This window comes from Cyrtonyx montezumae, unplaced genomic scaffold (assembly GCF_038088225.1).
Source record: "Cyrtonyx montezumae isolate F1298 unplaced genomic scaffold, pur_monq_1.0 scaffold_8, whole genome shotgun sequence".
Classification (NCBI taxonomy): Eukaryota; Metazoa; Chordata; class Aves; order Galliformes; family Odontophoridae; genus Cyrtonyx; species Cyrtonyx montezumae.
The window spans coordinates 17,919,793-18,041,688 of record NW_027072089.1 but is presented as its reverse complement, the minus strand read 5'-3'; the positions used below and the strand labels follow the sequence as shown (position 1 = coordinate 18,041,688).

The 121,896-nt window shown below is 39.7% G+C and overlaps 3 protein-coding genes across 3 annotated transcripts; 1 reads left to right on the top strand and 2 right to left on the bottom strand.

Moving 5' to 3' along the window:
- The first annotated feature begins 11,475 nt into the window (after positions 1 to 11,475).
- DCSTAMP (dendrocyte expressed seven transmembrane protein) lies at positions 11,476 to 15,174 on the top strand. The gene is made up of 3 exons (XM_065751852.1): positions 11,476 to 12,495; positions 13,089 to 13,403; positions 14,139 to 15,174. The coding sequence occupies exons 1-3, from the start codon at positions 11,476 to 11,478 to the stop codon at positions 14,220 to 14,222; spliced, it is 1,419 nt and encodes a 472-aa protein (XP_065607924.1). The 3' UTR covers positions 14,223 to 15,174.
- A 3,503-nt stretch (positions 15,175 to 18,677) lies between these two features.
- Positions 18,678 to 45,572, bottom strand: DPYS (dihydropyrimidinase). Its single transcript, XM_065751956.1, has 10 exons — positions 45,250 to 45,572; positions 41,968 to 42,126; positions 40,068 to 40,247; positions 39,374 to 39,563; positions 34,634 to 34,790; positions 33,186 to 33,327; positions 32,535 to 32,677; positions 23,272 to 23,479; positions 20,980 to 21,091; positions 18,678 to 19,529 (listed from the first exon to the last, which is right to left on the bottom strand). Exons 1-9 carry the CDS (start codon positions 45,502 to 45,504, stop codon positions 21,017 to 21,019), a joined length of 1,509 nt encoding a protein of 502 aa, XP_065608028.1. The 5' UTR covers positions 45,505 to 45,572; the 3' UTR covers positions 18,678 to 19,529; positions 20,980 to 21,016.
- Positions 45,573 to 51,307: 5,735 nt separating this feature from the next.
- Positions 51,308 to 102,383, bottom strand: LRP12 (LDL receptor related protein 12). Its single transcript, XM_065752223.1, has 7 exons — positions 102,059 to 102,383; positions 72,794 to 72,850; positions 66,828 to 66,963; positions 64,794 to 64,996; positions 58,610 to 59,711; positions 57,856 to 57,988; positions 51,308 to 54,547 (listed from the first exon to the last, which is right to left on the bottom strand). The coding sequence occupies exons 1-7, from the start codon at positions 102,135 to 102,137 to the stop codon at positions 53,684 to 53,686; spliced, it is 2,574 nt and encodes an 857-aa protein (XP_065608295.1). The 5' UTR covers positions 102,138 to 102,383; the 3' UTR covers positions 51,308 to 53,683.
- Positions 102,384 to 121,896: the final 19,513 nt, after the last annotated feature.

Sequence of the window (121,896 nt, the reverse complement as noted above, 5' to 3'; positions counted from 1 at the left end):
ATTGTTACAGGAAGGCTACGTTTAGGATGCAATCAATCCCTTCCTTATTGTCTCCCACTTACTTCTTACTAAAAATAAAAGGACCACTACCCTTTTCCACATCTATTTGGTAGCACTACACTATAGTTTTTTCCCCCTAATTTGCTGGGAGAACTGCTGGGAAATGCTCATTCTCAGTTCCTAGATGCTTTCATCTCAAATCTTCACTGGTTTTGAGAAGAAGAACTGTTGTATTTTAATGGATAGGATGTTAATATTTTTGGAGCTGAGAGAGGCTTTGAATGTCAGGGACGATGTCATGTTCTGTGAAGTTACAGGACAGATAAGAACCTGAAACACTAGATACTAATATCTAGTGGAATCCTACCTATTTCTGTAGTACTGCAAACTTGTGTCTGTTGAGGTTTGCTCTGTGCCTTGCCCTTTCATAACAAAGCAGTTCTTTTACCTCAAAACACTCTATTTCCATGCTGCTTGTAGTGTCATATAATCATCATACACAACAACTAACTTCATAGTATCATTCACTTCAACCCAATTCCTTTTTTTTTTTTTAATTTAATTTTTTAGCTAAGCTATGACAGAAAGCATAGAGAGTCAGAAAACAACAGACAGAGAGTTCAATCTTTAGCCAGAAATAGAAAACACAAGGAAAGACTTTGGGTAGGACAGTGATGAGTATTGTCTTGTAAGCCTTAGGCTGACTTGCTTTTTATGTTTAAGAAGGAACTTTCTTATTAGTCACTAACAAAACCCAAACATCCAAGACTGAAAAACAGTACTTTATTGCAACTTTGAAGCAAGTTAGCAAAGTTATGAAACCCTTCAAAGTAATTGAGGGGTAAAGATGGAAATGTCAGACCTATTTTATAACACTGCCAAATGGTTTGATAAATCCATTGTAAATTCTACTTACATTATTCTAAGCAAAGATTACTATTTGCTGTTCTTTGGATACCTTATTCCTTTCCTTATCTCACAGGTTCTTTTCGTAGAATGCAGTAAGGACTTTATTAGTAACATATCAGATTTCCTGGTAAGATATGGTCCAACAAATGCTTTTATTACATTTTATTTTTTTTACATACAAGCTTTATTTTTTATCACTTTGGCAGCCTTTGCTGTGAGGATGTTTTCACTGGAGCAATGCTAGTTTCATCTATCTGAAATATAGCATATTTTAGGAGAAAAATAATGTGGAAGAGTTTTGAATATCATTACATGACTGTATGAGGCAAAACTTTTTTGTGGTGCATCCTATTTGTTCTTCATTTCCTTAGAGTCATTTAAAAGAGTAAGTTATTTTGTTTGGAATATCTTTTGCTTCGACAAAGAAGATAATGGGGTATTAAGTGAACAAGAAAGGGAAAACAGAAAACTGAATGAAAAATCAGAACGATAATGAAGTTATCAATGCACAAATAGGTTGGGGTTGAATTTAAGCTGATGAAAATGATTTGGAACACACACCTGGAGAATGTGTATAGAGTATCCCCACCCAGCTAAAGCAGGAGTTCGCACTGCACGTTCAGCCTGCCACTGAGCTGGGTACTTGACTAGCTATCCTCACACCATCCCCAACACTTTGCCTCTATGTAGATTACTTCCCTCTCAGATTTTCTGAGTAATCTCTTGTGCAATTTTTAGCTAGTAGAAGTGAGACAGCTTATTTTAAGGGCTTTTAAATAACAGACTTTCTTTTTAAGCAATGTTATTTTGAAATGGGTTAAAGTGAAAATACATGAGTGGTTGGGCTGAGAATAAGGTAGCTGGGAATGCTCAGGCCAGGGGCTCTGTCCAAAATAAAGTGCATGAGTGTACCAGGGGGATTACCCCAAAAGACCACCAGTCAGGCTTTAGAGTGAAGGGCAGGAATCCCTCACGAAGCCATGATCCCTGTAAGAATATATCTCCCAGTAACATTCCTATCATAGATCCCTTAACCCAAGATCTCTCACAGTGGTATTATCCTCTTTTTAAGCAGAGCTAGTTAAATAGGTGTAGCTTTTCATTATATCTATGAAATTCTGTTGTTTTTTTAATATTATATGACTCATTAAAAATGTTTCTTCTATCTGCAGTTGGAGATACTAGCTATCACTGTCTGCATAATTTGTTGAGTGGAATCTCCATCATAGAACATTATGAAATAGAAATGATATAAAGTAACTTACAGTAGTGAAAAGAGATATTTACAGCTTTCATCAAAAGAAGGATGTGAGAAATCTGTGCCGAGGATGGTCACTTCATGATACCTGCTGAACACTCAATTAGTAATCCATGGGGAAGTATCTGGATTTTTCTATGACCAAGCCAGCAGTGTTTTGTGGAAATCAGTAACATATATCCATGTAAAAACTTCCTGCTTTCCTGAAGACTATTAGGAACTTTGCCTTTAGCTCTTCCCCAGCTCAACCTACAGGGATTCTTCTTCATATCAAGCACCAGGTTGCTTTTCATAGTAACTCAAAGACTATATCACGCAAAGACAACTTCAGCTATCAGCATCAAATGCAACTACTCAAACAGTTTCTGTAATCCTGATTCACTCTGGGAACCATTTGCTCCTGGCCATTGCATGGTTGGGTCCAGACATACTGCTCATCCAGAGGGGATCTGCTCATTGAGAAGAATGATCCACTGTCATTGTTCCATTTCCTCTGATATTTAGAAAAGAAAATGTAATTTTCTTATTTTAATCTAAATTTCTGCTGCAGTAGTAAAACAGAAACAGTAATTAAAGCCATGAGTCAAAAACAAGACCACAAATATTTACAAATGCTGATCCTTGTTTTTTTTCCTGGCTCTCTGGAAGCCAGTCATAAGGAAGGACTAGTATTGCTAGCTGGTGTTCCTTAAGCAGAAGCAGTCAGAACAAAATAGCAAATGTGACATGGTGTTCTCAGTTCTGACCTTGCTGTGTTCTTGCAGCACATGGATATGTCAAGGAAGAAAGTAATGTTCAGAGTCCTAAAGAAAAGCTTAAAGAAGCACAAATTGTGGTTGCATAGTGAGAAAACCCAGAGTATCAAAACTGTTAATAGCAGCATCAGGAACTGCTAGAACAGTATGATCTTTAGCAATGCCATTTTTAATATTTGTAATGCACAAGCAAATTTTGCTAGTCATTTTGCAGGGATTAAGAAAAAAAGAGAAAATTCTGAAACCAACCTCTTTTTTTTTTTTTTTTTTCAGGCAGTGGGATCCATACTGCACCAGCAGATAGAGTGGAAGAAAGAAACCACAGCCTTTACAGTTCGGTTATTCAAATTAGCAGACTGTCAGTTCTTCCCATTTCATGGTTCTTAGTACTGGAGACAATATTAGCAGGGGAACTCAGGAATCAGCAGCTGCAGCAGCTGCTAGCAAGAAAAAATGATGCTGCAGTGGAGTCTGCTGCTGTAGTTTGTGACCTGCTGGATGTGGGCACTCTAGGTTTGCAGGTGTCCACCTTGGTCCAAGAGCATGTGGTTCACAGCTGTACTGGTACCACAGTTTTTGAGTGTCACTGAAATATCCTACTGTAAAGGAATTGCCCCAAGATCAGAGACACCAGCACACCTGAGAGGTGTGCAGAGCGCTGCAGCATACTGATTGTGGAAGACCAAGGAAGGCTACAAGCACTGACACTTCACTTCCAGGACTCAATTGAACATTTATGTGCCTACAATTCCATGTTCTTGAAACAATACAGAATGAGAAAGAGCAGAGATGGGTCTGTGTGAACATCATACAATTCAGCAAGTCCATGGTCAAGGTGCTGAAGCTGGGTCAAGGCAATCCCAAACATGGATACAGGTTTGGAGATGAGTAGACTGAGAACAACCCTGTGGAGAACGACTTGGGTTATTACTGAACAAAAACCTGACTGTGAGCCAGCAATCTACACTTACAGCCCAGAAAACCAACCTTATCTGGGCTGCATCTAATGAAGCGTGACCAGCAGGTTCAGGGAGGTGTTCAGCAGGTTCAGAGAGGTGTTCCTATCCATCTACTTCACTTACGTGAGACCCCACCAGAAGTACTGCTTTCAGCTTTCAGGGCTCTAACATAAGAAGGACATGGACCTGTCGCAGTGCCATGAGGATGGTCAGAGGGCTGGAGCAACTCTCCTCGGAAGACTGCCTGGAAGAGTTGGGGGTTGTTTAGTTTGGAGCCTCTGGAACCTTATCACAGTCTTCCAATTCTTAAAGGGGACCCATAGGAAAGACTTTTTAACAGAAAAGGTAGTGATAGGACAAGCGAAAATGGTTTTAAATGATCAGAAAGAAGATTTAGATTAGAATTTTAAATTAGAATCATACAGTGGTTTAAGTTGGGAAGGACCTTGAAGATTATCTACTTCCATCCCCTTGCCTTGAGCAGGGCTGCCACCTGGCACAGGCTGTCCAGAGATGCCCCATCCCTGGGAGTGCTAAAGGCCAAGCTGGAAGAAGCCCTGGGCAGCCTGATCTGGTAGGTGGCTAATCTACCCATAGCAGGAGATTGGAACTAGACAGTCTTTAAGGTCCATTCCAACTCAAACCACTGTTTCATTCTATTCTCTGTTGGAAGGATTCTCTGGAGTATATCTGATCCAGTGCTCCCCTGCTCAAGCAGTGTCACCATTCTATGGATCTCTAAACATCTGCTACATGCTGAATCAAAGCTAGTAAGCTGGGTTAGATAGAGACTTTGTCTGCCTTAAAATGCCCTTACCAGGATCACTTTACAGAATTTTCCCTTATATGATACTATGAACAATATGCTCTGCTAAAAGGGTAATTTAATTCATTCCTCCTATAATGAAACTTTAGGAACTTTCTCAAGTTATGGATGGCCCATTACATCTAATTATATCCTTACATTATGCATAATTTAGATGCTATAAGTATTCTATTTTCATCTTGCTGCCTGAGGACTTTGTGAACTTGTGCAGTGGTTGCTCTTGAAGTAGCAGGAGTATGGCTGCTCTGTGGAGGAGAAACTTGGTCACGCAGTGAACCAATGCTCTCGGTACCTGCTGGAAAACCAGTTGTTTGTAGAACTACATGCATGGCCATTTCAGCTAAGGGCAAATAGATAATGTTTATGCCAGCACTTCTGTAGCTGCCAGTTGGAATCTCTGGTTCACAAATGGGCCGTGGACAGAACTGAACCTGATGTACAACCCTGGATCTTTGGATTCAGAGTATTAATGAAAATTAATCTCCAATTTAGAATTCCTTAGGTCTAGCACGTAACATTTCTGCAATGGACCTAACCATTCCAAAAATGCTTCTGGAGGTTTAAACATAAACAATAAAGCTGTAAATGCAAGTCAGTTCTGAAAGTGGCTGTAAAAGACAGTCTAAAGAAGATAATATTGGAAAGGTATCATAGGCATTTACTAAGTAGATTGTGGATACGAATCCTCTTACTACTGTTGCTGTCATTATCCATTTAAAGAGGTATAATCAGCCTTTGATTTGCTTTCAAGTAAGTCCTCTTCCTTTATCAGATAGCCCTGATGAAAAAGGAAGTAAAGGACTAACCAGCTCAGTAGATCAGTCCAAGAACTGACAGGATCTGTATGACTCCCTTCAAGAGGAAAGGATGGTTGTCAAAGAACTCTTCCTCCCATAAACACAAAAGCATAGTCTTGGCAAAATAGCTCATTTAGAATTGCCGAAGGCTTGATTAAAGCAAAAAAAAAGTTATTATAAATTTTCAGGAAAGTTTTAACAAATATAATCTTATTTAACTACTGAATAAATCCAGAGTTAATAGAAGTCTCTGCTGTGTGTTGTATTCCCATATCATATCATACCAGTGACATCATATAATCAGAATGGTTTGGGTTCCTACCTACTGGATCAAGCTGCCCATTCAATTATGCCTTGAAAGCTCCCAGGGATGGGGCATTCTCAGCTTCTCTGGTCAGCCTGTGCCAGTGCCTCGACTCCGAGTGCAAAACTCCCCCCAAACTTTAAACCTTAATCTCTCCTCTTTTAGTTTAAAACTATTCACTCTTGTCCTTTCAGTTTCAGACCCTGTAGAAAATCACTTCTGTTTATACGTTCAAAGTACTGGAAAGCCCCAATGAGGTCTCCCTGGAACCTTCTCTTCTCCGGGGTGAACAACCCCAGCCCCCTCAAACTTGTCTTCAAAGGAGAGGTGCTCCAGCTCATGGCCTCCTCTGGACCTGCTTTAACAGCTCCACATCCTTCTTGTGCTGGGGGCACAATATTTACTCAGGTCTCTATATGAACATTTCTAGAGTAAAAATGCTCAGAGCTTCAAAGTTATTTGGGCACTGAAATGCTGCTAAGTTTCAATGGGAAGCACCAAAATAGCTTAGATGTTCCAGACCTAAGGCATTATTCTACATAATTTTAAGGCATTGAAATCTGGAACCAGAACTCATTTGCTGCTATCTATTACTCTGCCAGAAAAAAAAAAAAAGAAAAAAAAAAGGTGGAAACTGGCACTTGCAAATTATATACTATATTTGTTCTTGTGCATAAGTTACTTCCTTATGAATCTTTGTCAAAATGAGAATAATTTCAAAATTGCGGTATGCTTGACTCATCGAGGGAGGGTATGGAAATTACTCATTTTTTGTTAGCACCCATCTTTGTTCCTCACCAAAATCAAGAAGCACGGCACTGAGAAGATCCTTCGTGAGCTTCACAGGAAAGTCTGTAAGTAATACTTTAGGATTAGTATCAAGTAATGTTAGATAGTAAAGATGGAGTGAGTTAGCTTTTCTATGGTATAGGAACTTGCTTTGAGTTTGTTGTTTTCACCTTACTGACTGGACGGTCTATTCCTAAAGTTCATAAACAGTATAGACCTAGGCTGTGCCTGTGATACAGTGATGTAAAGAACAGGAGAAGGGACTGTGTAACCCTCCTTGACAGTGCCATTTTCTATGTTCTAGAGTTGTTTTTGTTCTTGTCAATAGGCAAACTACCACTTTCTGAAACTGTGCCCCCATTCCTGCCTGTGCTTTAAGTGAAACACATCTGTGGGTCTGCTGCATCAACACCTCCAAACTGCCCACAGCAGCATCAGTGAGAAAACAAGACTTCAAGCTCTATGTTCTTTCTGTAGCTGCCCAGATTCTACAGCTGCCCACAATGTGTGCTGTGTCCCATTCCGAGCATTCAGCTCAGCCAAAAAGTATCCGTGAATATTTGACTTTGAATAGCTGTCTCTGAGCAACTTGGAGTCTTTCTGTAGTAAACATAGGGAAGAAGCTCTCACAGAATGCAATTCATGTCACACAAGCATGGGCTTCTAAATCAGGTCTGAGAAGCTGCACTTCTTATTGACATAAAGACAAGCAGCTCAGATGTGGACATTACACTACTGACATTTGGTAATAGATCACATTTAACACATTTGTAGCATCTTAAAGACCTGATAATGTCTCACAAAGTTCTTAATTTTTCTGATCTGATATTTAAATGAAGAAGAAGAGGTCTTAATCAGTTATGATTTTTTACTTGTGCAGTTACAGTTTTTGATGGTGGTGTTTTTTGTACGTTGTCTTTCCATGGCTGTGTTTTTTACTGTTTCAGGTTCCCAATTGTACACATTTGGTAATGTATACTGTGTTTAATACCATTTACTCTCCTTCCTCCTGCAGCTAGAAGCTAAGACTGTGAACACAAGAAATGACAGACTACTAAGGAAGCCCTGAGGTAGTTCCATCCCTCTTGATGTATTTTTGATTGGACTTCTATTTCTTTGCTGAATGCCCTGCAGTAACCAAGGGAAGTGATGTGAGACTCCTTCTTATTAAGCTGTAGTTTATCGTTGTATTTTTCTGATGGTATCCAAAAAAGGGAAGTAATTCTCTTACATTTCAACATAAGAGAATTTGCCAGCCCATCCAGGCTGGGAAGGCAGGCTGCTGAAACAGCCAAAAAAGGAAATATTTGTTTTTATGTTCTTATTGTGTGCATTGTCCTAATTCCTGTATAAAATCCAAATCACACTTATGAGGCAAAGAGTACTGTGTAGCTGATGCTTTACCATTGAGAAGGTATAAGACTCCCACTCCACGTGATCTCTCACTTTTGTGGTTACTTGTGCTCTGTGATGGGGCTCAGTGTGGGCACGGCTGTGTGCACGGCCATGCTCCCACTGAGCTCTTTCAAATAAGGCTGTCCCCTGGAGAGCTGTGTCTTCACTGCCAATCATAGAATTGTGGAATTGTTTGAGTTGGAAGGGACCCTTAAAGGACATCTAGTCCAACTGCCCTGCAATGAGCAGGGACACCTACAGCTTGATCAGGTTGCCCAGAGCCCTGTGCAACCTGACCTTGAATGTCTCCAGGGATTTGGTGTGCCGTGGCCACTTGCTCTGATGACTGTTTTAGTGTTCCTAATATTTGTAGGGAGTATTTCTGAAACAGTCTCTACCCAGGCTACTGCTTGTTTAGGAATTACAACTAGACCTAAATTTCCAATGTACGAATGAGTCTCCCATGCAAACTCTTTGCTTAATATAATGGAAGAAGCTACTTTTACCTTAAAATGTATAGTGAGAAAAAGAATGGGACTTGATAATTTAATAGCTTTCATGAAATATTTTGGGTGGTTGATATAAATTACAAATGAAGACAGACAGCAGGGACAAGGCTGATTTAGCAAAATGTGACAAACATTGTCACACGTTTAAGCCTTCTTCCTGCTCCAACTCAGACAAACCTGGTGGTAATTCATATACTGGAAATAGAGCCCTGGTTGCTCATCAGAGCAAGGGGCTGGGACAGGTCCAAATTGGCAGTGAAGATGACCATACTGTTTGGACAGTAACCACACAGTACCCATGGCAGGCAGGGAAACAAATCATACGTGGTGCAAACAAGCACTATATAATAATGACACAGATTTAGCTGAAAGCTTGTGGCCAAGCTGGAAAAACATTTTCTATGTATGCTTGATGCTACATTTCATTTTCTACTTACTTAAAAACTGTAGGCAATATCTGAAATATCATAAGCAGGAACTTAAATACCTCTTAACAATACTGCATTAATCTCAGTACATTACAAGCCTTAAAAAGGATGGACCAGACTCCTTGCTGGAAGGAATTTGTTCTCATAATTACTCCTGCCAGCATGCCATATGGTGGATGAATATTGTACTTCCAGGTCTGAGTAAGCACTTCCCAATGAGGGAAACTAAGAGATAGGGGGTTCCCTTTGGGTTCTGCAGAAAACTCAGGATCAAAGGCAGTTTCCAGCTCCCCTCTGTAGTGTATGCCGCAAGAAAACTGTGCTAAAAAGACTTTGGCACTTAACAGCAAGAAACTGCTTTTCAAGACACATTCTTTCCTTATGCTACATTAATAAAAGTAGCAGCTGCCACGTTGATATGTGCTATGGGACAGAAGAAAAAACTGTTTTGATTCAGACTGCAATTGAAATGAAGGTTTTGTTCTTGTCACCCTCCTGCTAGAATTCCTATCTGCACCCAGCAGCTTTCGGAGAGTTTCTGTGATTAATGTTTTCAAAGGAAATCTGTCCAGGAAGCTCTCAAGGTTTCTCTTTCTTCAAGCACTGAATTAGCTTCTTATACTGAGACACTGAGCTCACTGATTTATTTCTAACACTGAGCCAGGAGGATATTTCCCCTTCTGAAGCACTCACGGCTGTTTAAGTGCTTACTGACACAAGAATTTTTGGCCTCCATACTTTTTCAGGCCTCCAGTTTTCATCCTTTGTGTGGTTCTCCTGTGCTAAATATTTATTTCTACTGCTCATGTCTTATGGGGAAAATAGAGAGCCCAGCTGAGGTGCTGAGCCAGGGCTCTGCCCTGGCATTGCTGAGATCAGGGACAGGCTCTGTAGGAACATTTCCATATTTTCCAACCTCCAGCCATCAGGCAGACATCTGAGTGCCTGCCACAGGCTCCAAAAAACAATGGCTCCTATGCCACTTATCTAAAGCCTACCATATGCTTATGAACACTGAAAGGAATAAACAAAGACCATACATAGAAACATGCAAGTCCATGCTTGAGAACAGCTGTGAAATCAGTGCTGCAAAACAAAACTCAAAGTGTGTGATATTTTCATTGTCTTTGCATAATGTCACACAATGCAAAAAGTCTTTGCAGTTGATTCTTTTTCAACTTGTAAAATCAAGAACAGAACTCCACGTCTGTTCACTGCACAAGGTTACTATTCTGTGAGGTACAAGTAGGTGCAGCAGTGCTCAAGGATCCTGAAAAGCAGGAGCCCAGTGTCCTGGGTGCTGCCTCCCCTCCCCACATTGCTTGCACCCCTTTCCCAAACACATGGGGACTTCGATCTACATCTGCTGAACACTTCCCAGACATCCATTAACTAATTTCTCTCATGTGAAGGAGATGGAGAGAAGCAGCCTTCCCAAGCCTGTTGCCAGGAACTGAGCCCACTCTGTTGCTGCCCATCTCCCATCCTTGCTGGGGTTGGGAAGCACCCAAAGCCTTCAGTTATCTCTCAGAGTATCCGTCAGCACTGAGGAGGATCTGCCTGCTCTGCTCACCCTCTGCTTCCTGCTGCATGCACAGCCAACGGCAACAACAAAACCAGTAAATAGTAATAAGGAGAGGAAGGGGAAAATGGCACAGTAAATGCTGGCAGAATTCATAAAGTCAAATGCCAGAAAAATACAGCATGTCTATAAAATAATTGTTTGGTTCCTGGCTACCTGCTGTGTTCAGGCTAAACAAAAGACAAAATAATATCTTCAGGATGTATTTGTGAAGGCAACTGTTCCTTATTACAGAGTAAAATTGCAACAGTTTATTTTATTTAATTAGTACCTTATTTGTTCTAATATGTTAAAAGGCTAATAAGCATATAAATTACTAAAAAATTGCACTAAAAATGTATTACAAAAGAAGGAAAGATGTGAACATGGAGCAAATACAGTCTCTCATCAGATTGAATTAATTTACAGCGTGAGCATGCTGTAGGCAGGGAAGAAGGTGAAAAGAATGAGAAATTAAGAGTTAACCATGTATGTTGTCCAATGTACTGTCCCAGGAGAGACTCAGTATCCACAGACCTATCGATTCTCCTTCCTTATCTCACTGTTCGCCATCTCACTGATCCCCATAATCATAGCTTACAGGTTTGTATATGTGGAACAGGTTGCCTAGAAAGGTGGTGGATGTCCATCCCTGGATACACTCAAGACCAGGCCGGACAAGGCTCTGGTCAACCTGATCAAGCTGTAGGTGTCCTTGCTCATTGCAGGGGAGTTGGACTAGATGGCCTTTAAGGGTCCCTTCCAACTCAAACAATTTTATGATTCAGTGATTCTACACTGAGAGTCAGATTTGGGCCTCACTGGGGCAGTTCAGCTGCCATGTGAGTCAGACCTGTGTTTTTCGTGACATGAAGCTGTCAGTCAAATAGCATTGTTGTCAGTACTGTGACCCTGTATCTAACAGTGTTTCTGTTTTCCTTTCTCTTTAGTTTGAGCCTTTTCAGTGTCAGCAACTATCAAGAAAATGGGAGTATTTATCTTGGTAGCCCAGAATGCCTGGGGAGTGTTTGCATCAGAAAGGAGGCCTGGCTGGAAGTACCTGATGCAGCTTTTTGCCATTTGTTCTGCAGTTGGATTCCTCTTAAGCATTCTCCTCTTCCTGGGCATCCATGTCTCCCTGAAGCAGCAGCCCACGGGTCTCTTGCTGCTTTGTGGCCTTGTCTGGATCTCACTCTCCATCGCACTCTGCTTCTCCAAGCACCTGCGCTGCTTCAGTGCCCTGTTTCTTCTCTCCTGTGGGATGCGGGAGGGAAGGAATGCTCTCCTTACTGCTGGTACAGGTGTTGTGGTAGCTGGCAACATCCAAAGTATTTTCCACAACCTAAAGGTTCTGACGGACAGCATAACCTGCCATTTAGAGTATGAGACATTTGACTTGATAAAATATTACATTGAGGCTGTAAAATGGATTTACGAGATGGCCAATCTTCCCACCAACCTATTTGCTGTGTCAGTAAAGCATGAGTTTACACCATCTTACTCAATTTTGGATGATACACTGAAACAAGAGCTGAATGACACAAAACAAGAAATCCAGAGAGTTGCTAAACCGATATCTTTTACGCTGAGTATATTGCCCTGTATAGGCCAGAAAGTACTGCCCATAGTGGGGATTCTTCTAGTTTTTTTTGGAACTGTGCTTTTTATCAAACGTTTTGTGGGCTCTCATAACGCCAAGTTTAAGAATACTTATATCACAAAACGGTTCATCACATTTGATGAGCATCAAAAGCAACAGCAGAGGCCATGCCTTCTGCCACTTACCAAAAAAGAAAGAAAAAATTATGTGACAATCCCATCTTTCAGCTTCACGAGGAAGGAAAGAAAACAGATGCAGCATTTTTTTCTCCCTGTATTTATTCATCTTTGTGTCTGGCTTCTGTTTGCTGCAGTAGATTACTTGTTTTATTGGCTAATTTTTTATGTGAATAAACATCTCCAAGAATTGCCAGATCTGGAGATTCAACTCAGACTCTCTCAGCAAGTAAGTACTTATCTGCACTTTATATTTCTTAGTTTAACTTAGTGTTGAAATCTTTCTCTTCATTTTCATTCATGCAGGAGCAGAAGCACAGCCAATAAGCTGACAGTTCCTTCATAGCGTTGTAATTCATATGTTTGTTTCAAAGAGGGACATTGTTGTTAAAGCTACATATATAGGTGGACACAAAAGCGCTGTTCGTCAAATAACTGAGTCACAGCCAAAGGGATGGGCATGCTGTGCTCCATGGCATTACTCAGAAAGAATGTCTCCCCAGTGGAGGATCTGAGAAGGTTCTTGGGTGTGGGAATAAATTAAACCACTGCAGCCAGAGCAGCTAAACATTATTCTGGCAGAGCTACTAAGAATGTAAGCTCTTAGCAGCCCAAATTGTAGGACAATGCCCCAGGAGAAATGGAGAAAAGGCAGTTTGAAATATCTTTAAACTAGCTTATAAATATATTGCTATCCATAGGCACTGGATGGATTAGACACTAAATGGACCTTAGGAAATGTGAATATCCAATAGGAGAAATATTAAGAAAGGAGGAAACCAGTACTATCATCAACTTTTTTTTTCCCTTTTTCTTGTGCAGAAGAATAGTCTTATCATTGTCATGAATGAGCATATTGCAAAGAACGATCTTTTGAAGATCTCTTTGTTTAGGAACAACTGCATCCCTCAGCCAGAACTCCACCTCTCCACGACATGGCTCCAGCTTGGAATAATCACCTTCTTCTTAATCATTTTTGGGTTATTCTCTGGACTCCTGACCCAACTCAAAATACTTGTGTCAAATTCATTTTATCCTGATATGGAGATGAAGCGGATACAATATTTACATGCAAAATTACTCAAGAAAAGAGCAAAACTACAACAGAAAGCTGTCAATAATGTGTTTGCTAGAACGGTAAGCCATCAGTGCAATGGAAAAAAATCTCTCCCTCAGCACTGTAGGCAGAGCCCTGTTCAGGAAATACTTAAACACTTCTCAATTTCGAGTATGTGGTAATTGACTTCTCCCAGTGCTTGCCTACACAGGAGATGGAGACAACTTTCCTGTTGGTAAGACTGGATTACAAAACTGTGTTGTTCAATTCACATGCATCAGACACAAAATGGATACACCCCAATGAGTACGTGCTGAAAGACGTAGAGCTCTAACAGAATCACAGAACTGAAGGGGTTGGAAGAGACCTCAAGGAATCCTCGAGTCCAACTTGAGAAACTTGTTTTCACAAATATCTGATAAGCACCTCCAGTACAAAAAGTATTTCTGCAAAGCAGATGGCAATTATCAGGCATTTGTGAGCAGACCCTTCATGTTGTAAAGTGTGTTGTTATTTAGGAAAACAGAAGGCAATATATTTCCATTTCAAAAGCACAGTGGTGTCAGAACTGTGAATACCATTAGGAAGCAGAAATTTTTAACTGTAAAAATATAAATTCCATATCCATACATATGTTTGTACAAATGGGAAAATACACATGCATTTATTTAAGGCAAATACTTATGTATTGCTGCAGACATGTCCATGTTTCTTCTTCCGTTTGTTTTTAATAGCTTTCAATTCTGACTATAGTGTCTGAATGAACTGTAACTCAGAAATACCATGACCTAAGCATCATATTTCTGTATTTTCAGGTCAATTTTTGGTTTCCAATACTCAGGGCAAGAGAGGTCGTGAGGAAGAAGGAAAAGGCCACATTAAATGACAACACGGTGTGAAAGAGACCAAACGAATCCTTGGATAAGGCTATAACAGTATATGCTTCTGTTGTCTGAATGAATAAACACTTAAAACTTTGCAGTAGCAAGTGTCAGAAGTTGTTTTCCACCTGAAAAACATCAAGTCTGGGTGAAGATGACTCTGTCCCTGTGGAAGATGACGAGGTGAGAGAGTACTTCAATGAACTGGACATATTTAAGTCCCGTGGATGCTGAGGAAGCTAGTTGTATCATCACAAGGCCATTCCCATTGTCTTTGAAGGATCGTGGTGGCTGGGAGAGATTCCTGAGCACTGGAAGAAAGCAAATGTCACTCCATTCTTTAAGAAAGGCAGGAAGGAGGATCTGTGAAATGACTGGTTGTTCAGCCTCACCTCAGACCCTTGGAAGGTGAGGGACCTCGGAATCCATTTCAGGTCAGGAAGCTGACTGGGACTTTTTTACTTTGAGAGTGGACAAATGGCAAGGTTACAGAGCCTCCAGCCTTGGAGCAGCACAGCAGAAACCTGTGCAGATTTGTGAACGCTCTGTGCCAACACTAGTGTACCATTGCACAGTGCCATGTCAGCAATCCTGGTGTCATGCACTCAGCACACTGAGCTGAATTCTAAAACAAAATCCTCTTCACGGCCTCAAAGACATTAGGGTTCATCCCAATGGCAGAACAGCTCCTGCCCTGAGGTACTGTACAAGGTCTATTTCTTCAGGCCCAGTGGTGGAGAGGGAAACACCCACTGAGGTCCTTACATGGTGCAGCTGTAAGGGTGGGTCTGCCCCTCCTGGCATTGCAGACATATTCCTCATTCTCTGCAGCTCTCACAAGGTTTGTTTTCTCCCATTTGCTTCTGACCTATGAGATGGAAAAGTCTGGGGTTTTGTTCATCTTCAGCTACCTCTTCTGTGTGCTGTTCAGTTCCTTGCATTGCCAGTTTACCATAGACCTCAGCCACATGATTATATCTTCTTTTCTTCTACTCCTTAAAAAATAGTTAAGAAGTCTACAAGTTACAATAAAAATTCCATTCCATTCACAATTATTTCTGTTGCTCTTCTTTTCTACCCTCTTATTTCCTACAGTTCATTTGGCTCTATTCCCTTGTCTTCATCACTCAGAGTCCCCTTTCCTATCTATTTTGCCATGTTCTTTTCTGCTCCAATAGATCATACTTCCCCACGGATAAAAACATATATTTTTTTTCTTTCTACTGAGTAAAAGTGAACTATATTTGAAATTAAGGGTTTTAATTATTCATTTATTGGCTCATGGAAGTTTTTACCCTCTTTCCTCATAGTGGGCATTGTCTCCAGCTGCCTCTCTAGGGGCTGTCAGAAATGCATCGCACACCCCCAGCACTCAGAAAAGTCTGAGGAGAGGTCTGGCTTTGACTTTTGAGCTCTTCACCCCTTTCCTTCCCTGGCTCATGGCTGAGCTCAACTATTTTTAAGCACCCTTCACTAGTGTAAGAGTTGTTTGATTTACTGTGAAAAATCCCCCAATTGGATCCAATCTGGATGAAATGAAACCATCCAATCTGGTTTGCAAAATTAATGAAAGGCTGACCTGATTGTCTTGTGAAGGTAATTCAGAGAGACACATTGGCTCTCCTGACCCTACTGACACACAGCACAAACAAGGCCGTTTCCTATCAACCACTGTGTTTATGAAACAATCCTCATTACCACCCCAGGCCCCAGAGTTGGTTTCCTTCATAGCTAAGAGGAAGGGTGTTTTTTGGGATGCTTTTTCAGGGCTCATTTCATGCAGGCAAATGGGTGTGCTGAGGCAGAGGGTTTGGAGCTGTTTATACCTTCCCTGATGCCTGCTCTGTCAGCACTGCAACAGCAACTCATTTTTATCACAGCATAAATGGTCCAGATGCTTTAAAGTAAATAACAAAGGAGCAGGCAGAGTCATTCTTCTAGTCCTGTTTTACATTGCAAATGAAGAAAGGAAGGGTCGAAGGATCACTATTTGCTGCTAATGAAATAATACCTATGAATGAGGATGTTACTGTAGAACTTAAAGAGCACAGGCCACAAACTACAGGACTGTGCTGCTGCTGAGCACGAGAACAGCTTCCTGCCTGCGTCACTGTGGTACACCATGGCAAAGCAGATCCTCGACTGTCCTATCATGAGACCTACTGCTTCAGGAAAAAATAAATAAAAAGAGGGGAGGTTAAGGCAGCAATGCCAGCTCTCAAAGCAATCAGAGAGAGTCCATTTTGTCTGAGTGGCCAAAGGACAGAAAGAAGAGTGAATGAAATCCAATGTTTTTCTCAGTAGAGGCTGAGAATGTGCCTGAATGAGGCAGGATTCAAACATCTGTAGGAAAGAAGTTGTTTCATGTCCCTGGGAAAGGCCCACGGAGAGGGTGTGGGCTGCAGAACTCAGCTCTAATCCAGCTTTCCAAGGCACTGTGGTACAGCTGCTGACTTAGGAGAGCAGTTATAGCACAGGTCCAGTAACGACTCTGTCAAATGACTCTGACAAATATAAATTGCAAGTGGTAGCCAGGATGAGGCTGTAGGACAAATTCAGAAGTCTTGCAAGGTCTGGAGACCAAGGCAGGGCTGAGAGACCATTTAGCGCTCCTTCCAGTGCTCCAACTAAGGAACCGTGCTGAAATAAATGTGTTTTAAAATCACTTTTCTTCCTAAATTAACTATACGCAGTTCTACTGTATTTGTCTCTGCTGCTAGTCATTACTGGTGTCTTGGAACAAGGAGCTGGGCAGTTCCAAAATTATATCCCAGTGAAGATCTCACCATTAAAGTGCACCCATCATAAGTAGAATAAGAAAAAAAAAGCAGCTGACATACACCAGGAATGTAGGGATGAAAAACTGTTTGCCAGTGGTATAGGGAGAAGCATTCTCATTTCTTATCTAGCAAAAATGTGTAGGAAACAGAAGAAAATATATTTTTCCATGGTTAATATACTTTCATGGTTTAGAATGCTCAGTTTACGTAATGGGTGTTTATACTACTTATAAAACTCCTTGCTGTTATCTTACTGTGAGAGCATCTGGTGTTAGAAAAATGACTAACTTTGCTCCTTTGGGCTGTGTTTTATGTCACTTTGATCTCAGTAAGGGTCCCAAGAGCCAAAAAGACATTTGAAAGACCCGGACACCTAACTCCACAGTACCCAAAGGGCTGGCAGCCATTTCTCCTGGGTTTCATTTCTGTGATAATTTGAGTTACTGTGGCCTTGAGCAACACACTTAAGCCAACACTGGGTGTTAAACATCAGTCAACTACACATATTCAAACACTTAAGTAATTTCAGAGCTTTGAGAATTCATAGTTCTCATGAGTATGAGTCATTAGTCTCCCAGGTATATCACACGATTTCAAGGCTCTAGGAATTGTTAAACACTCAGATTAAAGCCTCCACGTGAATTCAAATTATCATTAAAGGTAGAAATACATATTTTCTCATCATGATTTTTTCCCCCACTCCTCTCAAATTTCTGCTCTTCTTCCAAGGTAGCAAAAGATTAATTAAAAAAGATGGACACACACTCTTGGTGAGACAAAACATAAGACAGGCATCCGTATTACCAGAAAGTTCTGGTTCTGGAAGGGAAAGATGGGCTGGGTGGAAGGTGGCTGCAAGGTGCACCCAAATCAGGCATACTGCATTCTCCCTGTCAGAAGTGGAATGGCAGCGCAAGAAAACCATTCATCTCATCCCAAGGGGGAACAGATCTGGACTAGTTTGTCTAGCCTGTTTTAGATCCTGCTGTGGAAATGAACAGCAAAGGACCTCTTTCTCTTTGCTGTTTACAAAGAGATTAGATAATAAACTCAGATACAGATCACTGAACTGCAGAAGTCTACATAGAACAGTGAATTTCACTACATTGTAATAGTCACTGTGATAGTACTAGATGCCTGGTTCTGCCATTCTGTCAAAGAGAGCTTGAGAGCTGGGAGCCTGTACTAGCTCTTCCTAAACATCCCCATAATTAACCTCCATCACCTTACAAAGTCTCCTTTGCTGTTTAGAGACAGAACTACCAATGCATTACAGTTTGTTTCTTCTACAAGCATGCGTCATCATATGCCTATGGATGTAGCAGAAAATACAAGACTGTCTTCCACTGTCAAATTTAAAAGAACAGTAATTATCATAAGCTTTCTGAGCCTGTCTTACAAAGATGGATGTCCCCATGTGCTTGTTTGGCTTATGGCTCACATGGAAGTACAGGTTATAGTGCTCCTACATACAGGACAATAAAATCTCTATGCAGGTTGGCCTCATTTCTCTCTTAAATATTTCTGCTGCTTAAAAATAGAAGGGCTATTGCACGTCAAAATGTAATTTTAAAGAGAATTCTAGATTTCTGAAGCAAAACCTGCCAAGATGTAGGAACATGTTCACGCTTCTTGGAATACAGTTATTTCTCAGAGGGGAAGTCAAATACATTTAACAAGTGAGAATGTATTTTTTAGTGCAAGAACCCTATCCTAGAAAACAAATGAACAGAATACCACACAATTTGTATTATTTACATTGAGGGAAACTTCACATGTTCTGTAAAATAATTTTCAAAATTTCTGGCCCCAATAGCCTTGGTTCATAAGCCTTTGACTTAGAGGGTCTGTGTCCCCCTATAAAGCCAGAATCAGTACTGTAAATGAGTTCAGCAACATAGTTAGCATAGGTTTCCATAGGTTATAATAGAAAATACTTAATCATGCCAATAAACACTCAGCTGTGTAACTGGCAGGATCCAAATCCACATTAAAGACCAGGGGAGGGAGACGTAGCAGCAGCTCTAAAATAGTGACAGTTCCCTGAATCAGTATTTTTCTGTACCTGATCCCTTTCAGGAAGGGAAAGAGAAGAATCAGCTCCAGTATCTGGTATGAGAATTCCTTGCATCCTTAAATACAGACATCTTTCTAATACGTGGATAAGAGAATTAGGATTCATACGCTGTGACATGACAATGTAAGCAATGTGTTTGAAGGCTACTGTTCATTGCTTTTACTTTATAGGTTAACAGACATCCTCTAAAGATAAATGTTAAGAAATACACTGCCCCCAAATTTACCACATTTAAGAACCTACAGACCTGCTGCCATATTAAAACTGTAATTAATATTTTAGTATTATGTCATTTTCTAAAAAGAATTTTCAAGCTCTACTAATAAGGTTTCTTTTAAACAGAGATTGCAAGACAACTTTCATGCAGGAAGTGCAGTGTAATGTTTATTGGTTACTGTTGCTTCGCAGTGGCTCTTGAGAAGCTGATGTGCACTGCTTTGGTGGAGGCATCAGGGTCATTTTCATCTGCTTTTATCTACAGAGAAGAAAAAGACAATATGATGTAATCTTTCAAAAGAAAATCTCTTTGTAATTTGTTACTCAGAAAGGCAATAATGGAGAATGAGTGCTAGGAGCTAGGAAAAAAATGATTATTTCTCCCTCACTCTATTGCAGCTTTAGCCTTTACTCATCTCTATTACAAAAGCTTTCTCTCTTATGACAGAAGAAAACAAATAGCATACTGCACTCTCTTTCTGCTACTGATCCTCTAGACAAGCTTTCCTCTGAGGGAACTTTAAAATAATAATACAATAAAATGTGGAAAAGCTAATTTAGCCCTCCCACCACTGTGGGTTTGTTTCTGCCCTCACATTAATTAGCACCAAGAAGAAACCCATTTTATGCAATGTGAGAACTGGGGCTTTACATCCATCTATTGGGAAATCATTTCTCATGGTAGCTACCTCACTGTTGGTATTCATACATACCCAAAAGCTCAGCTTGTACTTTGTCATGCTTGCTGCCTCTCACTATACCCCTGACCCATATTAAGCAACCCCTTACTGTAGCAGACAAACATTTCAACTGTACTTGGTGTATGGCCACATCATGTCCCAGATGTGCTGTCTAGAAGACTTACCTAGTTGTTTCGTTATATCCTGAAGCATTTCTGCAGCTTGTAAATAGTTAAAGTGCAAGATGTTCTTACTGAGCCTTCCTCACTACTGGCCTTATCCCACCCACATGTAGCATAGCCCTCATCCTTGTTAGGTTCAGTTCACTAAGCCAACAGAGAACTAACCCAGAAAAACAAAGCTGTTTTCTATTGGCTTAGCAAGTAAATCAACTCACAAAAAGATCAGAGCTTACCCAGTTCAGGGAATGTCAATAACCAGGCTGTGTACTGTGGACACTGGTGGAGAGATGCTGGGTGTTACTACGTACACTGTTAGCAGCACTGAGCTTAATAGGAGCTCAGCCATCCATCAGACCACAGCTGGCCTTGACTGCACAAAAACAGATACTGTCCTTTCAATACAGCTTAATCCAAACAGTTCAGCTGATGGAAATTTATTGTGCATAAGAAAGGAACGCTAGAAATTTTGATTTTTTACAACAAGCTGCTTCTGGATTTCCTGTAAATTTGCAAGCCTAACATTTATACTTTATACGTCTGGTGGGTGAAAAGGGATGTCCTAACTGAGCTCAGCTTTTCAATGGGACTTGACAATCGACTCTCAGTTTCATGATCAAACTCCATTCACTTTTCTCATCACAAGTTTTAAAATTAAACTCCAGTCAGAAAGAGGACATGAGTTGCCACTCATTTTCATCAAATTCAAAGATACCAAGACAACTCTTTCTTCCAAGAGGGCTTATTTTAGACAAGCCTGTCTCTTGCCTGAAAGCCTGCAACATTTTTCTTGAAATTCCAGGGAAGAATTAAGTAAAACAGTTTTCACTAATCAAGATAGACAGTTACCTGGAAGAAGCAAACCTGAGGAACGCAGCTATTATCTTGGTGTCATGGGTGTTGCTGAGACCACACCTGCATATGGTGCTCTCTTAACAGCAAATGGCTGACAGACCTGCAATAAAGCATTTCAAAGTATTATTTTTCTTCTCCTTGCAGTCGCTAACTAACTCTACATAATGAGAATAGCAGTCCTGAGATAGCCCAGCTGCTTTCTATGTTATTCTATCCAATCATTTCATCAAACTCCTCTCTTGAAAAGTTCCCTTACACTGGGATTAAATTGTTCAGTTCTCAGCTTTCATCAGGAAGTTGTTCAATCTGTTCAGTACTGTAACAAAGCAACTCTAAAACCTTTTTTCTAACAAGCAACTGATCATGTTCCACCTCATTTTATCAGTGCTTCTCCCTTACATAATCTGAACAGATCTCAGAATGGAAAAATCCCAGAGATTGTGGCATATAAATAATCAAGATGGTCATAAATCAACTAATCTGCAGTATTTGGTTGTTTCTGTATATACATATAATATTTCTTCATTGAGTTCAGGATATCTCAAGGAGAGAAGACATACAGCTCTCCAGAAGAGCTGACTCATTTCCCATTCACAATGTAAACTTGTCCTTCATTACTATGGCCACATTTCCCAGTGATGCTCTCAATACATATAAGAATTAAGTGAACATCAAGGAAGGAAAGCCTGCCCTGTGTGGCTGTCGACTATCCACCACCCCAAGATGCTGACTACACAGGATGTTGAGCTGACTGAAAAATCACTTCTGAAGTAATTTGCTTAACTAAAGAACTGGCTGCTTTAGTTAAGGAAAAATTCTCCCAAGCTTTGATGGGAAATAGAAACCACAATATTCACTGAAGTCTTAGAATTCTATGATTGCCAAATTTCTCATAAATTTTAATTTAGCTTTGATACTGGTCTTCCTCTCACATGGGATATCAGGCTTTACCAGAGATGCCAGGATCTGGGTTCACTAATAGTCTGCTACGCTGGGGGGAGGAAGTATCATTTAGTTCTACTACTTGAAAAGGAATGCCCTAAGTCTTTTCTAGTGTAATGCCAGTACAAAACTGGTTTCAATGGCTAGCTTCTATTGCCATTACATGGCATTTTTATTGCATTGAAAGCTTAAGGGACTAACACTGCACAACAAAGGAAGTGCAATAATCATTCGCAGCTCTCATTGACAAAATACCAAACATCTTCAATGTCCAGTGGACTAAACAGACTCACAGGCACACAGAACTTTGTGTAATGATACATATCCAAAAGATGCTCAGAAAACCCAAACGTGTATCGCCTATTTACCATTCCTAGTTTCCAGAGAAAAACTGTGTGCTTATGAAGGGGTTTCTCTGCCTATCCGCTGAAGTGTTTTACATGTATCAGCTAGCACACAGACCAACAGCTCCTGGGAATGTGTGGTGTTTGAAGGAAAACCCCAATGATTTTCATGAGTCTTTCACAGTCCAACAAGACAACAGTTGGATGTAATGTACAGAATCACCTTGGATACATTTCAAAGAGTCAGCTCTCACACTGATGTTGGTCTAATTTAACTTTTAGATCCTGCAGTGAATTCTAATAATTTAGGTTGTGATTTTCAAGCATTTTAGTCTGGGTGATTTTGAAAATCTTATCCATAATAAGTAACATTAAGCCCTCAGAAATATTCTTTCATGAATGCCTGCATGGCAGAGGCACTGAAAAGTCAATCTGTGTTTATTTTGATTTTTTTTTCTAAAAAAAAAAAAAAAAAAAAGACAGAACAAGAGTTTGAGCAGTAAGTTTGGTCCAGCAGTGTGCTTTGTATGTTCAGATTTTAACACATTCTTGCTGGAACAGAGACAAGTGTTCAGTATTCTACAGGGCTTAACTCTAAACATCTGAGCTCTTCCTCCAGTATAAGTTCTATTCCTGAGTATAATACTGAGCCTTCCTGATTTTCAGTGAAAACAGTGGTGAAATCTGGCAAGTAGTCAGACTGCCCACGTGTAAAATATTTTGGCCAATTTTACTGCAGGTAGGACTTATTTTAAAAAGTACCTAGACTTTGTCTACAAGATATACAGGCTATTCTGAGAGCAGGAATTAATCTGTGATATTTCTCTGTAATATGAAGAACAATAAATATTGATTCCTTAGTTTAATTTCCTCCCACCTCGACGGATTTTGATTAGGAAGCGAAACTGCCATTGAATCCCCAAACCTCTGTTCCCAAGAGCTAGTTATCCTCATGTTCTAGAAAGCATTACAGAGATTTATTATTTTAATTAACCTCCTCCCGCTGCTTGACTCGTTCATAGACATATGGAGAGAATGGTGGACGAGAGACGTATTTGCCTTGTCCTGCTGTGACATTGAAAACTCCATCATGATAAACCACTTTGCCTCTTGAAATTGTCGCAACTGGGACTCCGTGACAGACCATTCCTTCAAACACATTGAAGTTGTTGGCCTGGTGATGTGTCTTTGCTGATATTGTCCTGGGTTTACAAAACAAAACAACCACAATAATTGCTACGACCCTTGCATTACGAAATTGTAAGAAATTGATAGACGAAGAAGATTTAGCAGCATTATTAAGCTGTGACATTGGAGAGTACATCATGAAATAGCTGTAAAAATAGAATAGAGCATTAACATTTCATTGAACAGTAATTGCATTTCAAAAGAATAAAGAGGGAGTCAAAAGGACATAACTTTGCAGCCTTGAAATACAAAATTTTCCACTGGAAAGAGATTAGCAAAAAAAACTGACAACAGGTTGTAATATTTTATTTGGATAACATGATTGAATGATTGAATTCTGCCTTATCAAGGAAATTTCTATGCACAGTAAGGTCAGAAAAAGCTCTGACCTCTTAGCTACAATGACTTCCAATTTAAAGTTTGAAAGGTATGGTTGTAGTGTTTCAAAGGCTGAGACTCACAAACAAAGCAAAGACTATTTCACTGGAAATTCAGTAGATGGTAATGAATTCTGGTAGCTCCTAACATGAATTGGATTGATCCAGTGACACACAGCCTAAATATCTCTATGCTGTCAAATAATAATCACACTCCTACATATCTTTTCTTCAAGGGCACTAAGCAAATATAACATTAGACCACAACCATATTAATTTGTGCTACAGTATTATTGCTTTGTTTATGCATAGACCACATTCTTTACCTTCAATAATTTTTCTAGCAAATTTCTCTAACCCTAACTGGCTACATGAAAGTCAGACTCAGAGCCAATGTAGCTATTTGGAAGTGCAGGCTGTACATACTTCCTTTGCTATCTTATCTACTAAGCTACTCACTATCTACTGCGTATAAAACTTGTCACAAGATTTTGAAATTCAATAAACTATTTTATTAGCTGTTTACCATAATATGTATTTATTTATTTTTAATTTAGAGAGTTTATATTTGTATTGCAATCTGTAATTTCTGAAAGGAAGGATGTATTCTGTTGAGCAGTCAGAATTTTCCGTAATGAGTGTATAAATAAAACCTGTGATGAACATGTAGCACTATCACTATCTCAGACATTGCATCTTTTGCAAGATAATTTTCAAAGTAAAAACTTACATGATATGTGACTAGATCAAAATATTAATCTATTTAGGGAAGAATTATTAAAGAAATTAACATCTTTATCAAAATAAGAAAATAATAACAAAATATCTTTCTTGAAGTACAACAATTTTCAAAGGTAATCAAATATTGAATATTCTAGATGATTACTTATAAATAGTAAAAAATATATATTGAAAAGATACATATTTTGCCTTTCATATTCTATTGAACTAAAAGAAATTTGTTCTACTTAGGGCTATATTAAACTTTCAGGTGCAACTGACTTTTCAAATGTTGTATGTATAAAAATATTCTCTATGGCCAATCTGTCCAAAGGAATAAAAAACTCCTCCTTACCCAGCATAGCTTGGACATTAAAATTACGCATTCCTGCATTCCCCCTAGAGTAGGAATCACCTTGTAAAATCACAGTGGAAAGAGCAACCAATAGTAGTCAGATGTCTCTTGTATTCACCAATCCTATGAATACTTGTTAAAAGAGTTCATCAATGGATGTTATAACAGCCCTGCAAAGAGCTGGTGAACATTTTCCTCTGGCTTATTGCATTACGCTTATGGGTCCAATTGCTAGAACAGTAAGTAAGAACTACTATAATATAATTATCTTTAGCATTCTCTGGGCATACCTCATGTCTATTTGAAGATAAGTGCTAGGACATAAAAAGAAAAATGGAAAAAGTACTTCGAGCAAATGTTCAGAAAAATAAGCAAGATCCTTCATTTCAAGAAACAAGCTGTTTAAATGTGCTAGAGCACTGGAAGTAAACATGCCTCAAAGGCAAGTATATAATTCATAAAAAGATAGAAAACTAATACAAGTTATTGCATTTGAAAGAAACAACCATTCATACACGTAAAACCTGCAATATGAGAAAATAGATTTCTCAGAGATTATCTCAGAAACAAACTTGTATAGAACTAAGTTAAAATTCTTCTATTGAAACAAGACTTTGATCATGCTACCCTTTCTGAAGGTTAAGTGCAGTCTCCCTGATGGTGTTCATCAGAATTCATCTATGCTTAGGTTTTTAATGGAAGTGAAAGTTTCAGGTAGGAAGTCAGCAATGAATTAAAACAATGACAGTATGCTTGGATCTGGAGCTCACATCTCAAACACCTTATGCAACACACTGCTCACTGCTATATCAGCCATTTTAGTAACAAGCATCTTGCTGGAAAGCTTGGTGAAATTCTAGTATTTGCTTTGAAATTGAATGATATTGTTCCTCAGTTAATAGCAAGAATATCTGAAATAATAAATAATTTGAGAAAGTAGACTGACATCATAATGAAGTCAAAGGTAATGGTCACCTCCAACATCATCCTAAGTGATGTTCAATATATAAGGCACTGCTCAGTGTGAGAAAGCAGATTCTAAGTCTAGGTTTCAAAAATTTGAATGTCAATTTTTTATCAATTTCATAAAATTCTCTAGTTCTTTCTATAAATTACAGAGGTTCACGTTCCAAATAACCTTTCCTCAAATTGAAACAGAGATCAGAATGATTACTTCAAGATTTCAAATAATATTCTTTATGAAGAATGCAAAGACATCAGGATCTGGATTTTTTTCCTACTTGTATCAGTGTTTTCATGTAATTCACTCCAGCTGTTTTTGATACATCTGCATTGCAAAGAGATTTCAGGCAATCAAATAAAAAAAAAAATTATATTCCTCAAGAACCAAAGAGGAAGACTTCTGAGACTGTCCTTCTTTTTCAGTCCAGTGCAATCTATCCAACCAATTTATAGTCAAAAAGCAATTCTTTTATAAACAATTTGCAGACTTTCTCTGTGCAAGGCAATTCTAGTAACCTTGTACTTATTTATGTTCTATGTGAAGAAGGGCTTTACAGCCATTCCTAGAATACTGTATCTAAATCAACTAGAAACAGAAGCTTGAAACTTAGAAAATAGCATCAGATTCGACTAATACTCCGGTGTGAAAAGGTTGTAAAGCTGCAGTTTGAAACTCCAGAGAGTACAGGCAGTCAACCCAAAAGCTATGTACTGCCTAAACCCTGAAGCTTTGTGAAAAGTTAGGGTTACTAGATTGCAAGTCAAGTCAAACACAATCCATGAGTATCACAAACATGTCTAAGCCCTTGTGAAGAGCTTGAAGTACTGAACAGTGAGTCTCAGCCAAGCAGGAAGGGCACCCAGGTGAAGGGAAGCAAGCATGACATTAGGGTAATCTTTTATACCTCGTAACGCATAGGAAACAAAGTTACATCAGCCCAGTAAAGGTGGATCTACTAGACTAGAGTGAGCTCGAGGACGTAAACTTTGACTGATGTGAGGATTTTATCTATGTAGTTTTCAAGAGGGAGCATCAGAATCTGAAGAATGTAAATCTTTCAGTGGAAACTGGATGCATACTTCACGCAGTTTTATTTAAATACTCTATAATTTAATTTAATAATTTAAATACTCTAAATTCTGTAGCCAACAGCCCTTAGGCAAGAATAGCTGTTGAACACCTCATCAGAGTGGGGGGACACAGATTTTATAATTACTTAAGTGAAAACATAGTAATAAAGGCAGCTAAAATGATCTGAGTCCATTTCTGAAGAGAAAACCACTGTTCCTACAACTTCTATAGAAGAACGACTGATATTAAAGGACGTATTTGACATGTAAGCAACTTCTCTGAGTGATCGCAATCTTTAAACTTTTCAGAGCTGAGGGCAGGTGAGAAACTACAGCTTGCTGAGGCTAATACCAGGCTCTACAACTTGTTACAACTTCAGCTACCTTCACATGTACCATATTGTTAACTTCCTTTCCCAAAATCCAGTCAAAAATACATTTCTGGTTCACCTTCCTGTGCTGTCCAGAGGCACTACTCATATATAAAAATAAGTAAACTGGGCTGTCGAGGAGACAGTTTTACTACAAAGAAAAGGAAATAAGTAAACAGCGGAAAAAGGAGAAATCTATGAGGACTAAAAAAGCTGATGACCTGTTTTATATTAAGTAATCATTACAGCTGCACATACAAACTTATGCAGGCAACAGTTAGTAAAGTTGTATCCCAAGCTGCTTACAAATATGTCTGAACATGCACCGTCTTTCAGTAGTTTTAGGAAGTGAGGATTTGTGGATAAAATAGAGTTGCATAAAGGAATAGGAAGTAAGTGATTTAAGAGCTCTTCATCACAGTGGCATATCTGAGGGACAGGATCTTTATTTTACACATTCGTATCTCCTAAGATGCACCATTTTAAGATGGGCAGAGAATGACAACAAAATTATTTTTCTGATTATGGTAAACAACTCATTTGTCAACAGTACCATCATTCTGTTCCTGTTAATCACTGCAAGTTGATATGGGATGGAAGTAGAAACTGTCAAACTGCATGATAGGCAGGAGAGAAACAAGTGTGAGAAATGAAGCTTGCAGGAAAGGATAGAAAGGTGAATATGAAAATGAAATAAATCTATTCAGTGACTAAAGACCTGGACATGATTCCTGAAGAGAAAAAGACAAGCTTATATGAGGAGAAAATGAGAAATGATCTTTTGTTTCTTGGTAAGATTCAGTTCACTAAAGAGAGCAGTTGACATCTGGTGAGACAGCAAGTTACTAGGGAAACATACATCTTGCTCTCTCATAGAGGCTTATTTTGTTACAGTTCATAGAACCACAGAATCACTGCAGTTGGAAAGCATCTCCAGGGATCATTGTCTGCCATGCACTGTGCAGGGTCAGCCAAAGCAAGTTGTTCAGGGCTGTGCCCAGTCATGCTTTGAGTATCTCAAAGGACGCGAACTTCAAAATCTCTACTGGCAAAGAATCTGACCACTCTCACAGCAAAATAAATAAATAAATAAAAATAAATCCTTTCTTACATTTCAGGTTCCAGTGGAATTTCCTGTATTTTGCTTTGTACCTGTCCATTCTTTCTCCATGTTCCCTAGATCAGAGATCACAGGTTTTTGACAGAAAGTCAAGACAAACACTGGAAATGTGGGCTAGAAACCTCTAGTCGTGTCAGAGTTGGTAGGTTACAAAACTAGTAAGTTCTTTTGTTCCCTCCATCTCCACCTCAGGACTCCCACATTCCCTACTACCTGGGCATCCCCTTCAGCAGCTGTGCATCAAGCACTGCAGCTGTCCCTGCTGGACTCGGCATTGAGGCCAGCTCTCTGAGCACGCCTGAGGACCACTCCAGAAACAAATAGGATGAGGTGAGAGACTGCTGCCTGCATTGACAATCCACATCTACATTCAGAAGTGACCCAGCTTTCAGGCTGTACTAGATAAGTGGGAAATCAATGGTGAGGAAAGCTTGCCAGACAGCATGTTGTTATAACGAAGTGGCTTGATAATTTATCTGGACTTAGACAGTTAAAATCCCACATGAGATTTTTTTCTACCTATGGATGTTTCCAAATTTTGTTCTGATCTTGCCTGCAGGGCCTGACCCAGGGTTTATTTGTGAGGCTCTGACAGGCTGCAGTTAGTTAATCGAGCCCTACTGACATCCAGGAGCTGAATATCTTTTCCAAGATTTAGCACCTTCTTTACAGGGGATGCTCAGCTCTTTCCACAATTTGAACTGGGTACTACAGTACTTAGATTTGTTGCTGAGCATTTCTGACACAAGCCCTAGAGATTTTATACTCTTGCTTACTTCCAAATAGCAAAGGTATCAGCCATAGAGGACACCAGATTGCTGACAGGTTTTTCCAGAAGTTGTCACTAGGAAGTCCTGTGTGCACAGGCTGTACGTGGGAATGCTGAGGGCATTGATGCCCCAACGTGATTGATGTTTGGTAGCACATAACTGCAATAAACCAGTTGGCCCCTTCAAAATTTCTTATAAAAATAACGTGGGTATAGGGAAGCTAAGAAATAGACCTAACCTTGCAGAACTCAACCCATCTTTTCTAATGCAGTTTCTAATCAGTTTGTACATTTTAAGTGTTTCTTTCTGCTTGCTTTCACGTTGACCCCCTAAAACCAATGTTTGGAAGCCTCGAAATACACCAACAAATCTGGTAATTGTTCACACAATGTTTTCTGTAGAAATTACCAGCAATCCCTGCAGAAATAGGCCAGTCCGTGTACGATCCCAGTAAATAAAGCCTCAGCAAAAGCAGCACAATGCTGGAAGTGGAACCTTGAATTGCAACTGCTCCCAGCTTGCAAAGCTGTCATACTGAATTCACCAGGCTTTTGCAACCTTGAAAAGGAATGTACTGAATGCCCAGATAGTATCTTGCTATTGTGCAATGTTGTGGAAGGCAAAAGGCAGCTGATTTTGCAGGAATTTAAGATTTTGCATTTTGAAGAGCTTCACTCTCATACAGGATGACTTCACAATCCTCTGCCAGACTGTAGTAACACCATAGCAGCTCCTCACAGCAATTGCCTAACTATCTGAACTACTATCAGCCAGCAGTTTAAGACAACAGCAATACAGCATCAGGCCAGAACTGTAAAATTATATTTTCCTTTCTTAAAAGATTTAGATTTACAAATGTGAAAAATAGTTATCATCAAAACAGGAAGGAATTTGCAAGAAAGAGGAACAAGCCTATTGTGAAATCAAAAACTAACATCCAGATGCAACGAAATCATAGGAGACAGCAGGCTGTGTAATATTTTAAATGGTTGAAGACCGTTTGCTAGATCCTTTTTTTTTCTGCTTGGCTGTTTGTGCCCTCTTCAGGATTTATAGTGAAATGAATAGAAGAGCACTGGACTTATTTATACTTGCTCATAGAGTTCACACGATTGTACTTACACAGTGTCTTGTTCTCAGCAAAGCCAAAGGGATAAACAATGGAAAAAGTACAGATTGGGGGAGGAATCAAACAAAAGAGTTGATTCAATTGAAAATTAGCTTGCTCAGTAAGAAAATGAAGTTTAATTTCTGAAAAAATATTTGAAGAAAAACTGTACCTTCAAAGCTGCAGTGGGCAAAAGTTATAAGAGAACTATCAGGACAGTGAAGAGAGGCAGAAGGAATGTCTGGGAGGCAAAAGATAAATAATTTTAGGTGCTGACAGGGCACCTTGAGAACAATGTCAGAACTCTACTTGTACTCTCATTTGTCCTCAGGCAGAGCAGAAGTGAGCTCTAAAAAAGAATCCTTCAAATCCTTTTTTTTTTTTAAATCAGAGTTTATAGCTCCACTGTCCTGGAAAAGCTTATTGTTAGGATCCAAAATATGCTTGCTCAACATGCCAGAAGGCATAATACACATGAACTATTCAATACCCAGCAGCAAAATCTCTCTGACCCAGCATGGTGCAGGACTCTGTACTGATTGAGATTGACATTCCTGAAACTTCTGCTGGTACTGACAGCTTTTTGTGGAACTTCTGAATAGCAAGCTCCATGTCCTCAAACTCTGCAGCTTAAAATACAGCTTCCTTCTTTCCTTTCACTCTATATGGTTTTGCTGCTCATGAGGATTTTGAAATGACTGATATTCAAAAAACAGATTGGTCTATAAAACTGTGTATATGAAAGGTCAATCTAGGTTTGGACTTTTTACCTCCATTTGTTTTCTGAGCCTGATATTTAACTAGTTATGTTTCCAGAGATTGCTTTACAATCAGAGAATCTTCAACTCTGTTTTTTTAAAAACAAAGTCTGCAAATCTATTGCAATCTCTGAGGTACAAGAGCTGAAGTTTTAGGAACACCAAACACTGTGATATCTTGATGAAAGCTAGCCATGTTGTTAAAATGTCCAGCACCTCACAAAGCTCAGCTAGGATTTGTGATTGCTTTCTCATATGTATTTACTCACTGCTTAGATTGACATCAATGAATGGATTTTAGCTCAGTGAAGGGTCAGCGTGTACACTCACACTGCTTACTGAAGCTAAGCCTGACACCAAAGCACCAGCCTGGCATAGCTCCTGATCTGCTGCTGATATATGCATGGCTGAATATGGTCAGACTTGGTACTCTACAGTTTAGTGCCTGCAGATTTAAGGTGACCTGCTTGGAGGTCAGATAGCCCATGGACATCTCAGCTGATATTAGCAACTCTCAAAGGTGAGCTGTCTCTGCCAACTTGCTCCCAAACCATTTTCATGCAGTTTAGATTGCTCTTATACCACGGTGGGTATAAGAGCCAAGTGAAACACTTGACAGATTCTTGAGATACTTACAGTGGCTTGATTAAGGTTTTGGGTGTTGGTGTGAATAGATCTGAAGACAGGAATCAGCTGTATAGCACAGACTGTGCTGTGTGAGTTGAGGCTCTAGGAAAGACGATGGATGTCCTTTGAAGCATAAATGTACCATGGCATCAATCCATACAGGGCAAGAGACTGGCATACCTTTTGTGCATCTGTTGCTGGCGTGACAAGCTCTACTCAAGCAGACTTACTGAGCACAAAGTAAAAAAATTCCTTAAATAAGAGTATAAGCACGTACAGCTTGAGCTTGAGAACTAAGCTCACTCATGGCTTTACTGCTGTATTCAACTCTGCTAGCTAGAAAGGAGACATTAGCAGGTCAGAACCCCATACTAATGATTCTGACCATCCCTGAATGTGTTTGAAATAGCTGTAAGCTCAAAACACACTCTTGTAATGGGTCACTCTGCAGGAACACAGGCTTCCCTCCCTGCTTTTTGTAGTGGAAGGAAGCTAAACATATTCAAGCACTTAACAGTTACTCTAAGATCCTAAAGTGGTTATTTTTACTCTTAGGATACCATGCCCTGGTAGTATAATGTATGGATATTGTTATTTTTGTGCTTGGTCAGCAATCTGGGTGATTTTTTAAGGCAATCTAGAGATCAAGGATCTCTGCTTATATACACTATTGTAGGAGTGAAATAAATAACCTGTAAATAATTCACACAAAGTACAGTTGAAAAAACACCATAATCTCTCCCCAGAGTTTTACTGCTGCACACAAATGGATTGAGATATTTTTTCCTGCAGGGGAGCTGGATGGAAGGAAAAAACTTCCCTTACATACCTTGTAGCTTCAGGATCCCAAATTACAATGTCTGCATCAGAGCCCACAGCAATTCTCCCCTTCTTTGGGTAAAGGTTAAAGATCTTCGCTGCATTTGTGCTGGTAACAGCTACAAATCTGTTTTCATCCATTTTTCCACTGTACTGAAGGAGAGTGCACAAGAGTAAACCCAATGTTTTTCTTAAACAAAGAATGTAAAAAATTATTTGCTGATGAAAAAGCTGTGATGAGTAACAGATCTTTACAAAAATCACAGCATCATATCAATGTACTGTAAGTATAAAAAAAATAAAAATAACTATTTGTCTCTGAGGCACATATTAAAAGGCACTTTCACAGAATACGAAATATGATGACTTTGTGTCAGTTAAAATCATAATAAAAGGGAATCAAAAAACAAATTTAAAGCTATGGACATAGTTCAAAGTCAACTGCAATCACATTTCTTAGATGGCTTCTGAATCTGTAGTTCTGCTGAGCAGTTTCCTCAGGAGACATAACATCTCACAGGTATCTTGTTTTTTGAAAATGGTGAGTTATCAGATATCCTGCGATAAACACCTTTGATAAATCTGAGAAGCTGTTTATACTGAGACGTATTTTGTTGGAGATGCCGATTAGTTCCATGTTCAGACACCTTGATTTACTTACAACGCCTTTTTCCCACACTACTGACATCCTATCTTCCACTCCATTCAGTCCATTAGGGATTTTGGTGAAATCATCCTTTCCCAGAGCTTTCTGGCATGTGTCAAAAGTGCAGTTGTCAGTCCCTACCACAGACAGGTCATCACTATGGAGAAACAAAGCAGATTATGAATCAGAGCAGGTGTCAGACAGTGCTGCCTAGGAAAATCTGTTGCAAGGCTGGGTAGACACATTCAACCATCCTTCCTGCAAAGAAAAACTGAAAATATCCTGTAAGCCTGTCTTTAGACTCATCCTCCAAGAGTATCTTCACAGAGACTGCCAGTTTCTCTTCAGAAAGTCCTCAGATAGTACTAGGGACCAAAAAAGCACTCTTACTTTTGGATATGAATATTTGGATATGACACAGGTGTCCCACAAATGGAGGACTGTCTCATTTTGCACAGAGCAAGAGATTTGATTCCATCCCCCCTTAGAACAATTTTGGACTGTCATTCCACATATCCTAAGAATCATAGAGTATCCTGAGTTGGAGAGACCCACAAGGACCATCAAGCTCAACGTCTGGTTCCATGCAAGACCATACAAAATTCAAACACTATTTCTAAATGCTTCTTGAACTCTGGCAAGTTTGGTGCCATGACTACTGTTGTGAAGGGTCTCTTCCAGTGCCTGACAACCCTCTTGGTGAAGAACCTTGTCCTAATCCTCACCCTAACCCTCCCCTGACACAGCTCCATGTTGTTCCCTATAAGTTACCCCAGGCTTGCACAACCATCAGCCACATTTTGTTATCTGCCAGTATCTGAAGGATGATCATAAAAGCATTTGAGTTGGAAGGGACCTTCAAAGCTCATCTAGCCAACTCCCCTGCAATGAACAGGGACATCTACAGCTAGACCAGGCTGCTCAGAGCCTGGTCCAGCCTGACCTTGAATGTCTTTGAGGATATGGCATCCACAACCTCTCTAGGTAATACTTCTGTTCCTAATTCCTTCTGAAGCAGATGACAGAAGGGGAACATATATATCTGCTTTCAGAAAACAGTGACCCAACTAGTTTTCACATAGCATCCAAATTTCAAACGAAAATAAATGGGTTGATAGCAAAGCTCAGAATCTCTAATTGTGACAACTTTTCTCAAATTTCCCACCAACATACAGCTTTGCTGTCCTCCTGTTTCACATTTTGCTGCAGTATTAGCAAGGCAAGGCTTATTGGCTAAAATCAAGTGAGGACAGAAGGCCGCAACAGTTCAGAGAAACAAAACGTGAGCAGTTTCAAATTCCTGTAACAAAAAGGTGAGTTTTTTTGTTTTTGTTTTTTTTATCTACTGTTTCACCTTCCATTTCTCCTTCCTGATTATTCTGTACTAAGAAGATCTCCAGGGAATCAGACAGAATTTGCTGAATATTTGGGCAACAGCTGTCAGTGTTTGTTCAACTACTTACTTGGCCAGTAAGTTCATGAGGAAATCCGGAGTAGAAGGATCTGGTCTCAGTGGAGGTGACATCACATGTGCTGCAGCATGAGCCCAGTCTTCATTCCAGTAGTTGGTACCATCAGTGCCAAGACCAGCAGCAATAGGCTCCCCATAAACCACCTTTCCTAAAAGCATGTAAAGCAATAGTATCATTAACAGGTTACATAAAACTGCATTTCTTGTATTTCCCCTGATTCATAAATTTTTGGGGGTAATAGATTTGAGTTTGAATGAATATTTCAAATTAAACATCAATATGTGGGAGGAGACAATAAACTAAGCTAAACTTAGCTATAACACAGCATCTCTTCTTTGAGCATTCTGCTAGTGATTTCCCAATATATTTTCTCATAAGAACATTGCTTTGGAAAGCTTTTTTAATTAAATTGTTGACAGATATATTATAATGGGTTTTACACACTGTTTTCTAGGCAGTTGATTGAGATTTCGAAAGGAACACAATCCTGGGTTGCATTAATTATGTTCAAGATCCATATATTTCTCTCTGTTTGATGTTCTGAAATTATTGACTATGTAACAGTGTGATTTAATATATACAGCAAACAGACCTTGCAAGGTGGTATTTTTAATTTTCAGGCTATAAAGGCAAGCATGCTAACTAGGAAGAAGAAACGAGCACCAGGTATAAATTTTAAAAATATAAAAACATTTCCAAATTAAAAACCATAAATACTTTAATTTTAAAAGTCATTTTCCAAACTTTATTTGTGTGAGGCACAGTATTCTGGATTTCTCATATGAGGAACCCAATCTAAACCAGCTGTTAGCCTTTGGATAGAGCTAATATATTTTAAGTATTTTTTCCTCCTAGGAAACATGGGCTTGAAACTCATTAGAAGATGGGAGCTGAAACAAGATTTTTCCTCCTTTAGGAGTTGGTCCAGCCATGTTGCTGCTCTGTGGGTATAGCACATAATGCCATTAACCATTATGGTCTCCAAAACATCAGAGTGATCTGGGACCTCATGCACCCACTCAACGGCTGCTTGGTGCTTGTTACAGGCAGCCTTTGCTGGATTCTGGCAAGAGCTTCCTGCTGCCCCTGCTCTTCACAGTTACCTTGCTGTGGACCCTATATTTCAGTCTAGTGATGAGGGGCAATATTTATTAAAACTATCTCTACGTTATCTCATCAAGAGTTTAGATAGCCATTGTTCTGTTACTTGATAGTACTTTTTTTTTTCTGCTGTTCTGTGTGTCACTGAGGCATTCACCTTTACTACTGGAAAACAACAAAGCAAACAATTGCAAATTTCTCTCAGTGCATTAAGTTCTGGTACTTTTGTAAGCTGCTACACTTGCACAGGTAGCTTCTGAGGAGTTCAGTTCTTCTCAAAATGCTTCCTACTGCACTAGTGCCATTTCTTGAACTTTCTGTGCTAGACTTGTGAAGAAGTCATGTATCATTTTTGAAGTCCGCATGAAAACCTATAGTTCTACAGTTACTTCTACAAGATTCAAGACTGTACATTTATTTCAGGACTACAATAATTCAACTTCTACCATGACCTAGAGACTTCCTGTAAGCATTATTAATTTGCTGCGTCTAACTCAGCACGCTGAACTGACATAACCATTCTGAGGCCTTGGCTTGGAGCATTCCAAGCTTCCAGTCCCACTTATCTCCATCATAAGTTTTTTGGACTAAAAATCACGACGGAAAGCAGTTGTTCTTAAAAATCTTATTTTCAAAATCAAAAACATGGTCTCATATGAGCCTAGTTGAGGGCACTCTCTACCTTCTGGCAATTCTTTACCAGTTTTATTTACATCATTTATACAGTGCTTCATGAATTTAAGTATTTTGTCTGGAACTCTACATTTTGTAATATCACTTATGGTTGAGGAATGAAAGACATTACTTACTGAAATTAACAACAACCTGGAATTTATACACATCAGTCTCTCTAAAACCTTTAGCTGTTCTCCTTAACTTTGTGGTACATTAGTACTCTTCAGAAACTTCTTAATCAGTACTAGATTTCTTTTTCCTAAGATAAATACTCCAATGAAAATAGAGATTAATTATGAATATTGTGATGCATAAATGCAAGCATTTTGACAATTATGATTGTATGAACACAGGAAGCTATAAAATCCAATTTGCACAATCATAACCATAAGTAGTACCAATTTCTTCTTTTTACACATTGAAGCAGCATGCTGCAATAAGGCCATTTCTCATATTGGCACTGCATACTATTCTTACAATATATGTAGGACAACATTTTACAGTATTTATTATCAACATAGTATTTTGTACTTGATTAGTGTGTTACAAATGTCTCTTCTATTGGGTCTTTTATGTTCACAGCCATTGTTTTGTCTTTGATCTGGGTATTTTAACTGTTGTTACCTCTTCTTGTAGTTAACTTTGACATGAATGTCAATGTTATGCCTATTCTTATGAATGTACAAATAACAGTACACTGATGGATAGAATTCACATCACCAGCACCACTGTCATCTAGTGGAGAAACCTAATATAGCATAGTAAAAAAATGTGCTACTAAATAATATGCTGATAAGATTCTTTTATAAACTTGAATTATAGAAAAGTCTTACTAGAAATTGTAATCAATACATATTCCACATAAACATTCAGATGTTTTAGCACACTGATATCACGGTGATTTTGGTTGTATTTTTGTCCAAGATCTCAAACTCTGCATTTTGATAACAATGCATGCCACTAGTATAATGTCTGAAGTCAATAAAAGAGGAAACACAGATCTGTATGCATTTCATATTAGGTCAGATGAAAAGATAACAAGGACAAATAACCCATAGCAATCCAGACACTTAAATTCTGGGCCTCTGCCTTACCTCTTCCACTGAACTGATGTCCCCACAGTGCTGTGCTTCCACAGGCAGCTCTGTATGAACTTACAGGTGAGCACATAAAACAACCTAATCCATACAACCTACAGGTTGCTTTTAGTCTGCCCAACACATGGCCAAGAATATCAGACTACCCTGGCTGGCCAGAACTGTTGATAATCTTCGCAGTGCATGAACTAAGAAACCCTTCTCTGGAGGGAATTGAGATTTTTGGACACAGTCAACATCACCCTGAACTTCTAAATGCCCAGTAAATACATGTCCTCATCATATAAAAGCACTATCTGTACAAACCTGGCATCATCACTGTTGCACAATTTCTCACCTAAATGACTCACACGGACTTGAAGAGTACAGAATCCTATAGTCATTAAGGTTGGAAAAACACTTTAACATCATGTAGTCCAATCCCCAATCCATCACTACCATGCCCACGAAACCATGTCCCTAAGTGCCGCTTCTTCTTTCTTGAAAATCCTCCAGGAATGGCGGCTCAGTGACTCCATCATTGTGCTGGGCAGCCTGTTCCAATGTCTTATTACTCTCTCTGAGAACAACTTTTTCCTAATATGCAACCTGAACCTTCCCTGGCACAACTTAAGTCCACTACCTCTCATCCTATCGGTAATCACCTGTGAGAAGAGGTGGATCCCCACCTTGCTATAACCTCCTTTCCGGTAGTTGCAGTGCAGTAAAGACTCCCCCAAGCCTTCTCATCTCCACTCTAAACAATCCCAGCTCCCTCAGCACATAGCACGTGTGCTATATACCCTTCACCAGCTTCAGTGCCATTCTTTGGACATGCTCCATGGCCTCAATGTTTTTCCAGTAGTAATGGGCCCAAAACTGAACACAGTACTTGAGATACGGCCTCACTAGGGCTGAGTACAGGTACGATCAGTATAGGAAAAAAAAAGACTGTACTTTTTCTGATACAAGGCTTTCTTGGTCACCCGGGCACACAGGTGGTTTGTGTTCAGCCAGCTATAGACTGTAACACAATGGAAGTGAATAGCAACATATATATTGCCTCAGACTGGTCACAGAATGCTCTCCTTACCTCTCAACCTGACCAACCCAACTCAAATGATAACCACAAGTAGCAGTTGCGATGGTTGTATCCAACTTAAGTAGATAACTATCAGTTGCAGACATGAGGATGCAACTGTTCCATCTTCCAGATCAAAGTGGTTTTGTGGAAAACATAACACAATATAACAGATAGTTAATTTGAACAATGCGCCCATCTAACCACAGTGTTGGTCAATGTCTTGACTCAAGCCAAATTTGGAAGACACTAATATCTATAGTTAGTATGCAAATATGACATGAATTAATCATCTTATCCAATAGATAGTGAGCAGCATGTTGAGCCCTTGCACAGCAGCTGCCTGCACAACAGCATCTCCCTTTGAGTAGTGAAACCTCTCGAGGTTATGCTTGCTGCAGAGATCCCTTACTCCTAGACATTCTTGTCTCCACAAATCCTCACTAAGTGACTAATAACCTGTAAGCTACATAAGCTTCACTAAGATGATTGTGCACATATAACTCCTTTGGACATAAATGAGTGACCATGTCTGGGACAATGAGCGGATTCAGCCACACCTAGCTCCTTACTTCTTTGGTTCAAGTTGTTCAGAAAGCAAAAGGGTCTATTCTGAACTTCAACCATGGAGATGTAGTATGAAGAAGAAAAAGGCTGCTCTTGAGAAAAGGGAGTTTAAAACACCCCATTCCAAGGGGTTCACCCACGCTTTTAGTGTTAAGGCAGCTCTGCAGAGTAAGACATTAATGACACTTCCTTCAGTGCTGTGGCCAAGCATAAAATAATTAGGACTTTTACCTTCATTTCGTGCATTGGTTATCATCCTTGCTGAAGACTTACTCATCACATGGACTACAAAAAGGGGGCAGTTTACAGTATTTGCTATGGCAATTGCTCTATGCGTAGCTTCAGCTTCCACATCTTCACTGTGTGACAAAGCGTGACCCTCAGGACCAGTTATCCCCATTGCCAGCAACTTCTTTGTGTTCTGGACATTAAAAATAGTTAAGAGTCAGTTAAAGTGAAACCATGGTGTCATGAACATGCAGCCAGACAAATAGATCCTACACCAGCCACTGCATGAAGTTTGAGGAGAAACAAGTTAGTTACAGTGTTTTCTTTCTCAGATAATTTATTGCTGCGCTACATAGGGTCAGGCATCATACACCTGACATATAAATATTTGGCCAAGTGTTTCCCCTTCAACTGGGCTCATGGTAGGCTTTTCACTGATTCTTTATCAACCAATACATTGCAAGTACATATGTTATACTGCAAGCGTAACTCCCACTGACAGAGCCATTCTTTTCCTATCCATATCAAACCCAGTATTCCAGGTTACAACATCTTGGCCTGACACAAATATCCTTTGGGATCTCAGTCTTCAGTTCCTTGGAATTTAAATAGGGGAAAAAAAGCTTTTCTCTGAAGTGCTTAGATAACAGAACAAATTATATTCTCGATTTCTATGGACAAAATGTTGAATGCCTACCTGTGCAATCAGCTCCCCATTCTCTGCATGAACTTGAGCGATTGTTCCAAGTTCCTTACAGTACGAAAAAGCTGCATACAATTCTGCATCACTAAGCATGTATAAATCCTTATAGGCCATAAACATCTTGAAGGAATTGACACCTTTGTTTTGAACAAGACTTTTCATTTCTTCCTTCACCTGAAATGCAGTTAGCAATTCTCACAAAACAGCAATATAGAATTTTAACTTTCTACAAAGAAATTGGAAGTGTGAACCAACAACCAGGCTTTACTCACCCATCAAAAATGTGTTCAGTTCAAACAGCCCAAGTTACATATGTAAAGACTGATTACTATTACTCTTGCATGAAACTGCTTCTCAAAGTACACAAAACAGTCCCACTGCAGTGCAGATATTCAAACGGATTTTTTATAGACAGTGAAGTAAAATTTTATATCACTGAAAACTTTATGTTGAAAACACTCAAATACCAACATCTGTGTATTCAACTTATAACACCTATCCATTAACTAACTTGAGCTCTCCCTTCCCACTAAAATGATGGTGACAGTAATTCATGTATATTTGTGATGTTATTACAGTTTCCATAGGCATCTTTTGAAAAAGTAAAACATTTTATTTTATTCTCTCTAATAACCTGTTTGGATCTGGCCATGAAAAGTGAAAGATTAATAAAAAATCAAAGAAAGACTTCTGTGTGGGAGCAATATCTTTAGCTGGAATAATCAAATGTCCGACACAAGGCTCTACTCTGGTATGAATATGGAAGTAAAAAGCTAACATACCTTTTTCATTTATCTTCTTTTTCACTAATTTTTACTACTAAGGGAAGGAACTCTGAAGAATGTAAAACTTAAATCAAGACTCCTGAGGAGTGGATAGCAAATGAGAAGGGTATGGCTTATGCATTCAGAAAGATAAAAATTAGAAGTACTCCTGCATCTTATTTTAAAATGAAATTTAATTAGTATAGGTACTGATGAAAATTCTCTAAGGATCCGAAGTGGTCTCGTATAACATGGGTCATGCTCAGGTAGATGTCAAGCATCTGAAATGTTCATTTCCTTGGTAAAGCTTTCAGGCAATCAGCAGACTGTTACACAACAATGATGAATCTCCCATATTTACACTCCAAAAAGGTTTTCTAGATAATCATGTTTTAGAAATTATTGGCTCCAATTCTGCTTTTCTTTAGGGTTATATAACTGCAGTTACTGAGGAGCAAAATTCTTTGCAAATAATATTGTCATATTTTTCATATATGCCCTTACTAATACACCACAACAATCTCTACCCCAAGATTTAACAGGAATCATAGAATCACAGAACAGCCTGGGTTAAAAAGGACCTCAAAGATCATGTAGTTTCAACCCTGCTGCCGTGGGCAGGGTCACCAACCACTGGAGCAATCTGCCCAGAGCCACATCCAGCCTTGCCTTGAATGCCTCCAGGGATGGGGCATCCACAACCTCTCTGGGCAACCTGTTCCAGTGCATCACCACACTCTGAGTGGAAAACTTCCTCCTAATATCTAACCTAACACTCCACTGTCCTGGTTTAGAGCCATCCCTCTTGTCCTATCACTATCAGCCTATTACTAAGTGTTCAGACAGAAAAGGCAGAACTTATGTAAACAATTCCTGTCCCTCTGGTCTGACTGGCTTTGACTTCGCACAGCCTGCTTCCTTGGCCATCAAATTCATGCAATATTATCCAAGCACGTAAGTTATATGTAGACCTTTTTTTTTTTCCCCAAATACATATATTTTATAAGGGTATGGACTATCCCAAATGCAGTTTGTACACAAAAAACCATAATGTTCATTTTCCATCGGAGGCCTAGTTCAAGGTAGGTGTGGACAGATTCATGGAAATAAAAAATGCCTGTTGTGTGTACCTTGTCACTCCACCAGGTAACAGCCACATGCAGTGCATAATCACAGCAAACTTTAGGGTCTGCCCAGTTCTTCCATTTATCAAAGGCTTCAATAAGGGAGCAGCCTTTCTGAGGAATGGCAAAGTCAATGATCATAGTGGTGCCTCCTGCTACAGCAGCCTGAAAACAAAATATTTATATTTAGCAATCAGTGAGAAAAATAATGCACAGTGTCTCCTATGTGCTCTGATTCCTTGTCCAGTGGATGGGCTCACAGAGAAAGAAGATGAAGAGGCCAGTTGACTTGAGATACGCATCCTCAGAGTCTACTTGGTTGAAAAAACAAGCCTGTGTAACAAAAAGGGATAGAGACACAATGGAATAAATACCACAACATTTTGTTTAGAAGTCCGGTGTTAAAAACCCCCAACTCCTGTCTAACACTAGATGGATTTTAAAAGTATTCTTTAATTATTTTTTTTTTGTTATTGGACAGGTATAATTTAGAAAAACTGCATAGTATGTTCCTGAAAAGGTTGAGATGTTTATTAAATAAATATTCTATATACGTTTAGAAGATTCAAAGTGGTTTTTAACTAAGAATCAGCAGTCACTGCCAGAAACCAAATCCTAGACTACTGGAAATTGCCAGTATTGTTATTTATTTGCTGTAATTTCTGTTCTCGTTCAAATTAGGCAGAGAAATTCTCTCATCCCTCTGCATAACAGACACAAGCTATTCAAGTCAAAATAAACACAGTTCACGCTATATTACTCTATTTCTAAATTAACCCATTTCTTCTTTCTCCAAATGATGCTTGTTTGACTCTGCCTTACTAAAGTTCACAGATCCTTCTTTGGAAAGTTCTAATTTTTATTCAGTTAAGAAAAAATACGAGGTTTGTCGCCATGCAGGTAAAGAATGTTTTTGGTAGTAGGATGTTGTGTTCTGTGCATTTCAAATCACTCGCTTCATTTAGCGATCAGAATTGAAATTGCAATATGTCAGCATATTTTGCAAACAAAAAGAAGTTCAGAGAGTGACACCATTTTGAATCAGTGATGAACACTTAACTCCAAGAAAAGATGTTCAAACTGTCATTCTTTTTGTTTTTTCAACAAAACATCTTACTTGTTAACTGAGATTAATCAAAGAATATGTGTAAGTTTGAAGGTATTGAAATTCCACAGGTTCTACAATTCCTACCAAAGACTTTTTCTCCCATAACATCTGTAAAGAGAAGTATTCCATGCCATCTTTTAGTCAACAGAATGGTTAAATCTTAGCTTATTATTGCTGCGTGTTTTGCAATAGTTGGAACACAATTTCGTCTCTACAGTTCTGCTGCCAAGATGCACGTAAGATGATGATCCTGAGTAAACAGCTCTGAACACTTTCCACACTTTGACCTGGGTCAAGAAGGTCCACAGTATCTAACTCTGTGACATCAGATCATTGGACTGGAGCTAAAGCCTTCTGCTGGCCACCGAAGTGACTAACTGGACATCCTGTTCTGTGTATGTGATCTGTGCTATTTGGACATCTTCTTCTTGTATGCAGACTGTGTTTTGCAGTTCTTACGTGCCCACTGCCTCCAGTGCAAATAATTATTAATAAACTTAAATGCAAATTCAATTTATTTATTTTAGGTTAGTAAAGAATTTTCCCTCCCTAATTTGAGATTTTATAGTGTAAGTATCTGAGTTGGAACTAATCTGAATCTTTGGATCTCTTTAGTATCAGTGGAAATACTTCCAAAAAGTGATCTCCAATGAGTAGTAAGGGATTGCTGCAGAAAGAGTTAAAAACTACAAAACAATCACTGAAGTATATATTTGAGCACTGTAAATTACACAAATGAAATATTCCAGAAATCTAATCCTGTAATGCACTGAGCAAGAAAACCTGTTTTGTGAGATCTGTGTTTCTATCAGTTTATCATAAAAAGTAGCGTAGAGACCAAGATCTGCTTGTGGAAGCCATCTTGATAACTAAAATGTGTTATGAGGCCCATATAATAAGATTCCTCCAGTTCTACCAGAACAGATCTGCTGTGATGGGCAAAATAATTTTTGTCAGGCTTGTGCACAATAATTACAATCTCTTTTAATAAGCCACTGTAACTTCCAAGCACACAGAGAACAACAGTTCTTGTGCTTAAAGCTGTGTGTAAAATATTTCCATTCCAAATAACAGCAGAACTGGAAGCAAATGTGTCTCGAGTTGGGAGTAGTTAGTGTTACTGGAAGAAACATGACAGTAATTCAAAGGTAACAGACAGGTCATTTGTATTTCTCCTGTCAGTGGCATCATGGGGCAAGAAAGAAATGAAAATTCTGGTTACAGAACAGGGCCAAATAAAGACTCTTAACAGCTGTGTGCTTACTGCGTCCCACCATTAATTTAACTAATTTCAACTACCTTAAAGAGGCAAACTTGTAATTTTTTCACATCAGAAAACATCAGTGAAACTTATTTCTTTAGAAATGATTCACTGTTGCTTTCCTCTTTTTTTGGGGAATCACAGTGAAGCCATCTCTCATGGACAGGATGTAGCAGGCTCTCTGAGGATGTTGCCTAACAGACCAGCCACTTCACAGGGCAATAGTTCAACCTGTTTCAACCTGTCCAGCAAAGCACTAAGTAGGTTACAAATTTCAGGGAGCTCTGTGTGAGTATTTTACTGTATAGAGATGATGCACTGTTAGCACTAAAAACTGATACACTGCTAATGCAAGTAATACAACGACACCAGGTAAAAAAATTGTAAGAACTCCAAGTACAAAAAGCGAGAAAAGAAGTATTTTTCAGAAAGTGCTTTTGAACTGGTCTTTCACTGAGACAGTAAGAACAGAAGTGAATGACATGAAAAACTTGCATTCCTTCATGCTAACAGAGGAGAAAGATCACAAAAGTGCTCCCAGCACACAGGGGGAGTTGAAGTGTTGCTTTAGTTAACCTTTGCTCAGAAAAGCATGCAGCCCATACTCCAAGGTAAGCTGCACTCAGCATGGTGACAGCCAGGGTAAATGACCACTCTTAACACTTGCCACCTGTAGCCAGCAAAGCCTCTGAAGGAACCCAGATAGCATGCTGGCAGACTGCAACTCTGGGTACCCAGACTGCTTACTTCAATGGCTGAACCAAGGGACAGCAACAATTGCCTTTCCTTGGGAAAGCTATCTTCTCTCTCTTAACATTAATATTGCATATTCATCAGTCACATCTCTTCCTGAGAAAGCCCAGATGCACGCAAAGAAATGCATAAGTGCATAGTTACATACATAATCACATACACCCACCTTTGTTCCTGTATAGAAGTCATCTTTTGATGTGGTCCCCATGAAAGGGAACTGCAAGTGCGTGTGTGTATCGATCCCTCCAGGGATCACCAGCTTGTTGGTTGCATCCAGCACGGTGAGACCACTGGGAGGCTTGGGGTTTAGGTTTGGTCCCACTTGCTGCACCACTCCTTCATCCACATACACGTCAGCCTCCACAGACTGGTCATCGTTCACAACTCTTCCACCCTTGATTAGAAGCCTCTGCTTTGGCATGGGAGGCTGCAAGACAGGGAATGAGGATTCGACTCAGAAAACTGCTCGTTGCTCAGGCAAGTATTTCACTGCCCTTTCCTGTGTTATTTGCAAATGGCCCAAAACACACATCATGGGGTTATTTAAACAGGAATTGTGCTCGTGGCCTTTGGCAGCTCCACCCACTGCCTATGGGGAAGCACCAATGACCAAGAGAGTGCAGTGATCCGACGCACAAAGCCTGCCTCTGGTCAAGGCCTGCTTCTGGGCACTTCTGTCATGGCTCTCTTTACCTAGAGACAGCAGCCAGGCTTTCAGGGGAGTCCAGCTGCATTCTCACCTCGCCCACTGCAGCCCTGCCCTTTGCACTGTGGAGTTTGTGTGGAAGTGGGACTGTTCACAGGTCTGTGATGCCCAAGGTGACCTGAGCTCTGCAGTGGTGGCACTGAGGAAGCCAAGGGTGCTGTGAGCTCTGCGTCAGGCCATCCCTGGAGCCTGTGGATGCCCCGAAAGACCAAGCATTATGCCCACAGCTGTGTGTGCAGGGGCTGCCCAAAGCCCCCACAGGGGGCACAGGTTATCAGCAGCCACATCCTTGAAGACACTTCGGGGAAAGTCGCGCTGCCTGGGGTCCAGGGCACCGTCCCCTTTCCCAAATGCCACTGCTCAGCGAAACAGAAGTGCCGCTGGCTGAGGGAGGGCACCCATCGGGCTTTTCAGGGCGCCGCCAAGGCCTGGAGAAGGGGATGGTAACAGCAACAGGGTTAGAAAACGATCTGAAAACTTGGACTAAAATAAAAGGTGAGGATCATGGTGTAGTTAGTCATAAACACTGTTACTACTTTATATTTTCCTGGGCTCCCTGGTACAAAACAGACAGTGAGGTCTGTTTTTTGAGGTTTGAATACCTCAAAAGAGTTCAACAGATGGCTACAAAGATGATAAAGGGTCTGCAGCACTTCTCTTACGAAAAAAGGCTGAGAGACCTGGGTCTGATCAGACTTGGAAAAAGAAGACTCAGAGGGGATCTGATCCATGTCTATAAATATCTAAGCAGTAAGAGGCAAAGGGATAAGGCTGGACTCTTACCTGCAGTGTGTGGCAATAGGGCGAGGGGAAACGGCCACAAACTGATGCATAGGAAGTTCTGCACAAACGTGTGTGGGAACTTCTTCCCAGTGCAGTGACGGAGCAGTGGCACAGCTGCACAGAGAGGTGGTGGAGTCTCCTTCTCTGGAGACGTCCCAGACCCGCCTGGACGCCCACCTGTGCAACCTGGGCTAGGGAGCTGCTTTGGCAGGGGGTTGGACTCCATGATCTCTGGAGGACCCTTCCTACCCCTACAATTCTGTGATGATCTCTGTTGCTTTCCATCTCCTTTTTTGTGCAGACAGGCTCTGCCTTGCCCCTCTGTAACGTTCAGTATCTTTGGGTTCAGCTTGCATCTGTCCTGCCCTCAGCACAGTGTCATGCTGTATGACGAGCCAGATAAAAGAAGAAGGAAGACCCTGAAGGAAATTGATTTATAGTGCTCTAAGGCCGGAGCTCTGAATATTAGAGAATGACAACAGAAAAAAGGCCCAGGTGGGCACTGAAATGGGGTAACAGATGTACTTTGCATCTCTGCTGCTGCTGAGAGAGCAAACCCATTTTTCCCACATGCAGATGGGCACTTGAATAACTGGACTGCAGCAGGCCTTGAGGTGGATGCCTCTCCTGTAAAAAAGTTTTGCTTTGTGTAAACGAAGAGGCAGTTGTCATGTGAGAAGAGAGGGCTGCAAAGGCAAGATGTTCATTGCTTCTGCAGACCTACTAGCAGAGTAGGTTGCAGCGGTCAGGCTCTCATGTATGCCCCAATGAATATTGAGTGACTGCGTCAACAAGTTAAGTACTTATTGGCATAACTTCATCCTGAATGTCCCAACTCAATTCTCAGATCACCAACTGAAAACAGTCACTTTCTGTTTCTCCTTTGCCAATGAATATTTAGTGATTTCTAGAAAATGAGTTTCCACATGACAGACCCGGATAATGATCTTCATTGCTCTGGGGCTAGTGATAGCGGTGCTATCTCTGTTTTGCTCAAATCTTTATTCTAAATGGAGTCGAGGGAGATTTTAAGTCAGGCCCACCACATCACAGCACACTATGGTAATCTTCAGGACACTGAGTTCCCTTTTTTCATGAGTCACATGCAGGAGTTAGCTGACATGACTTGGACACCTAAAAGCATGGAGTAGCATGGCTCAAAAGCCTACTTTTTTCTGTTAGGCATTGGGTTTGAGCTCCACTTCCCCTCCTGAGATTTCTTCCTGGCTCATTTAGGCTTTGTGGATCCTGCTCTTCAGTGTCTAAATCTGTAACTTTGAGCCCAGCTCAGAGCTACAGATCATCCCACAAACTGGCAAGGTAATTGAGAGTCAAGGCCTTAATACTATTGTGCCTAAGAAAACTGGATCTCTCCCACAGGTCGTTTTAAACGCATTAAAAAGATAATGACATTCTGTCTAAGCAGTTCTTTTATTTAGTCCATTTGGACAAACAAGATAATCACACATCAACAGCATTTATGGAAATTTGGTAAATATTTAATATTTCTCATCTGTCCCTGGGCAGAATGGTCTCAAATATCACTTATGAGATAGAAATAATTTCTGTAATACAGGAAAGACAACTGTCCCCATATTCTTAGTTACTGCTGAGAACTTGATGCTGCAATAAGGACCTGGGATCCTGATTGGCATTGTAACCTTCATTTACCCACAAAAACATTTTACTCTTTCTGCCCTTCTCTTTGCACAGTTTAAAACAAATATTTATTCTGTAATCAGTGGCTGACTGTGCACTAGTACAGAGAGGTTTTCTGTTAAGTAATGTTTACTCACCCTAAAATACTACATAGTAGTTCAGTCACATAAGAGACATTGCAGAAAGCCATCAACTGCAACCTTGAACTTGTATCTTTATGCTAATGCTTTTATGGTCTGCAGCAAAGCAAGTAATCCTGGAAATGTATATACATGGAAATGTCTCATTTCAGGTGACTATCATAGAACTTTGATCAAAGAGCCTTCTAAGTAACCTAGTAATTAATGTGATAGATTTAAGATAAAGAACTCTGAAGAAAATCCAGTCCATGTTTATTATCTACCAAAAGAAAATAATTCAGCAAATCAAGGAATAGGTTTGCAAGAAACAGATAACTGAGGTTTGGAACTTTCAAAATACCTTGAAGACATCTTCTACGAGTCATTATGATGACATAATCAATTCAAACTCTTCTGAGACATATAACACTCACTCCTCTCTCCACAGAGCTTTAAACTGCTACCTCTCATTCATTTCCACCTTTGGTCTAATTATCCCATCCTACTTTTATCCTTTCTCACATCTCTTTTCTAATATCCTATATATGAAAATCCCTCTTACCCCCATGCATTCTTCAGCACTTTCTTAACCCAAAGATTCTTGCTGACGATGAGCTTCAAAGAATAAAAATAAAAATGATGGTGAAGGAAAGATGTATGTCAAAATACAGCAGGTGCAAACAAGGTTTTGGACAAATAGTGAAGATGCTTAGAGAAGGAAACGAGTGAGTGATGCTGAGCAGTGAAGAAGTACAGCTCATGTATTAATAACTGTATTTTCCATTTTTAACAGCTTTCCTCCATTGAAGGAAGGCTGGATCATGAACCAGATTTTCAGTGCAAGAAAATTAACAGGATATCACTGACTTTCAGCGAATTTTATCAACTATACTTAATGAATTTACTATATCTTGAGAAACACTGAAAGATTATTTCTGGATGTCTGTTGGCATACTTTAAGAGACAAGGATATTTGGTTACAAAGGTACAAATGGAATTGTACCATTCAGTGACGCTGCAGGTCAACAGTGCTGTGACAAGATCTGAGAATTCTGCATCTAACTGAGATAGCCAACGCTGCTAGGCAAACTCTGTAACACACCTTTACTTTATGCATCTTTTCCTTACTTTTTAAAATAAGCTTATTCATTTGTCCTTTACATTTTGTATAAGGAAACATCATTTGCTAGGAACCAGAACATCTATTCAAACTTATTCTGGGCTACGATCTCCTGCCATTGCTAATCTCCAAATACAGATCCTCTGCATAGCACTACAGATGATAATTATTCCTTTAGACCCCCTAGTCATTCAAAATCAAAATACAGTGACTTACCTTTTCGTTGTATTTTCTTGCCTTCTGTCTTCCAGCCCTTTCCCTCCAGCAGAAGAAGCAGCACACGTGACTGTAATGCAGGACTCAAACAGTGCAAGCAAAGATTCTGTCAGATTGTACCTTTTCTGTTGACTTTGACAATATAATGCTTCTTGGTCACAGGGAGGAATTAATGCTGAGAGCTAAGTTCTTCTGCTAGATTTCATGGGGGAAAACATTAGAAACAATTATCTGTGCCAGGATATTCACAAAGTTCAGCTATGCCTTATTCATCTTTCCCTAAATGCGCTTTCTCAAAGTGAGAACAGCAATCACTAAACTAAGCTGCTTCAAGAGTTGCTTCTCTTGCTAACCCCTGTCAGTTGTGGAGAATGTTTTGTTAGATATTACTTTAATGAATGCTACATTTACTTCCCCCATCAGATACACATTGGTGTGGGACTGGATGCAAAGGGAAGCCTAACCTGCACAAATATACCGACAGGAAAGGAATGTTGCACTATAAATCTATGAAGTCAGAAATTGAGTTAGAACTCAGTTTACTTACATATAGAAAAGTTAACAACAGTAGTTAACCAATCCTTGAACAGGGAAAGAAAATAACAAAAAGGCATTTTGAGTATCAGTCTGCTTACTTAATCCAACTTACAGTGACTTGGCAAAGTGAAAGATTTGTCCTCCTTTCCTTCAAACCATACCCCACTTTTGGCAGTTCAATTGTAGGTGATATCCTGGAAGTGCTCAGTTACCAACTACATAGTTTCAGAAACTCACAGGAGAGGAAGAAAAGAGAGACAGGCAAATCAAACAAACAATCCCCAAACCTCACTCATCACAGTTTCAGGAGATTAATGCTGTTGACTTAAGACAGATTTATGGAAAATGTGCAGCACTTCCAGATGATTGCAGCAGTTTCACAGCACCAGGGGAATGAAACAGGCCAGAAAACATCCACGTTTTGCAAATGAAGCAAAAACCGATCTTAACAGGAAAACCTGTTTTTAACTCTGGTCTGCAGCAAGTATGTAGCATAAAGACTCACTGAGAAATATGTGCTCAGAATGTGAACCATGATTTACCTAGACTGAACCCAAATTCCAGCTTTGGCTTTTGGATGGATAATAGAACACAACGTAGCGACTCACCCCAGCATTTTCTCCTGGAAATTACTTTGAAAGAAGATCTATCAGCAATATTTGTTGGGCTGTACTGCAAATGGACTTGGCTTTGGTAACACTGGAGGCTTAGTCCTCTTAATATTTTAGTGCAAATCACATCAACCAAAAAAAATGTGATATGTGAAAAGAAACAATGACAAACTCTTTCCTTACCTTCAAAAGTTTACATGAGGAGAAAAATCACAGTAACTTATGTTTTTCAAACCCTTCAGGTAAAAGTGATACAGAAAATAACTCCGCAGTTAATCATTCTGAATTTTCTTCAGCATGTCCTAGCATTGCAGCAGACTGAAATCAAAAGTCACTTCAACAAAATGCTGATTCAGGCAGCTCCAAAATAAAATCAAGTTACACGAGTTGAAGAACTCTCAGTTAAATAGTAAATCCAATCACTGTTGTATAAATTCCCTTTGAAGTCACCAAGAAAAAAACACTGCAACAAATTAGCCTCATACAAATATGAATTTTATTTACAAATTTCCAAATTCTCAATCAAATCCAACTTTTCAATTTCATGTGTAGCATTTATCCTTTAAAACAAATTAAACATTGTATTCTACTTTACATCTGCATTTGGAGACCATAGGTACATGCTAGTTGGGGCATTTCATGGAACCACTTTAGATCACTTTGTGTGTGTATATAACTAAGGTGTTCTATGAAGACTTTTTCTTCAAAATGTATCTGCCTCAGTGACAAACATTTCCATAACCACTTTCTAATGATAATTAGGAAGGTTTAAAAACCCAGTATTTTATACCAGGACACACCACTCACATATATTTTAGAGTGTGTTATCATATTCATATTGCAAAACTGCCTGCTCTATAAGCAACGCCACTGAAATCAGACTAAAGATTACCCACAGATTTAGATATTATTCAATGTGAATAAAAATGGCCATCGATGACTTTTACTCAGGTATGTGTAACTATGGGCCAATCTGTACCTGAACTGGTACCAGTGTGATGTGATCTGTTCTGAAACTTGAAACCGCGTGGGTTATTATAATAAAATCTTTTACAACTGTATTGCACATAAGTTCCTCAAAAGCACAAATCTACACAGCCGTGTTCTGAGCTCAGAGTTTACCTACTACTCTTGTGAATTAAATCCACCAGATGGTAAAATTGTTCATTTTTTCTCATCCCCGTGACTGTGAATGAAGAGAGGGAGAGGACAGATATATACACTTTCAAATCCATTCGATTATTTGTTTTTTTTTCTGCATGTGATTTGTACTTCAGAGATGAGGATTTTAAAAAAGTAAAATAAAAAGCCAGACGTGGATTTATCTTTAAAAGTACCTCAAAAACATAACAAAAATTCAATTTAATTCTGATACATATTAAAACATTTTAGTCAGTTCTGCCCGACAGCATAACACGACAGAAATGCACAAGACTTTAAACATGCTTTAAAATGACATTCAACAAAGTATTTAAAATTTAATAAATAGCATACAATCACACACAAATACATTTCATACTGGATCTTTAAGCCTACTAAAAACAGACTGGCAAAGAATAAATAAAACAGTAGTTGACATTTTTGTTTTTAAAAGGTGTAGATTCTTGTTGTCAAGCCAGTAGCCACGTATTAACCTGCTTATCACAAAATTGGAAGTTATGAGCTTTTTTCCTTTGATCCGTTTTGCTCCAACATGAAGTATCATTCAAAAAAAAAAACAAAAAAAAAAAACATGGAAAGGGATTTTCTTTTTAAACAACCAGTCTGCAACCAAGTAAACCAGTTTTTAAATACAATGAATAAATAGGGAATTAGTAAAGCAAATTCAATTGCAATAAAAATGCAACACCCCAAGAAAAGAGCCATGGAAATATATAGCCATTGCAATATTAGACAATAATAGTACTTAAAGTGATAGTGCTTGTGCACTAAGCTCATTTAGAGACCTTAATATGATTTTAGTGCAAATCCCTTGAGTCCAAACAAGCTTTATACCCTACAGTATTAGGGAAAGATCTACTACCAGTTGGAACTTACTCTGTAGTGTATTTGTACATATCAGATATTAAAAAAAAGCTAACACACAGTAATATCTTCGGCCCTTTTTTACTTCAAATTAAAAAGACTAGTGACTGGGGGCTTTACATACTATTTGGCTGTATCATATTAGATTGCAGTTTGGGAAAGTCAGTGCTATGGAAAGCTTTTGCCATCAGTTTACCTATTATATCTAGAATTCACGAATCATTGCATTTTGCTCTTCTGAAAGAAAAAGAATGCTCCCGGAGAAATCTTCTCCTCCCTTTAAATAAGTTCACATTGTAATGAAATTGAAGAATACTTAGACAAAATGTTGTATAAACTCAAAGTAAAGTACATATTTTGCATTAACAATCCTTACCAGCATTTAGTATATTAAATTACAAGTATGTTGGCAATAATACAACAGAGTCAATTCCTAAAGGAAAACAATTCTGTACAAATTCACCTGTTAATATGGGGTTAAACAGGCAGCCAAATACGTCTTGAGCGGCCACGTTTCTGTTCTGAACTACAGTACCAGGATAGACTAAATTTGAAGCTAACCCAGATAACTTCAGTTTAAAGAATAATCTCAGGTTATACTGGATACACACATTGTGTATTCAGAGCCATTAAAACGTTCACTCTAACAGTTCCATAAAGTCATCCAGTATAAGAAATGTTTAATCAACCACACAGGCTAAAATAGTTTTAACATAACGTTGTCCTGGACTTTTTAAAACTAAAAACTAGTTTTAACTGTGAAGTACAAAACAATGACAGATATTGCTCCAACTTGTACACAATCTTTCCTAAACAACCCGTACCTAGCAGAGTAATAATGCCTCATCGTCACTAGTTTCGTTTTTCACTGTTGCTTCTAAGCAAGTGTCAGGTATCTGGGCAGTGTGTACGATGCCACAGCTCTCACAGGGGCCATCCCGATTGCATGACCTCACACCATGATGTGTTGCACTGTAAGGCTGTCTAAGCCCTGGTTCTTGATCTGAGCTGAGATCAAGCAGAGGTCTTGAACAGTCATTCATGTCAAAGTCTGATGCTACATCAGAGACCGGAATTAACATTTCAACATCATCATCCTCTTCTCTTCCACTTACCCCATTATCAAGCTGTCTCAAAGGACTTTGGTTCTGATTCACTGAGCTCGATCTCCCTAACGTAAAGCGTACCCAGCGTAAGCCTTGAGTCATGCGACTGAGCGCGCTAGTGAGCTGGTGGCGTGCAGGACTCGTGCCTGGGGGCTCTACGCTCGTCACTTCTCTTCCACTACCCGCGTTACCGCCACTGCCGCTCTGAGCAGAGGAACTCCCGCACGCTCCCACTGTTGCTTCTATTGCTGTTGCGGGTGGGACTTTCTGAGGCAAGGTAGCAGCAACGCCACCAACTGCTCCTGCTGTGTCTCTTCTTTCATTTTCTGTATCTGTATCATCAGATTCAACTGAAAACAGGCTTCTGTGAGCATTACTTCTTTCAGATTCTCTACCAGTACTTTGGCTGGCAACGTCATCTCCATCTGCTGAGACCAATGCCAGTGATCCTGAATGACGTGACCTTGCAAAATTAAAAATTCGATTCCAAATGTTACTTGATCTGCCGGCAATAGGAAGTCTGATGGAGGTAAATCCAAGCTGAGATCGCACTGCCAGTCTCAGGTTTTCCAGAACTGAAGCCTAAATGAGAAGACAAACAACAATGAAGTGCTGACAGAATTCTGGCGCTGTTCTAACAAAAGAATGACGGCACCTACTGTGCCAAGCTAGGTATTATCAGCAAGGTTAAAGGTGAAGTCTTAAGTACTAAAAAATATCGCATCTTTAGTATTAAAGATCTGGTGTGTGTAGCAAAAGGCTATTTTGAAACAAATCAGGTTTGAAAGACTCTTGATTCTCTTGAGGAAAAAAACAACTAGGACCAGGGAAATTAAAAGAAATATGTACAGAAGAAAAAGGGGAATAAAAATAGCAATCAAGTATGTAAGGTTCATTTCTGCCCAAATCAAGGACCTCCAAAAAAAGGCAAGTGAAAGAAGATATGCTGTAACCTTCACACGGAGCGCTGATTACAGAGAAAGCAGAGCCTCGCATTCAGCGCAGATTTCTGCACAGGAAGGTAAGGTAATCACTGTAGCGTTCAGAATACAGTACATTGCAATGTGCCTCCAAAGTTTGGGATTTAAAGAAGAAATTTTCCAGAATCTCCCTAAGGTTTAACAGAGGTGACTATCTGCTACTGTCTAATGTGGGGCTGCCTAACATAGATATTAAATTAAACATCATCTCCAACAGAAACACTTGCAGTTAGCTCTTTCTTCCCCATTCGTGCATAATTAGTTAAATCCAGTTTCAAAATATTTTAAACACTTCAGTTTAATTATGTTTTGGGTTTCAAACCATAAGTTTTCCTATTTTAGTATAAATTTACTAGTCAATCAGCTTCAAACTTTGCAGCTTAGAACCTTGTGTAACTTTTAAACTGCAAGGTTACATAACCATACTAGTTCCTTCGGCTTCGGTCAACAACTTAATTCAAAATTAGACAAAATAGTGCCCCAGATATGTTTGTGTTTCATACATATCAGTATGTGTTTCAGTTTGTTTTACAATGAGCTTCACTTATCCGACGCTATAACCTTCAACTCCTTTCCACAGTCCTTTAGATGTCACGGGGTTCATACAGCACTATCCAAATAATACTTCATGACCTAACTCTTCCCTTTCAAATGATATTTTAATTAAAGCATACAAATACAAGGGCTGCTCAAAAGTAATGCCTCCTATTTTTATTACGTTGGCCCATGGTATCAGATGTTGGTGGTATGGCAGTAGAGGCTGAAACATCCCACCAATACTTGGTTACATGTTGTTGCAGTGTGACGGGTGGCAGCAGAGGGGCAGTCTGACAAAACAGTGTCTGACACGGAAGTGTATATGAAGCAGAGGTGTGGGGAATTGAATTTCTTCATGCAGAAAAAACTGCACCTACTGGCATTCACTGACACTGAACATTTATGAAGACCAACCAGGTGAGCACACGGAGGCAGTGGAGTTTCAGCAGTGGTTACAGTAACATGAAATACAAGCTATATTCCAGACGGCTATGCAGATTTCTGTGGTCATGGCATGCAGACTCTGATTCACTGCTGATGAAACTGCATAGCTAATAGTGATGAATACACTGAAAAATAGTGTTTTGTATCTGAGAATGAGTGTTATTGTGCTCTTGGTAGTTATTGTTGTTTCCATGGAAATAAGTAGGAGGCGTGACTTTTCAAACAAGTTACATATGTTTGCTTAGTAGCTTTACTTTCAAAGGGTATGAGAGTGACTGTTACCAACCCTTAAAAATCCAGCTATGAAAATACAAAGCACTATTTATAGCTCAGAACAACCAAGGCCTCTCTAGCTCAAGACTACTAAGTTGTGGTAAATCTTCACTAAGCATCTTCAGTTCTACACAGACTCATAACTTTAAGATATATTATTCAAAACGAAAGCTGAACACATCCTGATCTAATGGCTGACTCCCTCACAACACTTAATTACATGAGAAATTCAATTTGACCTTTGCAATTCAGAGAATTCAATTTACAATGCCTCTTAAATTTTTATTCTTACCGGTGTTCTCTCTTCTGAAGAACAAATTTCTTTAAACAATGCCATCACGATGATTTAAATAGGAGTAAAAATGGAAACATCTTTACTTTACAAGGAATTTTTCATTATTTTTGAAGGTAACACCCTGCTCCCTACTGTTGCTTATTTTTAAGCTGGTTTCCCAGTATAGCTAGTTAGGTTTTCAAGGCTCCAAGTCTTCTCTGAAGTACTGGTCTTCATACTGGGAATTTACTAACATTCTTTCATTGTTCAAAACTATACACATGCATCAGTACTTTTACGGGAGTATGAAATCACAGTAACACTGAAAGACTAAGAAACCACTGTGTGTAACTCGAGTTATTATGAAAGATTGCTACTCTACACAATTACTTGTGATAGATTATAATCCCCAGTTTGTACCATCTACCCAAGCTGTGGAATAATAGCAAATGTGCTGTAGGGTAATGCAAACTAGCTTTGAAGAAATTGTTAATAAAAATATTCAGGTCACATAGATGGAGTAAGAAGAAAAGTGCATGTGTGAAATGAAGGTAAGTGTAGAAAAGCTAAGAGAATAGCATGTGTCTTCATCAGTTGGAATTCAGTAAAATCATGACACTTTCAGAAGATACCTACATTGTGAAAAGTACTAATTACACAATAGTACAGTCTATAACTGTAATAGAAGACAAAGAAGTCAGTCATGCGATACAAAAACAGAGGACAGGGTAAGGAGGCAAAAAGATAATCATTCTCAGCCTAGAGTTGACAAAAAGCACATAAGAACAGCACATGCTCAACAATCACAATGAACACAATACATGATAAAGACATTCTAAGTGGTGTTCACCACAAATAATCCTTGTAAGAATACTTGGTTTCAAATAATATTCACAAGTAGAAGAACACATGAAAGAATACTTGAAATCTATAGGAAAGTATAATGAAATCAGATATATTCAAAACAGAAAAAAATGCTCCACTTATGGTGTAGTAATGATTCTTCTTACATGCTCACCAACACTAGCTAACAGTAAACTTTACGGTATTAAATGCAAGACGTAACGCAACACCAACCCTAGTAGAGCACTAGACTAAGACTTTCAATTTACAAAAGACTATTGTAACCAAAAACCAGTTTTAAAAGAATATAATAAAGGAGAGAGTTGCTTCATTAAAAATTTAGAAATGCCATAAAGCAAACCACGTGGTACCATACGCTACCATATTATCTTTTCCAATAGCTAATCTTCAGTAGAACAGTACTGGTGTGAAAGGAAGAAAATGAAACATTATGAAGCAAAACAAAGCACATGGAAGCTAAAATAGTGTGATACTGTGTTGTTACATTTTAATGAGTCTGCCTGCTTTTGGAATCTTACCTGGTTTGGTGAACAAACTGGAAAATCTTCAACTGGTGGAATTAAACCCTGGGCAATTAACTGTCCATAAGATGGAGGAGCTTCTCTTCTTAACAGCTCAGCCTCAACCCTTGACAAATGAGTTTCAAATGATCTTTCAAAGAGAAAAGAGATTTCTTACTACATAAAATTATGATGAATATTTAATAACAAAACTACATCTGCCTGTTATAATCCAAATAATAACCTTCAGCAGATGAAATGTTATTATTTTTATTAGTTTGATAGAGAATTAATTGACAAAATATCAATTTAATTTGTTCGAAATATAGCAAATTCCTGCAGTCATTCCTATGGGTCTGTCCAGTTCATAAAAGAACAAAAAACCCCTGCAGCAATAAATTCCTCAAAAGCTTTGGATAATTATAAAAGGCACCATTAGAGATGCTTACAGTACTTTAAAAATAATTGAAGAGTGCATAATTCTGGCATGACAGAGTCTACAATAAAAGAAACATGCTATTAAACACAAACTGAAATATTAATCTGATTCCAGAAAAGCAGCTTCTCTATAGTGTAACACAATCTGAAAGCTTAACTCTAAACAGTTAAGTAATTGGAATAGTTCTGTCCCCTTTCAACTAACCTCTTACAGTTGAAGAAGAACAATATCTCTAACAATAACTGTACGTCCAGAAAAATGTTTCAAATATAACATTAAAAGACACAAAATAGTTTACAAATTTAAGTACTTGAGTCCAGCTGTTCTACTCACCTCCGCTCAAACATCCTGAGCGAGTACAATTTACAAGTACATCCCAGTGCAATGACAAGCAGCAGTCCGCAAATAAGACTCCCAATGACGGCTGCAGTTATTACTCGAGTAGGCACAATGACTGGGCAATTTTCTTCATCGCTGCCATCGCCACAGTCATCTTGAGAATCACAAACCCAGCTCTCAAAAACACAGCGATTATTTTTACAATGAAAATTTCCTGGTTGACAGAAGAAACAATTTTTTTCATCTGAACCATTAGGGCAATGATTCTGGTAGTTGCAGCGGTCTGAACGAGGGTAGCAAACACCATTTCGAGAACACGGAAACTCGTCTCTTTGGCACATGGTGCAGTTGGTTTCATCCCTTCCATTTGGACAGTGCCAGTAGCCATCGCAGCGTTGCTGCTCCGTGTAGCAACCCCAATTTCCACCACACGGAATTTCCCAGGGCAAACAGAAGCCATCTACTTGATAGGTGGCGTTGAAACCTCTTGCAGCATTCACTTTGTCAGCGCAAAAATGCACTCTTATTTGTCCTGAAGATGAAACAACTGTGAGGGGAGCGTGAGAGTCAAATGCTGTTAGCACTCGCAACAGCTTCCGTGGATTCTCCTCTAATCCATCATATATTTTGACATAGTCCCCAAAACCCGTACCGTCAAGTTTAAAATCAGTGAATCGCAAAATTACTTTGCGATGATCACCAGTGTCTATCAGCCAGGTGCAGTTGCTTCCAGGTGGATAGAAGTCAGGATAATTGGGAGAACTGAAAGTACCATAAAAGTATTTCAACCACTGCCCACACGTTGGCACTTCACAGTCTATTTCATCTCCAAGGTCAAGACAATCGATGTTACCGTCACATTTTAAAGATTCTGGAAGGCAAGTGTAAAGCTTGGTGAAGCGAGAAAGACACTGGAAATGATCGTTAGCACAAGGTTGAAAGGAAGGAACTGTTGGAGGATTAGCTTTGGCACAGATTTCTTCATCAGAGTTGTCTCCGCATTCATCCATATTATTACACTTCCAAGATTCTGGAATACACTTTCCATTAGCACAATGAAACTGGTCACAGTCACAATTTGGTTCATCAGATTTTCCTGGGGGAGAGAAATAATAAGCTGTAAAGTATTCTATTTTTACAGTTTAGTACTTTGTATTACTTTATGGTTGCATCAGATATTTCAGAATGACAAAACAACCACTTTAAATCTTTGTTAAGTCATTACAACTTTCAATATGCTTCAAGATAAAGCATCTTTCAAGTCTAAGTTCTGAGCACATCAGCACGCCTCATTCTTAGCTACTTTCAGTCAAATAGCTTTAACCAGGAAAACAATGCTTTTTTAGGCTGACTGAAAAACTTGGCATCTACAGCAGGAAAAAAAAAAGTTAGGAAAAGATTGTTTCTCTCCTCCTTCACTCCAAATACAGAAACATTTTGTCCTGCGGTATCAATTACCTTCCTGTAATTTTCCTTGTAAAAGCAATCAGTTCTTTCTTCTGTTTTCACAGGTTCCTACTTAGGATCTTGCACAAAAGCCTCTCTTGCCATAAATCCTAACAGTTGAAGGATCACCTGTTCCCACAAGCCCATCTCTCCCTGTTACTCTCTTTCCTTTCTTGCCTCTCCTCCAGCAATGAAGAGAGAAGACTGCAGTGAAAAATGGAAGCATGCAGTTGCCTAAGCACAAAATTACACTTGAAAAATACTTGGAAACCAGATTTTTTTCTTAACGATTCATTTATGAATCCTATGAATTTATTTATTATCCATATTTGAACACCAAAGCATACCTCAGAAGAAATTCATTTCAGTAACAACTTACCTGAGTGAAATATTCCCAAATCATTTAAAATCACTTCAGTTTCTAAAAATTACTGTACTATCTGTAAAACTGGCTGTAACACAAACTGTCATGGTCAGTCCTCCAAAAACACATCTGCCATGCAGATGGTTCTACATAGCAGCAATTCAAGAAGTGATTTGGACAAATACATTCCAAATCTAACTAACAGTATACTTGGGTTTTTTAAAAAAGAATCAGGAAAGGGAGCATGACAAACTTAATGAAAAGCAGCCTTCCCAGGAGAAGCAGGTTTCACACTGCTTTATCGCATAACAGTTCAAACTGGAAGAGACCTATAGATGTCAGCTGCTTGTAGCAAGGTTCACTGAAGTTTGACTGGGTGGTTCAGGGCTTGTCCAATCAAGTATTTCCAGAGTTTCAGTGCTGAACCATTCAAAGTGATACGAATCCTCATATATCTAGACCTGATTTTCCCTGCTGCAACTAATATGCTGTGATAGATCAAATTATATCACGTCTATTCTTCTTTCATTATTTATTATATTTATTATTAATTATATATTAGAATCTTGGAAAGCGTTAAAAACAAATATGCTACCCTGAAGTAGTCAATTAAAAAAAAGATGCAAAATCAGCATCTGAAAGATCCCACAAGAGCTAAGGTTTTTTAAATAATGAATATAGGAAAAAATGGAATCAGTAAGATGCTAAGTGTTACGGCAACTGCTCAAGAGCGTTTGATTAGAATTTGAGAGGAGAGCAAAAAGAAAAGCATGCGCTGCCAGTGATTAAGTTTTAGAAAATGCTTAACTCATTAAAAGAAAACATGATAACAGATCTACTATAAACGATGGGGAGTTGGACTCATTGATCTCCTGAGGTCTCTTCCAACCCCTCCAATTCTGTGATATGACCATCTTGCTCTGACTCAAACACACAAAACGCACACAGCATCAGCATGAGAAATACTTCAGATGAACTTGGGCTGTGAATTTGAAACTTGCACATATGAACTCTCAGATTCATCCAGGCAGTCCTATGACTGTGGGGCATAGGTGGAGGGAGATACAGTATCATATGCATAAGAATTGGTGGACTTGTTCAAGCACTGATTAGTGCTAACTCACGGCTTCTGCTGCCTCATAGAACCGGGAAAAACTTTGAGAAGATAGATAAAATATGGAGATGAAAATATTCATGGCAATATTGTAGTAATGAAACAGGATACAATTTCAATCTAAGCTCTTTTTTCTATAGGCTTTCAAACTTTCCAGAAAAGAACTGTCTACTTGACTCTGATTTAGCATTTTTAATCAATGATCCTGAAGTCATTCCATCAAAAAAGCTTTAATATGAATTACATGCTAAGAATTAATACTTAATATAAAATCAGTATTAATACAAAACCCAAGGCAGTCTGTATCCCATCAGGTTGAAGAATAAAATTGCAAGACTGGAGGCAAGAACACAAAGGAAAGGAGTGGATGGAGGCAAATCTGTGCTTGAAACTGCAATCGAAATCCCTCTTTTCCTGCTCCACCCCCCAGGTGCCTCTCTACAGCAAGTGTGAAGCAGTGGATGTGGAAGGCTCGTCTGTGAGTAATAACAGCCCACTCAGTCCAGAGAAACGAAAAAAAAACCCTAAAAAAACCAGGAAAAGCCTTCCCCCAACATCAAGGCTACATTGTTGAAGAACAAATGGATATTAGTTGTAGGTGATTTCCTCCCTACAGGGAATTGAAGTCCAATATGTTGAGCAGACCCCTCTTCTTAGAGCAGGCTGCTGCCACCAGGAATCTACCTAGCCTGGTATAGCTGACAGTCCACAGCTCCTTAATGCTTTTCCATACAGGGGGAGATGAAGTAGCTACATGTGGGTCAAGGGCTATTAAGAGGGACTTCAGGGCCTTGGGATGACAGCTGAATGAATTCAATACACAGACCACCTTTTCCTTCCTGCCTCCTGTATTGGTTAACGATATGGAAACAAATAAAAAAATCTTATATTTAAATACCTGTCTTCATGGCTGGTGCCATTGACAGATTTTGTTTCTTTTTGACAACCAAATGGCCTACAAGGCGCTGAGTTTGTGGGCACAGGATGAGGCTTGCCTTTCACAAAGAGGGAAAAGAGTCCTTGGGAAAAGCTAGTGGGGTTCATCAGGTGGGCTTTAAAACAGGTCTGAAGAGGATGGGAGAGACAGTGAGACTCCTGGAATACACTGAGGACAACTGCCTGAGACAAGTAATAGACGGCCCTACCACAGGATGCTAAATTTTAGGAAAGAGGAATTCCAGCTCTTCAATTTAGTCAACAGAACACCCTGGGAAACTGTTGTCAAGGGCAAGGGTGCAGGGTTGGCAGATCTTCAAGTAAGTTTTCCTCAGTGCACAAGAGCTCTCCATCCCTAGGTGTAGCAAGTCAGGAAGGGAAGGTAAGAGACTGGCAAGGCTGAATTGAGACCTGCTGATCAAACTGAAGAGCAAGAAAACACACAGGCAGTGGAGACAGGGATAGGTACCATGGGAAGGGTATAGGGATGGCACTAGGCTGTGTAGGGATGAGTTCAGGAAAGCCAAGGCCCAGCTTGAACTAAACTTAGCAAGGGATGCCAAGAAAAACAAGAAAGGGTTCTACAGGACCTCAATCAGAAAATAGAAGTCCAGGAGGGTGCACCCCCACTAGTGAGCGACACAGGCAAGCTGGTATGGACCATATATGGACTGAGATCAAACAGCTTCATAAGAATCACTTTTAAAAACATGTTTCACTTTTGAAAAGACCTTCAGAAACACTGGATTAAACATCTCAACTGAGGTGCTGAGTAATACTGAATGATGCTAACAAGAAATAATCATGTTACCCAACAAAAGAAAAAACTTACTGTAGAAGAAGATAAGAAAATTTTCAAAAACTCTACAAAGCTTGTGGTTTGCCTGCTGACCCAATCTCCACCCAAATCCACAATATTACTCTTTTCAAAGCCCCCTCCCATGGCGGGCATGTTGCCTTTCCTCTCAGCCACTGAGTACTGGGAGACAAGCAGGGTAGAAGCCAATGCCTCCCACAGAAACACAGCATGTCTGTGGGCAGTAAGCAGTCAGAAAAGGATTACTCATTAGGCAGTAACTTAGTCCTGTTTTTTTTTTTTTTTTGTGAGACAGTAAGTAAAACCCAGGGGAACACTGCCCTGAGAGCGGAGTCAGTATCAAAGACATGCCTGCTCTACTTCTCCCAAAATTACAAAGAGCTGAAGCGTGGAGGGTACTTTATCACAGGCTCTGGGTGACAGAGAAGGATAAGCCCTCCTGAAAACTTGAAAATTTGTGAAGGAACTCTGACAGGGCAAAGAAAGCTATTAGAAAGACTGTAGAATACAGAGCTGGGACAAACCTGGATCAGGCTAGAACACATCAGTGCTTTTGCCGAAGCTTGCTGGAATACTCTTAAGCATAAGTGCCAACAAGTAGGTATAACAGCATGCAACGTTCTACATAGGAGATGAACTGAATATACATATGCAGAGATTTGGAGCAGGTCAGAAAATGGAGTATAAACGTGCACGCACGAGAGAGCATAAAAACATTAAAAAAAACTGAATCGAATCCAGTATATTTGTTAAGGGGGACTAACACCATGATCAGGCTACTACATAAAACCCTATTTCCTCATAAGGCCATAAAAAAGGTTTGAACTAGTCTTTACCCATGAACGGCTTCCTACTCTCTCTATGGGCAACAATTACTACAGCAACAATCCATCTCAGAACACTCTCGAACTACTACCACTGGTACATGGACTACATATGCTTGGATTATCCAAGAAAAAAAATATGTGCACGCAAAATAATGTCTGTACTTGGTTGAAGTAATCCATCGTATGAATAGGATTTTTAAATTATTATTTTTTAAAGAGATATGCTTTCTAGAGATAGGGAAAATACGATTCAAATTCTGTCAAAAATGATTTTTAAAAATCCCCCTTCCCTGTCTTGACATATTATGCTACTCAGAAGTCTAGTCAACTATTAAACAATCTAACTTTATTCTAATGAAAAAATTAAAAATGTAAGCTATGTCAAAAACAACCAACACTTCTTCCAGTTTCCTAGTACCAACTGTTTTTTTCCTCCAAAATTATTCATTCTGCTTATTGTTGTTAATATTTTAATTCTTGCTTTGAATATTCAAAGCATTCAGAGCTATGTATGGGATTAAAATACTTTTCAAAGTTCAAATTTCCCCTGACTTCAGTAAGCCCTGAACTCACTATAGGAAATGCATACACTATATCCCACCGTAAGGAAATAGTTCTTAAATCAGAAAAAAAATGAAACTGTGAAATTGTACTAGTTATCACTTGAAACATACCAGCAAAATAGGCTAATCTGAAGCCTTTTCTGGAGATGCTGTCGTCTGAATGAAATCTGATCCAAACATGATCCTGTGAAGAGATGTATGGTGAAGGAATGGAGGAGCCACATGCTCGATAGCCTTCAATATTCTTGTAGCTTCCAATTGTTAACCAATCTGAGCTGCATCGGCGTGATCCCTGAACATCAAAATCCTGAAAGCTGAAGGAAAAGAGAGGTCAAAATCATACTGAACTGGATTACACAACCAAGCTAATGAATTACTAGACATAAAAGTGGAAATAAAATAGAAGTACTTTTCTGGTTTGAAATAAAAAGAACAGCTTCTCTACCTCAGTAAGAATGCAATTCAACCTTGAAGGCTATGGAGGACTGCAAGAATCCATTCTGTCAATTACTGCATTGCATCCACTAGTAATAAATCTGTTTCACTAACATAAAGAATAAAAATAAATCAATCTTTCATTTAACACAAGATTTTCAATAATTATCTTCTAGAAACTGTATTTTTACACTCATTTTATGACATTCATATATTACTAAATTATTTTATATAAGTCAAGTTTCAGCACAACTTTAGCTAATGCTACACTTTTGCCAATGACAGGACTTGACACTGCAAGTCCAGCTAAATCGTTCAAAGCTATGCTTGAAGATAAGAGTTGCCCTCAGTCGCACTGCTTAGTTACCCAGTGGGTATGTCACGGAAGATATTACCCGAGCTTTGACTACAGCTATATAAAGACATGCTGCCATGGTAATGAAGCAGGAAAGGGAGATTGGACAGGCAAAGCAGGTCAGCACAGACAACAGAGTGGTAAACCACAAATGTAATGTGAAATGTATGCTAGGAAGACGAGTGGAAGAAAACAATGTGGGAGAAAAAAGACATTTTATTAAAAATAAACGGTATGAAAAATTGTAGAAAGCATTCTAATGGACAAACAGTTCTATGTACTCATTGTGTTAGCACAAGTTTAATATTTAGTAGAAAGACTGAATTAGAAAAGAATAACTGATGTCAAAGTAGATACTTCATAATGAAGAGCTGCTTCTTAGGTCAGCTGGTCTGTACTACAAACTGAACCAAGTTTGCAATTAATGCATTTTCATAATTGGGAGGATGGACTGCCTATGTAGCAGTACTGATTTGTATCTTAATGCTAAAGAAAGCTTCCATTTTCCTCATGGCAGTAATGGGAATGAACTACTCAGAATGTGAACAACTTCTTTCCAAATGTACCTAAAACCGTGAGGGAAGTCAGCATTTCCAAAAATACACAACTGTCTTCATTGATTTGCTATTTATTCCCTGCCACTTCCAGGCACACCATGAAACTTCACTGTAATGAAGCATCAGAGAATTTCCCATACGCATTTTTGAATGCAAGACTCTTATATTTCAGGGAAATTAAAAAGATCAAATAAATAAGCATATAGAAAGTTATTCTAGTCTCTACAGATTTGAAAGTATACTTGGTATTGAAGGGAACAGGCATGAAAATGATCCACTTCAGCTTTACAGCATGCCATTTAATACTGAAACTGTTATAATATATCACGTAATACATATTAGCATTTTGTTTATAGTCTCTTAATATAATCTGATTAGAAATTTGTATTAAAATTAAAGGAAAAAGAAAAAGAAAAAAGCCAGAGTGACTCATTAACTTTAGAACGGTATTTTTAGAAATGCTTGTCTGTTTCAGCTGTACTGTTCTTCAGAAGGTTAGCTCTTGCTCCTGCACTACTGAATGGAAATGGATGCTGTTTCCATCAGCTAATAGCTCTCGGTGCTTTCAGCAGAACTTGCGTGCTGTCATAGTTTGAAAGAAAAGTATATTTTTTCCATATACATAGAAGGTTCAGAAAACAAATGTGACATGGCTGTGTAAGTGTAAATCAGGTAAAATGAAAGATACAAAAAACAGACAAAGCAGAAGTCCCACATTTACAAGAAGGTAAAGGAAATTAGTGCATACAATTGGCAGTTAAAATATCTAGAAGTGGTTAATAACAGGACCACTGTTACCTTATGGTAATGATCTCCCCTGGGTTCGCATGGATGTACCAGCTACAGTTGATTCGGGCAGGATACTCAGAGGGCCACCCTGGACTTGTGATTGTCCCACTCGGTGATCGAATTTGTTCCGGTATATCTCCACAAGCTATAAAATACACATATTGAAAGCACACAGAAAACAATTAGATTGATTTTTTCCTAAAGGTTTTTAAAAATACAACTGATCATCAGTATTTATCAGAGAAAATATCACACAGAATCAGATGAGATACCAATAAAAACTAAACATCCGCGGTAGCTCATAGTGGGCACAAGGCACGGTATGTCAGCTGGAATACAATTTCCAATGTTTTAATTGCAGAAATTTCTAACATCAGCTAGCATGCCACATTTTAAAAAAGCCCACAAACCAACATATACTGAATTTGACATCTTTATTTAGAGAAATACTGTTTCCTACATTTATCTTTTAGCTGTCACAGAGATTCCATTCAATTTAACTATACCTTTATACCTTATGACAAACACATTAGAGGGTTAAACATAAATTAAAGCAAAGTAATTGAGTAGATGAAAATTCCTGTCTTGTGCAGAAAGACACACAGCCATTGTTTAAATATCCCCTTCCAGCCCCTGGCATGGAAACAGTCTTCATTCACATAATGCCCAGAGCATGGAAGGGAAAGGATACTTACTGCAGTATACTTTATCTATAAATAGTGACAATTAATTTTTAAAAGAAATTATTTTTAAGAAGGACTTGCAAACCTACCTTTCTGCTAACAGATGGGGAAGCTTATAAGACCAACTATATGCAATCAGAGTAACTAAGCAATTGTATTCTTACTATATTACAGGAGCACCTTACTGCAGTAGCTTTAATTCAGCTGCCTGCCATCCAAGTACACTGAAAAGGAAAAGTCTCAAAATGCAGAAAAACAGAATTGCACTTGAATTGAAAAATAGAATTGTACTATTCAGTGAAAGCTTTCTTATTTTAATTTCCAGGAGACCCTATAGGTGGTGCTCAAACACCACGGTATTTTGGAACATTACTCTTGCATGAGCATTCTGGATGCACACTTTGCATCTGTTCAGAAAAGACATGGAAGGAATGGCAAGAAAAACATCACAAAAGTTGAAATAAATAATCATTTGTAATCGTCATGGGAGTAAAACACACACACAAAAGAAAGTTTAAGTGTAAATCATCTTCTATCAAGCTTACAGATGTTGGTAGGAAATTCCACACGCTACTTGGCTGCTTCTGAAATAGTGATTGGTTTAAAATAGATTACCTCCAGGTGATGCGTGCTATTTGAACATTCACCTGTTACTGGATATTTACAAACTGACATATTTGATTTTGTCATCAAGAACCTCTGAGGAAGCTTTTAAATTTGTCTGATAACAACCTGAAAGAGGTAATCTCATCCTAGAGCATCACATAATCAACTCAACAGATGTTCACTCTGTTTTAGAAAGTTCACCTCCAAAGCAGGCTTTAAATGTATGTATAGCATATATCTGTTGAACAGAAAACTCCAAACACAGCTAGCAACTGTAAATTAGCACATAATTAGCCCTGCAAACTTCCTATATTGGCTTTCTGACGGCTGTAATTTCTCAGACCAGTCCCTGCAGTGGTACAAACAGCAACTTTTACTTGTTGCACAACTTTGGAAGAAATCCCACAAGGAAAACACCTGGATAATCGACTGGTGCTTTCAGAATACTCTGAAAACTTGGAAGTTTTACAAGTATTCAGTGTTCTCTTGTCCCTGACTCCCCCCTTTTTGTTTTTCATTTGGGAGAGCCGGCAGGAGGACGAAAGGAGGGCTGCAGTACCAGCTGTCTCACTTCTCCCTGTTTTCTATATCTTCACTTAAGACATCTGTCCCTTTGTTTCCTCTGAAGCCAACACTAAGGAACTGAGGGTAAAATATGACTGAAGGTGAGCTAGATAAGCCCAGTGCACTTGCATACTTATCATGCGTTTATGTACTAAGTTATCTTTCTTACAACTAAGGAGACAAAATAAATCTATTTGCTCTAAAAATAGATAGTTAAGACTGTGAGGAAGCTACACTTCAGAAATGCTGCTGTTTTGAGAGTGATTTGTCAGAAAGATTTTCAAACTCAAGTGCAACCTTCTGAAATAAAAGAGTTGTAAAAGGCACCTACCTTATAAAGGTAATACCAAGCCTTTCTGATAAATTTCTAAACCTTTGCTTAAGTAGGATATTTTTTCTAAAGCTTTTGAAAAATATATAATTTATCATATTTTATTCATCTGCAAACCTGAAGAATAATGAGGAACATCAAAGTATCCATGGAATCAAAACACAATTCACCTGACAGCACACAAACATTTTCCCACTAAGCTGTGGAGATTTTGCACCTGTAATTTCAGTTGCCAGTGACCTCAGCTGTTTGAAAACTATTGGAAAACAGTAACTTCAGAGTCATATATATATAAAAAAACAAACCCTTACAAAAACATAGGAGTGTGAATCAGAGTCAGGAAAAAGGAAACAAAGGAGTAACAATGACAGAAACCCAAAGTAAACTGTGAAGGCTGCCTTGTACCAAAGTGAAGATGAAAAGCAGCACAAGCTCAAGACATCTTCAGCTTTCCTCATGCTGGTGGCTACCAGACTTCAGAGGTGAGACCAACTCCCTCCTGCACACTGCATTTGTGTGGGTGCTGTTGGTACCTGCATTCCTCTCAATTCTCCCTACACCACTGTATTTTTGCTGCAATTCTGCTTATGTGCATCCCACCTGTTTTACATTCTTTCCTTTACGAGCCTTTATTTTATTAAGTCTGTGATTCTGCTTATTTTGTCTGTTCAGTAGATTGCAGCTATTTCATTAAGACTGGATGTTTCACATGCCAGACTGCAAAAATACTGCTGAGAGGATAAACTGTGCATGTGGTTTTCTGCTCTATGCAGATTTTCTTGTAGATCTGTAGATTTTTAAAACACTAATTGTAAAAAAGGTGTCCTTTATTCCCTTTATTCCTTTATTTCCTTCTTCCTGAGATTTGTTCACTACCCCACATTACAGAACATGACTCCAAGTTTTCTATGGGATGTCGGTTGGTAAACAGAAGAGAGTCAATAAAAACTTCATGGTGCAAAATTCCAATTTCAAGTTCTAACAAGAAAATAATTAAGGTTATTCAAAAATTCTGTAGTAAGATCTAGAGAGGTAAAGTACCTGTAGCAACAGTGAACAACATGTCAAAGAAAAAAAGTCACTTCAGAAAAGCAGGGAGAGGGAGATTAGGGATTTATCTTCACAGTAATGCCAGGAGATTAGTTGAAAAGATAAAAGAATTAGCTTTCAATGTGAACCACAAGATGATAAGGCATGCATTATATTGGACATGGTAAGGACATGAATGCAGCTGGATAAATGATCTGAAGGTGTTTTAAAACAGCTTAGAGTAAAAAGGGAATAATGTTACGATAAAGTCTAAACCATGAATGGGGAGGATAATTATTGCATCTGTAACTCTCAGGAGCCACTCAAAGTCTTATTTGGAGAACGACAGGGGAAGATGGCATAGGAATCCTTGCCTCAAGGTAAGGCTGAAAAACCTTTAATTTAAAATGCCCTTTGCTCTGCGATCCAGGGACATAACAGACAAGAAGTAATCACTATATATACATATTTTTTATTTATTGTTGTGAAGTTTTTTCTCCAATACTTTCTAGTCTTTCAAATGGAGGTAAAAGCAATATGATTTTGCAGTTGTGACAATTATGGTGCTACACACCCCAAAGTCAGACCTGAAAATATTTCTCATCTTTTCAGACTTTAAAGACATTAACACTTGTCCAGTAGTGACAGCTTATACACAAGAGACAACATTCCATTATTGCTGTTGGTAGAAGAAGCATGCCCATATATTAGAGGTGTACCTGCAGCTTGGCAGATATAATATACAGCAGAAGCATAAATACTGAAGACCACAGTAGTCTCTGCTATTAAAACATAATTTAGTGAGGTAGGTCATGTAGTTTTAGAGCAGCAGCACGACAGGAAATCTACCATCAAGACAATAATTTCATTTTAAATTCCTTTCCAGTAGCAACTGTCCAAGAAAATCTCCTGCTTCGTTTCAAAATCAAGTTAAAGTTGGATTTAAAAAGATTAAAGGCCAGCTGTCTTTGGTTCTATTTTACAGAAACCCTTTGCTTAAAATTGATTTGATAAATGTAAAGCTGGCCAGGTATGCCTGATGAAATATATGATCTCCAAATTCAAACACCTTTGGGAAACAAATTTTTTTCAAAGGAACCCAAAAATCATGCAAGTCCATCCTCTCTTACTCGTGGCCTATGCACTGAACTTATAAGATGCATACACACATCACCATGAGGGACATGCCACTGTGTCTGCCAGTGTGCTTTCTTCAGGTTTTCATTAACAGAACCCCCTACATTATTCTCCCAATTTTTCAAGTTACAGCTTTGTAGTCAGGGAAAAAATTGATTTTTTTAAGATGCAGCACAGTCAGAACTATATATATATTTTTAATATTTTTTACTTTAAATGAAAGCCCTCACTGGATCTTTCTTCTGAGGAGGTAAAACCCCCTCTCCCAGCTCCTGCTATCTCACACTGAGTTGTGTTGTCTCCTTGGCACAGCTGGTTTGTGCCTGCTGGCCAAAGGACCAAAAGCAGAGTCAAAAATGCCATTCACCTCTTGCCCAGAAGATGCTTTGCTGCTCATATAGTGACTTGTGACATGCCTGCTACATTAAATAAAAGGGTGAAACATTCTTAAAACCTATGCAGCTTTCAGGACATTTTATACAATACAGCAACAATTGCTCCAACAGCAGCAAGTGCCCGGGCTGTTACTTAAGTGTGCCAAAAACTATATAAGATACTCGGCGCATTATCATTGTTGAAAAACAACATTCTTGATGACGCAGCACCAGAATGGGTAGCAAAGACCTTCTGCAATTAGCCTTTTGGCAGCCTTTGTGTGGCAAACAATGGAAGGTGAACAGAAGGTTGTATGGTGTAACAGAGACCATTCGCTGATACATTTATCTAAAAATGGAACTGCATAGGCAAATATAATATAGGTGTGCAGGCTGTTGTCAGAAAGGAATTATCATTGTGACTGTAAGAGAAGGGTGTCAAAATCACTTTGATTTCCAAGGATTAACAGCAGCTTCCCTATGAACAGAATTAGGCATATACTCTTCTACCCATACTCTGAGTGCCTGTACCACAGGAGCGTAAAGCATGACCAGCAGCTCTGCTGACACCGCAGAACAAAGCACATACACTGGTATCACCACTGCCTTGATGGACATACTCTTACACCATTAATATCAAACAGTTGCAGTGGTAGCTGCTGCCTGGAAGAGGCCCAGGCTGAGTGACTGGAAGAGAATGAAGCAATCCTTGAGCAACATTTGCTGCCATTTTGCCCCATACTCTCCCAACATCTCATCAGTTTCTCAGTTTCACAAGTCCTAAAACTCTTTTTTTTCCCTTGTATTAAATAAATTGTGCAGTCAAGTGTACAGTAGTTTCAGTTACTGCTTTAATCTAATCAGGTGAAACGCATAACTCCTGGATTTATATTATTTGATAGTCGCAGAGTTCAAAATTACATTTCAATAAATTTCATTTCACAAAAAAACTTTACTGTGGAAAGAAAATACCAATTCAACTTAAACCAACTTTTCTCTTAGTTCAATGTTTGTATGGAAAAATAATTAAGCAGTCCACTAAGAAAGGCATAATCTGTTCATGAGCATGCAGGTATCAATTTTATCTTATGAGAATTTTTCCATGTTCCAGTTGCTTCATTCCTTATTACATGCTGCAAAAGGCAGTAATAATTTTTATAGCCAAATATCTCTTCATAAGATACCAGGTGGCTTTCAATATTTACTATTTAAGTCATGCATGAAATTTAAACATTACAAAAAATGACTTACCCGTTGACACTCCTGAAATATGCACATTTTCAGAATGTTCTGCAAGAGCACCATTTCCTAAAATTAAACATAATGAATAAGCTAATTTCCAAGATAAAATTTGTAAAAATTCTTCAGATACCCTTTTACAGAAGAGAAAGAACAAAACGGAAATATTTTAATTAATATTAAATGTTACAGGGCCCGGGTTCATTTTATGATAGAAGTTAGAGAAAAACTAGAGGAAAAAGTTATACAACCAAAATAAAAACAACCATCATTAATACATTAAGAACAACCACATACAATAGAAGGTTAATAAAGTGAGGATAGTAGCAAAATTCTGAGACACTTCAGACACTTTAGATGGGAGATTTGGAATTATTTTTCCACCCACTGTTGTGATCTTTTAAAGAAAGGTTTATTTCAATGCATATTCCCCATCTCCTCCTGGACAGAAATAAATGCTATGGAAACGAAGACTGCCCTGGCAAAACAAGCATCCATTTCACACTAAACGTGACCTATACTCTTTCCCAGAAAGATCCAAAAACTAGCTAGTCCACCAATGTTCACTGAATTTAAGAATCCTTGCAAAGAGGAATAGCAAAACCTACACACTCATCGGAAGTAAAGGACTAAAGTTGTTCCTCCAGATCTCACACTACGTCCTTCTGCAAAGTGACAGAATCTACTAAAGAAACTGCATTTGCTGACAGCCCTATTATGAGACATGACAGATCAAACTGTATTTTTGCATATTTCCCCCACTGAACAGCTCTCATCCTCCTCTCCTTTGTTCTGCATCTTTTCTCTTAACCTCTACTATGTTTTTTAAAATCAAATCTTCCAGGCATTTCAGGAGGAGAGCGCAGCTTGCATGAATAAGGTGCTCTGAACACAGCTGGTCAATTGAAAATTTGAAATGGATCAACAATACAATTGTTAAACCCATGAATCGTACCTCCCTCCAAGGCTTGTTCTGTTGTAGATGTGCTATGTCACACCTATTTTAAACAGGCAAAATCAGTTGTTCTACACCAGCGCAACGTACATGTGAGATCTTGGGGGTAACGAGATCCTTCAACACATACAGAAAACTGATTACTCTTACATCAAATTTAAAAGACTGCTGACTCGGAGTTGACTTGGAACACAGATCTATACAAGCACCTCAACACCTCTCAGTAGCAGCACTTATAAATAAAATGCTTTAGAAATTCATTTCAAAGTTGATACCAACTACACAAAGACAAAATTTTTTACTTCCCAAAGACAGAACAATTAGAAAACCGATTATCAGAATTTATAGGACAACACTGTCTACTTTTTTTTTTCCAATCCAAACTTGGCCTCCTAAAGGGAAATTTTTCTTCTCCCCATATTTTATATGCTAATTTCATTAAAGTTATTTACATACCAAGTCTGTATTTAAATAAAAAGTTCCCATTGTAACAACTCCCCTAGAAGTTCAAAAGGCAGAAGAACCTTACCACAAAAATTACTTACAACTACTGTATTAGAGAGCAACTATTATGCAATGAAGTATTTTCAAAAATCAAATATGCCTGTAATTTTTAAAAGTCTATTCTATAAATAATTCCTCCATTTTGCACATAACTTGACACCCAGGGAACGCTTCTCACTGATTTCATGTCCTCAAGTAACAGTTAGCTGTAAATGTACAAAATAACACCATTTTGATACAAAGGGGTTTTATTTATAACAGATTTCACATTAGCACATTTCTGATCTGTTTGTTTTCCATTACTTCAATCAACCTAAGAAAAGTGTTACCATACTTCAAGATATTTAGTTTTATGTTTGAAATCTCATATCTTGAGAATTATAGTAGGGATTATTCACCAACTGTGTATTTTTAAAAAGGGGTTGCTCACAGATGTATGCAATTCATATACAAAAGATACTGAATAAAATAAACTATAAATAATAACCAGAAGTATACTAAAATGGGAACCTGAACCCAAATCCTGTACACAGTCACTGAAAACTGTGATAATGAAAAGTACATCAGTATGCAAAATGGAACACTTTTATATTTTCCTTCTAAATACACTTCGTGATCAAACAGTTCAGCTCAATACAGTGACATTACCTTTATTTTCAAGCTAGGTTCTGTGTTTGGTCAGAAGCACTAATGTGTGATGATAAAGTCAACTCAGATCTAAATACTATAACACCAAAGGAAGCTTCTATATTTCAATCCCAAGAACCCTCCATTAAAGATGAAGCTTCTGAAGTCCCCAAATTATGACTTCCTTCCTCCTTTTTCATTCAAAATTCTCCCTGCAATGCTGTGTTCAGATGCTATTTAAACATTACTTACTAACTGCTGACACCTTCATAAAATTCTTAGACAATGATCCTTATAAGATCTCAACAATTCTGTACTCAGCCCTAGTGAGGCCGCACCTCGAGTACTGAGTTTATTTTTGGGCTCCTCACTACAAGAAAAACATTGAGGCCCTGGAGCATATCCACAGAAGAGCAATGAAGCTGTGAGGGGTCTGGAGCACAGGTCTTATGGGGAACAGCTGAGGAACTGGGACTGTACAGTATGGAGGAGGCTCAGGGGAGACCTTATTGCCCTCTACAACTGCCTGAAGGGAGGTTGCAGTGAGGTGGGGGTAGGCCTCCTCTCTCAGGTAACTAGTGACAGGTCAAGAGGGAATGGCTTCAAATTGTGTAATTCAGGTTGGGCATTAGAAAAACTGGAACTGGCTGCCCAGGGAGGTGCTGGAATCATCGACCCTGGAGGTGATCAAGATGTACTGAGGGACATGGTTTAGTGGGAAATACTGGTGGTAGATGGATGGTTGGACTGGATGGTCTTGGAGGTCTTTTCCAACCTTGGTGATTCTATGATAATTGTGTCACAGTTCCATACAAACAGAGTGCACTGAAACATCTATATACGAGATAACAGGGCAGTAATTGTCATTAAAATATAGTAACATTATTATCTTTGAATTTCCTTTTGGTCTATTAAATACAGCAGAATATGAGTATATCAAACGATGTCTTAGGTCACCAATATGCTTTGATATTTCTTGATGTTTTCAAGAAATACTGGCAGTTCATTCCCATTTGGGAGTGAAGTTTGAAACTGCAGCAGGTGCCTCCAACAGAAGTGATGCAAAAAGGATGGCTGTGCCTGGCTGCAGGTGTGGGGCGGGCATGGGCAGGAGGGAAGCATGGCACAGCTCATCCACTGAACTACTCTCTGCCTGGGAGAAACCAACCCTCATTTTCAAAACCTGCCTTCTTTCATCTTTTTTCTTTTCTTTTTTCTTGGTAATTCTTTCAAAAAAATCAGTAGTGTAAACAGGACTGTATCATCTCCTTATTAAATACGTAAGGCAAATGGACAAGAGCTATTTAATGTCACTGAAGCTTAAGACAATAAAGGCAAGACAAATTTGCTCCTGTAGCTGAAGATAAGGGCAGTGACCACATTTAGGTAAGAAAATTCAAATGAACAGGGCTCAAGATAAAAACAAGTATTCCCTACAGAGTTTTTTGTTTGTTTGCTCGTTTTTAAACCAAAATACAATCTTTGTAAAATATGGTATGAGACTTCTTCAACTACAGGTAACACGTTTAATGAAAGCACAGAAAATACTTTTAAGGGCTTTCTAGTCTGGTGCACGTTTGTTGTTACCACTGCTGACAGCAGACCTAAAAATCCCTTGACTGCAATAAAAAATATCAGCCAACTTGTTATTAAAGGGGTTACACTGTTTATAGGGTATATTTACAATTGGGAACTGTCTCCATTTCTGAGATACTTCTCTGTCTGGAACAACTACTGACTGGGATGGATTCTTCCAGAAAAACCTATTTTACACAGGTCACTCCAGAAGTAATGCCTCGTATTTATTTCCACAGAAACTACAACAAATATAAAGAGCACAACAATACTATTTGATAGAGCAAATCCTCAGCTACAAAATGCTTTTTTTCCCCCCTCTTTTTTTAATCATAGTCACCACTATCAGCTGTGTGTTTTCACCACTGATGAGCAAGAGTCTACATGCTGTGCTCATAAATATCTGCACCAACAGAGCTGTCACTGTTCCCACTGCAAACATGCAGCACCCACTGCCTCACTGTGCTCATATCCACCGTTTGGTCTCCATTACTGTACAGCAAGAGTTAAAAAGAAGAACAAACAAAACAAAAAACATGACCCTTTTCTACCATATGGAGTCTGGAGAGGAAATCAATCTACACAGAAGATAAGACTCAATGCCTTAACACCTGAAAAGCATGATATGATTGAAAAACATAGCTACAGGGTTCTATATACTTGACAGCCACGCAATGCTCAGACTAACACAGAGCCCAGCCTCAGTGCTGCAGCTTTCCCTTCAGGTCTGTCCCCCATGAGTCTCTTGCCCAACAGCACGCTCGTATGTCTCTCTCAGAATGGAAATATCAGACTCAAACGCCTGACTGCATGTAACTTCTGAGCATAAAATGAAGCCTATAGTAGTGAAATGAACTTCTCCCTTAAGTTTTACTAAAACTCCTGCAGTTTTCAAGGACAGCCAAACTTTGCAGCCCCCAGCAGCAGTGTCCCTCTTACCCAAACCTTCCAGATCAAACAAAGCAAACTTCCCCATTCCAGACATTAGGACTCACAAGTTTCAGACAAAGCATATCCAGTTCATTTGCTACTTGAGACAGCAAATAATCACTCTAATTAAAACCTTGTTTCAATTTAAGTTTGACTAAAACTAGTAAAATGAATGCATGGTTAATTGATGAGTATTGTAAAAGTGCACCCTAAAAATCTGCTATGTGTGGATTTGTCCACTGTGATTGTAAAATTTAATTTTGTTTATTTAGTTCCTCATTTGGAAAAGGAACGTACATCTGGGGACTGAATTAAATACAAACAGTGTTTTACAAAGAAATTAACTTGACTGTTGAAATAAAAAATGGGAAAAAGTCATAGTGGAAAACATCACACCAAACTTATTCCTGCTGCTAAATCAATGACTTATTTGTCCACAAAAAGAATCACACCATCATATCTGATGATTGATGCTTAATTTTCCCGTGTCAAAATTAAGCCTCTGACATTAGCTTTTACAGCCCAATTACAACCACCTCTAACTGGAACTGTGTAAGCTGAGGACCTGCAGTAACCAAATGACTGAAGAGAGCTTCTTCTACACTGCCTTATATTAAAGCATCATGCAGAGCATAATGGATTGTACATAAGCAGGCAGGGCTCGATATTTCTCTTGAACTACAATTACCAAGGAGAACTATCAAATCTACTTTCCTTGTATCATGTGCTTTCAAATACCTTTCCTTACGGTATGTACTCCGCATGCTTTTATTTAGACAGTACACTTCAGAGACAAACCTCCTTTCTTCTAAGATTCCCATCCTATTCTGTATCAGAAAGAACAAGTTCAACTTACTTACAGACTCTCCAGCCACACAAATCTGCATCAATTTGTACTTCTAACTGACCAAGTGAAGACAAAAACAACAAAACACAAATCTTACAATACTGTATCATAAACAGATAGCTGGTTTACATATCACACCACTAAAAAACCCTTTAACTATGGCCTGATAGTACAGTAGTCCAAAAGTAGCAATACCCTTCTAGAGTTATCACAGAGCTGTAGGGGTTGGAAGGGACCTCCAGAGATCATGGAGTCCACCCCCCTGCCAAAGCAGCTCCCTAGCCCAGGTTGCACAGGTAGGCGTCCAGGCGGGTCTGGAACGTCTCCAGAGAAGGAGACTCCACCACCTCTCTGTGCAGCTGTGCCACTGCTCCGTCACTGCACTGGGAAGGAGTTCCCACACACAATTGTGCACAACTTCCTATGCATCAGTTTGTGGCCGTTTCCCCTCGCCCTATTGCCACACACTGCAGGTAAGAGTCCAGTCTTATCCCTTTGCCTCTTACTGCTTAGATATTTATAGACATGGATCAGATCCCCTCTGAGTCTTCTTTTCACAAGTCTGAACTGACCCAGGTCTCTCAGCCTCTCCTCATAAGGGAGGTGTTCCACTCCCTTTATCACATTTGTAGCCTCCACTGGACTCTTCCAAGGAGATTTTTTTTTTTTTTTTTGGTACCAGGGAGCCCAGATCTGGACACAGTACTCACACCAGAGAAGAGTAGAGGGGGAGGATCACCTCCCTTGGTGTGCTGGCCACACTTCTTAATGCACCCCAGGATGCCATTGGTCTTCTTGGCCACCAGAGCACACTGCTGGCTCACAGCCAACCTGTCATCCATGGGAACTGGAAACATCCGTGTCTCCAGAGAGTTACAGCAAACTTCTTAAAAGTGACCCTTGCTGCCAGCATATTTTGTGCTGATGATGGGCAGCAGTCTTTCCCTTCCCATCCTCTACCCCCTCCACCTCTTCCTGCAGACACCCAAGGACTGTTTTGCACAGCAAGCTGCGGCAGACAATGCTGAGGCTGAACTGCAGCTCTGCCAAATCTTTGCGAGAGAAGGGCAAAGGCTGCTTGTAACACAGCCAAAGGCATACCTGTGGTGAACTGAATCTAAAGGGAAGATGTCTCACAGCACAGCATGGGGGAGACCAACAGAGAAGCGAGTACTACTTCCTCCTCCAGATAAAACATAGTCAGTGTGCAATCAAAAAGACTACACTGAATTATTTTATATCTACATCACATCTAAAAATATGTGAGAAGGAAACTGCACAGGATTTGCCTCAGTCCTTCACCTCATTTACAATTTCTCATCTCTTGAACGCGCATCGCAATGGTATTTGTTAAACAGCTGTATGTTTAGAATTAATGCTTCTGGTGCAGGGATTAACCTGGTGTCAATAGTTCACGGGCTGGTTCAGCCCGGTTCTGTGACGACTGGGGTGGGGGACCCAAGGATCCACACCCAAGAGAAGAGGGTAAGGGAAAAAGGAAATCGGGAGATGGGCCTAGAAATAAAACAGTGGCAATGATCTGAGGAGGAAAGCTCATTTACTAAATAGGATAACAAAATGCAAAATAACACAGTATAATACAACGTAATTGGAATTGAAGCTAAGAAATAAAATGAGCAAGAGAAAGTGTCCGATAAACCAAAAGCGTTATGCTAAACGCTGAAGGAAAGATGGCAGTGAGCAACTGCTGCTGGGTTGATCCCCAAAGGAAAGAGACTGTGTCTCCTGACACGCAAACAGTTTTTATCCTTCCCTCTGAGTGGAAAACGTAAAAATACAAAGCAACACAAAGTCCTTGGGGCACAAAGTTCTTCTCTTCTGAGACCTGGAACTATCAATGATCCACAGAGCTGGAGCATTAACTCTTTAACTCCCAGTGCACTGTATGATGTTACGATGCGGAATACCAATAACAAAAATCATAAAACCATGACACCTGGGTCAGGGAAATCCCAGACTGGGAGAATTAAGTGAAAGCAGCCCTGCAGAGAAGAACTTGGGGGGTCCAGTCAATGAAAAGCTGGATGTGAGCCAGCAACGTGCACTTGCAGTCCAAAAGGCCAAAAAGCATCCTGGGCTGCATCAACAGAAGGTAACAGCAGGGAGAGGGAATTGTTCCCCTCTGCTCTTCTCTCATGAGGACCCACCTGGACCACTGTCCACAGACCTGGGGTCCCCAGCTCAAGAAATAGGTGGAACTGCTGGAGCAGGTCCAGATAATCAAAGGTCAGCCTGAAAAAGAGAAGGCTCCAGGGAGACCTCACTGTGCTGTTCTGTAACTTAGAAGGAGCTTATAAACAGGAGGAGAAGTGACTATTCACATGGTCTGACAGGACAAGGGGCAACAGTTTTAAATTACAAGAGTGGAGATTTAGATTAGATATTAGGTGAAATTCTGTAGGTGAAGGGTGGTGAGGCACTGGAACAAGCTGCCCAGAGGAGCCGCAGGTGCCCCATCTTTGGAGGTGCTCAAGGCCACACTGGATGGGGCCCTGTCAGCCTGATCTAAGGGGTGGCAGCCCTGCCCACAGCAGGGGGATGGAATTGGATGAGCTTTAAAGTCTGTTCCAACTTGAGCCACTCTGATTATTATTTGGTGCAACAACAGCAAAGAGTTCATGTTCATGGAAATACAGTCGCGCAGCACACAACAAATTTTTGATTACGTGAATGAGAAAGTATTTTCCATATTCTCAAATGGATGTGAGGGTACAAGAGAATTTCAAGTTATCTTACCCTTTATAATACGTAGAAGTTTCTGAGAATATTTCTGGATTCTCTTCTTTTTTTCCCCCTACGCAAAACATGTCCTCCTACCACTGCAGAACTCTATAATAGAAGTTCAGAATCTGCCTTCCTCAGAAGACAGGAACAGAGCTACATGTGAAACTTCAACATAATAAGGAAATTAAAGTTGATCAAATAGTTGAAGTATTTGAAACTTACCCTCCCAGAACAGTTCATGAAATAAAGTGTTATTGCTACAGGAACCCTTGAAACTAAGGTGTGGCTGAACTGAGAGCAACATGGTCCACTGGAGCCAGGCAAAGTTTGCTGTGTCTCTGCACCTAGTAACACAACAAAGTAGCAGCATTCCCAGATTCCTACAGAAAGCAGTCACTGCCCTTACAGGTGACACCACTTCCTGCCTTCTGATAGCTATCTGAAGCCACATCATCCACTAGAGATGGAATCAATATGCAGGGACACCAGGAAGCTATTTCAGTAATCACAGTAAGATTAGTGATCCGCAGACACTTCCTGCTAACAGTCCCTGTTACTGCTTTCTGCATAGTGCTTTGCATCTTTGACCAAAAACTTTCATCAGACACCTAACCACAGCTTCTTTAAAAAAGGGCATTTTAGCATAAGCTTATACATTTTATGACAAAAGGCAACTAAAAAAGCATCATAAGAAATAATGAGCTACTTCTGATTAATTATCTCCAGTTAGTTGAAGAACTTTTCAAGAGTAATTGATTTGGTATTAACTAGTTACCTGCAGTGCTTTGTAGTATTTCCTAATGGATTCATAGGAATTTCAGCTGGACATTTGTAAAGTATCATTAAGCTGTGCAGTAAGGTGTTAATTACCCTTCCAGGTAAGAGAAGAATTAAATAACCATTTGTTATAATAGGGAATTACACAAGCAACATGACAGAAGCATTGAGACAAAGCCTTACTGCTGTGCAGACATCAGCTGAAATCTACTAAAAGCAAACTGAGCAGTGACAAGATTTATTCCAAATCCCTATACCAGAAGAACATCTGCTACAAAGAAGACACAATGAATAATATTTTAAATTTTAAACGGTGAAAGTAAATGGTCTTGCGAAATGAGAAAGTTTTGTATCATCCAGTGCCACAATAGCATAATTAATTTCTTTAATTAAGGAAAGAATAAAAATGACTAACAGATTAAACTATACTGAAATAGTGGCATATTTAAATATGTTTATGACAAAAGCACAAAACAAGCACATAAAATGTCACTGTAAAAACAGTAATGCATGGCATTTGTTTCTAATAATGCTGTTATTTTATGAAGTACCACTTTTATTTTAGGCCAACTGATGTAGTTTATTTAGAAAATGCAGACAAGAACTGAAGAATCAATTCTGAGGTAGAATTATTATAGGCAGTTTTTAGATATACATATATTTAACTTACAGCAACCACTATCTGGCTTTCTTCTAGAAGACACTAATTCACAGAACACATTTCTACTACTTCTGCGTACGCAGTCCATGGGCCACACTTACACCAGTCCAAAGAAAGCCCTTCAAAAATGTACATAAGCATTAAATCTTCAGTGTAACTCATTCTGCTCCATAAAGCCACCCCCCTCAAGGCTGCAGGGCCTGTCTTTGCAGTCCCTCTTCCTCCTATTTACCACAAGAAGTGTGATCTGCTCTGGGAACTTCAGCTCTGCCAGTGAGGCTCCAACTCAATGCCAGGCATGCCCTTCTGATTCCCCACAGTCACTCAGTATGAGCAACGCAAGCTCTGTTTTTGGACTCATTAAACAAAGCATACACAATACCAACTCTGACTATTGTCACGAGACACTAAATAAAGCATCTACAAAATTCCATATAAACCATAACGAGCTGTAGAGGTCCACAGACCTTTAGCAATATTGCTCTTTACACCAGTTGTTGCCAGCCAGATGATACTGGAGCATCTCAGTACCGTCCTCAGCTCCACTGGGCTGCAGTGAGTGAACATCTGGAAGATGCTGCAGGCTACAGAGCGAGCTCACGTATTCCTGCTGTATAAGTACAGCTTGGCTTCTCTGCCACCTTCCATTTTTTCTCGGTCCTTCTGGAAGCAGCAGCTTTCCATTGCTGTCAATCAGCTATGCAAACAACCAGCAGTTCTGCACAGGGCTGTTTCGGTGCAGCACAGCCCTAAGCTCTGGCTGTGCCAGCAGGAGGGACTTGAGGCAGACAGGAAAGACTTTGGAAAGAGCTCCGCACACCAAATTACCAAGATAACCCAAAGCTCCTTTGGAATAGGTCCTAAGGAGAACCCAAGTAGTAGCTATAGCAACCTTGATTTAACACTGCAGGTAGAAAAAATACCAATTGATGCCTTTTATGTAACATTATGTACAAAAATACCTGTAAAATCCACTATGCAATATTTGAGTACACTGCCTTCGCCTTCAAAACATATTTTTGTAACTCAGGATGTTTTAGATTTTAATTTGAGAGGACATTTGTGTGAAGGTCTCAGCAAAAAGCAGTTTAAGCTTCTCAGTTTAGTTAGAAGAGGTGGGGACATAAGAGAACCTGGGTGTTTTTCTTTTTCTCCCCTCACTCAAAAATTCCACAAACTATTTATAGACAGCTACAATATATTTGGCAGCCAGCAGTGGAAATTGGAAATCTAGCAGAGACGCTGGCTCAGCTTCAACAAGATTCCTGATTTTAAGCACATAAGTAGTTCTATTCACGTCAAACCCCATACTTCTGCTCAGCCAGGTATGAAGTAAGTCCCTTGACTGACATTGCTGACTGTGAGCCCTACGTGCCCTCCCTCAGGGTGGTAATCTGGTACAGTACTTTGGATTAGCCAGGTTGAGAGCTGGGAAAAAAAATAAAATAAAGCCTAGAAACAGTGAAACTGTTCAAACCATAACATTATAGCTAAATCTCAAATAATTTTCAGAAAGAAAGAAGAAGAAAAGGGAGTAGATCAGAAACTAGAGGTAAAAAAAAAAGGTAGGCAGGCAGTACAGTCTCTTAACTAAATTATCTCCTCAGTAAGGCTTTAACATGGACTTCACCTACTGTTAACTGATTACACCCTATCATGAATGTACATCTAACAATGCGCTCTTCTATCTAAAAACATTCTGCTGCTGTATTACTTACAAACCTTGAAAAGCCAGTCTCTCTATTTTAAACAGCCATGTTTAAAAATAATAAAGCTCAATTATTTTAACAAAGTGCTGTTCAGAGCCCTCGTACATGTTCAACTGCAGTAACTATTCTTTCCCTCTGAAATCCCACTTCAGAAACTAAAAGTATTTCTCATTTGAGAAGTGCTAGACTAGAGGAAAATTTTGAAGTGTGGGCTGCACAGTGTGTATACAGTAGGGGGAAAAAGCATTTCAGATTTGATTCATGCTCTCCACATGCTTCATACTTTTATCTGCTGTAGTTTCTTTATATTGTTGCAGCAGTAAAATACCTGGCTTAGCTTTTGCACCATGCAGGTTTAGATTGATTTCCCTTCTAAATTCCTTGTAACAGTAGGAACAAATGGTAGCAGGCGACTGTCTGCCTACACAGTATATTATGAATGTAAAAAGAATAAATCCAAAAAACATCTACAGTCAAGCAGAATATTTCAGACATAAGACAGTAAAAGCAGAGCTTCGAGTCATATATTTTTAAGATATAGTACTGCCAGGTACCTCATCTTCTTTTGAAGACTTGACTCTGTTCTGTCTTAAAGAAGTACCGACAGAAGAAATGAAATCATTATTCATAAACTAATACAGGAGCCATCATAAATCTAACATAAGCCTGCAGGAATGAAAGCATTATCTGCCATCACCCCAAGAATCCCTACCAGGAACCCTCAAAACATCTAAACTTCTAGTTCCAGATGACAGCATGACTCAGACTTATAACTGATTCTTTTCCAAAAGAGACTTAAGTAGTGTAGGAGTACTTTCTGCTGGGGGAGGGAAGGGGACAAGGAGAATCACGAGGATTTTAAAGAGATGGAAAACACAGCTCTAGTGCCATTTCTTTATTAGGGAGCCTATGTCTCATGTGACCAACAGCTCAAAACAGAAAAATACGAGTAATGTTTCTAAAAAATAAAGTAACAGTAGTAATAGAAGCAGCTAGGATGTCCTGACAATAATAGCCTCCAAACCCAGAAAGTGTTTAAGCCTGTGGGCTTCACACAATAAAACCAATTGCAAAAATTGCTTTTAAGCCCTCATACAACAGATGGGCTAAAATATTACAACTCGGGTATAAATCAAGGAAGAAATTCCATACATCTGGCACACACAAAGCCAGAGGATTGATAAACCTAGCTGTAATTTCTGGATTAACTGTGCTCCTAGTGGTACATCAGCCTGAGCCGATCCAGGAATACCACAGTCAGAGTATACAGCCACTTAACTTCAAGTCTGTCTTCATGAAGGTAGCAAAAATAAGTAAGAATTAGCTGCAAAACATTCCAGCTGCATCCACTGTAATTACGTAACTGAACTGAATGCAAGCTGTTCACTAGAAAAGATGGTGAAGCAACACTGCATCTACATGCACATACATCAAACATAACTCAAAACACAGCACATTTATTGCATCTAAGAAAATACTCTCATTCGAAAGATAAAACAGTTTTCCTCCATTCCTGCTACTTACTGCTAGAAATAAACGTCTGACAACCTTTAAGGCTTCATGTGTTTAGTTTTCTTTTCGATATAAATAAAAACCACTGCAGAGTTCCCAAGAACTATTGTTTTCTTCAATTTGCTGGAAAAAAAAAAAGTTCACAGAAACCACAGACCTTGCAAATACTCGTGCTGACTTGTCTATGCAAAGTCTGCCAACTGGAGCTTTTAGTTCTCCAGCACCTATTCAGACTGAAACCGAGCACACAAAAAATGGCACGCAGTCTGCCCAGCTACCTTCCAATTCACAGGACAGAGCCTCTGTCTCTTATCAAGGCTTCACCAAAGCAGTCAGAATGCAGAAGTAACCCCGCATAGCATAGCTCAGCACACTGCTGTTCACACTGATTTTAACAACGTGGAAAAAAACATGAGCAAGGAGGGAAGATCTCCTAAGGGAACACAATCCTTGCCGGTTCAACTTCTGCAAAACAAGGCTTTTGGTTAATTTTTTTGCTCACACCCACATGCAAAATGAATTCCATTGTATACTAAGAATAATTTGATCTGCTCTAGTTATAGCAGATATATATGGAGACGTCACTGAGTTTCAAGGGAACAACACCACGTAGACGAAACCATTTTATTAAAAGGGCATTCGCTCCACATAGTTGTTTCTCTATAGTTGTCAGCTTCAAAATCTTAATCACTACGATAGAGAAAGCTACTAATTGACTACCAGGACTTTCTAGACTTGTCTGAACTATGCTGTTTATTAAATACCCTCAGGACTTTGGAAGAATAATGGCTGAACTTGCACAGCTTGCCAGTCATAACACGTTGCATTCCTCAAAATGCACTGCAAATGGCTTCTACTCAAGAAGGCAGACATTAGGCTGCTTAGGTAGATAGGTAGATGGCCTGTAAGATATAAAATTGATATAAATAGCCAAGGCAAACTTCTGGTACAAACACACTTCATGAGTAGGCACAATATCTGTGTAAGAATTCTGCGTGTGGCAGCCTTTCTGCTTTTGCGTTGTTGAAAATGTTAGCTTGATAAAAGCAAATAAATAAGGGAAATATCCAGAAAAGTCTCTAACTCTGCAAAACTTATTTTCGCTCCAGTATTCCATGCAAGCCCCATGTGCACTTCACCACTAAACTGTGACAGCTACAATTGCACAAGTCTGATTCTACAGCAATAAATCTGAGGAGCTCCACAAATATCTTCAGAAGTCTACAGTCTACAACTATTTGTATACTTAAAAAAACCCAACAGAATCAAATATAGATCTGCAAGATTCAAACCAACATTTATTTCCCTCTCTCTGGAAAGCAGATTTTTTTTCTCTTTTCCAGTTATCTGCTATTAATCTTGTGATTCTTGTCCTACAAGACGTTGGCAATGTACCTTGCAGATTACATGACAGAGTTTAATATGTTTAACTTCAGACAGAGTGCACTGTCTGAAATATCTGCAAAAATGAATTTGCAAAAAAAGTTTAGATCCTCCTTCTCTCAGCTCATGGTATCTGTAAAGCACAGTGACATACTACTGCTCTTTTTCCTCACAGCACAAATAACCCTTTGTCGCAATTATGAGTGTCAGGAACTGACATATTCAGTTTCATATTCATATTCAGGAAATATCTATACATTCTGCATAAACAAGAAAAGCAAGTATTGCTCCTCAGAGCTCACTATTTGTGAAAACTGTTCATATTACATTTTACCAGGTAAAGGAATGGACAATTAAAAAAACACAATACAGAAAAAAAACTGCAAATCTCAAACCACGAGATGCCAAACCTGGCTCCTGATTTCTAGGAACCACAGCAGAGGCAGGGAACATTTGAGGAAAACACATATGACAGCTTTGTGCATCCCATGGAGAGGGCTACCCAGGCAGCAGGAAGCACAAAAAAAGAGCAGACAAACTTAAGAAGCATTAAGAAGCGAGAATGCTATTGGTAAAGATCTGCTACAGATCAATAGGACAGCAAAACCAGGTGAAGCAAAGTTCAGGGCTAACATCCTTTCTTCCTCGCTTCCCTCCTCCCCCCCAGATTACCCAAAGTTCAAACTCCTGCACTCTAAAGGTAAAGGTCTGGTCCCTTGGAAACCCTGGGAGGCACTTGGGATAGTCTGAAATATGTTGTGTTGGAGGTAGCTATAGAAACAGGCTGATAGCTCATGTGAAAACAATTGTAAAAAAGTAGTTGCAATATAAAGAGAGACACTTAACTCCATCACTCTTATATGCAATGAAAAGAAGTGCATGCAACAGCCAGAATACTTCTGAGAGTGCAGTGTACTGCAGGGTACTGGATCCTCTTGCCACGGGGATTCACAGTAATTAAAAAAGATAAACAATCTTCTGCTATCAGTACCAACAAACAAGAGACTGTTAGGACAGTATTATAGCTCCAAAATGGCAAAACAAAGCAAAGAAATCTCTTCTGTAAAGCTGAATAAGCATTTGACTTGACAGTGAGTGCAGACAGGCAGCTGCAATTCAGCAGAGCACAGCAAGCTTTCAAGGCAGTGACTGTGCATGGAACTTCACCCAAAAGGACAAAGTTTGTTTCAAAATGCTAAGGTGTATCTGCTATGAGAATACATCCCTATGATACAGAAATGACCACTGGTAAACTTGTATTATTATTAATTTTTTGAAAGGCTGTTATTTCTTGTAGAAATTAAATGATTGCAGTGAATTGTAGGTGCCCCAGTGTACAATGAAGATTGTAAGACTCTAAATGCACTTTCTGTACTTAACTCTCGATAGAGCCAGTAAGAAGAAAGCATCATATAAGTCACAAGATCCCAAGTTTTATTACATTACAGTAACCCTAAGTCTGGAAGAGAAGTTTCATATACTTCAGTTTTATACTGCTGTGTTCTTAATTCAGAATTCAAACTAAACCCTTCTCAAGCCATTCATATGTGTACAGATGCTCCTCTGTCAAGACACATGCATGTGTCACAGTGCAGCACAATCATGACTTGAATCAGAGCACTTCACACAAAACAGGAAATATCTATACAATTGATGTGACTAGCAATATTTACCTATAGGTTAAATAAACCCAAATTTGGTGTGGCAGCACTCTGACCTTCATGTCTTAAATGTAAGTTCACAGCAATTTGAACAAGGAAACAGATTCCAATGAAGTTATAGAGATGACCTCACAACAGGCCCGTTTACAGAGGCATGAGCGGGGTTGTTCACATCCACCTAACATTACCTTCTTAAGAAAAAAGCCCTACAGAGACAAATGGCCAAAACATAAGCCACCTCTGTGTTAAGGGACATAGATCTCATTAATGCAGCCATACCTGCTGCTGTGCAATCCCCTAAGCTCCAGCATCGTGCAGGTTGGTATATCATGGTGTGCCCATTCTCAGGCTAATGCACATCCAGCTCCATTGGCAGAAGCTGGAACAGGAGTTCACACACACACGGTCCTCTCCAACCCCTGCTGAGGACCCTGTGATACTCAGGAAGAAACCAGAGTGAGCTTCAGACTGCAGGACCTTACCAAAGGCGCCTCTCCCATTGGGTTGGAAAGGCAGAGACAGGAGTGAGAATACATCCACGCATGCTCCAGGATGGAGCTCTTACAACAAAAGCACAAACAGGAAGAGAGGCTTCAACATAATGAGGGGAATTAATGCCTTGGAGACCAGAACGCGCTCTAACAGTATTTCCAAAATGGTTATATGGTTATCGCCACTCACTCTGACATTCATATTCATAATTATCTTCCAGCATGCAATCCCTACACCTATTCACCCTATCTCCACTTTTGTCTCAACAGCCCCTTCTCAGTTCTCATTTCTCCCTATCTTCGCCAAAAAACATTCTCACATACGATTTATATCAGACTAACTTCCTTTCTGATAAAAGATTTATCGATCTGAGATTTTTTTCCTCCCCTGCAGTCCAATTGAAATATCTTAAAAAAAAAAAAACAAAAACAAACAAACAAAAAAAAAGGACTTGAAGGTGTAGGATGTCAAAATACATTTCTGCACTCCCCTCAGAAAATGCCTGCCAGCACTACATGTGAGGTCACTGCATGGCTGAAGTCCTGTAGGTTGGTTAATCACTGCCTAGCTCACAACTCAATACTCCAAAAGCCACCTGGAGTTGTTGCGTTTGCTCACTCCCTGCATTACCTGGCAGAGTATCACCCTGAAGCCAACTCCCAATGGATCAGAGTCTAAGAGCAACTGCGTGCATCTGTACCTTCTCATCAACTTCTCAATACTTTGGACTTACTTCTAATGCATTTGGGAAAAGAGTAACAGCCCCAAAAATCCAGTTTTAATTTCATAATTTATACACTTTTACTTGCATTCCAACATATGCTTCATGGAAAAATTATGTGCTATTAAATGAGATTCTACAGAGACTATAATAATTCTTGAGAAAAAACGTTTTACGTTTCTGCTTCCAGTGAGATGGTTCCTTCAGCTGGTGTGAAGGTCTCTAAGCAGCAGCAGATCCCCCCTAAGCTTTTTAAAGTAATCTGCATGCATTCACTTGAGAAGGAGTAGCTTAAATACACAATGGGCTGTATTTCATATGAGCAGAAGGGGACTGGAATTTTGGAAGCGAGAGAAAGCAGATGGCAGTTACATGTGTAAAACCAGACAGAGACAGGACCTGATGTTTTAAATACCGTAATAGCAGGAAGACTGTTCTCAAGTAGCCTCCTTTCAGCTCCACAACAAAAATTCAACAGCTGCATCCTTCCCCAAAGGGTGCTGTTCCTACTTAAACACTTTAGGACCACTCTTCATCCTTCATCACCCCTCCTCTGGGAAGGTAGTTTTTCTGGTACAAAGCCTGCCTCCAGGATACGCGTGCTGGGCACACTTGAAGATGCATACACCACAGAGCTGCAGGCATTTCAGCAAATGGACTACACTGAGAACTGAGAAAAAGAGATCTCTCTGAAGACAGGTTCAGATCAGTAAGCCACATTCCTCTTGCCTCTCATCCCTTTAATAAGCTTGCCTTTTCCCACACTGACTCTGCCTTAGCCAAGTCCATTCTCCACACCACAGACAAAATCAGAAGCAATGCGAGTATGGGAAGTGGCAAACACTACTCATGAACAATTATGGAGCAGCTATTAATTTTCTGTGCTTCAGCTTCTACCCCTGTAAACAAGAACACTTCACAGAAATACTATTAGAGTGAGGGGTTATTAGTCTATCTTAATACTTAATCCTCAGATAATAAAGAGCTTTTCGGCAATTACACACTGAGTGTTTTGAAAGAAAAAGTATTCTTTGAAGGTTTGTTTCCAAGCATGTCCTATCAGAAAAGCATAGTAAATGTAGGTGTGAGTCAGGCAAATAGGATCCTTCAGACAAAGCCTACTTTTAGGAAAGTTTAACACCAGGAAGTTGCTGCTTGATGTACAAGTGCCCTCTTAGAAAGAGATGCCACACACGTGATGTAACAGCCAACAAACCTCAAACAGCAGTTGTTTTCTGGGACACTCAAATCATCCAATGTACAAGTGAAACATGTATGACACGTGAAAAATGGGATGAAAAAAGCTTTGGAAAATAGTTATGCGGAAAGATACTAGTATTTTATGTTAATACCATTACCACATTTGACAGGCAGTTGTATTCTTTCAGATGTAGCCCCTTTCCAATTTGCATGAAAAGCACTGTTACACTTGTGCACTGATGAAAGCAGATAACACAGTTTACAATTCCTTACTGGCAACTCTGCCCAATGAATAATAATAAGCCACAATTTAAGAACACTGGTTTCACCCTGTATTCACTATTTACAAAATGGAAGAGGATATCACTGCAAGAGGTACAGTTCTGGGAAATGAGCATTAAGGAAGCCCGGAATATTTCATGACAGGAGTTTTCCATTCTTCATCTTGTATTGACAGCACGTACAAACGGTACTTTCTAAAATTAGGAAGTACTCTGAAGTTTATAAAGATCACTAAACTGAAGAGTACAGCTTATTTGCGATGAAGTGCGTGCTGTGAAGACAGAATACTTGAAAATTTTTGCACTGTTTATACTCCACCACTGATTGTTACCCTCTTGACTGTTGATTTTTTCTTTCTGGATTATCTACAGACACCATAGAGGCAAAGTACTGACTTCTACATGGATTCTGCCATTGTCAGTGATGGGACACCAAGACAATGCAGTTTCTCAAGAGATCTGTACCCACTTGTGTACTATTTTACTCCCGTATTCCTTTACTATTTTCCCAAGCAGACCACCTAAAACAAACACGAATGGCCTACAGAAATGGTTTTCAATGCAGGCCTTTATAAATAATTTTGAATTAATAAGCATGCCAATAAAAATTCCTAAGGTCTATATTTAATTTCCCTGCTTGTAATCATGAAACTGCAGGAAGAAGTTCGACTTTGTTTTCTGAAAGAAGTTCATTTTGATTTGATTTAATGATTATAATAAAACATAGCTAAGTCAAGGCTGAACTTAGATTAAAATTCCACATCCTTTTATTTTTCTTATACAGATACATACGTGTGTGCTCACGTTTGTGTATGCTCAAAATGAGCACAGGACTTACTAATACTTACACACAGTCATATGCATGTCAGAAAAACAAAGGCTTACCCTGCAGAATTACAGGCGAGCTGATGACTAACTTCACTAAAGCAGGGCTAAGGCAACAATCAACCAAGGGAACACGTGCCCTGTCACTGCCTTACACACAGAGCATGGTTTAGGAAACAAAGCTGGTGCATTAACAGACATTCTTAGCCTGCTGTGTGCAAGGACTGCCGGTCTCTTCAGAAGTTTAACTCTGAAGAATACAGTACGACCGAAAAAAATAAACCTCAACCATACTACAACAGGGATCACCTCACCACATATTTCTGCAGAATGGTTCCATGGCTTAAATAGCTATGATCTCCTTTCTAAGGAATATAGCTTGAAAAGGAAAATGTATAAATTAGGTCTCAAAGCACAAATTCTGTGAAATAGTTAAAAATTACATATATAGACAGACATTTCACTCTATTAAAAGCCAACCTGCTCAAAAAATTCAGCACTTGCTCCTGCACCCTTTTTAAAGAAAAGCAGTTTTAGAATAGCAAGAAATATGACATATCATGGTGACAAGTAGAAAACCAACATCAGACATAATGCCTACAAGTTCGAATTTCTATTTATCTGCTTTTATGTAGTAATAAGGCATGTAGCTCATATAAGTACCCATCCCTTCTCCTTAATAGCAGATTTCCAGATATAGGGAGAAAAGTAGGTTCAGAACAATGGAACTCCATGAACTGCAAAACAGAAACTCCACTATATGTCTAAATAAACTAAAAAAATCTTCAGGAAATTCAAAAACATATCCAAGTACACAGCATTCAGTATACAGTATTCATTACAGGCATGAAGGAGTTGCTCAGGAAGGATCTGATGCTATGATCCCTACATATACAGTAACAATTCATAAATTTTGTGCAACGATTCTCAACTTTAAAGCTATTTCAGCTCCCTTCCCATCTGAATACATCACCCTCCTCAAAAAAATAGGATTTGATGCAGTCATTTTACTTCAATAACACATCCTCAGTTTCTCATACATGGTGTTTATTTCAAATTAAGTGCTTTGAGCATTTTATTGACTCCCAAGTGTGCAGTATGGTCAGCAAGTAGGATCTCAGATTAAAAATTAAATTCAGATTTACTTCAGTTATTAATCATATCTAAAAGCTATTGCATTTTATGAATTCTTTCATACCTAAGGCTCAAAATAGCTACGCAGAATTCAGATGCATCTCCTTTGCAAAACCACAAACAAGAGAGAGTTCCAGAAAGTTGGTGAGAGGGATTCAAATGCATGCTTATTCACTTGTTTCCACGTACATATTCCTGGTGTCCACACTTTTAATTGACATTTCAACACAGACATACAGATGAATTTCATGATATTAATTTTAACAAGTCAGTGTTGAGCAGACTAAGAGGACTTTTTATTAGTTGGAAGTGCAGATGGGGTCTCTCAGATCCCCATGCATGAGCCTAACCTGACACTGTGGCAGCTCCAGCTTCAGAGGGACACATCCACAGGGATGTCACTGCACAGAGCAGCTTGCAGCACGGATGCTCCATGTATCCTGAATACAGGATCTCCCAGTTCTGGAGAACTCCTCACAGTCCCACTGGCACCATACACAGGCTAGGGCTCCAAGAGTCTGTGGGAAAGGCTGCCCATACCCCTCACTACAGCAAGAAAAGAAGAACGGACTCCTTTTTCCAGGCCTTACCCATTTACAGCATAAAGGCAGAAGGGTTCTGCTAGCAGCAGTACCACCCCAGACTTCCATAATAGAAGAAAACCAGGAGGTTAGTATTGCAGACTTAGCAAGAGCATCAGAGCTCAGTTTAGGCATGGTGGATTGCCACTTACTTTGGAACCACAATACCACTGAGGTACATAGGGGATGGGAAGGAAACAGCTGGGCAGCACCTGGGCCACAGGCACTGCAAAGCACTGAACAGGCACCACCAGGACGGTAGGCAGCAGCCAGAACCAAGGCACATCAGCACTAAAGCAGCTGAAAAGCACAAAACACCCTAATGCCAGCATCAGCGTGAAAGAGGAATATGTATCAGGGTCACAAAAAGAGATGTTTCAAAATGCTGATTAAAGCCAAACAGTGAATTACTACAAATCTCTAAGATCTCTGCTCATTTACTTATCTCTTCTAAAGCACTGGTAAGAATCAGGATGTCAAAGTTTCTCTGACAACCCCTTGCTTGAGCGAACTCGCAGCACCTAAGAGCTAGACCTTGATACCCTGGATTCTCCTAACTTCAACTCTTTTTCTCAACTGCTGGTTCTTCCTCGGAGCAACAACTTACACCGATCAGATGTTCACTCAGTTCTGTATCAAAATAAATAAATAAATTTAGTAGCAAAAAGTTTCCTTGTAGCCATTTTCACAGCCTTTTAAGTAACAACTGTAACAACCTGACACCTTGAACTCTGCCTTCCATACTAAAGAACGGCTGTGCCTCTGTTAAAGGGACCTTATAAGGTCATCTAGTCCAACTCCCCTGCAACCAACAGGGGCACCTGCACCTAGATCAGGGTGCTCAGAGCCCCGTGCAGCCACGAACACACCTTGAAGACTTTTCAGTCTTTCTTTCCCTTGCCTCCCTCGCAAACCATCTCTAACCATGCAACTGGTTGTTCTAGTTGCATCTCTGGATCAGAAATATACAGGAAAGAGCACTGACAAAGAAGCCATTCCTACTGATCACCAGCTATCCAAACCAATCACAAACATTACATACAGCTGTGTGTTGGTGTGATCAAGACACTGGTGAACAATATTTTACCATTCATTTTCCTGACTTACCCAACAGGTATTATTTGGGAAAATTTAAATTGGTATTTGCATCATGGAAGGAGAAATGTTACATCTTCACTCTTACAAATAATCACCAGTTGGAGAAAAAAAGAAATACGAACACTCTCCCCCAGTTCAGTTAGAAATATTTCCTTGCAGTTTACACATCTGAGTTGAATCCCTGCACACTCTCCCTGAGCAGTTCTTTAGAAGTGAGCAAATGGAAAACTGTAATTGCTTAGTAGTGTGAAGAGTAGACTGCATTAAATACAAGAATGCAACAAATAAAACAGCATGTTAATTAGGGCTGTAGAATCATTCTCTTCAAATAGGGCTTCCCTTAGCTGCATGTGTAGGAAAACGGCGGCTAAGGCCTCAACCTAAAGCTATGGACCAAGAGGAACATTTATATATACATAAGATTTACTTGGTGCATGATGTGACCCTACTCATTAGCATTCTCAGTTACTACAGTACTCCTACTTGAAGTTTTCATTTTCTTTAATACTCAGAATGTATAATCTTGTGGAACTAAAGCACCCTACAATGATAAAAAAAAAAAAACACCCTCATTCTTCAATTCCAGTATGCTTTGTAAGATGCTAACAAAACTAATAAAATCTCATACACAGCTGAAACCTAGGAGCCAACACATGAGCACAAGCACATGCTTTCCCCTCTCCAGAACATATAAAAAAAAGTCAATTTTCTGTTCTCAATTGCTCACTCCAGTTACTAAGAAGTTCTTCTGAAAGGAACAATTCCTTAATGAGCAGGATCACTAAAAAGATGCGCTGAGTAGAACAAGCTTATTACTAGTATGACAGTTACAGAGTGGATGGAAGGAAATATTTCTCATGAAGGAACCTGTACTCACAAACTGTGCTTTCACAGGGACCTGTGTCTCTCAATAGGTTCATACAGAGCTGGAGTAATAAAACTAAGTTACAGGAACTTCTAACAGAGGGTTTTCTTTTTTTCCCCCCTATTTTTAAACTCAAGTAACTTCATTAGTCTTTCACTTCACACCAGCATGTGCTCACACTGTTTGTTAGTTAAAGAAACACTTTCCTGTCTGCTGGCTGAACGGACTTAAAAATTCTGCTCTGAACTGCTACACAAAGTCCTGGGAATTTCCCCTTCACAGAGGAAAGGTTACAGACACACATCAGAAGGGTGAAAATATGCAACTCAGAGCCTAAAAACCATACCTCATGCTTACTGTCACCATATGCAGAAACGCAGCTGGTTCATTTCATTGCTTTGCTGAGAGTTTGTGGCTCAGTTACAGTGAGAAAGTTCAGCTCTTTTGCATCAAACAAATTTCTACCATTAACCAGAGGTATCTGGGAAAGTACCTGTTAAGTCACAAGATGCTTAAGCCAAATCATCTTATGACAACTCAAGCTACTAAACCAGATGTTTCTGTGAGACTCACCCTCCAAAATAGGTTGACCTTTAAATTGTTTAAATTATTTTTGACTTTTATTGCTTTCAAACTCACTTTTGATCCAGAAACAAATAAGGACAAATAAGAAATTTGATCCTCACAACACTGATGAGGAAGTTAGAAGCAATTCTCTTAATAACCTAAAATTCAGGCTGTCAGGACATAGGGGAAAAAAATCTCATAGATCACTTCTAGATACATTTGCTTTGCTAAAAAGACTCATCAACCAGTTCACAATGCAACAAAAGTTACAGTATATCAAATGTAAAGCAGAGAAACAAGTCAGGACCAAAATTCCCGATAACTCCTATGGAAGTATTTGCCTCCACCCACCCATTACACAACATGATTATTTAAGCACAGATATTCACAAGTACTAGTACTGTGTATTTCAATGCAACTATCAACTTCAGTGTAATAAAACACTAGCAATGGAACAATGGTAAGAACTCAAGTGTGGAAAACACTCAAGTGCCAGAGCAATACAGCTTTTCAGAATGCACAGCCTGCAATATAAACCATCAGGTGCTTTATTTCTGCTGGCAGAATGAACACAGGAACTTGGACCTACAACCATCTTCTATGATATTACATACTTCGGTACCCAAGTTTGCTTGTTTTTACAACCATGTCAACTAAGTAGGCTGAATCTTGCCAACAGACAGACACCTCAGTAATAACTGGTGCCGTAAAATGTTATAGCTAGTAATTCTCAGCTGAATACTAGCACTATTGTATGAGCTGTGAAACAACAACAACAACAACAAAAAACAACTCAAGCTTGTTAATAAATCACACTCTCATTAATGCCTCACTGGCTATCTCAGCTGTGCCAGCATTCAGCATCACTATTAACTGTCTGGGACAATATAAATGGAGCAGTGATGCTGGAAAACGGAGACACATCTAGAAAAGTAAAAACATACTATTCATGCAGTACAAATAGTAGTCATGAACAAAAGAAATACGTAAGAGAATGAGTTTTATAGTAAACAAATATGAAAAAAACCCCTCTCTGCAGCTTGAGAAACAATAATAAAAGGCAAACGTGTGCAGTACCTAGCATATCAAAAATAGAGAATTTAACAACTTGAGATTGGACTAGATGGTCATTCAAGGTCCCCTCCAGTCCCTGACATTCTGTGATTCCATGGGATCTGTTCATGAAACAGAAGACTGATAATTGCAAGTCTTAGCCAGGACAAACAAACCAAAAAATTAGTGCTTACTTGAAAACAATACAGATACTACATGCACAGTACAGATGTTTGACAGTGAAAGGCAACTGGGTGAAGCAAAGGTGTCAGAATGAATCACCTGCAGGGCCTGACCAGCACTAACCTGGTGGAGCACCTCCTCTCCCAACAGTGACAGAAAGAAGCTGGAGAAGTCAAGCTAATTATGTGTTTTGCTCTGATGACAGTACTGGAGTCAGGTGCCTTCCATCCTTATTTCAGTTACAAGTGCCTCTTTGCTCTTCCACCAGATGAAGGTGTTCTCATTCAGTGCACGCTTATAATCACACACAATTAGATTACATTTTTAAATTCCTGTTGATAAGAGATTACCTAGGTTCTATTTTCTTCTCCTTTCAAACTAACGTTACTTTAAATACTGCCCACAAGACCTCACAGATACAGACTACAGACCTGACAGCCAACTGAATGACTTGCATAACTTGAACCAATGATAAACTTATCAGACAACAGAAATTTCTGTGCCACTAAGGTTAGGACATTTTCTCTTAAAAGAAGAAAACCATTCTAATACGTTAAATACAGCAGTTTTGCCAATAATATGATTTACAGCTTAGCAAAATGTATTTGTCCAGCATATCATAGAAGTATCACTAAAAAGTGACATTCAAGAATTTAAGGTACAACCATTTATTCAGCCAAGTTGCTCTTTTAGGACAGCGTGTTCCAGCTTAACAGTGCAGCTTCTTCAGAAAATTAAATAAACCGGCTGGCAGGCTCCTTGCTTACACCATTCAAGTTATTCTTTCAAACAAGGTGAATGAACCTGACAAACGTTTTATCTTCCTCATGTCAACATAAGCAAACTGACATTCAACATTTGGGTCCAGATCAGTGAACTTTTAAGACCAGACAGGTAAAATTATCATAAAACCAAATGAACAACGCATTATATACATGATCTCATTATAATCTCAAGCAATGTCTGCACTACAAAAACCTGGAACTATTCAACTACATCAAACCCAGAACTATTTTAAAGCTTATATGATTACAACATGCCTCTCCCCTCCTCCCCCCCAATAGGTGAAAATAACATCAATGTCATTGCAATCTTACTAACAAACACCATTGTTTCAATTACTATTTCTGGGAACGGTCACTTTCTGACTTCTAATGATTCTCAGTCAGCAGTGCTCCAAGTAAAGCCAAACCCATCCTGTAGATATGGAGAATTAAGACTGATCTATACCATGCCACCAATTCCTGCCTTGGAGCTGTTTCAAGCATGCACTCCTACTGCTGCACTTTTATTTTATTCTCATCACATCTGCTGAAGCCAGAAGCACAGGGAAATTTACCGACTGTACATCAGTGTTGATCACTACTACTCTACAGAGTAAGGCAAAAAGCCTGCTGTGGTCTTCTGTTGAGTGGGTCAGAAATTGACATAAACACAGTGGGATGACAGGTATAGTTCAGACAATGAAAAACCTGACTTGCAGCAAAGTGGAGGTGAACATCCACACTTACAGTCCAAACGAAGACATCCCAGCTTTTGCACTGTGCCTCTTGAAAGACTTTTGTAACATACCCTCTGTACTTGAACGCTGATCTCTCCCTGACTAGTCCTGAAAACACTGTGTTAGTGGTACTTCTAAGATATAAACCTCCACCCTGCCAAGGGTTAAATAAAAATCAAACAACACAGGAATTCAGTTCTCTAATCCAAGCTGCTGTTTTAACAAGGAAACAAAATTCATTTGATTTCCAGCTAATCAATCATCAGATTGTTCTGAAAAACACTGCCCTCAAGAGAACAAGACCAATTTCTCAAACAATATTTTTCCCCTAAAGAAACCACATCGTGCCACACTCAGTCTTGTTTTGAATGCATGCAACTGCCAGGGCCTTTGAGATATGCAGAAATATCTTCGTATGTGTCCCAGCAAAAGCCATGCCAGAGTTATAAAGAGAAATGCACAATAACGTATTTACTGGATATAAAATTCCCAAGTCAACAGGAAGGCCCATTATAACAAGAAATAAATACCACTGCCCAATATCCCACTAAGCTAAAATTATTGTGTAAAATATTGGAATAGCATTGACTAACATCAGTATTCCTCCTTCTCAATTTTTTATAATTGCAGTCATCATCAGAAGGAAGGTTTGAAAAAATTTCACTAACTACAGGGAAACAGAGAAACACTCTCCAGAGAGCTGAAGGCCCACATACCAACCTCCATGAATTTTATATTTTAATTAGTGGAAAATTCTAGGCATTACAGCTGTGCAACTACATAATGAAAGTCACCAAAGCAATGCACCACTGTTCTTCCAAGCACATGTTTACCTTGAATGCTGCCTCCTGTGCTCAAGACCTTGACATGAAGAAACATTATGATATCTGCAAGGCTCGGCCCCAGATCAACATTTCTGTCCAGAGCTCTACTGCCAGTAGTGCCCTGATCAAATCCACTTGGTATTTAGTTTGGGAGAGCTAAAAGCAGTTTACAAGAAGGCAACACACTTTAGCAGGGAACACTTCCCACTCCCCCTTCCCCAAGAAATGAACAGGGCAAACTAAAGAGATAGCCAGAGATAGGGCTTTGCTATACAGCCAATGCTTGCACTCCTCTTGGATGCTCAGCTTGGGGACAAGGAAATTTCTTTCCTTCAAGAACTGTAATGGGTCAGAACATTTGTAACAAGTTGTAGGGAGAAACTAAACCAGAAAAGAGGCAGCACACTGTCTGAAGACAAGCTCTGCCTTCCTTTCCCAGCAAAGGATGTAACAAATGGCAAGGCAAAATAAATTATGTAGCCCTTGTTCTTGGTTAAACTTTGGAAAGTTTGAATTGAAGGTCGGCTGAAAGTGTAACTCGGCAAAAACTGTACTTGGCTGAGCTTCTCAGTAAAACAAGCAAAACCCCACAACTATAACCTCTAACAAAAGATTGTGCTTGTTAAACTGTTTAAGTGTTGTAGTAGAAACGCTGACAGTAGCCCAAGGAATAACAAGCTGAATCCAACTACTAAGTCAAGCTGGTGAGGTTTATCACAATAATTCTTTTTGTTTTAGTTGTGGCAGATACAAAAGAATATGTAGTTTATTAAAAGCCTCTGTACAGAAGTTACAATTCTCAAGCATACAAACCTAAGGTCAGCCCAGAGCTGAGACTTCTCCTACTGTCTCCTGCTCCACCATAAGTAAACCTTTTCCAGCTATACTTTCACTTTAGCCTTGGACGTTTGCATTTTTAACATCCCACCGTAGACAATAACACTCCCCTTCCTGCTCACGTGTGTATTTATGGGATTGGTCAGCACCTCGGCTGGCTCATCCATGTGGACCACTCAAAGTTAAACCATACTGGTATCACTGCTCAGGAACAGGCATTGATATAAGTGCAATTCTACATGAAAAACCCATCTCACTTCAGCTCACCTAAAACACACATTAGTCAGTGAAACGGTAGCTGTTCTTACAGATTTATGCTGTGCATCTATACTCAAGAGCTTGCACTTCTATCCACAGCACAGACACGTGCTGGACAAAGCCTTACAGACAAAACCAAGCGTCTCAGCCCGTAGGTCCACATTCCTAAGCAGTGAAATGACTCCAGCTGAACAAGCTCAGCTCATGCTGGAAGCACTGCACTTCTCAGGGCCGAGCTGCTGCCCGATCTCTGCATGCAGGGCAGCGCCTGCTCCGTGCTGCTGCTCAGCCGGGGCCCAGCGGCACCGCCTGCGCTCAACTTCATAACACAGCCGACTCCGGGAGGGCCCACGGGCAGCTCTACCGCGCAGCATCTGCCGTTTGACCTATTATATCACCGGGCTACTTGCGTGCTGCAAAACACAACATCGGCGCGTTTGTTAAGTGCTTCTCACTGGCAGCTTTGTTTAGAGAGGGGTTTGTGAGCGTGCCAAGATGGCACTGCGTGAACAAAGTGAGAAGGCGCCGAACAAAAGCGCTCGGGATGTCCCCAGCAGCGCGGCGAGGCCTGCACACAGGGTGCCACAGCCGGCCCGGCCCGGGGCCGCCCCGCGTGCCAGAGCCCACGGCTCCAGCGGCACTGCGAGCGCTCGGGCTCGCTTTGTTTGCCAACTCCGGAGTTCGCGGCCAGTTACATCCGTGGAAGATAAAGACGGAGGCGGCCGGGACACATCCCAGCCTCCGTTCGCAGGACGTCCCTGGAGAGACTGCCACCCCCACCAGACTGAAGAAATAAAATTAAAACCGCGAGTGGCTGAACGGGGGGGTTGGGGGGGGGAAGGTGGAAAGGAGGAGGGGGCGGGGAACCTCTCCGGGCCGGGCCGCGGGCAGAAAGGCCGCTTTGTTCGCCCTGCCCGCGGCGGACGGCCCGGGGCCGGGGGCGGAGGGGTGTCGTCACGGCCGGTACGTACCGCAGCAGGAGACGACGAGCAGCAGGAGCTGCGCGGACCTCCAAGCCGGAGAGCCTTCCGCGCTCCCCCACGGGGCCATGCCACCGGTCCGCGGCGGGCGACGAGAGCAGGACCCGCAGGACCCGCCGCCTCCGCCCCCCAAAACGCAGCCGGAGCCGCCGCCGCCGCCGCGAGAGGGGCCGGGCTGAGCCCCGTCCCGCGCCCGCCGGAGCTGTTGCCTGGGGAGCGCTAGCGGCCCGCACCCGCGCTCTGCTGCCCGCCCGCCCGCGGAGCCATGAGCCGCCGCCACCGGCCTCGGCCTCCTTCCCCCGCGCCGTGCCGCGCCGCTTCCTCCTCCCCGGCTGCGCTCCGCCGCGGCTGCGCACTGGCGGCCCGAGCGCATGCAGTCGCTCCCGGCAGCCGCGGGCCGGGTGGGCGGAGCGGCGGCCCCAGACGGCGGCTGGGGGAAGGGGGGAGGGCCGGGCGTCCTGTCCCCTCCCCTCACCGCCGCGCCCCACCCCGCTCCGCCTCCTCCCTCTCCTCCGTCAGCCGCCGCCGGGTTTCTAGTCGCCCTCGGCTGTCCCGGAGCCGCGGCCCCTCAGCCGAAGCCGCGTCCCTGGGGCGGGCCTGTGTCAGCCGGGCAGCCGCTGTCCCTCACCTGCACAGCGCATCTGTGAGCGAGACTGGGAACTGATGTGCGAGCTGAAGTGCAACTGCTGCGAACGCACAGCATCCGACACTGCCGACCCCGAGACAGAGACTTCATGATGCTATTAATGTCTGTCTGTGGTTTCCCACCCTGCACACACTTGGTGACATTATTCTCCCGTTCCACAGTTACCTGGCGCTCTCAGATGCTCCAGTATCGAAAACGAAGTGGGATTCACTGTGCCGTTTATAGAAACGTTTATAGAATTTATCTTGAATTCCGTAGTGTGTGCTGTAGACTTGTAGAAGTGTTTATTGCCTGAAGTCTTCTCAGTTCTACTGTGTGAACTGATTCATTTGAGAAGTAAGAAATTACCATGCCTGACAAGAACAAAAAACACAAGTAGGGCTCCATCGTTACATCTTGAGAACAGATGTCTGGCATCAGAGCAGAGCTCTTGCTCCACAGAAGGTGATGGCTGTGGGGACTGTTTTGTACTATTTTTCTTTATTCTGTTATTCATTCACTCTTCTCTGATTTCTTCCATGTTTACTTCTCAACACCCATCTTATTTGGGAAGGAAGTACACGGGGAGGAGTGTCTTTCTCGGGGACAGGAAATAGGTTGTTTTAAGGACGAGCATCTTGAAGACGACGAAGTGTCAGTGATAGTCACTAAAGAAAGAAGGCAAACCAGACAAGCCTGAATGCTGCCTGACACTCTGGGAAGCTGAGGCTCAGGAGCTCCCCGAATTAGAGATGATATCATCCAGATTAATGGCCCTCAGTGGAATAGGTTTTGGTAAAATTCATCCAGTGAGCAATGTGGCTGTTTACCTCTCAGAATCTGTACCAAAATGTAATACTTCAAGGGAAACATAACATTTACAGCTTTATACAAATGAGAAAAGTATTCACAATGTCTTAGCCAACAAACTCCCTTTTTCTCCTTGCAAGTATGAACAACTTCTCCCCTGAAATATCAGATGTCCTGTTTTCCACCCAGTGTATCCTATGCCTCTTTTTGCTGATTGTTAACCACAGGGCAGTGGAAGGATGCTCAGGAAGTCTGATCTGTAGTCCATGAGAAAGCTACTGCTGCCTCCACAAACAGATGTGACCCAGACTCTGTGCACACATGCAGACTTCAAACCCTCCCACAGTAATTGCAGCTCTGTGCGCTGGGTGCAAGTCCTTACTGGATCTCATTAAACTCCCTGCTGCAGAGATAGGTCAACTTTAATCAAACAAATCAGCATCTCATGACCCATATTTATGATTTTATGATAACCTTTCTCTGCTCCTCCTGAAGTTATTTTTGTCGGTCTAGTTAAACCCAATTTCAGCCACCCAGTTGTACATTATTGAGAGTTGTGATTTGATATGATTCTCTTTCCATAGACTTCTGTTGCATAACAAAGAAAACATCAATTATCTTTTCAGATTAAACAACAATCCTGTTGTCAAAACTGCTGTCAGTCACACAAACAAGTGTTTACCCTTTATCATATATCCATGTTGATCATTCATGGCAGCAGGGGGCAAAACACAAACCTCTGGCATCATTTACTCAATTTTAACACTGTCCTCAAAGATGCATAGCAATCTTTTCCAAAAGACTCCTGCCACAGTACTAAACAAGCTTGGCAAGCAAAAGGTGAGATACTGATGTAACGACCTAAGAAGAAACTTCTGCAGCAGCAGTTTGCCTACTTACAAGGTGACCTGGATTTTACAGCTCCAGGGAGGAGAATGTATTAGTAGGTCCAGACAAGTGGCTTATGATGTCAAACAACATCTTCCCTTGTAGCCCCCTTTGCAAGCTCACCAAATCTATGAACTTTGACATTGAAAGCTTTCCTTCCTGGCATGGTTGTCTGAGAAAAAAATCTTATTCCTACTTTGCTGCTCCTCCTATTGGCCTCTGCCAAGAGCTGTCTGTCTTAATCTCTTTGATGTTTAGGGGGAATGGTATTGTTTATCCTATGTCAGAAAAGTGCCTAGTAAATCGTATCTATATACACAGAATTCTAATTATGACTGCATGGATTTTTATTTTACTTTATTCTGAAGGAGGGTAATACAATTTTATCAGTAGAATTAATTTTTAAGCTAGGACAAAAGTTGATAGTGTCTTTCTTTTGGATTTTAAGGCAGGCAAAGACAAATTATCCTGAAATTGCACACATGATTCACCTTGAACTAAACCCAGACTGTCGTAACAGTCAATTGTTCTTCTGCCTGAAGCTCAAGGTTGGCATGTGAAGCAACCGAAGCAGCTTGACTAAGAATTATCAGCAATTCACTGATTCCATCTGCATGCTGCTTTTCCCCCTGTAGTTCTACTTTCAACATTGTTTTCTTTTCAGTGATTAGCTTTTCACAACCACTTCACCCTTACTTCATTGCCTACCATGTATTTCCTTCTCTCCATCTTTGCTCTTCTTTTTCTCCTTGTATCCCTTCCTCACCAGTTCTGCCTTTGTTTCGTTTGTCCTTTCAGATTACGCTGTTAGCAAATGCCACCCACAGATCTAACATCAGTTTTACCAGCTTTGTAAAAGTTCTCCCCAGTTCATTCCTTTCTCTCTCCTCCTCTGACTGTAAAATGGTAGGAGACAATCTCACAGCATGTCTGTAACACAAAGCCCTGCTTGGGCTCACTTGGCACCATTTTAACATACAACAAAAACGGGGGCAGTCCAAGATGCTGAGCTTTCCTTTACCTATCTCTTAGTTTTTCACCATAATCTCTCTGCAGGTGAGCTCATAAGAAATGCTGATATTTTCAGAAAAAGGTTTTAATATCTGAAGTTTCTTCATCTGATTTTTGCAGAAGAACTCAAATATGTTATCATAAATGAGACCTCAGTGGAATTCTAAATATTATTATTTAATGATATTTTCTTTTCCAAATTATATATTTACAATATTAGAATAGAAAAGAGTGGGCAGTGGATCTCTCTCGGATCTGCATTTATTTTGCAGCACAGTGTATGAAGACAAGGACAAAAATGACTTCTTCCATCTATTCAATTACTGTTTCTTTACACAAACAAATATTTGTGTGCCTTACAGTTATTTAAAAAGTACTAACAAACTTGATTTTTATTCAACATTAATTTTAGCACTAGACCACAGCCACCTCAATTCTGGAGTACCCTACATGACTTCACTGCAAAGTGATGAAAGACAAGAGAAGATGGTGCCAGAAATGTCTGGATCAAGTCCACTGTGTTAAAAATATATTGCATACATCAGAAACTGATTGCACTGTGCTTTGTACATATTGGTATTTGCTGTTGCAAGCTGGAAAAAAATACATTAAACACCTTCTGTGATCATTTATTTCCTTGGTATTTATAATTGGAATCACTGTGCTGTTTTGAGGCCAATCAAGAGTAGGGTTCTTTTTTGCAAAGGACTGTACAAACACTGGGCATGCTGTACATTGGGTAGTGGAAAACAGTCCAAGTATCTCAGCTAACTACAGAGGAAGTATGTCTGGAACCAATGACAGCAAAGATGCATCATCATGGCCTTGCACCTGAATTAATTCAGTATGGCATATTAGTATCAGTGCTATGCCCCACTATCCCTAGGATTCACATTGAACAACACTTGGTTCAAAATGCTGCAGAGCACTTATTCCAAGTGAGGGCTCTTCCTCCTGGTTTATCACCTGGGGACTACAGGTTTGTAGGCAGCTTGTGAGCTCTTTTGCCCAAAGTCTGAACAGAGCTGCTGGATCTCCAGCAGGAGAAAGGGACTTGCATGCAAAATGAGTTTTAAGAACTACCTGCTAATTTTATTAGCTAACTTAAAAGGAATTCATGTCTATACTATAGCAATCACTTTCTCTTGTATATCATATAAATATGGGCTCTCATACACGTACCAGATATCATGCTTTAAATATTATTACAAGTGTATTATGTTCGACTAACTGTTCAGATTAAGTGGTGAGTTTTAGTCACAGGCTCCATATTCTCCCTGACAATAATAGCACTTCTGTCATACACTGCATGAAAGCCTGTTGACTAATTGTTTCGTTTTAGACATTTCTGGAAAAACTGCCCGAGCTCGTTCATTTACATTGCTGCTGCTGCAAGGACAATCTGATGGAAGTGGCTTCCATTTGGAATAAGCCTTGCGACAAAGCATGACCTAACACAGTCTGCAATTACAGCACACAACATAGTGTTTAGATGAGTGCCTACAACCCGCAGTAAAACTTTTTTCCTTATTATCACCTAAAGCAGCTGAACTCTTATTGTGGCACTGTGGACTTCAGTGGCAGGCATAGACCAGGAAGCACAGTGATACCCTCATTCCTCTGTTGATATCCTTAATACCAGACCCAGAAGTGGCATAAGATTGACTGTATTGGCATTATTTTGTAATAAGGTCTAGGCATAAGATAAAACAATTAGTTTGTAGGCAAAACTATTAATGTAACAGTCAAATTATTTAGAAAAATTAAGCAGTTACAGAAAGAGCGTGCTTGTTCACTGGATTCACAGAATTCATAGACAGAATGAAGAACTAAACTATCAGTGCTATTTCAGTTTTAGAGCAGACAAACCTGAGAACCAAGGGAAAAAGGAAGAAAGAAGGACTGAATATTCCAAAGGAGAGAAAAAGCCAAGACAGAAGACTTCATGATTAAAAAGAACATAAAAAATTTCGTCGATACAGACAAAACGTTTCATAAACAGCTTTCAAAACCTAAGAGGCCAATTAGCTACTGTAAAAGGAGCTATTAGAAAGCATACACTTTTTTTGTGTTGCATTTTTCATTTTCTAAATTCAATTTATTTTTTCTTACACACAATTTTTGAAGCAATTATCTTTTCAAGCCGCATACTGACACGGGTAATATTTTTATTTTTAATTAGGTTAAATTAGAACCTGCACATACATCATGTCCCCACTGCTCATTAAGACAGAGATATGAAGTGTGAAGTAGTGATCTACTTTTAATACAGTCCAAGACAAAAAAAAAAAAAAAAAAAACAAACAGAGTAAACTCCAGGTTTATAGTTGTAACTATGTTCTGTAGATGGACAGTTCTGGAAGAAAATGCAGCCAGTCTGACATGTTAATATTTTTCCCAAAGAAATTTTTTTATCATCCTTTGTTGAGCCCAGTTAATCTTTAGCCACAGTTCCAGATCATCCCTCTATTATGCACACCCTTGACACCCAGGTGAAGGACTTTGAGTTGGAGGGCAGAGCTTCAGGCAGAGGAGTTCTGTGTTGCTTTATCACACTTCAGAGTGTAGTCGGACTGTTTCCCAACATGTGCTGAAAGTGATTTCTACAGTTCTCCAGAACCAAAACTGAACAATGTTCTTGTTCTTTTACAATAGTTGGATCGCTCTTCTAATATTCTTAACAGATTTTGCTTGGCTTAGCCATACCTAATGCCATTTCATAGATGTGAGTTACAATTTGGGGAATAGCAGACAGTACTTGGTTTTAGATGAGTTGTGACTGCTCTGCAGAATAGCTGCTAGCTTCACAGGGAGGAGTTTCCCCAACAGGAACCAGGCATTCAGAGAGGGATTACGTTGCTTTGTTGTTACTCTTCTTTTCCACTTTCCAATTCAGTAGGAACCAATATTCAAAATCATAACTTGGGTCGTAGCATGAGTAAAACTCATTTGGCAAGACTAAGCCTACTCTTAATTCCTAAAGAGATGCTGTCTCTTAGGAGAGTTAGTGAGAATTTTCAGTCACATGACCTAACTGTAGACTGACATAAACCACAGGTTAGCCAAAGTAGAGGAGGGGGCTTCCAAGATTCTGTTGGTTGCTAACTACAGACACAGTGTTTGAGCAAAAGCCTCTGAAGGAGTACTGCATGTTTCCACTTAAACTTCTGAGCATGAATTATGTCAAAGATCCAAAATGATAGTGGAAAAGACACACATATATGTAAGTACATGTCGTATTCATATTCAGAAATCCATTATTTACATTATAATGGACATCATTTATTATCTGGCACCTTAATATCAATTCCAAACAGTCTAGGAGTCATCCCGGGTCTTGGACCTCCCCCCTAAATTACACGCTTACTTAAAAATCAAGACTCTCAGTAAGACTTTGTGTATGGCTTGACTGATACAATTTGGTGATGCTATCACATTCACCCATTTTAGCTAAGTCAAACACCTTGTGGTAGTATGTTAAGAGTGCCAGGGATCTGCAAAGATCTGCAAGTCCCCAGGAAGAATGTGAACATTTTAGTTTTTAAGGGTGTGCAAAACTCATGTGTAAAGTAGAACTAAAGACAAGGTTGGTTTTTTTTTTATGTTTGGTTGGTTCGTTTTTAGTTTCTTTCCATTTGCAAAGGCATTTTATAGAGCACACTTAGTCTGCCCTGACAAAGCTACCTTTAATTGAAATCTGCTGTATGAAAGTATATTTATTTTTATATTAAGAAATATACAAACTGCAGAGAAGGTATGGGAATTGCATTTCAGGACTATTTAAAACAAAAGAAATGATGGAATTTTAAGATTATGACATCCAGATTTTGTAACCTGCTCTTCAAAGAACATATCAACAGTACATTTTACATCTGGACAATGGAGCTACAGGTGTAAATTAAGGCCTAAATGTTTGCATCCCATTTACATCTCTCTGTATGTCTGCTTTAAGTGAGAGCATTTAAGGAGAGACCCCCCCTTGCATTCCCTGTTCCTCTGTAGATACAGAAATCTTGGTGTCAGAATCTGGTAATTTGAAGAAGCATTTCAGTATATTAATAAATGCCTTCAGGACTAGACTCAGTTGATTTATATTGAAGTTTTCCATTGTGCCAGACAGTTTTGCACTTCATTTTTCCCTTCCAAGCTTTAGTCCTACTATGTAACATTGCTTATTTATTGTAAATGATGTTTTCAATATATTACTGTCTGGCTTGTATAAATCTTTGACACACCCCAAGTGAGCACTGTAATACTGTTTGTGGCAGTAGAGATCTTAGAGCTAGAGTCTGTATCATGAACCCCAGGAATTAGCATTGTACCCTGAACAAAATGAAGCTCTACTAATATCAGGGTTTCCTGAAATCATGCTTGGATCTAGCTCCAAATTTTCCATTTGTGAAAAGTTTAACCATTTGTGGAAGTTTTGCTTCTCTGCAAACAGATAGCTGGCTTTTATTCACTAGAAAAAAATGATTACAACTAATAGGCAAAAGGTTCTGTTTGTTTGTTACAAAACAGCTGCTTCTAATCTACCTTGGATTTCCTCTAGTATTACAGTATCAAGGAGGACTTGAGCAAACAAACGAGAGGACAATGAGATCCTGAAGGGCAGTTTTCCAACACCAGAAACCCACTTGTAGTGGATTCAAATGTAATCTGATGCAATAGCAATGTAGTTCACTGCAGTCATTTATTATATTGTCTTTTACTCCAAATGTGCAGAATATTTTTCTACTGAGCCTGCATAATTGCACTGCAGGAAATATCTAGGACTCATGGAAATTCTGGCACCTGGGATCGTTGTCCTCTGAACTAGCATGTGAGGCTCTTAAAATTCAGGAAAGTATTGTTATTTTTCAGTGTTCGAACTTTACTTGTTTATTCATGACTGTCCAGGGCAAAAAGACAAAGACATAGGCTCTGTCAATAATAAAGCCTTCATCATTATCTGCAATCCTGTCCTTGATGGCTGCTCTGTGTCACAGAAACCCAGCTAGCTGACAGTGAGCACCCGTCTCTCATTTCATTCCCCATTGCCACCCTCCCCATTCATTGCAGATCTAGAGCTGGAAGGATAAAACTGAGGGGAAGCCAATATTTCCTCACACTTAATCTGTGTGTCCTGAGACAGTATACACTCTGGCCATGCTGTTAATCTCTAAATCCCCTGAACAGATAATGCTTTCTAGAGAAGCTGCTGTAGACACCAAGAAGATGATAAAACTCACTTGGTTGCTTCCTTGGAAGCCTTCAGCTTCCCAAGTTGAACACAAATATAAAGCAAGAACAAATCTCTGTCTTGGTCTAGCAAATTCCTCCTGTGGGAAGAGATAAAACCTGCTGAAAATAGGAGCAGAACTATGAAACTTCATTCCAGCAGTCTGGGACATCGAGAGACCTACCAAGACAACTTTCAGCTCTGCTGCTGCCTACTGGGACTTTGCTGGCTTCCCCTGTGCTTCGCACAGGCCCAGCACCTCTTTCTCAGAGGAATAAGGTGTTCCTGACAAAGGAAAGGCCACTAAAATCTCCACATATTGTGGCAACTTCCCAGTGAGATATAGAGTTCTGCTCGCTAGTTACTTATTTTCTGCTCTTCCAACCAGCGCCACAGAGAAGTGAGATGTATCACATAGCTTTTGGTTTGCTGCCAGCTGCAAATACCCATTAAACAAAATTATCACTCTCAGCACAGACAGTTCTGCACAGGATGGTCCACTCTGCCTGTAAGACCTTTGACAATTTGTGGCATTTAGACCTTGCCAGAAGGAAATAGGAAAGGGAGGTCAAGAATAATTCAAGACTGGAGTGCTGCTGACTCTTCCCTAGGAGCTGGCACAAACCAATCTTGTTCAACAGGAGGCTAAATTGAGAGATAACATTCTGAGTATGCCACATTTATTCTCAGTGACTGTGAGAAAAAAAGAATATCTTATTGAGTCTAGTTTCCAATGCAAAGAACAAGATATTGCTCTCCTTTTCCATGTAAACTGAGAAGATGTGGATGGCGGATGTCTCACAGCAGGAATGCATGGTGCCAATAGCACAAGTACTCTGATTTCAAGTATACTATAAAATGTATGGTAAACTCAATTAAAGAACTGCATCTATAAAAGACAAGTACAATCATGAAATGGATGTCAGGAAATTCAGCAGACTCTTATTGTAACTCATTAAGAGAAAGCCTATTCTTCTGCTTTCTTAAAAAAAAAAACACACCAAAAAAACCTGAGGACAGCACAAAAGCAAAAGACACATCCATGAAGTAAGGATTCATGAAGAGGAGATATGCAAATACCCTGCACTGAGATAAGGCCTCTGATTCATTTTAATGCAGCCATCAAACTTCATCTCCTGGGAAATACTCTTCATGTATAGATGTGCACCAAGCACCTGGAAATCTCTGGAGTGAAATTTACAGCTGCTACTGCAAATTGTTTGCAAATTAGGTTTCACTGGAATTTCAAGATTTCCCCCTCCCTGCTTGCCTTCATTTTTTCCTCTCCAACAAACTCCCCCAGCCTACAAAAGACACATACAAACATTTTTTACTTTTATGTATACATATAAAATATGCACATATATTTGTAGGAAGGAAAAGATTACTTTGAATTGCAGTGCATTCTAAAATGAGTATAATTTAGTGACAGATTCACCTACAGCCTTTATTCTGTCACTCATTACTCAGCATTCTCCAGATAATAAATGAGTATTTATTCTCTTACTGCTCTTCTTAGATGGTCAGCACAAAATATTCCCAGTGTCAAATGGTTTATTTTTTAAACCTGTTGCTTATCTGTTCAAGACACTTTGTTTGGAAGCTGCATATGCAGAGTAGAAACCCCTTGACTAATAATTATAATTAAGTAATGAAGATTATGTCACTATATCTCGTGATCTGGCAGGTAAGGGAATACATGAAGAAACAGAATATACAAAGATGAACAAGTCTAGAAGATATGGATCCCATAGTCTTCAGAGAATTAACTAATAAAATTACTGAATGACTTGTAATTATATTTTGTAAGCTAAGGGAGTTCCAGAAACATGTCTGAGGAATTGGAAATGAAAAGATGGATTTATATATAACAATAGTTTTTCATCAAGAAATACTAGTAATTACATTTTCCTAAACGTATCCTGAGCTATAGTAAACTTAATTAAGGTAATAAATAAGAAAATCCATATTGTACCTACACTAGTGATGACTATAAACAAGTCAGTGGATGCAGATGCAGAGATGCGTGACACTTTAATATTTTAGTTCAGATTTTGATCAGGTAAGTTTTAGATACAGCTATAAAATCTCACAGGACTTAGCCTTGGAGAGGTGACCAGTTCTGTATTCAGCAGCAACGTGAGTTTGGAGTCCCTCTTCAGTCTGATACTACAGTGGTAACCAGTACAATTATCTAGTTAAATACAGCAAAAGCCTTCATTTAAAGGAAAAAGAAAAGAAAGAATTTATTCCAGTTTTGATATACACATTCATGAAAACTTTCCAATTACCTTGAAATAGCATGGGCAGAATTCTAGATGAATTTGAAGTCAATAACAAAATACCCATGAACTCCTGGGGGAGCAGACAATATTTCATGCAATTTGATTCAACATATTTTTTTACACTGCATCTATTGCCATGGTCTCCAGGTAGTTTGTAAGGGATTAGGGACACAGCTCCCATCACATGTGGTCGCTCAGCTGCTCCCCCGGGGCAGGTATTCATGTGTGCCAGGCAGCATGCTTTGTTCTGGAAGTGAAAAGGGAACATCTTGCCAGATAACTCAATTGGTTCTTTACTGAAACACTGCAATGCATGTGAAGGCAGGACATGAAGTGTAGCTGGAATCAGGCACACGTGCCACGTGGCTACCATCCGGATTTGGCCACTGCAGGGAGCTATACAATTATGCCAATGTGCAGAGACTGCCAAGCAAAAGGTCTAAGCCCATAGCCATACACCTCCTCACCAGAGTGACTGTACATGCACTTAAATCCTAGTGTGGGCTGTGCTAGCAACTAGCAGCTGCAACGAAAAGGGAATTTACAATCACATTTCACTTTCATAGCATTACACTGTCAGTCTTATACTGCCAGGTTATCTGACCTATATTTCATCCTCTCCAAAGTAGCTTAACTTGTGAGAATATTCCTCTGAATATTTTTAATTCAGTAGTATAGCAGGTACTGATTATACTACAGGAGCTCTGAGTTTTGCCACAGGTGGAATGACTTCCTACATTTTTTCAGCTTGATCAACTAATAGTCATTTAAGATCAATTAATAACGAATTAAAAAGTTGAGTTACGCGTTACAGAAATACAAAGGGATCATGCAGTGTCTTAGTCAGGAAGATACCCTTCAAAACAAGACATCATCAAAGACTGGTAAATTGAAAATGTAGAACAGCTGTTAGATAACCAATTTACCAATTCATCTGCTGTCATATTAAAAAAACGACAAAACTGTAGCTGCTCACTGATGTAATGCAGAAGATAGAATTTCAGAAATCAGATGTTATAGAATGAAATATAGTAAATACACAGAGAAAAAATAATATATATATAAAATGTAAAGAGAATAAATAAAAGAAAATGACATTTAAATTTTAACAGACTCTTAAAGTATCCAAATGAAAGTATCTCAATGCCTTTCTAGTATCGATAGTTTAAGTTTTGTACTTAGAGATTACTTTGCTTCTTCTGCAGAGCAGCAAAATAACTGATCCATCATCTTATATCTTACAAATTTGTGAAGTACTCATAGTAGGTCTGATGTAGACTTTCCTCAAATGCTTCTTTTCATTGATCTAAGTACAATGGAAGCAGGCATATTTTCTTCCACTGTAGCAGGCAACATTTCACAAAAGTATTAACATACTAAACAGTCAACAAAGTCTCATTATGAATGCAAGAATATTAAACACCATCATATTTAGTTGTTACAATTATTAAAACATTTAGCTTGTGTGTCATGAACTCCCTGCAGGGTAACCCAAGTTCAGCATTATGTAAACAGTGGTTTTCTTATCAGTGGGAAATCTAAAGTCAAACCATGAAAATATTCAGTGTAAAAGAACTAGCAGGCTTGTTTCCTCTACTTCATTAATATACTGCGTATTAAAAGTCAAGAATTTCCATACTAGCAGGTACAGAGAAATCCTAGATAGAGTATTAAAGTACTAGATAACTGAAGTATCACAGACTTAGCTCAGTCTGTTGACTACTATCGATAGCTCTTTCAGTTGCTAAAATTTATGTTATAAATACACGATGGCAACAGTCCCAGAACTAAAATATTATCAGAATGACACCACAGTGAGGATTTTAATTTAAATTCTGTCACAGAATATGAAAACTTCCTTCTATAAACAGCAATAGGTTAAATGCTTCCAGCTTAGAATTAATAATTAAAAAATGTTTTTAAATGTAGTAAATCAGTATTATCACCAAATAAGACATTTGCTTTAATTCTCCTTTTGATGTTTTCCTGTATTCTGTTCAACTGAGGTCTCTCCTCTAAGGAACCTTCACACTCACACCAACTTTAAAGTTTGCAGCATTAAGCAATCCAATTATGCTTTTAGAAATCAGGATCTGAAGTACTTTCACATAAAATCAAATAGCTCATGCTCCTGCTTTTTGTGTCACAGATAGCTCTGATCTGTGAGCAGCAGCACTCCATGCCACAGCTCTGCCTCTGTGCTGGGACAGCTATGCTTCTTCCCAAACTTGGTGTTCACGTTCCTTCCTTAATCCACCTGTGTAATGGGGTACCCTTTCATTTTGAGAGGATACATCATGTAACGTGAATATAGATAAATGTTATCAAATTCAGCAAACATATCAATTGGAATAGTTAGGATCATACTTACACTTTCTGCCAACAACAGAAGTATGACAACATTCACAAAAAAAAAAAAAAACAAACAAAGAAATATTCTCTGTGTTGAAGCTATAGAGTTTAAGAAGAAGAAATCTGTGCTTGTGCATCGGAAGAAGCCTGTATCTGTTGCTTGCAGAGCACCTGGAGAGCACTCACAAGCAGACCAGAACCCTTTGTCAAAGGGCAAGGGATGGAGCAGTTAAATTAATTAATTCTGCAGCTGAAGGCCAGAGGCAGCGGGGCAAGGCTGAACACCTGGGAATGAGTGGCTGGCAGTGATGTGCTGCAGCTGCTGCTAGGGCACATGGGCAGGGCAGTGGGTGATGACGTTGTGGCTGTGGGCAGGGAGCAGGCCAAGCTCCTGAGGGGAAGCTCTCTGGGAAGGATGGCTTAGGAAATGTGAGGAAGTAGGCTGCCATGTGGTCCCAGGGTGTCTGCACAAGCAGGATGCTGTGTGGATTTCTCTGTAAATAAACTGAATTTTTCTAAAGAGTGGTCTTATTGTAAAACTCCATTTCCCCTCCCAGCAGAGTAATTGGGTGCAGCTCTGAATACTAGCTGAACGCTTGAGTCAGAAAGCAACAAGACAAAGCTTTGAGCCTGGTACAAATGTTACTAAAAGAATCTTTTCAAGCCTATTCTGAAACATTACAAAACGGACTTCTCCTCCAGCTTTAGCTCCAACGTTCAGTGCCACTGCTCTCAGTGGTTCCTTTCTTAACTGCAAGTATGTGAAAGGCATAAACACAAGATAGCTGCCTCCTCACAGGAGCTGCCTTTCATGACTGTCAGGTTTCAGAGCAAAGTCCAACTGCCGATGTGGGAAAACTAACCCTAAAAAACAGGAAATTGATTGCAAAGAAGTGGGAGGAGGCACCTGAGGAACAGTGATCTCTTAATATGGTTTGTTTGTAGTTGCATCATTGTGGAAGTCATATACTGGCCATGGTGCTTTCAAAAGGGCTGCATTTGGGAAGGTATGAGAGAAGAGTGAAGAATCAGGGCACATCCCAGCTAAGCATTTGCTGGGCTTGTTATCAGCTTGCCTCCTCCAGCTCTCAGCCCACCCAAATTGTCCCTCCAAACCCACTGACAGCATGCAAAAGCGTAACACTTATCTTCCATAATACCTCAAGCACACAATTAGCCTGGGGAACTTATAGGATGCTGTGTTTTTGCTTTATGATAAAGCCCTGTACATCTCTAAAGAAATATTATTATTCAATAAGCCCGTGTTTCTTTGTGCTTTATTCCAAGATTAAGCATCCTATCATGCCACAGTCAAAAGAGTACATTATCACCTGAACGCATGGGGATTTAACAGGAGAAAAGATCTCACTCTACACATGTGAGCACTGAGCATCTTTACCAATCACAGGGAGATAAATCCCCGCTACTTAGGGCAGTTTATGTTCTCAGGTGTTTCAGTCTATGGATGCGTCTTCAGTATTGGTACAATTGGTCAATAATACAAAACTTCATTTGCACTGTATGTTCATTTGTTATGTGAAAGTAAATTTAATTATTGAAAGGGTACTTCTTCTTTAAAAACAACTATATTTTAAGTTTTGGGCACTAGTGTATGATGGATAGCATATATTCAAACTAAATAAAAGCAACGTTTGCACTGTGAATTATTTTCTTCTCTCTCTTGCTGGAAACATTCCCTCCATCCCTGCAAGTAACCATAAATCTTTTTTCTGTAATGCTCTGCTAGCTTTAATAAGTACAGCACAGTAGCCAGTGCTGGTTTTCACTTACTGTAGCTGAATGTTAAGCAGCATTGCAAAATGTTAAGTTGCAAGATAACTGACTAGTTTTATTAAGACTCTTTAGGGAGATTGAGAATTAACAATGCTTCTCACCTCCTTCTTCACACTCCAATAGGAAAAATGCTAATTTACTATTAACGTAGTCACAGCTGTCTCCCATTCCATTTTCTCCGTTTCACAATTCAGGCAGGAACATATGTGCTGGCACTGTGCGTCTTTGATAGAAAAACAGTTGGAATTCCTTTCAGCAAAGATTCTGCTCGCAATACTTCATGCAAGGGAGAGAGAAAACTTGCAATATTCAGGATATAAAGAAACACACATTGGAACTACTGTGCCTTTTCATATGATCTTATTGATAACATCCTGGTGCTTTATGGCCAAGTCCTAATTAGGTCTACCACCTGACTCCTGAAAAACAAAACGTGAATTTAATTATCTTAACACTGGTGGTGGCATTATGCACTGAGTGGGTGTGCTTGTGCTGAATTTCTTGCAGGAGTCCTAGTCTCTGCTAGTTGGTGTTGCTGCAAGGACGTGGGCAGGCAATTTCATAGTACCCATGGTCACAACACCCTGCTGGATTCCAGTTTGCAGACCTGCAGTCCTCTGGGGTAGCCTGTGCCTCCTCCCTGTGCCCGTGCCCATTGCTGTGTGTCATGGACCAGCCATCCACTCTTCACATCCAATATAACATCAGAAGAGGCATTGAGGATAAGCACTGGGTTCCTACCACTATTCTGGTTCAGTTGCAATGGATCTGTCCACAGAAAAATGTTTCATTGGAACATGAAACTTCTGTTTGGAACGTGTTCATTCCTTTGAAAAAGATTATCAGTCTGGAGCAGCTCAGCAGGTTTATTCTTTCTATCACAGAATCATAGAATTCACAAGCTGGACAAGATCCTTTACAAAGAGACCATCACAAAAACAGATGATCCACCCTGTCAAAACCAGTTTAGAAAACACAAGGGGCAGAGCCTTCCTTCCCAGCCTTGTCTGTGGCCACTGCAGGGACAGCTTCCCTCCACATCTTAACAAATCAAAGCTAAGATGCCCTTCATCTGAAGGCTGAGTGGAAGACAATGCCATGTGGAGATCATACGGCAAGAAAAAGCCATGAAATATGAGACATCTGAAATATGAACATCTATGCCAAATTTTTGTGGCTGACTTTTGCCAACTTTTTTGTTCAGCTGCCCATAATCAGAAAAGGCAAATTGCAGCATGTTCATAGCTTCTGCAGCCTTCAGCCACTGGCAGCTTGTTGGAGGGAGAGCTCACACCCCAAGGATGGGGACGAACATAGCATCTGGGCCTTCTTGAGATCTGACTGAGCAACAGGCCCCGCTAAGGTCTGAAAATCAAGGACCTGATTCTCAGAGGGAAATTTTAATGAATTTCCAGGCCAAGAAGGAGAGAGAAGAATGATATTTTTACCTTTTGGGTATAAGTACCTCAGAAAGAACAATTAAACAGTGCATATTCCTTTGTGTCCCTCAGCTGGGCAGATGCATTTTCTATGTGACATGAAAGACAGAGGTTTCTTTTCTGCAACTGATTATAGAGAGTTGCCTTGTTTTGTTGAGACTAAAGACTGATCTCACAATAGGCAGGCTTTTTTTTGTTAGCATTTCAGCTCAGATCGTGGATTTCTCAACCTCTTCACCTTTGAAGGTGCAGCATGCATCCTGTGTGGTAGGGGAACAGAAGTCGGAAAGCATCTGCTCTTTGTTTTTTTTACAGGAGTCATCTGGCAGAAAGAAGAGAGGACTCCTTCATCCTCTTGAAGTTTCGTGGACACTGTGGGCTGTGTCAGATGTGGCAGGACAAGTAATCTCACCACTGCATTCTTGTTTCCTTATTCTAAAGCTGCCATAAGCAAATGGGATACTGGACCATCTTTGTCTGTAGACTTTGGCCAAATACTTCACAAACTCTAAGGGCTTGCAAACTTGTAAAATACCTTGGGACTGCACCAAAGTCAAATAACATCAATATGAGCTGAAAATTGTGCCAAAGTCTGTATGTGCTTGTCCATTCATTGCATGAGCTAAGTGACCAATAGAGCTGTAGCAATAGCAGAAAAAAAAGATATAGGTGCTAACAGTAATATGCAGAGCAGAAGGCATTCTGTAAAATTCTAAGGGAACATACTCAGTTTTACTATTTTTGTAGTCACAACCCAAAAATAAATAAAAGATAATAATAAATAATGGTGGTTGTGCCTGATGTGGAGGAGTGAGTGGTGGAGGACATGGTCCTAGCAGCAGCTGGTGGTTTCTCATCACCCACTGAGACTTCTGCCTAGAGATGTGGACATGACAGTATATGGTGGGCAGAAGAAGTCTGGCAGGTGCCACAACCACCATTAGTTTCTTTTGACATTGGGGAAAAGGTAAACCTAGGTGAGATGGGAGTACACATTGTATGGCCTTGCAGTCACACGCCTCAAGTGATTTGCCATGGGAGCATGAGGCAGCATGGTCATGCAGGCTCTGAGCAGTCTGAGGAAGGGCCAGACCGAAAGGCCAGACTGCTCATATCCCGGGTAATATGAGCACAGAACAATGAGGTGCCAGAAACAAGTTCACATTAAAGGTCAGCCTGGAAAACTGGTATCACCACAAGGGACAGCACTGCCATACTTGTGTTTCAGGCTGTGCACATGGCAGTCCCACTATCTCCCAAAACTAATGAGTACTGAATTTGGTTAATGCCTGAATGCAAACTAAGTAAGGCTCCTAGATTGTGGGCAAATATTAAACAGCATCTGCACTCCAACATGCCTGTGCAATTGTTTCATCTTACACATAAAATAAACACAAGCTGAGCATCTTAGCAGGCTTTAGCAAGCTGTTTTTAACATCACGTTTTCTCAGATACAACAGGCAATTTCACTGGGATTCAAACTTTTCTTGTGCAAAGGAAATCTTTAATTGCTTACACATATTTTAATGGTTCTGCTCTTAACTGACAACTCTATTCTTGTCAGAATACTATAAAGACAAGTAAAATGATTTCACAATAAATTGTTAGTAATTAAAACATTTGAGGACAATTTTCTGAAGCACAAATTGAAGTTTTTAGTACTCTGAAAAATCTCAAACTCTACCAGCTTACAACACTGGAGATTCATTATTCCAGCAAGCTTAAAAATAATGTTAAGTATGCTAAAAACAAAGTATCTTGATTTGACCACACATAAATATATTGTCAATGCCTGTATTTTTCCTGTATTTAAGGCTGACATCATTTCTTAATCATATTTATGATGTTATTCTATCTTATAATTTTTAAAATGTCTATTTCAAATATATTGGACTGCAAGATCACTGAAGCAAAATAGTAACTTTTAAGTAAACAACAAAATAATTTTAAGAACACATTGAAAAACAAATGAAGCTACAAATGAGTTTCTACTGTTTTCTACTGTTTCAGCTGTTCCTCTCTTGGTGAGGAGTCTGATAGACAGGACCTGTCATTTGTTCAACTACCAGATATAGGACTGGTAGGGCATTTTTTTTTTCTGGTGATAGCTGCTTTGGCTTATCTAAGATATTAGGGCAGAGTAATTGACTAATTACAAAAACAGTGAACTGTAGCACTGATGGTCCTTTCTTCAGCATTAGAAAAGATATATCATCAAGACTGCCTGTTCTTAATTCCTTTTGTAATAAAGCAGATGTAGAAGAAGACACCAAAGCCTTAGTCTTTGAGCCATAGCCTCAAGCTATGAATAATTAAATGTGAAACAAGTCAAATCCGTCTTTTCTGGAGAGGTGGGCAAAAGCTGCCCAAGAGCTGGGCATTTGAACCATCTCTTCTTAGCATCAAACCTTATTCAGTCATAAACCAAATCACCTTTGTATTCCTTTGCCATTTCCTTTTCTTGTAGAGATTCAGAGAGCTCAGTATCCTAAAACAAAAACTTGAAAAGCCAGACTGCAAGTCAGGACTTGTTTATTGGGGCCATTTCTCTACAGACCTTCAGCACTTTCTAAAATGCTTTTCTAGTACCCCCATAGGTAGGTATTTTCAGTCCATAGAGGAAAATGCCGTACTGGTCCTAAGAACAGAAAATGTACAAACTCTACTTGAAGGGATGCAGCTTACAATAGTCTTCATCTTAGTTACTGACATGAAAATTTTCTTCTGTTAAAATCATAGAATCATAGAATCCTTAAAGTTGGAAGGGACCTCTATAACTCATCTGGTCCAACTTCACTGCAATGAACAGGGCCATCTGCAGCTAGATCAGGTTGCCCAGGGCCTGATCCAGCCTTGCCTTGACACCAGCCTCACTTAGAAGACATTTTCCATATATTCAACCTTAATCTATCCTCTTTGAGCTTGAAGCCATTTTCCCTTGTTCTATCACCACAGACCCTGCTGAAGTGTCTGTCCCCTTCTTTCCCATAGCTTCTCTTTAGATACTGAAAGGCCACTGTCAGGTCACCTCACAGCCTTCTCTTCTCCAAACTGAACAGGTGCAGCTCTCTCAGCCTATCCTTGTAGGAGAGGTGCTCCATCCCTTGGATCACTGTTGTGGCTCTCCTCTGGATGCATGACAAAGGTCCATGTATCTCCAAAATGTAGCCTCTATGCTACAAACACACTTTAAGCATACCAGTTTGGATCTTCTTGGCTTCAGAGAGGAACGGACTGCTCAGAAGAGATTCAAGGAGGAGAAGGCAGTGCAATGTAAGATATGAATGCAGCAGGGGAGTGCACTGTAGACAGAATCTGCCCTATAAACACAATTGATAGCATGTTACAAAATGAGATAAGGTAAACAGAATCTGTTAGAAAGGTTCTGGGAGGGAGAAGGAAAC

Excerpts from the sequence above, each read along its gene's own strand:
- DCSTAMP (XM_065751852.1), top strand. The coding sequence starts at position 11,476 with ATGGGAGTATTTATCTTGGTAGCCCAGAATGCCTGGGGAGTGTTTGCA. Across the intron at positions 12,496-13,088 it reads AACTCAGACTCTCTCAGCAA|AAGAATAGTCTTATCATTGT; the intron begins GTAAGTACTTAT and ends TTTCTTGTGCAG. Across the intron at positions 13,404-14,138 it reads ATAATGTGTTTGCTAGAACG|GTCAATTTTTGGTTTCCAAT; the intron begins GTAAGCCATCAG and ends CTGTATTTTCAG.
- LRP12 (XM_065752223.1), bottom strand. The coding sequence starts at position 102,137 with ATGGCCCCGTGGGGGAGCGCGGAAGGCTCTCCGGCTTGGAGGTCCGCG. Across the intron at positions 72,851-102,058 it reads GCTCGTCGTCTCCTGCTGCG|GAAATGGTGCTCTTGCAGAA; the intron begins GTACGTACCGGC and ends GTTTAATTTTAG. Across the intron at positions 59,712-64,793 it reads CAGATTAGCCTATTTTGCTG|GAAAATCTGATGAACCAAAT; the intron begins GTATGTTTCAAG and ends TCTCTCCCCCAG.
- DPYS (XM_065751956.1), bottom strand. The coding sequence starts at position 45,504 with ATGCCAAAGCAGAGGCTTCTAATCAAGGGTGGAAGAGTTGTGAACGAT. Across the intron at positions 32,678-33,185 it reads TAGTGTGGGAAAAAGGCGTT|TACAGTGGAAAAATGGATGA; the intron begins GTAAGTAAATCA and ends ACTCTCCTTCAG. Across the intron at positions 23,480-32,534 it reads TGGGATCCTGAAGCTACAAG|GACAATATCAGCAAAGACAC; the intron begins GTATGTAAGGGA and ends TTGTAAACCCAG.